At 39.0% G+C, this 112894-nt stretch overlaps 4 protein-coding genes across 6 annotated transcripts; 2 read left to right on the forward strand and 2 right to left on the reverse strand.

Moving 5' to 3' along the window:
- Positions 1-1434: 1434 nt before the first annotated feature.
- On the forward strand, positions 1435-8196 carry spi1a (Spi-1 proto-oncogene a). Of its 2 annotated transcripts, none has more exons than XM_081356518.1 (5): positions 1435-1729; positions 1946-2036; positions 2254-2426; positions 5219-5372; positions 6599-8196. In XM_081356518.1, the coding sequence occupies exons 1-5, from the start codon at positions 1691-1693 to the stop codon at positions 6913-6915; spliced, it is 774 nt and encodes a 257-aa protein (XP_081212644.1). In that variant the 5' UTR covers positions 1435-1690; the 3' UTR covers positions 6916-8196. The 2 variants fall into 2 exon arrangements, with proteins under 2 accessions (XP_081212644.1, XP_081212643.1); XM_081356517.1 differs by having other exon boundaries at positions 1441-1729; positions 2254-2441; positions 6599-8180.
- On the reverse strand, positions 8032-31875 carry clpxb (caseinolytic mitochondrial matrix peptidase chaperone subunit Xb). Of its 2 annotated transcripts, none has more exons than XM_081356513.1 (16): positions 31210-31875; positions 31004-31071; positions 30673-30742; positions 29072-29226; positions 28867-28987; positions 26374-26525; positions 26022-26181; positions 20444-20485; positions 19517-19693; positions 17434-17598; positions 14606-14694; positions 11737-11901; positions 11358-11660; positions 11185-11277; positions 11001-11107; positions 8032-9037 (listed from the first exon to the last, which is right to left on the reverse strand). In XM_081356513.1, the coding sequence occupies exons 3-16, from the start codon at positions 30725-30727 to the stop codon at positions 8965-8967; spliced, it is 1857 nt and encodes a 618-aa protein (XP_081212639.1). In that variant the 5' UTR covers positions 30728-30742; positions 31004-31071; positions 31210-31875; the 3' UTR covers positions 8032-8964. The 2 variants fall into 2 exon arrangements, with proteins under 2 accessions (XP_081212639.1, XP_081212640.1); XM_081356514.1 differs by lacking the exon at positions 31210-31875 and adding an exon at positions 31176-31209.
- A 1224-nt stretch (positions 31876-33099) lies between these two features.
- On the reverse strand, positions 33100-84183 carry lrrk2 (leucine-rich repeat kinase 2). Its single transcript, XM_081356703.1, has 51 exons — positions 84035-84183; positions 83768-83847; positions 81016-81113; positions 79944-80032; positions 78515-78652; positions 77208-77342; positions 76984-77115; positions 76749-76868; positions 76327-76493; positions 76153-76226; positions 75093-75199; positions 73790-73919; positions 73566-73690; positions 73363-73490; positions 69364-69508; positions 68322-68461; positions 68108-68236; positions 67848-68018; positions 66799-67063; positions 62936-63106; positions 62581-62687; positions 62434-62500; positions 62135-62343; positions 60243-60493; positions 59946-60094; positions 59051-59144; positions 57797-57983; positions 57493-57674; positions 56675-56898; positions 56458-56585; positions 53133-53351; positions 49350-49551; positions 48168-48256; positions 47894-48081; positions 47657-47811; positions 47304-47450; positions 45121-45312; positions 44861-45007; positions 44631-44743; positions 44305-44495; positions 44027-44187; positions 43743-43913; positions 40943-41043; positions 40652-40864; positions 39915-40105; positions 39753-39825; positions 38789-38979; positions 38398-38550; positions 37786-38003; positions 35623-35703; positions 33100-34796 (listed from the first exon to the last, which is right to left on the reverse strand). Exons 1-51 carry the CDS (start codon positions 84168-84170, stop codon positions 34675-34677), a joined length of 7596 nt encoding a protein of 2531 aa, XP_081212829.1. The 5' UTR covers positions 84171-84183; the 3' UTR covers positions 33100-34674.
- A 232-nt stretch (positions 84184-84415) lies between these two features.
- On the forward strand, positions 84416-110506 carry slc2a13b (solute carrier family 2 member 13b). The gene is made up of 11 exons (XM_081356704.1): positions 84416-84545; positions 85481-85960; positions 86059-86218; positions 90558-90763; positions 91988-92096; positions 92501-92664; positions 92897-93017; positions 97650-97775; positions 104560-104678; positions 104803-104955; positions 106866-110506. The coding sequence occupies exons 2-11, from the start codon at positions 85507-85509 to the stop codon at positions 107078-107080; spliced, it is 1827 nt and encodes a 608-aa protein (XP_081212830.1). The 5' UTR covers positions 84416-84545; positions 85481-85506; the 3' UTR covers positions 107081-110506.
- Positions 110507-112894: the final 2388 nt, after the last annotated feature.

The following is a 112894-nucleotide window of genomic DNA, read 5'->3' on the forward strand; positions in this document are numbered from 1 at the left end:
GTGTGTGTGTGTGTGTGTGTGTGTGTGTGTGTGTGTGTGTGTGTGTGTGTGTGTGTGTGTGTGTGTGTGTGTGTGTGTGTGTGTGTGTGTGTGTGTGTGTGCGCGTGCGCGCGCATGTGTGTGTGTGTTGTTCAGGGATACCTTATACATTATAGAGACAAAATATCCCCACAGAGATGGCAATATCCGAAATCCTTGTCCTTGTGGGGATATTTTTTTGGTCCCCATGACGAAAACAGCTTATAAATCATAATAAGTGATTGAAAATGCAGACAGTTTTGTGTGACGGCTGGGTTTAGAGGTAGAGTTAGTGTAAGTGAACATAATATACAGTGTAAAAACCATTCTGTCTATGAAAAGTCCCCATAAAACATGAAAACACAACGTGTGTGTGTGTGTGTGTGGTTCAGGTATACACTATACATTATGGAAACAAAAAGTCCCCGGATGTGGGTATAAGGTCCGAAATCCTTGCACTTGAGGGGACATGTTTTGTTCCTCATGAGAAAAACAGCTTATAAATCATAATAACTGATGTTTTCTGAAAATGTAAAAAAAGCTGTCTGTGATACGTAGGGTTAGGGGAATAGATAGATAGATAGATAGATAGATAGATAGATAGATAGATAGATAGATAGATAGATAGATAGATAGATAGATAGATAGATAGATAGATAGATAGATAGATAGATAGATAGATAGATAGATAGATAGATAGATAGATAGATAGATAGATAGATAGATAGATAGTCCCCTTTCAAAACAATCACCTAATGTCAACCGAGTTTAGCATATGAAAATCAAGTCAAACACAGAATAATGCATTTGTCTCTGCTGCAATAGTAGTTGCTTCCTCAAAACCTCCGATAACAGTACAATGCTTTGATTAAAAAGGGAACAAAGTTCTCTCGGAACTTCACTTTGGCCAAACGCTGAAGTTTATGACTCTCAGACAATAGCACATGTAAAAATGTCCCTCAGATTGACTGACTCAAGGCCACAACATCACGGTCTGTTCACCTAACTCTGGGTTTTCCATTAGCAAGAGTATTGCTCATGCTAGTCATTACAAATACAACCCAATGTATTTCATTAGCAGACTGGTGCAAAACTGTTGAATATAATCCATGAGTGAGATCTTAAAAAAATCGGAAGCAATGAAAATAGTTAAAAAATCTATTTTATAGTAGAACGTTTGATGCCGTTTAATGAAGGCCTGCCTCATTCAGTTCATTCAATAATCTTTCTAAAATGAACATTTTTGGTCAAATGCATCATCTGCCAACTCTTTCTAATAACAAATAATAATTATAAGAAATTAATAATCTAAGAGAAGGTGGAGATGCATATAAGGCCATCCCATCAACTGGATCATGATTGGTTAATATCCCTTGAGAGTGTCACAAAGTAAAAATCACGAGTCATCGCCACATTTGACCTATCAGAGGCCAGATCTGTCAGTAAAGTCAGGCTAATCGCTCATGGGCGATACAGGAAATTTAGTCTTTTTTTACATCAGGACAGTGAAGCTGAAGGCAGAAGAGTTTAAAAACAAGATTTGCCCATTTGAAAAGAGATACCACAGTACAGCGCTCTTGTGAAGTAATTTCCACGTTATGCAATATTCTGTAAATAAGTGTGAAACTGTGAGATAGACACCACAAAAGAAGTTATATGATTGAAGGGCTTCATGTTGCATTACAGAATGGAAAGCTGTGTTATTTCTCCTGTAAGTATATGAGATTGTCTTCTCTTTCTCTTTCCAATTGAAACATTTCCAGGCAGAACTAAAAAAACTTTTGTTAAAGTGAAATGTTATCTTTTTTTATGTAATTAAGTTGTGCATAGTATAATTATAGAAGTTATGGAGTCATATGGAAAGCATTTTGTAAATGTGTAACTCATTTTAAACAGGCAAAAATAAAAACAATTGAATTTTTTTCAGTTGTCTGAAGAAATAATTCCGTATGACCATGACGCCCGGCCGATATATGACTTCTACCCATATCTCAGTACTGACCCTGAGACTCATCCCGGTGAGTTTTTTTAATATTCATTTTTGATTCTTGTTATCTCATAGTGTGATGATCCTCGTCATTTCCCTCTGGTTCTCTGTCTGAGGTGCTAAATATCCAGAACTGGTTTGTTGGTCACTGATACTGTGATAAAACGAGTCATTTCACAGCAGAAAGAAACAGTTTTGAAGTGAACTCTGAGCTCAGTTTTGTTCTCCCTTGCTGTTTCTCATGGAAGAAAGTGGCTGGGACTACACAAGTGTTCACGCTCATCACAGTGAATTTGAGCCGCCTCAAGGAAACCATTTCACTGAGCTTCATCCCACCACATACCGCTATGGAGACGTGGAGTCCTTCCACCCGTCTGTGGACGCAGGGATGGGAACACTTCTACCTGTGATCCCTCCACAGGTTAGTGTCATAATGGTATAACATCTCTTATATTTACTCATTTATTTTAATCGTATGTACTGAAATTGTTCTGTTTTCCAGATGGTTTGTTGTTGCTAGGTAAATAGATAGATTTTAGTGTGTTGACTCTATTAACTGTGGCCTCTCAACACAATAAAAATTAAGACAAATGTTAAATTCAGTAAAATAAGAAAAACATTAGAAGTGGGTCTATTTTACTGTTTACAAAAAATTTGAAAATGAATATTCCTTTTTATTATTAATCATTAATAATAATTTAGTAAAAAATAGAGTACTGCAATCAGTGAAAAGGTCTGAGAGAAAGAAATGATAGAGGAAAAGAAAGAGAGATGGGCAGGATGTGAGTGGAGGAGACAGACTGATTGCTCAACACGGTCTTTCCTGACTAAAGACTGTTGCTGCTACACAATGACACACACACACACACACACACACACACACACACACACACACTCACACAGTTCGCTAAACACAATCACAGTCAAACCTCAACTAATGACAGCCTCTGAGTTTAATGCAAACTAGGAGTTTTGAATTTGATTTAGTAAAATAAGCCATTTGAATGTAAAATTTAATGTCTGACCAAGAGCAGGTCACAAACATACAGTACAATTACTGTAAAGAAAAATTATAAAGCAAAAAAAAAAAATTCTAATCTCATCAGATTGTCCTTGTTCGACAAAGTATAAATGGAGATGTTTAGCAGAATATCCCAGCTGCTCTTCTCCATAAAACAAAAGTGAATTAGGTGTTGTGAAGCTCCAAAAAAATGACAAAAACACACAATAAAAGCCTCATAAAATTGGGCTAATCCATACAAATTAGCTTCTGGTGTTGTTTAAGATCATGCGCATGTTTTTTTCCCAAACCAGTTAGTGCCAGTTATTAGTCCTGTCAATCACAGTGTTGACTGCCTATAACACTGAAACAAATACTAACTCCTAACTCTAACATCATGTCTACACCGCCTGCATCCATTGCAAAAATTAGCGCTGTAACAGGGTTATTTTTGCGGCTGATCTTATTGCATATGCATTTGTAGGAGTTTCCCTTTCAGAAGCAAAATATATGGGAGGAGAATAATTAAATGAATCATGCAAGGTGATTTACTAAGGCTTGCGCTCGTGAGTTTACTGGTATTTGTGCCATTATTTAACGCCCAAAAAAAGCATGTCTTAAACCAGACGCTGATTTGCGCTGGTCTTGGTAGATTGTGTTGGTCATTAATGGAAACGATGTGTTCTTTAATTTGCTCGTCGTCAGTAGATCACACGCATAGTGAATCGAGATAATTTTCATTTTTGGTCCCACTTTATATTAAGTGGCTTTAAGTGCTATGTACTTACATCGAAAAATATGTGTGTTCAGGTTGTAGGGACAGGTGTGGTGGTATGGATGGGTAAAAGGATGGGTTAAGGCGTAAGGGAAGGGTCAACAGTGTAATTACAAATGTAATTACATAAATGAATTACAGCTGTGATTACATGTAGGTATTTTCAAAATATAAGTACAATGTAAAAACATGTATGTACACAATAAGTCCATTGTATCAAATTATTTCAATGTAAGTACATTGTACTTAAAGCCACTTAATATAAAGCCACTTTTTTTTTTTTTTGCGAGGTTCCAGTTCCAGTTCCAGAAATATATATTTTGAGCCAATCAGCAGAGCCGTAACACCATGAGGCTTATGGTCCACAGTAAAATGGCGTCCTGATTAGTTGATGGCTGAAGTTCGTCATTGGCGACTGAACTTGCCTGGCACAGCATCTATAATACAATCAAATATTTGTGATCCATTTCATCAATAAACAAGGTCACATCTGAACATCCAACACTGGAAACCAATGTTTTGTTTGTTAGTTTTTTTTTTTTTTTGCTAGTTGCGACATCTAACAGTAGGCACTAACTTAACTTGATCATGCTAACCAGTCAAAACTTTCCCCCTTGCCTCAATGCATTTAGGCATGGCATTTTTGAATGAGATTTGAGAGCTATAGGAGGGCGACTTTCAATTAGATTAATGGATAACAGGTATTACATCTCTTTAAACGAATTTAAGAGTAAACTTTCATTTTGGATACACCCCTATGATTACGAACATAGCTAAATAATAAACGGGCCATATAAAAAGTTTACCGATATGTGTTTGTTTGGTAGGATTCTGCTGATAGAATTGAAACTTTGTGGCTCTCCGGGATGATTTGGAAGCAAAACGTGATGTGCACTTGATTTGTAAATGTAGGACCACATCATTGTGTGTCCCTTTCTGTTGACACTGAGTTTTTCCACTTCCTCTTTCAATGTAAAGCAATTCTGTGGTTTCCGAGTATTTGGTACCACTAATATAAGATTATGCTAAACCAGCATTTTCTGCTCAAAAATAAGTGTGGGAATGTACATTTGATAAACTTGTCAGAAAAAAAAAAACATTGCTTGATCATTTGCATTTGTCAGACATTTTGCTTTATATTTTCCTTTATCCAATTAAATGAATCTCATGACATTTATTTAGACTATTTTATGCTTTGGCAAATTGTTGACAAATATGTATGAATTCGTACAATCTCATTCACATGTTTTCGTTTAACCTACTCACTCACGCCCCACTGAGGGTTAGTTTTAGGGTTGCAGGTTCATGCTTTTTTATTAAAAATCATGTTTTCTCTTGAGTTGGTCATTGATTGCTTTGGTTTTGTGAGTTGTGCCATGGTCAGCATGAAAACCTTCATTTGGAGGTAGGACTAATGATTGTTGGTGTGTGTCTACAGTATACGTACGTCCCCCACGCGCTGTACCCGCGGTCCCCGCTCCCCCACTGCAGTACTGATGAGGAGGACCCCGGGGGACGCAGTCCACCCTTTGAGGTGTCAGAAGGAGAGGAGGACCACGACGGACATCCGTGCACCTCCAGCACTCTATCAGGTGAGCTCTCGAGCCCGAGTCCAACGTGAGGTTTTTATGGTGTTGTCTCGGACTCAACCCTCTTCTGGTCTTGACTTGATTTACCCCATGATTTATTCTACCCAATGATTTACTCACCCTCAAGCTATCCTAGGTGTTTGTGACTTTTTTTCAGATGAACACAATCGGAGATGTATTAAAACATATCCTGGTTCTTCCAAGCTTTATAATGGTAGTGAATGGCGGTCCTGATTTTGAAGTCTAAAAAAGTGCATCCATTCATCATAAAAGTGATCCATGCGACTCCAGGGGTTAATAAAGGCCTTCTGAAGCGAAGCGATGCAATGCGCAAGAAAAATATCCACATGTAAAACTTTATAAACTATAATAACTAGCTTCCGGCAGACGGCCGTACGCATCGATTTACGGTGGAAGACTAACCCTCGATCTGACGTATTGATGAACGCGGAAGCACAGAGGATAGAGCAAAACAAAACACCAGTCACGAAATTAGAAGTCTAAAACGAGAATTTTGAAAGAGAAATGTGGGAGGAGCTTGAGTTTGTTGCCCAGCCCTGTTTGTTTGAACAGCGAGAGGCGTCGAAGCTTACGCTATTCCTACATCCTACGCCATACATCGTCAAGTTTTACTCTTGTGGAGTAAGTCGACTTGCGTACGGCCGTCTGCTAGTTATTTTAGTTTATAAATATGGATATTTTTTCTTACAAAAACCCATCTCTTCGCTTCAGAAGGCCTTTATTAACCCCTGGAGTCGCATGGATTACTTTTATGATGAATGGATGTGCTTTTTTAGACTTCGAAATCAGGACCGCCATTCACTACCATTATAAAGCTTGGAAGAGCCAGGATATTTTTAAATATATCTCCAACTGTGTTCATCTGAATGAAGATAGTTATATACACCTAGGGTGGCTTGAGGGTGACTAAATCAAGAGATAATTTGGGATTTGGAAGTTTTGGGTGAACTATCCCTTTAATGTAAGAACATTACCAAAATACCAGGTTTCTACTTTTAAACACTCCAGAATTTCTTTCCCCATAAACATTATTGTACGCACATGTATATGGTAATTATCAGCAGTTCACTAATGCTATCTACAGATATCAAAGTGTACTTAACCCACAACATCCCTTTACAAACTGTGTTTGAAAAGAAATACGTATCAAAAGGGAAGCCAAAGGGATTGTGTGCCATCCAGACTTTAAAATGAGTCATTTTCTACAGGAAACAAACGGAAAGTGCGTCTCTATCAGTTCCTCCTGGACCTCTTGCAGGACGGAGACATGCGGGACTGCATCTGGTGGGTGGACAGAGAGCGAGGCATCTTTCAGTTCTCCTCCAAACACAAGGAGACACTCGCCGGCCGCTGGGGTCAGCAGAAGGGTAACCGCAAGAGAATGACCTACCAGAAGATGGCCAGGGCCCTGCGCAACTACGGCAAGACCGGCGAGGTCAAAAAGGTCAAGAAGAAACTTACGTACCAGTTCAGCGGCGACGTGATGAGGAGGATGACCGTGGATAGGAGGCAGTATCATCACTGACACTCTGGACACTAAACATTTCCTATACATCCAGTCTCTCTTACCTACGTCACTATTCTCAAATTCTCTCCTGTCACTGTTCTGCAGTCAAAATTGTAATCTCAGGGATATGTAAAATGTAGGGATGTGTAATATTTGGGTAGCTGACCAATGGACAAATGACGTTATTTTTCACAATTTTTTAGCTTTTTAAAGTTTATATATTTGTATAAGGGAACGAGTACATGCTTGCAGGTTTTGATGCTGTAACTGGTCACTGTTTTTTCCTTTAAACCTCTTTAAATCAGCTTTTTGATTTCATAATTCTTCATAATTACTTCACTTTACATTTCAATAGTCCAGTGATGTGAGAAATGGATTAAAAAAAAAAATTCTCTCAATTAATATAGTCATAAAAACTGCACAAATAATAGTAATAATACTTTTTTTTTTTTACGCTGTTTAAAGTAATTTAGATGGATTTAACATGTTATCATGCAGGACATTTCAATGTATTTCACTATTTTGACAGTTTATTGTAGGTTGACTCCCATTTGCTTCATCCACATAAATAACTAAAGCCTTAACTTATTTTATGCTTATTAAAAAATGTTTTTCTTTATATTTTGTGACGTATCACACTGCTAAATAAATTAACCTGGAAGTCTGCTTATTTACTTCCTACTGGGTTTCTTCTTCTATTTGTTATAGCAAAACAGTTAATGTTGTGAAAGATAAGAACGATTCTAGGGGCTTACAACAATTTAAGGAGCATTATTTGTGTAATTACATACTAATTACATACTTAATAGCATTATTACTGTGTAATTACATAAAAACATTAATTTGACAAGTACAGCATGACAAGTAACCATGCAACCTTTTTTTGTTTTGTTAATACATGTATGTCCAGTTTTCCTATTCAGCCTGTCTCGTGATAATAACGTGATGTATTTTTAAGCCTATGTTCATTCATGGTAATACAATTTCTACTATTAACTAAACTTTGAATTACTTAATTATTCGAATTGGCAATCCCCTAAAACATACTAGTGATGTTGCTCTATGCTGCCACCCTGGGGACAATGAATGATGAATATGATATGAATGCCTCATAAACAAAAACAAATGAATTTACAGAACTTGTTTTTTCATTGCTCTTTAGGGTATTTCCAATGTTATTTTCATCACTCAAAAATGCATGCTGCAGTTGTTATCTCGGAGGATTTGGTTTCTGTTATTAAAGTGGAAATAAATGGTGGGCAGAAAAATGAGAACAAAAGAGAAACCAGAGAATGATAGAACTATCTTTTGATTTGTTTTCCAAAGAGTTAAACAGAAACCAAAATGGGATTTGAGTACACAATATATAGCACAAAGAAACCACAGCCACAGAAAATGAAAAATGACTACCACAGACCGACTGCATAGAAAACGTGTGCAACTTCTGTCAAGTTTATTATCACATTGTTTTTGTTCAGTTATTAAGTTAACAGTTGTCTCAAAATGGAAAAACCTAAAAACTAGACGTACGTAACACTATACACAGAGGCTTGTGCTGTAGAACTGAACGTCATGGATAAAACAGAGGCACACGAAAATCACGTGTGCGATATCACTGAGCTAGAGTGTGTCCTGCTGAAACAAGACCAATGTCATGGCTGTATTGTGCATCAAAAATACTAAAATTCAACATTTTGAAATTTCACATAATCAGCACACTTCCCTTAGAATGTTCACACACCAACAAAAAGCAAGAAAAAAAAAAAAGAAATCAACCTAACATAATAATTCTTAAGACAGATCACCAGAGATTGAAAATAAGCTAGAGCTCTACTATGTTAGTGTATTTTTATTTTAAATGACACTTTCATATCTTTCCTCTTTAGGGTATTAAATGCACCATTTTAAATGGTAATACATGTTCTTTAAACTGGTTATCATTGTGCTGTCATTTAAAAATCTACAAACACTGCTCTCTGTTTACTGTAGGTCCGGCTGGAAGGATTCCACAATGATGGCATTTTGCGGTCTTGAGCAATAATGACATGATGTTGAAGCAATTCATATTCAGTTGTTGGCGGCGTCCGCATGCCTGATCCAGTTGTCTTCCTCAAACTCTTCCTCTGTTTCTTTGGGAGCTCTGGATCACAAATACACAAAAATCAACGTTTATTTTGCACATACTGACTATCGAAAACTGACTATGGGGCCATCAAATATTTAAGAGTCAAAAGACTTTTTGAGTTACCAAATAACAGAATCACTCATAGTTTGTTCATGCTTCTGTTTTGTGGATGAATGAATGAATTATGGAAGTTGCAGATCAAAGGGATTTGAAGAAGTAAAAGGAATATAACTGATTATTTTTTCAAGTAGGGCTGCCCCCGATTAAAGATGTTCTAGATCAGGGGTGCCCAATCCTGCTCCTGGCGATCGACTGTCCTGCACAGTTCATCTCCAACCCTAATCAAACACACCTGAAGCAACCAATTAAGGTCTTCAGAGCACGTCAGGATCAAGCGGGAAGGAAGTCGACCGGAAGTTGAAGTCGGCCGGGTGCCGCCATCTTGAGCGGAACTTCACTTGCGTTAGCAATCCCATTGACTTCCATTCATTTTGGCGTCACTTTGACAGCGAATAACTTTACATCTGAGGCGTTTGAAGACTCCATTTGTCCATTTTTTATTTCTAAAGACACACGACAATGTATAAAATGCTCCATTACCTTGTAGCTTATGTTATGGCCCCGTAGAAGCAGTTTTTGTAAAAGTAGGCTAACGATTGTGTCATAACCACGCGACTCTCTGTCGCACAGTAGAGAGATTACCGTATGGGCGGGAGGAGACGCTCGCGGAAAATCGGGGGGACGTGGAGGCAAAATGACAATATAATTAATCAGAATACCTAGCAAAAGTTGATCCTGCTCCATGCTCATGGACAATTCCTACTCACACTCTCCGTCTCTGCAAGATTCGGAAGGGAATGATTCAGATTTCTCTTGGCACAGCTACTAGAAGACAGACGGGTTGCTCACGTGGTCCGTGTAACGCTTTGCTCGGTTTGAGTCTGCGCGTCAGGAAAGGAAGTGCTAAGAAATCGCTAAAAATGGGCTTCACTTGTCTCAATTGAGTTCCAATGGGGTCGCTGTGTCCATTTCTTTTACTGTCTATGGTCAGGATCACTTGAAAATTAAAGGCAGGTGTGTTTGATTAGGGTTGGAGATAAACTGTGCAGGACAGTCGATCGCCAGGAGCAGGATTGGGCTCCCCTGTTCTAGACGTCCTTAATTTAAGCCATTAGTCGACTAATCTCACGTTTATATTTATTTAATTACTTAAATGTATACTGGGGGGAATAGTAAACCATATATAGCCTATTACGCACTCAAGCGCACGCCTAAACCTTGCCGGAAAGCACCAGCAAAAGTAATCATGAATGTGGCGGAAAAAATAGCAAGGAGACATTTAAACTATTTATGAATAAACTAGTGTATTCTGAGTCAGTGTCGGCTGGAAAGATGAAGTTGACGATGCTGACTCACCATCTCCGCTGTAGAGTGGATCTTTAGAGAGAAATGCACCTTTCATACGGATTTCAATATTCGTGTTCGATTTGAATTGGTTAGTTTTAAAGCACTCCATGTCATGCAGTAAGTGCGCCATACTTTAGCTTCCTCACTCCGCACAAACACCTGGATATGCACCTAATAATAGCGCACACTTATCTAGGTTAACGTTAGAGCGAGCGGCCAAGTTACTTACATGTTTCAGATCATAATCCATATTTGAGGTCGATGTATAATAGGCGAACGTTTGGATTCTTTGCCCGAAATACTGTAATTACCACAAGGCCCCGCCGTTAACGATCTGTCCCTCACGGACTGCGTGACTTCACTATTTCCTGTGGATTTTTTTTTCCTGTGACTAACTGACTAATACAATTTTGGTCAACGAAGCCTCTTCTTGTGTAATATGGACTATTAAGGGGCAGCCCTACTCTACTAGTCATTCATTGCTGTATTTTTTCATGGAACATTGATAGGAATGTCTGGGTGAAATATTCCTTTTATAGTAAATGTTTGTTTTAAAAACATTTTGCTGTACCTTATGTAGCGTGGTTCACACTTTCCCTGGACCACCTCCTTAGTCAGTTCCACAGCAATGATGTCAGACTGAGGCACCTCAAACATGGGCTCCAGCAAGAGCTTCTCCTGAAGGACCAGAGAATACACACATCAGAGACACTAGAAGAACATTCATTACTAGATTAATGTTTTCTGCTGTTTACCATGATGGAGCGGAGACCCCTGGCTCCTGTCTTCCGTTCCAGTGCATAACGGGCAATTGCCCTTAATGCATCAGGGGTTACATTCAGCTCACACTGGCAAAAACATCATAAAACCAGAAGATAAATAACTAGATTTGAAAGTGCCCATAATGTCACGTGTGTGATATACATACTTTATCCATACTGAAGAGGGCCTGATATTGAGGGACCACTGCGTTACGAGGCTCGGTAAGAATCTGCACCAGCATCTCCTCGTCCAGACTGTGCAGTGGGACCACCACAGGCAGACGGCCCACAAACTCTGGGATCATGCCGAACTCGATGAGGTCCCGTGCTTCAACGTGCCGCAGGAGCCGGTCCTTTTCCTCAATCTCTGCCATTGCGTCCACTTCATTCCCTGAACTGTTGGCCAGATCTGCAGCTGCTGCAGCTCTACGCCCTTTGCCCATGTTAGAGGGCGTCCCAAAACCAAGATACTGTAGGGCACAAGAAGAAACTATAACACACTGAGAGTCAAACAACCTGCAAATAATTGTACTGTAGAAAAGTCACCTTTTCATTCTTCCTCCGGCTGATGATTCGGTCCAGCCCGTTGAAAGCTCCCGATGCCACAAACAGGATGTTGGTTGTGTCCACTTGCACTGTCTCTCCTCTCAACTTCCTGCTGTTCTTCTCTGGGACACTAACGACTGTTCCCTCAAGCAGTTTCAGCAAACCCTGCAGACACACACAAACTTCAACATCGACAATAATCACAGGAATTACACGGTACAGGAAATACGATCCCGCTAGGCCTTTCTGTTGCTTGTGGCACAGTGAATTACTAGATTCTTCTGTCTATCCTATTCTGCATTGGACATCACAGGAATTACTCTTTGCTGGTTTGTGTCCTACTTCACAGGTCAGTCCTTCGAGGTCACATCAGCTACAGCAGGCCACCGAGGTACCTCAAGGTTCAGATCTTAGTCCGCTTCTCTTTTGTCAATATACACAATACTATTGGGACCATTCATTAAGACACAATGTTTTCCAAGCTTTTTAGCTTAACCTATTGTTGCCTCTCAACCAGTGTATGTGTATCAACAAATCTTGACTTGATGGAATCTTGCCCTGGATGCAACTCAACCTAGACAAGACAATTCAACACAATACCATTATTTAGCAAGTAGGTCAGCAATTAACCGAGGAGATAGTGTTTCATTACCTTGACTACTTACAGTATCAGACCACCTGGTATGTGCAATTAACTTTAACAAATATGCTACGGTACATCTGATCCTGAATGAACTTAAGCTCATTTCACTGTTTGATATAAGTTGCCCACATTGTCTGGATCTGTCAGATTCCAGTGAGAGAGCAGCCCCCTTTATTATTGATCATTTTATTTTTTTTATGTTAATTTTCATATTAAACCAGTAATGTACAATGTTCGCTAACCAGGCACAATATAACACGTTTCCAGAGACATGTCATTTTTCTGTCCACACTAAGTGTTTAGGACCAGCCCATCTAAAATGGTCCAAAAATGATAAAGTTGGTATTGGTATTGGAAAACCCCTTTTTTTACTTTCTTTGTTTAACCACAGTGGGCGTTTTTGTGTCATTGCCCACGACAAATTTGTTATATGCACGTTTACAGAAACCTCAATATCGCGGCTCAGGATGGTCTGAGCTTCTTGGAACAAAAAACGATCTCTAGAACACATTTCAAGGTAGGGCTGTCAACTTTAGTCGTTCAGTCGACTAATCGTCTTGGTCGACTGACATTCTTATTGGTCGACCAGTCGCATATATTTTTTTTTTCTTTTTTCACCAATAAAGAAATTTTCATTGATTTACTCCTTGATATTTATTCCTTTATAAGCAGTTATATATTACTGTATTCTAAATATAATTAGCCTATGTTTTATCCCCAACTTTAAATGCTTTAATTTAGGCTATTTTGTAACAGCGCCACAGTTTAGCGCACCACGTAGAACACTCGGGAACCGCACCTGTGGCTGGCTGCACTGCTGCTTCGCGCTCAGTAAGGAATATAGGTAGCAATCTCTATGTGTCTGTCTGTCCGTTTGCATTTTGATTATTTCGAGAACCGTTCATCCAATCGACTTCACAAGGGAGTGCAGTGTCGCATTTGGTGCAATACAGACACGCGACACGTTCAGAATTAATAGTAAACTACAGAACAGCGCGAGCGGGAAGCGGCGCACCTCACGCGAGCGGGGCTTAGGAAATATTCTCCAAGAACGGACACTGCACTAGTGATATAAAACGCACATAGTCTGTTAACTTAAGCAATACTTTTAAGGTAGTCTAATATTTTTCTGACTAACAAATTACTGACACAGTAAAGGGTAGATTTAAATAAAGAAAAACGAAATTTAAATAAAGAAAAAACGAAATTTAAATAAAGAAAAACGAAATTAAGTTAGCCTAAATTAAAAATGAGATTAATTTAGATTGATGATAATAACGGGTAAAAAGTCTAATACATTTTGTTTCTATTATTCTATTTTCCACAATGTTAAAGCAACAGCAGCAATACAAGCTCAGGCATGCACTTCGGTCCATACAAACTCCGCTGTTCTGCGCTCTAGCCAGAGAACACTCCCGCTGGAACACTCAGGCGTCGGTTCTATTTCTAGCATGCACGCGTTTTCCGCGTGGCTCGAGCCGCGCCTGAGACGCGTGTCTCACGCAGGCAGTGTGCAAACTCCAACCTATTAACATGGGAGCCGAAATAAAAACAGACACCCAACGCAGCTGAGACGCTCACGCCAGCAGCCAGTGTGTCGCCGGCCTTATTCAAGCGCGAATGAGAACCGTTTCGCGGAGGATCCCAGGTGTCAATAATAATAAATAAAAAAACGTTTTTTTCGTTGTTGTTTTATAAATGCTCTATGACAATTGTTTAATAAATGTTCAATCAAAATGCAAAATGCAACATCGCGTCTTTTTTTTTTTTTTTTTGTCGACTAATCGTTGTGCAGGACAGGACTTTGGTCGACTAAGCATTTCTTTGGTTGACTACAGCCCTATTTCAAGGTAATAAAAAAAAAAATCAGTCGAGCAACTAAGACCAACTGAGATGCTACAGTTATATGGAAGAGAAATCCAACAGACCAACAAAAATGTCTGTTGTTTATTTTGCTCGTAGCTCTTTAGATTACATTTACATAATGTGATGATGAGTTAACCAATAACTAAAATTGCACCATTTTAGTACACTACTTATTTATCAGTAGTTGTAAAACAAAATACATTTATGTCAAATAATTTATGTAACATTATTAACGTTCGTTCAGACAGTGACTCTGATAAGAGATTTACAGCAGTGTGTAGTTCAGTAGGCCAGTAACTGGCAGTGACGGCATCATACAGCTTTGGGAGAGATGAATGTGGTTGAAATATAATCACGTACCTGCTGAACTCCTTCCCCCCCGACATCTCTCAGCTGATGAATTCCAGGCACACTGCCGATCTTATCCACCTCATCCAGGAACACTATGCCTGCAAGAGAACGCGAACGACAAATCACAGACAAGGGTTCATTTTTAACTCTAAAAGAGAAAGAGGAATCAAAATGTTTCAGTGAAATGTTTAAAGGTCAAGCATGTTGGTGTTTTATATTAGTCAACTTCTGTTCCTCATAATGAAAAAATATGTCATTGCATTGGGCGGCATTATTTTAGTGTGCTTGCACTGGAATGCAGAACATAAATGTACAGTGTTATAAAAGTACGTAATCAGTCTGGCCATCTTCAGCTCCATGAAACCATTCGTTACTACAGTAAAACATTTTATGGCACACATTTTTTAAATACCTTCTCTAATGCACACCAAATAAATCAGTTACGGTTTACTGACACGGATACACGAAAATGACTAAAAACGCTGTACTATTCAAGCCAGGCCAGTAGTTGATGTTACTTTGTAAAGAAACAATACACGCCGATAAACTGAACACGTAACATGCATGTGCATGAAGTCACCGTTTCCACAAATTCGCGTTCTTGTAATTTACAAAGAGACGATAACAATTCTGTTTTCAAAAACATGCACTTTGAAGCCCGTTTTAAAAAGTGTGCATTTTCAGGCTTACAAAACGCTGTGGTTGTGTAAACAAGTGGTTCCCAAACTGGGATATGTGAGGTCCATCTTTAAATAACATTAAAACCAAGCATGTATTTCTAACAGACAAAATGCCACATCTAGTATAAAATTGGGAACATTATAGTGCCGTAAAAAGTCAAATACATGACAATCAAATGACCTCATCAAAACCGACTGCATCCACACAGCAGATCAGATCAACGTGTGATCGTCAACCAGTGGATCTCTGAGCTGGAGTGAGTGAGTGAGTGAGTGAGTGAGTGGAGGCGGGGCTCATTTGCATATTCATTGAACCGCGCATACTAAATGAGGCAAGGGTGTCGAGTTACATTCAAGATCTTTTAAAGGTGCCGTAGAATGGATTATTTTATTATTTTATAATGTTTCCTGGGGTGCCCTTATAATGTTAGTATGTTTATTAGATCAAAATTTGTTATAATTTAGAAATAAAAGGCATATTTCCTAGCCTGATTTCATACCCTGATCTGGACACTCTGTTTGAAGGGGCGTGTCTGCTGTGAGACTTCAGTGTAAACGCCCACTGCTGTGATTGGCTGACATGCTTGCATATGAAATATCTGGCATTACATGTAGAGCTATCTGGAAAACATTTACTATTACAACGATTATACGTTTTTACTATTACAGCTATCGGGATTAACGAATCATGATAAGTTTTTTAAGTATTTAGATCTATTCCAGCATTGAGCAGATGACAGCCTGTTGATCGCGTGAATGAAGATCTTATCACTGCAACGCGATTTACTGATGCATAAACAGTGTTGAACGACTTTGAGAGAAAGATTATCTGTCTGGACTTGAACAATTACACATCAGAAATTCACATAACCCACTGGTTCTCCAGAGGCTCGGATGAAGGAGCTAAACAAATATTTTTGTGTTCATTTGTAGTTACATCCAAACACTGAACAACTGCCATGCTTCGTTCGCTCGTCTGCAAGCCACGATGTCTCTCGAGGAAAAAACAATATCGCGCTGGATCTAGATAACACAGTGTAAATTATCGTTAATAAAATCACTACTTACCGCTTGCGGGAATATAACGTTAGTTGAAATTGCACCCTTCGTCCGTTTGAGACGCCGAGAGAAGCCTGGCTGCTTGATATTGTTCCAGGTTAGAAAAACAGTCCGTGGTGAAACGGGCAGAGCAACTAACAACTTCGAATTAAACTGTAGCGGTATCCGATTATAGATAGATTATAGATAGATTATAGATAGATCTGCCATTTTCTCTATGATCCTCGCTTGTTTCTTCACCTGCAGAACTTCCGATGATTCGGCTGTGCAGTTTCGCCTGGCACTGAGCATGGGCTGGCTTATGCAAATATTTAGAGGCGTACATATTAATGATCCCAACTGTTGCGTCACAGTTGGTGTTATGTGGAGATTCGCCTGTTTTACAGGGGTGTTTTTCAAAAACGAGATTTAAATAAGAAAGAGAAAACTATGGTGTTTGAGACTCACTGTATGTCATGTCCATGTACTGAACTCTTGTTATTTAACTATGCCAAGATAAATTCAATTTCACATTCTAGGGCACCTTTAAGGCATGAAGATTTTTTTTCACGAAAAATTTATTTACTACAGGGGGACTTTAAAACAATATCTAAAACATTATTCATGGCATTGCAACTGCATTCATGCCACCTCTGAGCAGCATCAAACAGTGTTTAAAGACATCTAGATGCAGCTTGTGCCACTGCAATGCAAAGATGGCTTTTTTTGATACTGATTTCATTTGATTGAAATTATTTATTTAATTTAATTTATTGCTTTATTTATTTATTGCTTCATTTATTGCTTATATTAATAAATTTGACAAAACATGACATACATTTAATTGGAAATTAGAAAAACTTTGCCTTATAAAGGTAAAAAAAAGCACCTGAAAATCAATTTAAGGGAGAAAATATTGTCCCTTAATGAAACAAGCGTGACTGCAGTGTAAGTGGAAGAGAGGGGGTTCGAGAAGGATGATAAATGCCACAGGGGGTTCGCCACTCTAAAAAGCTTGGGAACCACTGGTGTAAATGAACGGCCAAACGCATTACAAAGTCTTTAGTTGAAAACGGTGTCATGTTGAGGTGTTGTTAAGATGAAGTGTGAGAGTCTGACCTTGCTGGGCTTTCTCAACAGAGTAGTTGGCATCCTGCAGAAGTTTGGCAATGACAGATTCGATGTCCTCGCCTACATATCCCGCCTGGGTCAGGGTGGTGCAATCGCAGATGGCGAAGGGCACATCCAAGCATTTAGCCAGAGTCTGAGCCAGCAGGGTTTTACCTGGTTCAATGTGAACAATATCACGAAAGGATTAACACAATTTCAAGCTTCAATAAACATCAAAATGAGCAAATTTCATTCATTTGATTTTTTTATTCAGACATGGCACAGATTATTTTTGCTGATAGTGTAACACTAGTTTTGAGGTTTTCTCTCATAGAGATTAGAGCATGACACTTTTAGCAGTCCTCTTGCTCAGTCTTGTTCTTGTCCTGTCTTTAATACTACAGTAGTGATAAAATATTATGAAAGGATGAATCAAATAAATTATTTATCCCCCCCCCCCAAAGAAAAAGAAAATGAAGCCTATTTTATGGCCATTAAGATTTTTTTGCATTATTTTCATAGAAATTAAGCACATTTCTCCTAAATTCCTAATTATCATGATACATTTTTTATTAATTTTTTATCATTACTGCAATACAAATCCTGTTCAGCACAACATTTGCAGCAACATATTTAAGTTGTTGTTGTTGTTTTTATTATAATTAACTTTAGCACAACAAATATTACCATGAGTACAATTTAAATAACATTTTCTATTCCGTTACGGTAATGAAAATATGAGCGGAAGTTAGCTTAACTGTCATAAAAATACAGAACAGGGGAAAAAAAAATCTTAATGGTATAAATTTCTTTTAATTTTTCAACATGAAAATGTTCATTAATGCTTCGAAACATTTTCATATTTGTGGAAAATCCTTGGTATTTTCATAAGGTTCACATAGGCCTGTCACGATAACAAATTTTGCTGGACGATAAATTGTCCAAGAAATTATCGCGATAAACGATAATATTGTCGTTCTGAGACCATTTTCATTTCATATAATTATAATGGCATAATAATGCAGGTACACCTTTTCAACGATCTATAAACTTTTATTTCTAAAGAATATTAAACATTGAAAACGGAAAACATTTTAAATATCCCAAAAAATGAACAAAACAACCAAAAACAATGAAAGCAATGGACTCTTAGTGTCTGTTAACAAAATAAATGTCTGTTAATAAATAAAATGAAACAAAATTGCACTTCAAAAAATATTAAACATTAGGCTTTAGACATTATTAAATAGTGATACATTCCATAACAGGCAAAACTGACAGTTAGGACCTTTGTAAACAAATAAAAAAAAGCCTCAACAAGCCATATCGCACAATTTTGCACTGTTACTCCTGTTACTTTGTCCTCCTGTCACTTTGTCAAGTGATTGTGTACTGTCGGGAAGGCATGCTACGCACTGAAAATACTTGGTTAGGATTAGGGGTGAGGAGTGCGTGCGTATTACACGCCATAAAGAGCGTATCATATGCACGCAAAAACTATTTTTGGCGTATAAATGGCACGAGAAATAACATTCGTGGTATAGATACGCATTTTCATGTGATCGGGCTCGCTGTCGCAACTCACAACTAGCGTCTTCTCTCTCTCCCGGCAGTAGCCGCAAACACTCCCGCCGGCGCTTTCCCATACAAAGACCATGTGACTGAGCGCCGCGGCGCCGCCTTCTCACACAAAGACCATGCAACTGACAACAAGAGGGTTCACTCCTCCTATACGCTAAAGAACCGAGCGAGAGTGGTCATCCAGTCTCTTTGGTAGAGAGAGAGAGACGAGGAAAACAAACAAGCATGCAAATGGAATTATCGCGGCCGGAAAAATTATCGAGCTCGTTTTTTTTTATCGTGCGATTAATCGACTTATCGACTATCGCGACAGGCCTAGGTTCACAGTAAAATATAAATTGGATAAATATTTATTAATATAGCCATTTACGTTCAGGCAGCTATTAATTTAAATTGTAAATGGCAGGTCCTCGTTCCTTCGGGTTGTCTACAAGAGGCTATGCACCAATTATTGTAAAAAAATGTCCACAAGATGGTGCAATAAAGTGTTATGTGGAAAACCTGTACTAACCTGATCCAGTAGGTCCCAGCAGCACAACATTGCTTTTCTCCAGTTTGATATCAGTGTGGGTGGAGTCAAGCACGTCGCCGCCCCTTTTGTCTTGAGGAGCTTGCTGATTGGTCTGCTGCTGAACCGATGCACCCAGAGCGTTGCCATGGGGACTGATGCCAGCGATCTGAAGCAGCTCTGAAAGAACAGCGCCACCACTTCACTTCATCTCAATCCAGTAAAGCATGTGTAGTTTTGAAATAACCAAACACAGATGTGGCTGAGATTTTATTTCCTCAAAGTTCTACTTTTGGTCAAGTATGGAATGTGCAAATTTTTTTTAGAGTAATTTTTTTTGTGTGACATTTTACAAAATATCTAATTGTATTTTATGGAAGGAAAAAAAAAGATAATTACTAATAATGGGGATACTATTGCTTTAACAAAGATTTTAATTTAGAATCTATTTTTCATAAATAAGTCACTTTTATACCTGAGCTGACACATATCTTCATTTCATATCTCAGGATCTTAGGCTAGCTGTCACTATTACTCAAACCATAATGACGTCATCAGACTGGCCTAGTTTCCAGAGCGTGTCCAGTATGAGCCAGACTGGGAGCCCTCCTACTGGCCCACCTCCACTCTATAAATAATGTGTGACATCGGAATGGGCAGAGACCATGTGCTGGCCAAGCTCAGACAGTAACTAGGACACTGAAACACTTTATCTAACTTTATGGAGGCGAGCGATGAGCCCAACTGATCCTGAAGCGGCCCGTATCGTTCACAGACGGCTGATATGTGTACATAAACAAAAAAGCCATGTTGTGTCTTATAATGTTTGTATAACAAACCAATACAAAAGGGTCACTCCAGAAAATCGAAGGTGTTTCCTCTGATACGTTATTTTATGTAAAACGTGAAGTACATTAAACAATCACTTACTTGTAAACCGGTATTCATCTTCACGCCTTCTGATCTCTAATTCTACAGAGAGAAGGACAGTCAAATTACTAACACCACAAAGTATAGTTGTGTAACAGTAACAGGGGAAAGGTCAAAGTGTGACAGCATATAACAGTGGTTGTCAAACTTTTTTAAGAGCAACCCTTTTTTTTAATTGATGTGACCCATATATAGGCGTACAACCATTTACATTCAAACAAGTCAAGCCAAGCATAAAAATACTTGTATAAAACTGGGCCAAAGGCGCATTTGACTTTATTCTGCTTTAAGCCACTAGATGGCACAAAAATTCAGCTCAGCACTTTTCTTAACAACCGCTTCTGATGATGCACTGGCGGATCCTTGCTGCAAAGTTGATTCTGCACTATTTTGATCTAGCTATATACACAAGGATGCTAATTAAGCGGTTAACCGACAGCAAGAGTTTTAACAAATTAATAGCCTACTATTGTTTGCTGCATGCTTAAAAAATCCCCTACAAATATTTTGTTTGTTTTTTAGAGAGAGAAAAAACAAACAGGTAAATCACATATAAGTGGCAATTTATTGCATTAAGAAATAATACAGATAAATAAATGTTATAATGTAGGCCTACTACAAACATTATAAACAAAATTAACATAGCTATAGGCTATTTTAGTTCTCACTCTACAAGAAATCCTTTAAATGTAACAGTATTTAGAACAGAACAAGAATAAAAAAATATACAAGTAGACTAACTATAAACAAGCCAAAACAAAATAATTTAAAGCAAAACTGAAACAATCAAATAAATAAATGCTTCTTGAACTTTCAATTCATCAAAGAATCCTAATTTTTTTTTTATTATGGTTTCCACAAAATTTGAAGCAGCACAACAGTTTTCAACATTGATGATGATGATGATGATGAATGTTTCTTGATCATCAAATCATCACATTAGAATGATTTCTGAAGGATCATGAGACACTGAAGACTGGAGTAATGATGCTGAAAATTCAGCTTTGATCACAGGAATAAGTGTTTGGGGCCATGTGCTCTTATGTGTGTCTCTTGAGTGTTTGGGGCCGTGCGCTGAGCGTTTGGGACCGTGCGCTCTTATGTGTGTGTCTTGAGTGTTTGGGGCCGTGCACTCTTATGTGTGTGTCTTGAGTTTTTGGGGCCGTGCGCTCTTATGTGAGTGTCTTGAGTGTTTGGGGCAGGGTGTCTGGATCCTGACACTTCTGTCTAATCTTGGTTTCGGTGTTGGGGATCTGACATCCATGCTCCCTGCACTTCTCTCTTGTGTCTTGTTTTCTGTTTGGGCACATGAGAGATTCGCGGATTCGTCTGCCATGTGCTCTTCTGTCCCTTGTGTTTTTGTGAGCACATGGCTTCTGTCGTGTTTGTTTGTGATGTGCTCTTCTGTCATTTATTTTTGACGTGCATTATGCATAGGGAAAGAAACAAGGCAGGTAATGAGGGAGGACAGGTGGGACATTATGCAAATTGATCTGTGTCTGTTTCTGTGTACTCTTCTGTCAGTGCTCTTCTGTCAGTCTTTAGTCTTGAAAACAACCTTTGCTTGGAGAGAGCCTTTCCCTTCAGCTTCCCACCATAACAGACAAAGAGCTGGTCTGAGGTCCTGAAACGTCTAAGTAAGCACGGAGGGCGCGTGCTGGACAGAGCAGTGCCAAGGCTGGGTCTGCCTCCTCCAAGGGCACACTGCTTGAACCTGGTCTCGAAAGGGAGTGGTGGGAACCTTGGGCGCATACCCAGGCCGGGGTCCTAGGATCACGTGAGAATAGGCTGGCCCGAACTCCAGGCACGTTTCGTCAACCAAAAATGCCTGCAGGTCCCCTACCCTCTTGATGGAGGCAAATGCAACCAGGAGCGCTGTCTTCATTGACAGGAACTTAAGCTCGACTGATTGTAAAGGCTCAAGGGGAGCACTTTGCAGGGTGGACAGAACCAGAGCGAGGTCCTAAGAGGGTACAAGAGGAGAGCGAGGAGGATTTAGTCTCCTCGCTCCTCTCAGGAACCTGATGACCAGGTTGTGCTTCCCCATGGACTTACCTTCAACTGCGTCAAGATGTGCAGCGATAGCGGCAACATACACTTTGAGGGTGGAGGGAGACAGCCTTCACTCCAACCCATCTTGCAGGAAGGAAAGCACAATACTGATCGGGCATTTTCTGGGTTCTTCTCGGCGAGGAGAACACCAGGTGACGAAGAGGTTCCACTTCAACTCGTAGGCATGTCCTGTGGACGATGCTCTAGCGCAAGTGATGGTAGACATGCCTGGAAACTTGTTCTAAGGGCACTCCGGCCCGTAGAAAGCTGAGGTTCGTCCATGGGGTGAAGGTCTGACAGCAGGTCGGAGTAACTGGTACTCGGAGCGTGTCTTGTTGCCAGAGCTGAATATGAAGCAATGCGAGTGACCGCAGAAACGGTCTGTGTCGAGAAAGAATGGAGAAATGAAATTAGGCTTCCTTCAGGTCAATCGCTGCAAACCAATCCTGTGGCCGCACACATTCGAAAATGCGTTTGGCCGTGAGCATCTTGAACGGAAGCCTGTGGAGGGATCGGTTCAAGACGTGCAGGTCCAGGATTGGCCGTAACCCACCAGTTTTCTTGGGTATAATGAAGTAGGGGCTGTAGAAGCCGGACTTCATTTTGGCTGGAGGGACAGTCTTGATCGCACCCCTCGCCAGTAAGGTGGCGACCTCCGCTCTCATGACAGGGGCATTGTCACCGACCATGGTGTAGCAGACTCCCCGGAAGCGGGGAGGAGACCGCACAAACTGAATCGCGTATCCGAGCCTGATGGTTCTCGCGACCCAGCGGGACAGGTTGGGAAGCTCTAGCCAAGCTTCCAAGAACTGTACCAGCGGGGTCATGCAAACCACAGACGTACCCTAGATGGGGCAGTGAGGCGGAATGACCAGCCCGGACGTGGGAGGCATAGCGTCCCGGTGTGGGGGCATGGTCATTTGCCGCGTCCTGACAGAGGCCAGGGAAGGACCAGCGTTCCACGGGGGCCTGCTCTGCCAGGGGTCTGGCGACAGAGGGGAAAGAGAGTGGCGAGGCTAGTGAGCGGCGCGCACTGTCATCCGAGACCTCTGGTGGCTCAGAGATGAGCGTGTCAGTTCTTTCTTTAACCAGATTGGGGTGCTGCCCGCCATGGGTCAAGCAGCGGGGAAAGGAAAACAAAATATTCTCGGGGGAAGGAGTGGCCCTGCTACCATCTTCTGTGAAGAACTGATCGCCTCTCTGAGCAGCCCATCTCAGGGGCGCCATTTACCCTGGTGAAGGCTGCTGCTGGGGCCGAGCGGAAGAACTGATCGCCATCTCTGAGCAGCCCATCTCAGGGGCGCCGCTTAGCCTGGTGGAGGCTGCTGCTGTGGCCGAGCGGGAGGGGCGGGAGCCGCAAGAGGGCGCCCTTGGCGGCGAGCAGGCTGAGGGTTTTGTGCCGATGGCTGGGTGGAGGCAGCAGCGGGCCATCGGGGCAGAATATGTTTTATCGCCTCAGTCTGCTTATGGGCGGTCGAGAACTGTTGGGCGATGTCCTCGACCGCCCCGCCGAAAAGGCCAGCCTGGGATATGGGAGTGTCGAGGAAGCGGGTTCACTCGGCATCTTGCATATCGGCCAGGTTGAGCCAGAGGTGTCTCACGTTTGTGGACATCACCTTGCCCAGGAAGCGTGCGTTCACCTTCGTCGCTCAGAGAGCGAGGTTGGTGGCGGCACGCAGCTCATTAAAGAGCCCTGGGTCAGTCCTGCCCTCGTGCATGTCCCTGAGCATCCGTGCCTGATAGATCTGCAAGATGGCCATGGCATGCAAAGAGGCGGCTGCCTGCCCCGCAGCTCTATAGGATTTCGTGACGAGAGTCGATGAAAACCTACAGGCTTTGGAGGGGTGATTAGGGTCACCACGGGAGGAAGCGCTCTGAGGACACAGTTGCATTGCAACAGAACGTTCCACCGGGGGAACCCCAGTGTACCCTTTGGCAGCGGCCCCATCGAGGGGAGGAAAGGCGGAGAAGGTCGCCGAGCAATTGCGGGAAGACAATGGTGGCTTCCAGGACCTTGTGACCTCCTCAAGAACTTCCGGGAAGAATGGTATTGGGAGCAGGCTAAGACCCAAAAACCAATCGTCCAGCCACGAGCACTCAGGACAGGGTGGAGGGTTCCACTCGGCGCCCGATGCTTACGGCTGCCCGGGAAAGCATGGCAGTCAACTCAGAATCTGACTCGGAAAGTGCTGGCACGCCCGAAGGTGGCAGCACAGCCGGCATCATCTCCCGAGGACTCCTGCCCACCTTGTGATGCTGAAATGTCTAAAGATTCTTAAAGGTGCAGTAAGCGATTTCTGAAAGAAACTGTTGATATTCGAAATCAACCCAAAGAAACACACTCTCCCTTCATTGCTCCGCCCCCAAAATACACAGACACACAATGCCTGAGTACATCACACAAAGGGTGAAATGCACGCAAACATGTTTTTCGCGCAAATACTGAACAAATGTCAAGAAAGAACAAAAAATACACATCCAGTACACAAAAGTATCTATTCTACAAGAAATAGTTTGTTGTAAGTCACCAGCAGCACAGCAGCTCCAATCAAACAATGACACTAAAAACTGTCCTGTTACTAGATCTAATATTACAACAACATCATTGGTTCAGTGAAACATCAAAACCAATGTTACTCACATATGGAGCAGAAACAACACAACCTCTGCATCTGTTTTTAAGCCTTCCCGCTTAAGTCTCTCCAGCGCTGGAAAGCTTTGCTAAAAATAACGTGGGTCCTAAAGCTCATTCCTGATCATAACCCTTATTTTCAGTGATATTCCTCTGAGATTTTCTCTTTTGTACTGTCTCTCAGCCATCTCTCTCTCTACAGTCTTTCTTCTCTCTCTCCTCACCCATCATGGGAGGATACACTTCTCACTGCTGATTGACTACAAGCGTGTTGTGCTGCTCGGTCTGATCCACTTTCTACAGCGTTTCTCAGAAATCGCTTACTGCAACTTTAAATCAAGATGAGAGCAAATATAAAGTCTTGTTTTCTTTCATCAAACTAAAGCAAGTTTTTGATTAAAACAACAACAAATCTGCTAACTGGCTCATAAAAATCTACTTAATTCAAAAGGAAGTTTTCACAACTCATTGACAGATATTTGTTCTTGCTTTAATCACAAACTCACTTAATTTTGTTGCATTTTTCAAGACTTCATTTTACATTTGTATCTCAACTAATTGAATCAAAGACGTCTGCATTGGAAAACAGGACAAAAATACTGAGGAAGACATAATTTTTTTGCAGTGCATGCAACATTTAATTCCATGACTTAATTAATTTAAGACTTCCTGCTCTGGTTTAAGACCCTTTTAAGACCTTAATTTGAGTGAATTAAGACATTTTAAGACCCGTACTACTGTCAAAAGACTAAAATTAGTGATAACATTTTACAGAAAGATTCAATTTGTTACCATTAGTCAATGCATTAAATATCATGAGCAATGAATAACAATTTTGACAGCATTTATATATTGATTTTATGAATAAATGCTAAATCATGATAAAATACAAACCTCTGGGAGAGAGAGAACTCTGTTTCTCTGTTTCCGCTTGCTGTCGGCCCGCTGCTGGGAGGTTGTTGTTGATCCGTTTGTAATGATTATAGACGGCAACTGACAACACTTTCTTGGCATACGACTGGCCAACAACAAATTTGTCAAGGTAGGCATAAATCTAAAGACGTTGAGACAAAAGAAGCCCATGTCAGATCTGTTTACTGCATTTCCAAGATTCAATTCTAAGAACTGCTGTCACAGGATTGGCTTTTAGAAGTTTACTTTCAAAAAGTTGATTTAATAACACAAAAATGAACTAAGTTAATGCAATAATAATAACAGCACTGTGTATGGTGTGTTGGAATCGTACCTTTTTAGGAGGCGGAGGGGGTTTCTGAGCAAATGCAAATTTAACATGCTCAGAGCTCTCTGCTTCCTTGTTCAAACCTTTCTTGGAGTCAGTCTCAGACAGAACCACAAAGAAATGATGGCACTTTTCACATTTCACAAACCGTGTGGAGGCTGTATGGAGTAAAGACAAGACAGATATTCAGTTAATGTAAAAACACAAGTGATTAGCATAGATATGAATACTAGGGTCCATTTGGAAATATTTGCATTCTGTATTTAACATAGTTTGAGCAGTTAAAGGGTTAGTTCAACCTCGTGTCGTACCAAACTTGTAAGATTTTCGTTCATATTCAGAACACAAATGAAGATATTTTTAATGAAATCTGAGAGCTTTCTGGCCCTCCATTGACAGCTACGCAACTACCAATTTGACGCTTCAAAAAAATTAAAAAAGATCGTAGAACTAATCCATATGAATTGAGCGGTTTAGTCCAAATTTTCTGAAGAGACATGATCGCTTTATATGATGAACAGGTTTATTTTTGGCTGTTATTCACATACAAACATTCATCAGATTAGTTGTGAGAAAAAGAAGCTCAAAGCATGTTTGCTTGACGCATGAGAACCAATGAGGTTCATTCTCGTGTTACGCATCACGTTTGAGCTTCAGCAAGAACCAATGAGGTTCATTCTCGTGTTACGCATCACGTTTGAGCTTCAGCAAGAACCAATGAGGTTAATTCTCGTGTTACGCATCACGTTTGAGTTTCAGCAAGAACCAATGAGGTTCATTCTCGTGTTACGCATCACGTTTGAGCTTCAGCAAGAACCAATGAGGTTCATTCTCGTGTTACGCATCACGTTTGAGCTTAAGCAAGAACCAATGAGGTTTATTCTTGTGTTACACATCACGTTTGAGCTTCAGCAAGAGGTTTGTTCTCGCGCGTCATGCAAGTTTTGAGCTTCTGTTTGGGTTCACTAATCAGTGTTTTTATGTGGATAAAAGTCTAAATTAAATATGTTCATCATATAAAATGATCGTGTCTCTTCAGAAAATTTGGACTAAACCGGTCAATTCATATGGATTAGTTTTACGATTCTTTATGAACTTTTTGAGGCATCAAAGTTTCAGTTGCGGGACCCAGATTTTACATTTGGCATCATGTGGAGATAAAACACATTAGTTTTTACAAAATATAATCAAAACATCCAGGTCAATGATGCGTTGCTCACTCTTTTTCCTTTACATGGTTTAAATTCTACATTTTTATATTTTATTGTAGGAATAATGTTTAAAAAAAAAGTAGTTAGTTAATAGCCCCTTTCACATGTACAGCCTATACTGGTAATGTTAACTGATCATGTGTGAACAGCACCTTTTCAAAAAATACCAGTAAATCAGTTCTGGTCATTTCCCAGTTTGAGAAGTTGTAACATTACCAGTAAATTATTGGTATGATGCCGAGTGTGAACAAAGAATGAAGATTATTGGTGTGAGCAAGTACAAGGTCAAAACGCGCTGACGTAAGAACTCTGCTTTGGGACAATAATAAAGCTCTGTCGAAGCTGTTTATGGTAAGTTGTGTTTCTGTGTGAACCAGCTGAAGGGAGTGGATTTACAATCCTCTTCTAGTATTTTATACAGTAATGAATTGGAAATCTTAGTTTTCTAAAACCAGTGTGTCTATTCTGATATTTCTTACAGCAGTGTCTGTATTTGGTATCTGAGAGGTGACTGTGGATCTGACCCATGTCAGGAATGCAGTGACAGTGTTTACTCATTTACCCGGCTTACAGAGAATAAATATGTACTTGTTTTGTAATTTGATTAATTCGGTTGTATGAGCAAATTACTTTTTAGAAAGAGAATTGTCAGTTTGAACTTTATTCTGCTGTTCTCATGATATCTGCATGAGACATGTCAAGACAACTGTGTCGAAGGTGATGAAGGTCAATGTATTCACACACTACATGTATTCATAAACACATGAATACTCCGCATGAGTAATTCTTTTAAGGGTTTATATCACCATTGGTCACTGTATGTTAAACTATGAGAGTAAATCATGTGTAGAAGTTTATCTCAGTGCTCTGTGTGGATGTAGACTTCATGTTCTGTTCCAGTGAAGTCCTGACTCAGCCTTGAAGGGAAAAATATCGCCTATGTTTAATCTAATTGTGTATGCGGGGGTTGTTTACTATTATTAGACGCATGTTACCATTATAGTTATTATAGAAAATGTTATCACTTTTTACTTCATAGTTACACAACATTAACTTTTGTTAAAAATGGCATTCATATTTTTACAAAATCAATTAAAACCAACAAACAGATATTTCTAGAACATGGCACATGTGTTTTAAACTAGATTTTTCATTCCTTCCATCATTGATCTGCCCTTAAAATGGCAACACTGTAATGCACAAGAAAGTGAATGCTAATATGTAATCTAGTACTTTATTTCTATGGTTATTACTAAAACATAATGCACATCAAATACTCGATACTTACACACTAAAGTCTCCACATGTGTACAAGGATCTCCACATTTGGGACACCTCAGCTGACTGCCACCCTTCCCTGCACCCCCACCGCCTGACGCCCGCTTTCCACCCGCCTCAGTTACGCCCTTCTGCAAACAGCATCAGCAGCTATGAAGACTTTATACATCCAACAAACATTCACGTAAATGTAGAAAACTCGATCAGACGATGACCTTTCCGCCGTCGCCATCTCTGGGTGAGCTTTCTTTAGAGGCGAAACACACTGCAGTTTGTGAAAACGATCGGTTGAGCACGAACAGAGGTAGATGAACTTCATCACACACTGGTCTAGTGAGGCTGAAGAGCTGAACATGCGAACGAGAGAAACCTGCAGAAGACACCCAATTAAATCAGTTCGATTACACTTGATGGTATTCCGTTATAGAGTTTGTTATAGACCACTTGTGAAAAAGAAGTGTGCTTTAATTGCACTGAATGTGTACTTGAAGAGTACTTCAAAATTTAAAAGTGTATTTACAGATAATATAATAATAATGAAATAAAAGGTCACTTAAGTGTACAGAAGATAGTACTTTCATGACTGTGTTTCGTAACACACTTTAGTCTTTTAAAAATTGCACTTTGTAATGTCAAATTAATAGTTTTACTTTAAAATACATTTTAAATCATGGTTACAGTGCTTTAACCATATTTTAAAGAAAATAACAGTACTTATGAAATTATATATTTCAATCTTAAGTGGGTCAAAAACGAGCTAACTGCATTTAATATAGATTTTAACTATAATACATTTTTATTTAATTTTAAGTGTCCAAAACATTTAGTTCACAGATTGTATGTTATTTCCAAAACAAGTACTCTTTGTTTAAAGTACGCTAAACTGTATTTCTATTTCACACGGACTACCACAAGTTTAAACAACATTGTAATATCTTGTACTTGTATGTTATTGATGCTACAACCATCACCTCAGACACAGACAAAGGTCATAAAAACATAACAATCGTGAAAACAACAAAAAGTCAATAAAAGTAGACCCTATTAAGAAACACCACTACTGTACAGTATAAACACTATAATACTGTGATGTAAACATTAGTCGTAATGAATGTATGAAAGAATACTAATACTAATACTCTGTCTGTTGATTTATCTTGTGTTGGCTGTGTTTGAAAATGTAGAGCTGCCTATCTAGACATCTTTGTGGATATCATAGGCAACTTTTGAGGATGCCAATGACTGAATGTTCAAGCATGTAAAGCACATACTGATATTTAAATGTTCTAATTGAATAATTAAGCATGTCAGTGATATTCAAATGTTTGTATTGAATATTTGAGTGCAACTATGGTGCAAAATGTTAGAATGCTCAAAAATACTTTGAATTGAATGACGGAGCGCAGTAATGCCCAAAAATACCAGGATCCCATGCTGCATATGATTGGCAAAATGCTTTTAACTGAACATTTACATTAATTATTAAAATTATTATGCAAGCATTACTTTATTAAACTGTCGATTTTATGTTAGCAAAAATGCTGGCTAGATAAGCAGCTCACTAGGTTTTGACAATCTATGTCAAGTAAACACATGATGTCCCTAGAACATCTGTATTTGGTTATTGTTTAGGCTTTGTTTTTTACAACAATACTTTGCATGCAGGTGTTTTTTTTTTCTTTTTAACACCCTGGTTGTCAATAACTGGGAACTAAATACTGTTAGTCGGGCTTCAGAGGCAAAGATAAATGTAGCCTACTTTAACAGATTTTTTGTTTGTTTGTTTTTTTGAGTGTTAAATATATGGTTGACTCACCTTTATGAACTGACTTTATAATCACCCTCGCTGCAGGTCTGCATGAACAGGACATATTTCAAAAGCAGATCTGGTGAGAAAAATAATAAGAGTCCAGATTAAATACTCACATAGGCTACAGTATTACTTATATAATGCCACAAATAAAGTAGTGGCAAAGTGCTGTTAGATACAAGTATAATTCAATCATTACAAGGCCTATAACTACACGACGTGTCATATATTGTATTAAATGAAAAGTTGACACCAACATGTATAGCGTTAATGCCGAAAGCAGTGATAAGACAGTACAGTGCTGAACTACACACGCGCTAACGGCAGACATACTTACTGGAACTCACTGTCCGAGTTTCCTCTAAACACGACTTCTCTCTCACGACTCGAGTCTGACACTAGGATCTGAGCAGAATAAAAGGTTTAAGAAGTTTCATGCCAAATGTCAGTGTCTGCGGGTCTCATAAAAGATGTTAGATGAAGTTTGGTGTTGATCAGTGTGATATAACCTCTGCTGTCATGAAGTGTGTCAGCGTGACGTACATAGCTAGATAGAGGTCTGTTTGTGTCACGTGATCGTGAAGGGGCGGAGCCTTGAGCCTGGCTGTTTCCTGTGAGGCAGAAAGTTCATAAACGTCCTCCAGGGGGCGCTTGAGAAACACCGCATCAGAGAATGTCTAATATGGCGAGAAGTTTCACTCTCACTACACTTCTGGCTTCTGAACTGGTGGCAGTTCCACTCTGATTCCACATGAGGGCGCTCACAGGACGAGTGCAGAATGAATGGAGGTCAATGGCGGTATACCAATAAAAATCCACTTTTCTCAGGATATAATTTTTTGTCTAGTAATTTGAATGTTGTATTCGAAAGGAGATGCAAAGAAATTACACACTGCTGGGTGTTAGATTTTTTAGAGTCACTTATTTGCTTTAAAAAGTCTTTCAAAATGTCAATGACGTCAGAATGCTGACGTCATTAGCAGAATGCTAGCGTGTTATGGGCAGCAACAACAACTCAACCTGTAAGAAATCAAAACGATATAAGTACTCGTTCATTCATTTCGACCTAAAACCCATGTTGAACTTGCAAACTCTACAATCAGATCTGAGATTTCTTACCGACAATCGGGTGAAAGAGACACATTTAGCCGTCTAGCCTCATTGACTCCCATTCATTTCGCACTCATGGCGATCGCTCCCCAGTGGAACTCTGGTGGAACTACAACCAGGCTCTCCGTAGACGGGCTCTGACCGCATTCTAATGTTTTGAAAAAATAAAAAAAATAAACAAATCATGTTTTGCTATTATGAATATTCTATCGTTTTGAAATCGTTTAAATAGTTTTTAAGGAATTTTTATTTATTTGATAAACAAATGGGAATCCACTATCTGCGAAGTGTTTTTTTAAATATAATCACAAACAATCCTGATTAGTTCACTGCGATCAGCGCTGAGAAAAGTAACAGTCGCGACGTGACAGCGCCGTTTATTTCACACCTGAATAATAGTTCAGTCATTTTAAGACAAAATGGGGGTCAACCTTGAATAAATTGCAACCGAAGCAAACTCAACTGATTTTGTATCCTCAATATATCCTGAGTAAGGAAAAAAACAAGTCCCGAAGAATCCCATTAGGGGAAAGTTTCGAAAAAGACCCAAGCCATTCATTATTTTCTAGGGTAAAAGGGTAAACATTTTAACCTTTAAATATCACCATGAAAATGACTGAGTTCATTACTTACATCAAGACAAACAAAAATTGTATGAAAAGTTTTTTGAAATTGTTTGAAATTGAAATAGCCCCAAACCCCATCTCTGCAATAATATTTAGGCTGGTTTCTAAAGTACTTCTTCCTGCCTCTATGTATTAATGCTCATGGGTAGCCTAAATGGGTTCCATTCAGACCTTAACATCAAGTATTTTACTGTTACGTGTCAACAAGATTCAACAAGACATTTTCACCTGGCTATACCCAATGTTTAGATCTGTGGTGGTATTTATGCAAATTAGCATATACGTAATTAGATTATGCACTGTTTGTCCATGCAAACAATTTAAAAAAAACTTGTAATATATTTTTTGTTTGTCTTGATGTAAGTAATCAACTCAGTAATTTTCATGGTGATATCTAAAGGTTAAAATGTTTACTCTTCACGTAAAGAACAGAATGAATAGGGTATATTTGGGTCCTTTGCCGAAACTTCCCCCCCCCCTGGATGGGATTCTTAGGGGCTTTTTTTTCCCCTTACACAGGACATATTGAGGATACAAAATCAGTTGAGTTTGCTTCTGTTGCAATTTGTTCAACCTTTTTTCATAAAAATGACTGGACTATAAATGTATACTGTACTAATGAAATATTTCTTACAATGATGGGAAATTAATGATGAAAAAGAACCAAGAGTCATCATACAAAATGACAAAACTTTATTAAAAACATATTTGGCATGCAAAATACAAACATCGATAACAACTGCATTCTCACATCAGAAAAAAACAACAAATAATAATAAAAAAAAACATGGTCTTCATCTATGGCTTATTCTCCAGTTACATTTAGTTATGCTTAACTTTATAAAGTTATTAAAATATATATATATATATATATATGTAGGCTAATCGGCTTATTGCTGTCATTAAAAATAACGTGACTAATCAAAAATAAAAAAGGTGTAGTGTAACTATAGCTTATAGTGGATTGATCAGGATTTAGCAATGAATTGTCTTCTAAAGTTACATCATAGGCCTTTTTTAATTTTGAAACGGTTCATACATGCACGATTAAACATGATCTGAAATTCAGAAATTTTAATTATTTGAATTTATACATTTTTAACATTAATATGGGATTTCCTTCAGAAAGTTTAAGATTTAAGTTCCTTCAATCTTAACCCACTGGTGCTGCTCATGTTTTTATGTACTATTTTGAATTTTTAGTGACTATTATGGTTCTAAATCATATTTTTGCAGTAGTTATAATCCATTTATTACCTGTTAACCATTTTTGAGCATCAACCTGAAAATGACATTTTCAACTTAAACTGTAGTAAATCTTCAATGCTTTGGAGCACAGACAAGTTTAGTCTTTTTTTAAGCAAACATTTTAAATAATTTTTTTTTTTGGGAATACATATATTCCAAAACATGTTTTACTTCAAAACCGGGAGAAATTCAAAGCCATAAATCTAAACAGTGTTCCAAACCTGTGGTTGATATCTCAGAAAATGAGCTTTCAGTAAGATTTTGTTGGGCGCAGTACCAAATGCTTCCACTAAATGAAATTAGTTTCCCATTCATTTCAAATGCACTCTTTTCAAATCATGTCGATGTTTTGTGTGCGTGCGTGTGTGTATGTGTGTGTTCACATAGCAAGTGCCAAAACCATTTCCAAGTGTTAATCCATTCTGAAGAAGTAAAAATTCTAAAAAAACAAAACGTAAAATTGTCAGAAACGACTGAAGAGCACCAGAGGGTTAAGTCTCTTTTATGACAGTGGCGCTAGTTCCCACTAGTATTTAGTCCATTGTTTTTTGCTAATAGCAATCACTGTAGTTGCTCTGGTCTTCTAGCGAAAACACGCAATGAGTTTGCGTAAGGGGTACTAGAGATTTCTTTGATAAAGTATGGCTGTATCCTCTGTTCGTCTGGCTCATGAATAAATAAATACTTTAACATGATAAAGCTGAAATAATAAAGCTAACTGAAGTGTTTGCCATTTTCCTTTAGGCTGCACATCAGTTTCCATACAATCCAAATAACTTCATGCACAGCTACATATGAGATGTAACAAAAATAAGTGTTTCCCTTGACTGCAAAAAATAACCTTTCATGCTAAATGCATTTTACACGTGGGTCCCTTTTCATAAAAGCAAAGGAGCAAACACACTTCATTTTACGCAGATGAAATCCAGTCATTTCAGTTGAATTTTTCGTAAGGACAAAACGTTTTTTCCCCACACAGATTTCGCATGGGAAGTTTTCCTGGAAATTCGCAGAGAGTGTGTGTTCAGTTGTGGAGTGTTTCTCTCATTTTGCTGGTGATTTTGTCCCGCAGCTCACAGTGTCTGATCAGATCTCTGACCTCAAGAGGAAGTGCACTACTCCACACCGTCAGCACTGAATCCTCAGCTGAGACCATCACAAACACACGGGACAGGTTACAAACATTCATCATGTGATCAGAGGAAATAATATGGAAGGAAAATCGTCACCTTGGATTTATAAGGTTCTATCTGACACTTAATTGAGTTATTCACATATTCTTATTCTGTGACAACTTATTTACATTATGTGATGTTTTTTATTTGTTTTGTGTACATTTTGGGACTTTCTATCTAGAAAACAAAAAGGTCAAAACATGGATTGCAAAAAACTTTGAAGCTCAGTATCACAAAACTGCTCAGAATACAGACACAACCTTATGGGCCCTGTTTAAGCGATCTAAGCTCATGGTCTAAAGTGCACTGAGGGCGTCCGAATCCGCATTTGCGGATATCACTATGCGGCACAGGCAGCGCATGGTGTTTTTAGACCAGCACACCCATGGGCGAACACATGGGCGCAAATGCATTTGCTATTTAAACAACGTGGCGCAGGGCGTGAAAATGATAACTGCGTCGGGCTGAAACTATAAAAAAAAGCTTGAGTTGCACCGGGCGCTGCATTGCACCGGATGCACGATAGGGCCTATAATTTCCAAGGTGGCGAAATGTCCTTGTTCTTTTAAGATAAAAAGATCTTGATATAAAGAATTCTAAGATTCTAAGGGTCAGCGCTAGCGTTTTTGCCACACAATTTGGCATTAAAATTATAAGTGGACTTCAGAAAAAAAAAAAAAAAAAAAAAAATAAACTAATTGTATTAATCATGGAATTAAAATAATGAAAATTAAATAATAATTAATAAAATAACTATTCAATAACTCCTTCAATTTCCATATTTAAAATGTTCTTACCTAATTGCATTTTGATTTGGTCTTGTGGCATGCGTTGCCGTCTACCCAATACTAGAACAACACTCTTTCGGTTTAGGATGTCTGCACAAGAACATAAACATGTATGACATTAATTCGGAGTTAAAACAATTGTAGCTCAATTTAAAACCCACTAAAGCCCTTTAAACTGTATATCAAACTGTATTCCTTGTGAAAAAGAAGTACACTTTCGCATATTTTAAAGCAGCACTCAGTAGCTTCGGGATTTCTTCGCTGTATTCTCGCTTTTTGCTCGCAGGTTTCTCTCAAGAGCTCCCCCCACAGCTTCGGAATAGATATTTGACAACACTGTTGTAAAAACTCTTTGGTGATTCTCAGACACCAGAGGCTAGTAGATCAACGACATCAAAGCAGATGGGACATTCTTTAAAACGTCTTCTTCCTTCGGGTTCGAACAGCGTGAGGGAGCGCAATAATGACAGTATTTGAGCAGATTTCTTTTGGCCGTAAAGCAATTGTTTACATCGCGAGAACTGATATCACGCGATACTTCCTGCCGCGGCTGCCGGCGGCCCGCCGTCTCAAAGTTGCAAGTGCGAATTTTCTGCTCACGGGCACCAGGGGGGTGCGAAACGACCACCATTCAACCCGAAATAAGTAATATAACCATTCCAATGACTCCGAAGCTGTTCAGTTAAGGTAAAAAAGTTACTTAGTTCACCTTTAAAAAGAGTACTTATTACAGACAGAAATCCTTTAAAAGAATGTATTTAAGTGTGAAATGAACTGACACTTAAAGGATTAGTTCACCCCAAAATGAAAATTTCCTAATAATTTACTCACCCCAATGCCATCCAAGATATCCATGTCTTTCTTTCCTCAGTGGGAGAGAAATTATGTTTTTTGAGGAAAACATTTCTGGATTTTTCTTCTAACAATGGACTTCATTGGTTACCATCGTTTTTAAGTCCAAATCAATGCAGTTTCAAAAGTCTTTTAAGTGTTTAAACGGGCTGTACGCGATCACAGCTGAAGAAGAGGTTGTTATCTAGCAAAACGATAGGGCATTTTAAAAAAAAAAAGATAATTTATAGACTTTTTACCTTCAATAGTTCGGATTGAGCTGATCAACAAACGGACAGGGAACTACGCCATCACGTTGAAAGGTCGCGCCGGTGCCGGTAGAAGTACCGCCCCACTGTTTACAATGCGACCGTACGTAGGAGGATAGTTTAAATAGTATTGTTTGCTATTATATATATATATATAATATATATATATATATGAATAGCAGTTCAAATAGTATTGCCGGCGCCGGCGTGACCTTTCAACGTGATGGCGTAGTTCCCTGTCCCTTTGTTGATCAGCTCAATCCGAACTATTGAAGGTAAAAAGTCTATAAATTATAATTTCTTTTTGAAAATGACCTATCGTTTCGCTAGATAACAACCTCTTCTTCAGCTGTGATCGCGTACAGCCCGTTTAAACACTTCAGAGACTTTTGAAACTGCATTGATTTGGACTTAAAAACGATGGTAACCAATGAAGTCCATTGTTAGACGAAAAATCCAGAAATGTTTTCCTCAAAAAACATAATTTCTCTCCCACTGAGGAAAGATCTTGGATGGCATTGGGGTAAGTTATTAGGAAATTTTCATTTTGGGGTGAACTAATCCTTTAATTGCTTGTCAATTGCAACTAAATTCAAATGTATTATAGTTTAAATTTATATTAAGTGCTTAAAGGGATAGTTCACTTTGAAATTAAATTTTGGTATGTTTTAGCTTACCTCAAGGGCATCCAAGCTAAAACATACCAACATTTTATTTCAAAGTGAACTATCCCTTTAAGATCTGAACTTTAGTGTCCTTTATTGACCAACATCAGCAGGACTTATGTGCATGTTTATGTAATTATTTCATAATTACTTCTATTGCCTTTGAAAGTGGACTCTCTTTTAAGTACACTTCAGTGGCCTTTTATTTCAGTAATATTATCCCTGCAAGTACAGCTTTTTTTATATATATATATATTTTTTTTTTAAAGTAATATTTGGAAAAAAAATTGAATACAAAATATTTGAAGCACATCACAAGTGCACTTCTTTTTTACAAGGGATGCCAAATTCTTTACCAACTAGTGACACTTTCTATGTAACTGGAGAGACAGGAACAGAAGGTGTACCTAGCATCACCGAGCCCATGCAGCGTATAGAGTCGCAGTGAGGGCTGAAGGTATGCAGTAGCTGACAGCTGGAGACTTCCACCAACAGCATGTGTCCTGTTTTAGTCCCAATCCACAGAGTACCACTGTGCTGGACCAACAGAGCTTTGACAATCGCCAAAGATGGCACCTTTTGTCTAGACTGGTCCTCATCCTGGGCTTTGGGCTTTTTGGTGGAACTTAATCAGTTGTGGACATAAATTGTAAGTTAGGAAGTCAAGTTAAACCTACTTTTAACATCTGTCTCAGGTTATCTGTTCACAAGGGGTCAACCGAGGCATGTTGCTGTTACAAAAGTACAAAAGGTTGGGAAAAGTGTAGCTTCAAAACCTACATTTACATTTTCATACATTGGCGTTTCATACAAAATGTGTATTGTCCTTTTAGTCACAAAACAACTTAACTTCAGATGTGCTTCACATGACCAGTGTCAGTGCATGCTGATATAAAGGCGAATTATATGTATTGTAGTGCTATTCACTTGTGATCAGATCAGCTTAAATGGATAAACATCAGATGTAAAAGGAGTCAAAAGTGTGCTAATGAGTTATATGTTCATGTGTGCCACTTCACCCAAGTAGTTGCATGCAGTCGATGAGGTTCACCATCCTCCCATTCTTCTTATCCCAGACCTCCACAGTGTGGCTTTCTCTTTTACTCACGTACACATGTTTGTCCACCGCTAACCGTGATATACAAGCATCACTGCTGACTCGACCCAGCTGCCTAAACAAACAGACCAACATCTTTAAGAACTGAACAACATCACCAGAAATAAAAATCCATGGAAGTAGTCGCTAAACTGACATGTAAAGCGACTGTTTTTTTAATGTCACATTTACGCAAATCCAATTTATCCATCCTAATTCTTACTAGACTAGACCTAAAAACTGAACCTAATGCTCATTGAGTTACACTGACAGGTGTAGTTGTGCTTGTTTTCAGAAGGGTTAGGGGTACTTACGGGAGGAGCTGTTTGGGTTTGGTGTCTATGCTGCTATAGACGTTGTAATCCACCGAGAGGCAGATCACCCTGGTGCCACAGGCCGCCCACAGCGTTTTGCGCTCCTGAGGGTGATTGGAGGGGCCGATACACATCAGAGGAGTGTTTACATCACCAACCTGGAGGGTCTTCACTGGACCTCCATTCTTTACCTAAAGTCATAAAACGTCACATATATATCAGGCGTCTGACAAAGCGCTGTTTAGGGGTTTCTTACACTCATCAATGCTGGATTTATTGGATCAAAAAAACAACAAAAACAGTAATATTATAAAATATTATTACAATTAATAAAAATATGAATTTTCAGCATCTCAAAATTTAATATCATCCATATATATTTTGTTAAAAACAACGTGGGAGATTTTTTTTTTTGTATTTTTTTTTTTTTACATTAAACAGTTTGAATCTACCAGATTAACTTTTGGGTAGAAATTATTGTTCTTCCGAAAAATAAAAACAATCATCCTTTCAATTAATTTCATAACATACATTTTTACATACACTACTGTTTTAAAGAAGTCTCTTTTGGTAACCAAGGCTGCATTTATTTTGATAAAAAAAATGCAGGAAAAACAGTAACATTTTGAAAAAGTATTACAACTAAAATAACTATTTATTTTTAATATATTTTAAAATATAATTTATTCCTGTGATGGCAAACTGAATGTTCAGCAGACATTACTCTAGTCTTCGGTGTCACATGATCCTTCAAAAATCTGCAGAAATGTGCTGCTCAAGAAACGTATCTTATTATTATAAATGTTGAAAACAGTTCAACAGCTTAACATTTTTTAATTACATAATTTATCATTGATTAAAGAAGGCATTCTCAGATGGTTCTCCAGTAAACCTGTACAACTGTATTATTCTATACAAATTGAAATGCTTAATTTTCATTATTTATAATTTGAATAATTAATACCTTCAAGACTGAATCTTCATAAATGACTAGTGTCCCATTTGCTGTCCCGACCAAAAGGTAATTCTTTAAGCATCTGAAAAAATGAAACATTATTCTCTCATCTTAAGGTACATCATCCCAGAAGTTATGCCACTTTTCACTCAGAAACATAGATGTAATCACCTGTGCTGGTCAGTGTGAAAGTACAGTGACGTCACAGAGTCATTCACACTCTTCAGACAGTGCAGAACCTCTGCGTTCATAGTGTCCATGATGAAGAGCGAACCCGACTGTGTACCAGCGACTAACCAGTCATTGCATGACCCTGGAGCTCTGATGATCACCATGCAGAGGACAGGACTGCTGTCAATCTCCTAAAAGAGGGTGGGAACACTGTTAACTTGACTGTTAAATGGATTGACCACCCAAAAATAAAAAATATATTATTATGTTCTCCCCCTTATGTCATTCAAAACCAGTTTGACTTTCTTTAAAATGTTTTAAAGTATTTTTTTATTTTATAAATTATTTTAACAGTTACAGTTCCCATTGGTTTCCATTGTATGGACAAAACATACCATACAAAAGATACTGTACAAAACCAAAACTGTTTGGTTACCAACATTCTTCAAAATATCTTCTCTTGTGTTCTGCACAAGAAAGTCATACTGGTTTGGAACGACATGAGGGTGAGTAAATGATGATGGAATTTATTTTTGGGTGGACTATTGATAAGGATTGTTGGTGACATCTAACTTAAAACGATGATAATTATTACATGTACTGTAGAACACAAAACTGAGGATGATAGAATCATGTTTGTTTAGATAAAATAGTATTTAGCAAGAAAACTCAGTGTGTATTTACAGTATAATTCATGCCATTTGTTGGGTTAACAGTGTTATAAAGCTCTTTAGTACCTGGTTTAAGCTCCCCCCTGTCTCCAGATCCAGTGATGTCACACAGCCCATTTTCTGGCTACTACTGCCGCCCCCGATCCACACACGTGCATTTTTCCCTCCGTTTGCCCCTCCTCCTGCACTGGAGACAGTGAAACACTCGCCTGGCAAACTCATCAGAGTCAGCTCTCGCATCAGACAAAGCATCTCTGCAGAACTCAGACGATCTAACACCTAAAACATCCACAGTCGCTGAATGACTCACATGTTTGCACTGAATTCACATTATAATGAGCAGAGAAGTTGTCTGACCTGAGTAGATGTAGGTCTGTCCTGAGGGTTTTCTCTCAAACATTCCCTCATCAAAGTCTCAAACCCTGGCCACGGAGAACAGCCGTAATCTTGAACTGGATCTATATCAGTGATTATAGAGAGTTATTAATATTATTATATATTAACAATCAAATTAAAATGTTAGATTAATAATATTACATTAAATTAGCATTCCCCGCACCCCTCAATCCCAGGAAGTGCTTTGCTCTCCCTCATTCTGTGAATTGATCATTGATTCCTCAGGACTCTTAGGACTTTTAAGTGAAATGACAAAAACCCTGTTTACACCTGGTATTAAGATGCATTTTGGTCGATCTGATCACAAGTAGACGAGGGAGAAACGTTCCCGCTTTAATCCGTCTCTTTTTTAACATTTAATTTAATTTTCAACAATAATATTGATCTGCCTGCATTGACACTATTATACAAGAACTGAACTGAGCTGGACGATGACATCACGGTTTTCTCCAGAGCGGCTATATATATATATATATATATATATATATATATATATATATATATATATATATATATATATATATATATATATATATATATATATATGAACTAAATTAATAACTTTCTTACAACAAAAAATGAAACATCACATAACTTACTTAAGCTGGACTGTGACACTATATTCTTCTGGAAACAAACTTTGTTGCATTATTTTCCTGCTTTCTCTGTAAAGCTGCTTTGATTCAATCTGTATTGTAAAAAGCGCTATATAAATAAAAGTGACGACATGACTTTCAACCACTTCTGTCCTGATTTCTTCAAGAGGATGGTCTATGGGCGGGTAAATGTATGTTTTTTTCAGATCTTTTGATCTAATGGACAAAATAAGCTTATACAAATTACAAAAAAAGATAAGGAGAGCATCAGCTTTAGTTTCTGCTCTGACAGCAGCAAGACAAGCCGAACGCTGTGAGTGTGTGTTAGAAATCAGGAATGGTGAGAGAACATTGTGCTTGGTACATTTTTCATCTTCAAACCAAACTTGGGTCTCCAGCCGATAAAGTTTAAATCCTGTCTGGCTAGAGCCCTTCCCATAATGTTAATGCGTTAGGTCAGAAGGCGGAGAGAAGACGGTCTTATGTGGCTGTTTGAACACATTCGACCACATGAGCTTTTAACAACCTCTGGAAGTGGTCGAAAGTAGACAAGCTCAAAACGGTTTGGACCCCGTTTACACCTGTATTTAGCGTCGTCCATTGTAATCCGATCAACCAAAACGCATCTTAATACCAGGTGTAAACAGGGCCAAAGAAATGACATATTTTCACAGACAAAATGGACAGAAAATGGAGTAAATCCTCTCCATTTCTGTTCACAGAACTCTATACACATAATACATGCTGTTTGTGACACAACAAGGTATGCACACTTGCCTATTAAGGTATACATGTTTTTTTTATATATATATACAAAACTTTGACAAATTTTACATTACACAATCATGTTTAGACTCGTTGTGTTCAGCACAATGCCTAGGTTAATCGGGAATTGGCTTGAAAGTGAATTGTGTATAGGAAAAACCTTAAAGACACTGTTCTTATGGTGAACTTTAAACTAAACAAATAACCCTCACGCCAGAGGGAGTTTTTCAGTACTCCATGTTCAAGGCAGTTTAAATGGAATCCAGCTCCTTTCTTCCCACGCAACGCAGCCCAGCACAATCAATGGAAGACTTGTTTCATCACGTGTCCAAGCGGAAAGTAAATATCGTAACGTTAATATATATTTGATGATTTGGCTGCCACTTCGCTTGAACTGAAGTGCTACAGAGATCTGTCACGCCACATTAAAGAGCATCAAAACCATGTTTGTTGTTTAAATATAGTTATAAAATAGTCAGAATTTAAAAGCTGAGACTTTGTTTCATATCAAAAGTAACAGCACAAAGCTTATAGCAATTTATTGGATGTGAGGTGCGCTACAAATGTTTAGTGAAGTTTTGTTCACACATCAAATGAAAACAGTATAGACTAAAAGATTCTTGGGATTCGAGAATCAATATCTATTCATCAAAATGAGAATTGATTAAAACCGAGAGATAAAGGCTGCGTCTCATTTCTCTATCTTACCCCTTACTCTTACCCCTTCCCCTCGGTTTTGCGCGTTCATGTGAGGGGAAGTGGCGTCCCAATTCTCATTTTGATTAAGGGCTAGGGCCAAGGCGTAGGGCTACATAGCCCTTGAAACGAAGTCTGCGGAGGACCACACTTGAAAGAGAGGGGTAGGAATTTCTCAGAAGTGAGTCGCACAAATGTAACTATTTTCAGCAGTTTAATGACACTCGTGTTTTATGATACTTTTAATAAAATGTTCAAGCGGTTTTAATTGTAATGTTTTTGTTTTGAATCGCTAGTTAACCGCTAGCTAGCAGCTATGCGCTATTTGCCGTTTACTAATGTTTTGCTTAGCTATGGTGTCGCCGGCGCCGCCGTTAAATACAATGAAACAATGTCTTTGACTGATGGCACACAAGCGTGCAAAGATAAAGAGAGACCAGGCAATCGATATCACAACCCAAGACGACGGCATCTTCGTTTGTTTATGTCAACGCGTATCGCCTCTGTTGACGTAGCAGCAGCCAGCTAGCGGAAAGGGAAGATGACGCAAACGGTAATCGAGTGGGGTCTCATTTCTTAGAGAAACGTTCTTCCCCCTACCCCCCTTCACTCGGTATCGAGGGGCAAGGGAAAGACGCAGACAAAGGGGTAGGGGAAGGGGTAAGACAGAGAAATGAGATTGGCCCTAATATCCAGCATGTTACCTGGTAGTTTTCCTTGCACAGCAACCTCATCAAACTCACTGGGAAACTTCATCCCATCAGATATCCGCTCGCCGTAGGTCAAAAGGTCATACAGGAGCAGACCGAACGAAAATACATCTGCCTGGACATTATAGATGACGTTACCTCGGGCGACCTCGGGAGCTCTAAAACCTGGAAGTGTTTAAGATCCACATTAGAATATATAAAAGTAAAAATCCTGTTTTTTTTTGTTTGAATTGCTGTTTCATATTAGTATTATAGTATTATGGGAAAGTAAGAGGGACCTGGTGTCCCTTCTGAGCTGCGGACGCCCATACTGCAGCAGTACTGTGCTATCCCGTAGTCTGTGATTTTAGCGATGAACTCAGCATCCGTCTTCAGGTTGAACAACAGAACGTTGTGTGGCTTCAGATCTCGGTAGATAATCATTGAAGAGTGCAAATATCTGTTTGGATACAAAACATATCACAGATGCTGCCCTAAAGCTTACACTTGTTTTGCACCCTGAACATTTCTTTAAAGGTGACTAAGTTTTTGCGTGTGGTGTAGATGGGGTACCCACCTGAGACCATCTGCCACATGCAGTGCTATCCTGTGCTGTAGTTTGCGGCTGAGACTGCCATTTTCACGCTCAAACAGCGAGTCCAGAGAGCCACATGGGGCGAGTTCCATCACGAGAATGTGCGGGTTACAACCGGCGGCCAAAAGCCCCACCAGACTGGGGTGACACAGTCGGCCAAGTACTGCCAGTTCCTGGGGACAAACCATTTTCAAGAAAATACACCAACAATGTACTGGTATTAATACACAACTTGTACAGCTTGCTTATGTCCCAACCAGGTGCAAACTAATACTTGGCTTGGTTTCTTTTTCTATCACATATCTTACCTGTCGTACCAGCCGATGAACATAAAGTGCAGAAGCATGTTTATTAAAAATCTTCACAGCAACTTCTTCGTTCTTGTACACAGCTTTATATACAGACCCGAAACCGCCATCCCCTTCAGAAAAGAAAACAAACACTGTTAGTTTCTAATTGCATTACTTTCTTTCTTGACAATCACAATGAATCCTACAGACATTACTTTTCGTGTCTCTGGGTTTATTCATGTACTCACCCAAAAGATACTCTTTAGAGAGCTCCATCTCCAGCTGCTCTGGATCCAGTATGGTGCTGGGAAGCTGGTCGCTCAGTACCAGGTCTGGTGAGATTTGAGAGATGGGCAGAGTACAGCTGGGGTCTTCTGGGTTCACCAGCAAACCATCTTACAGACAAGCAACCAGTCAGGACAGCACAGGTGGCATTTGCACCATTTTTATACAGCAGGTTATCAATAAAATAGCTGTGTTTCAGAATTTGAACAGAATGGACAGAGACCTGCGCTGATGTTAGAGAGTAGATCTTCCAGCAGCATCTTCTGGCAGTTTTGTCCATCGCTAAAGCTGTACAGAGCCCATTTCTTAAGCAGTGTCTCCCCAGTGCCATGGACGTCAGTGGCGAGAAGGCCTGGAAACCATTCCTCCAGCAGAGAGTCAATGTGATCCACCACCTGCCCAAACAACACACGACCTGCATAGGACAGAGACTTCAACATTGTTGCCATCATCATCGTCATCAACACCATCATCATCACCATCACATCATTACAACCATCACTACTATAAAATCACCACATGTCATAATCACCACAATCATCCTATCAAATGCATCATTATCACCATAAACTGAGATTCTAATTATTAAACCAAAACCCCATGCACGTAATAACCTTGAATACGTTCTAACACTTGATGGCTGCTCTGTCAAGTCTTTGTTGTCGGTTAGGAACCTGGGTGTGCTCTTTGATACCAATCTTTCATTTGAAAGCCATGTTTATAGCATCTGTAAAACCGCATTCTTCCATCTTAAAAATATACTGTATCTGAACTATGACATATGCTCTCAGTGACAAATGCGGAACAGTTAGTCCATGCGTTCATGACATCAAGGTTAGATTATTGTAATGCTATTATGGGTGGTTGCACTGCATGCTTAATAAACAAACTACAGCTGGTCCAAAACACAGCAGCTCGAGTTCTTACCAGAACCAGGAAGTATGACCATATTAGCCCTGTTCTGTCAACACTGCACTGGCTGCCTATTAAACATCATATACATTTTAAAATCTTGCTAACTACTTGCAAAGCACTAAATGGTCTAAACAAGCTCTTAACGCATTATAATCCTTTACGTCTATTGCAAACTCAAAATTCTGGCCAGTTGATTATACCTAGAATATCAAAATCAACTGCTGGCGGTAGATCCTTTTCCTATTTAGCACCAAAACTCTGGAACAATATTCATAATATTGTCTGGGAAGCAGACACACTCTGTCAGTTTAAATCTAGAATAAAAACACATCTCTTTAACCGGCATATACATATAACATTATACATTTTTATTATTCAAATCATGTAAAATGATTATTAGGCTGCATAAATTGGGTCAGCCGGAACTGGGAACACTTCCTATAACACCTGATGTACTTGTTACATTATCCTGAGGTGTACCATAGTCAGCCGAATCCGGGCCGTGTCCAGATCAGATGGAGGACCTGCGCCTGGACACGGCGACAACACAGCCCTGAAGTGTTAGCAGAGACCGTGTCAACTATCCCATAATTGCTTCTTTTGGATATAAATACTTGACCATATTTATAAAAGTGATTTGCTGTATGCACAATTTGCAAAGCAAGGATTTTGGACATTAGGGTTAGGGTTAGACCATCACTACCTCTTAGATTCACTTAAAAAAGGTTAGAAAAGAATACCCCTAATGGGAAAGTAATTTCTGTCACTGCGCTGTAGGAATAAATCATAGAATATATATTCTAAATACACCATTATCAGCATCACCTCCATCAGTACCCCACCATCAGTTAGTATATAACTACCATCAATTCACCATCACATCGTTATCATCATTGCCATCACATCACCATTATGCCATCATCACCACCCCCTGACATCATCATCACTATAATCATTCCCATCACACCATCATATTATCACTGTCATCAAAATCATAAACATCATCATCATCACAAACATGACTGCCTCATATCACCATCACTATCATCATCACCACATTCATCACATCATATCAACACCATCATCATCACCATGACATCATCATTACCATCATCATGTCCAATATTCAATTACCACCATAACCACATCATTACCATCACTTTACCATCAGAACATCAACATCATTCACTATCACACCTTTACCACACTATCATCACCCCCACATCACCATCATCACTGCCATCAACATCATAACTATCATCACATTATTATCATGACTGTCATTATTCATCATCATCACTCCCACAACTACATCATCACCAACATTTTTACTATTACAGTTCATTATTTTCAACATGACATCATCACCTCTATCATAGTCCCCACCATCATCACCATTACGTTACTTTTGTTAAATCACATTAGCCATTACCATTACTGTAGTGTTTAAAATGGCCCAAACACTGTGATACAACCATGTCCATCCCTTACCTTTGCGAGAGCAGGGCACAGTGATCTTGATGAAGCTAGCAGAGTTCTCTTCTAGAGACAAGGCCTCCACTAGACAGTAAGCTTCAGTAGACCAGCTCAGATAGATGCCCTTCCTCCAGTAGATCCGGTTTGGTCTTAATGCTTTCTCTGCAGAATACACACAGTTTACCGCCTTACATCCTGTTCATTTTGGCAGACTTCTGAATCCCAATCACCTTACAATGCATTCATTTTATTATACATTATATTATTATGTGTGTACCTTGGGAATCAAACCTATGACCTTGCCAAGGCTAGCACAATGTTTGATTGTGAATACTTTATACTGACTTCTAAAGTTTGTGTTGCTTTACCTCTGCCATAGAGCAGGAAAGCAGACACTTCCAAAAGACGGCTGATCTGTCTGGACCAGTATCCCATGGGGAAGTACGGCATCTCATAGAGCCGAATAATCACCTCTGAATTCTCACAGTGAGGGAGCTCAATCACCGGCCTGTGATCTGACAGTCTAGGCATATACCAATCACAAAAAATGACCACTATACAACAATTTTTATAAATGTAATTAAAAAAAGTCCTATTGTCGCTACCTGCTAGGTATAAGTAACTGGTCATCTCCAAAGGGCAAGGCTATTTGAAACTTCTCCAAAAGTTTGAAGTACTGAGTCAGATGATTCTTGGGGAAACAGCGACTTTTGTCCAGAAACTTCTCTACAGTGGAGCGCTGCACCACTCCTCTAGTGCTGTCCCACAGATCAGTGATCTTCAGTGTCAGCGTCTGTTCATCAACACAACAGATGAGACGTTACTGCTGTGAAAGTGTGAATTTGTCAAATAAAAGGGAGTAAGATATGAGTGTATAACCTGTGAGATGACGTCACAAAGCCATTGTGGGTCAATGAAGTATAAATCTTTTAGCTGAAGCACTGGATCATCAAAGTGCAGCAGGACACCTGGAGACAAATGCAGACAAGAGGGCATATTTAGTCCTGCAAGTGATCACAATTTAATACAGGTGTAAAACAATTTGAACAATCACTCAAGCTACATTTGGAAGTTGAAAAATCAAATTTGTAGTGTAAACACTAATCCGTCTTGATGCTTCTAGTGACCAATGACTGAAAAAGTGTAACTAGTTAACTTCCTGCTTTTAAAAAGAAAAATCATATAATTCATTTTCAAATGATGTAAAAATGCATATTATACATAATATAATATATACACAAATATTATGTAAAATACATATAAATTCAATTTCAGCAATTGTAGTAAAACCACAGCTATACGTGAAGTGGCCCATTCACATATTTTTCAGCCATAAACAAACCTGTAATTTCTACAACTATGAAACTAAAAGCAACTGATCAACTTACAGATGGCAGAGCATTGAATAATATTACTACATAAAACAAAAAAGTAGACCAAATAATTTGACTCGCTATCCCCGATATAAGCACGTTTTAGACCACCCGATATAAATACATCTAAGATACACAATTTCCATGAATACAGACAAGTTACCATGATATCACCACCACAAAATATAATTAATTGTGTCTGCTTTACTATAAAACACGTTAATTGCAACCGCTTCACTAACGCAGCACACTCATTTAGAGACCCATTTACAATAACATTATACAGTGAAATTATCTAATTAAACTAACTATATAGAATAAATTTTCTAGCATTTTAAACATGATATATATATACACACATATTTCATCATATGCAGAAAGTTCAAGGTCAAATGTGCCAATCAAACTCTGACTTTGTGAAACAGAATGTCCTGAACTAAAATGTTGCTACAGTAATCTAATAATAGAAAGTCAATGCACTTGGCAATTGTAGATATAGATTAATAGATATTCATTATTAAAAAAAATCCCTTTTCACATTCATCTTGACTCAGGGGGAAGGATAGTCATCACCCCCTCATGCCACCCCCAACCCCTTGTGGTGCCTGCCCTGGAAACACCCAAATATTGGACATAGACAGCAGCAGGAAGATATCAGAAAGAGATTCAGGAGTGAAGCAACTCTCACCGGCCTCGCTGAGGAAGTGGATAGCGTGGGGTAACTCTCCCTCCTCTAGCTGCAACTGTGTTTCCTGTATGATCTCCAGTAATCTGCTGTGCCTGAGCACCGGGAAATCAGCGGGCACATGTGACCTCTCCTGCAGAACTCTCCTCTCCAGCTCCACATAACAGTCTGGAATCAGCTGCCCCATAACCGGCTGACCCTGGATCTGCCAATAGCACAATAGACATGACTCATTAAATAAATACAATGCGGTTCCGGTGACGTCATGTGATGGCAGCTTGAAAGATCGGTTCTACAACAAAGTGATATAAATAAGCTTCAAAACATGAGAAACAACAACTACTATTAGATGCTTTTACTATATCCTATTGTCGTCAACATGGAGGACAGGGCTCAAGTACATAATAGGCGTAAACAAAAGAAGCAATTACAATTTGAAAATTAAGAGAGAAAAAAATGCAGGGTCAAAACACAAAGTCGCCATTAAATGTCTGCCCGGATGATACCATACTGGACTGGGGAGGTGTCGGCGAATCTGAGGAGACAGTTAGCTTGGCTATGATCATCCACAAACTGCCTGACTTTAGGAGAGACAATTAAGATCAGCTGAAATAAATTATGGAGGATATCCAAAACACCAATGACCGACTGGAAGAAGCTAAATGAATCGTGGGTTGGAGAAATCGCATAAACGTGAAGCATATCAAATTTCTTTAACTTCAGACACAGTTAAAAACCAGGATAACAGACAAAGAAGGCCATTCGTGATAAAACAATATCAGGGTCTACTGGGTCGTATAAGGGGCCAAGAGCAATTTGCCATCTATAATCACTTTTGTTGAAGATATGCTGATGGATGAACTTGAATTTGAAACATATGAAACATATGCTTCCCTTCATATTGAGAGAGTACACTGCTCTCCGGCTACCAGAAAAAGCTCAGCCGAGATCAATCGTGGTGAGCTTAGTTATAGAATGATGGAGGAACTGTGTGGAGGAAGAAGGGATTTTTATGTTCCTGACATTAAATACAAAATGGCAAATAAAGCAAATAATCAACTGAAGGATCATCAAGTTCCAAACCCCCTTTCTGGGCAAGGTTTTTTTTTTTTTTTTTAGATGAGATCCAGTTAAACAACACAGTGGAAGAAGCAACGAAACATTTAGCTGAGAGGGAATTTCTGCACCCTGAACACTGATTCTACTGACCTAAAGAAAATGTAGGTTTTGCATATTTTTGCTTTGATTAGAGATGGGACTGACAATTAGATGTATATATTTTTTTTATTCATTATTCAGGACTTAAAAATGCTTAAAAATGGACTCATTTTCAATAATAAAGTTATGCTAGTTTTTTCACCTTGTATGAGGCGTTTAATAACAAATGTCAGAATATAACTATCGACCTGACACGAGCGCAAGATAATGGGGGCCATTCCCTTTGGGGAGTGGGGAGTCGAATTGAGTCGAATTGTGTGTTCATGGGAAAATATGTTATATAATTTTAAGGTGATAACTTTTAACTTGAATGAAGTGCTCAATCCAGTTAAAAGAAGGTTTTAACAGTGTAATGTTAGAAAATGGCGAGCCCAAAAAAGACAGTCTTAAAAATGTTAACAGTAAAAGAAAAGTTTACAGTGGTCCTAAAAGTGGCAGATTCGAAGAAATTAACATGCAAGTGTGTCAGTACTAGGGTGACCAGATGCGATTGGCTGAAATTCGGGACGGTGGGGGGGTGGGGGGGGGTGATGTTGTTTTGGGGTAGTCCTACTATGATATTAGACTACATAGCCTATAATAAAATGAATTTTCAAACCTGAACCAAACATATTTTTAATCAAATATCAACAGTCTGTCATTAATAATTAGTCTGCCACAAAAAAAAAAAAACATTAAAATCATGAACTCAAATGTCATTGTGACAAAAAAAAAAAAAAGACTGTTATAACAGTGCGTAAATCAGACATTTCAGGAAAAAACGCTAATAAGCCTTATGCCAAAATTATTATTATGACGAAATTGTCGGCCATTAAATAAAAAAAATAATAATAATTGTGTTGATGATTTGCTTTGTGTAACCCAACATCAGACATTAGGCCGAAGTTTTTTTTTTGCACACAGTGCCGTGACCAATCAATCACTTCTTTATGACTGGCTGCCTGCTGCACATTCACTGTACTCGCAGCTGCGGCAGACAACTCGCGCTCGCTTATCAATGCATTTTAATTCGCGCCTACGGTATCTTTGTAGAACTTAAAAAAAAAAAGAAGAAGAAAAAGATGCCGCAGCCAATGAGCAGCCGGCGGGGGCTGGCTGCAGGACAACTCAACCTCCTAGGACAGTTTTTAATGTTTTATCAGACAATAACTACTCAAGAATTTGATTTAGTATAATTTTCGGGACAATTAGGGCCGGATTCGGGATTTGGGACAACAGCTTAGATTTCGGGACTGTCCCGAATTTTTCGGGACGTCTGGTCACCCTAGTCAGTACGTAGCCGACAAAAGGCATGAGGGGCTGCCCATAACCAGAGCAGTCATCCAGAAGAAGGCACCGGATATCGCCAAAGAGCTGAACATCCCCACCAGCGAAAACCCTCATTTCTTATTTTGGCTACGTACTGACACACTTGCCTGTCAATATCTTCGAAGCGGCTGCTTTGATGCGGCGTAATGGATTAGCATTACACCGCAGAACAAGTCTTGCCCGGCGATTGACCTCCAACTTCAGGGAGAAACTGCTGTCTTTTTTTTAGCACTCTGTGATCAGCCTGAGGAAAAAACATTCATATCCCTTGGATCATATAGGTAATGCGGATCAGACACAGGTGTTTTTTTGCATGCCAGCATCTGTCACTGTACATAAAAAAGGTCATTGTGAAATCTAATGGAAATAAGAACTACATGTTATTTTTATGTTATGAATTTTAAATGTGATTACATTTACATTTTACCAGTATTTACCATAGTTTCAATACAAAAATGATAATATGAAAAAAATTAAATATGAAAATTATTTTATTTTGGAAAAAGGCTTAAAAAAGTATTTTTAAAAAATATATATATATATTTTCCTCTTATATTCGGAAGAATACGGTGATATGGCTCAGATGAAATTCTTAATAATTTTGAGATGTTTTACAAGAAATTATACAACTAGTCCAGAACAAAATAGATGAAAAGGAACAATAATTCTTGAATCTTTGAATCTACCTACATTTTTTTGCAAGAAACAAAAAGAGAATGTTATCTAAACTAACTGATGAAGAACTAAAAAATGCCATTACATGGAGTAAATAAGTCAACAGGGCCTTTTTATCTCAGAATGTTACAAATCCCTTAGATAACCACTGATCCACTGATGGTATGGTTATAGAGATCTCCAATTGCATCATTATCTAAAGCATGTTATTGGTGATGCATCAAAGAAAGTAGAAGATAGTTTAAGATTAAGGGTTTTTTTCCCCCTTTTTTTCTAGACTATAAATCAAATCTTGTAAAAGTGATCAAGTAACAGCCACATACTGTAGATCGAGTTGCTGGTAAAGGTATGGGGTTAACAAGTTTCCGTATTGTACTTATTACTATAGTATACTTTATAAGAATGTATGTTAAGGAACAGTCATAAAAGTGTACAAAAAAAAAACTTGTATGACTTCAGAAAAATGTATGTATAACAGACTATTTATATTGACTACTTTAATGATAAATTGATGGTGTTTTATTGGTTAATATCATTGATAATATTTGCTAATAAGTGACATTATAAACTGAATTTGTAAATCACCTTAAACTCAATGAGCTCTCTGTAGATGGCTTTGCGTAACTTGTTGATGGACTCGGACTCCTCACAGGCACACAGTATGTGGTTCTCTTTGATCACTGGAAACCCGGGCTGAGACAGCAGCTCCTCTCGCAGCTTCAGAACACACTCCTGTAGGTGGCGCTCTTCACACACATCTGCATGAGTTCCAACCACAATCACAGGAGACTGTCCAGCTACAGCCTGAGAGAGACAGGTTTTTTTTATTTAAATATGCAAATCGTGTCATTTTAAAACCTAAACCAAAATGTTCCACAAAAACAGTAAGGAACTAAGGAAAATCTACAGTTTGAACAACATTCCTAAATGGCACGCTAATGAAGTCAGCGGCTGTCGCCAGTCAATGTCATTGCCGTGATTTGATAGTGATTTCAGACACCGGTCACGCCTGAGGCGTTCCCCAAAGCATCAATCGATGCAGTGTCTCGTTCCCTGTTCTCAGGGAAAAAAGGTTACAGTTGTAACCTGAGATTTTTTTTTCTCGAATACATTTTAAATACAAAGTTATACACCATTTAATCATGATACTTGTCCGAAAACTATGGTATAATACAAACAGTAATCAATAACAAAACCATGATAGATTTTCCTAAAGGGACAGTGAACACTCTTACAAAAGCGAGAGCTTACAAAAGCAACAGTAAATACAACATCAACACAGATGTTAGCTAGCTGGAAAGCGGAGGCTAACAGCTTTGTCCTTGTTTTACATCGCAACAATAACATAACACTTATCATTGGAACTGTTAATACAAGTGCAACTACAAATAATAAGACATACTTGCAAGTTGTGATCCACAAAAAACAGATTGTCCCGACAAAGTGGGAACTGCTCCATTTCAGGAGAAGCTTTTGTGCGTAGCCTGCATTGTATTCTCTTAGGTTCTGGAAGCTCTTCTCCATAAAATGTGCAGCACACAGATAAGCGTTGGGGTTATAATGTTCATGAATAGTGTTTAAAATAATTTTTAACCACTTTAAGTTCATCAGCCTTAGGAAGGTCAAACAAATGAGTTTTGGAAATATTGTGGAAAAAACAGTGTCTCTTTGTCATAGCAACAACACAGTCTTCTCTAATGCAGCTCAACCAGGCCTCGTCTCCTTTTTTGCATATTCCGTGGGCGGGGATTATTTAAATGAGTAACATTGCGACTTCATAAGATCAATAAAAAAACGCGTTGTAGTCCAAACGAGTCGATCGTTGTAGTTCTTGGAAAGGGGATTCTGTTAAATAAAATATCTCCCTTTGGAGTGGACTTTGAGCTTTGTAACCTTGCAGATCTTTTTTATGCTCAAACAGCAACATTACACATTAACTAAAGTTGATAAAATGAAAAAGCATAATAGGACCCCTTTAAAGTTCATTCCTCTAGTGAACTATCGAGCTGTGGACACTGAGTGACTTGCCTGAAGTAAATGTAATGCTACATGACATATTGTTTACAAGCTGTTTGACGTCTTTCAGTGGGTGAGACACAATTCTATAACTAGTAGTAAAGAGGAAGTGATGATTGCGTTCACTCGCGCTCTATGATGCCGGTTGAACTGCAACGCTTATATAGCGATCTTTCACGCCACATCAAAGAGCATCAGAACGGCATTTATTGTTTGAATTTCCTGAAAATAAATGAACAGAACTTGAAAGATGAGACATTGTTTCTTATCGAAAGTGACAAAACACAACGCTTACTGCAACTCTGTCATGACAACTCTCGGGAGATTGGCATGGTAATGGATATAGCAATGTTAATGTATTTGGTCTTGGTGGAATAGATCTGCTACAGAGACTTACTAGTGCCAATACATTTACAGACGTTGCTGTGAGCATGTAAGATATGTTGCTGCTGCTGCACATGTAACATACATTATTTAACCCCCATAGCAGATCTATACAGGAGGAACTGGGGAAGGTGGAGGGTTCCTGAAAGCGTGCTGCAGACTGTTACCCGCAACACTACCGGTATTTGTTTGAATCATTGGCCGCTGATGCAACAACAACCAATCAGCTGTGCTATGCAGATAATGACATGATCGCTACCAAATGAGTTAGAACTATCAGCCTGCACCATCTAGAGTTTCATGCCAGAACTCGGTAATTATTGGATGGTAGGCATGCTATATAATGTCTTGTGAAGTTTTAAAGACGCATCAACTGAAATAGTATAGACTAAGGCCCAATCCCAATTCTATTTTATACCCCTTCGCCTACCCCTTACCCTTGTCCCTTTAAACAGAGTGGCAAGGTGTAGGGGTGAAAATATTCCCCTAAGAAATGGGACACCACTACTACACCGTTACACGTCATTATACGTCGTTGCTAGCGCCTACGTCACAGGATGCGCCAGTGTTTATCACAAACTTCCAAGATGCCCTCGTCAGCTGTAATCTTGAGTAATTTACAGCTATTTTTTTGCATTTTTTTTCTGAAGTTCGCAGAAAACAACGGAGATGACGATATCTTCGACGCCTAATGCTGCGTTCACACCAAACGCGAATAGAGCGTCTGGCGCGAGTGATTTCAATGTTAAGACGCGTTTACGCGCGTCTGGAGGTCTTGCGGCGCGAATGAGGTGTTTAGCGCGGCGCGGTGGACGCGAATTCGCCTCATTCGCGCGTCCACTTCGCTTCAAACTTTTGCTTTTTACACGCATCATATTGTTAACGAACTTTAGCGATTTTTTTGCAACCGTTTCTTTGAAGAACATGACCGTATATATGAACACAAGATTGAATGTGACATAAAGAAAATGATTATTGGCAGTCATGTTGCCTCTGTAGCCAGTGTATGCAGGTACATTTCTCATACCCCTTTGTTTGAAGTGTGGTCCCGAAAAATCTTCGTTTCAAGGGCTATCTGGCCCTTCCCCCTACCCCTACCCCTCCAACCAAAAGAGAATCGAGGCAATTCTCGGGTGAATTGGGATTGAGCCTAAAAGATCGATTTTGGAATTTAAGAATTGATATTGATTCGTTAAAATTAAGATATTTAAAATTATGAGTTTCAAATTAATTTCTGCACGTGAAGTGGTTAAAACAACGCTGTATTTGTTCAGTACACATGCGTACCCAACCAACAGACCCGTACCAAATACATGTACCGTTACACCCCTACTTTATACTGTACAGCATTCCCCAACTGCTTAATTGCTTGTATCGTCATAAAAATGTAAACTATATTAATCACACAGCTCTAATCTGCTAAATGTAGATATTAATGTACATATACATAATGTAAAACTCTTGTAAAAGCATTCTGTGCTTGCTGGAAGGACTAAAAGGTTAAACTTACTTTAATGTTAAAGAGCCAGGGTTTTATGGTGTCTATCTCACTGGGTCCTTTCTTCAGGTCATACAGCACTAGATAGAGAGCCCTGGAGCTCATAAAGTGAGGGTGAAACCCGCTGCATTCTTCAGCACCTGCACAATAATAGAAAGATGAAAATCTGCAATTTCCTTATGATATTTTCCTACAATTGATTTGTTGCAAGCATTGTGTAGATGCTCACCAGATAACTCCCAAACATTCAGCTGCACATTCCTCTTTTCTTTGTTCCTGACGGCCCAGTTTCGGACGCTGACGCCGATGGTGTGCTGATCAGATCGCCACTGAGAACGCTTGAGTCTCATCAGCTGCTGAATCAAAGAGCTCTTCCCGCTACACGGGCTGCCCACCACAATGAGCTTCATGCGGTAATATGGGACGGCTTTCTTCAGACGCTGCTGCAAGAACCTGTAAGAACCACAGCGATCACGATACTGCTATTTAGAGGCAGATGGAATTTGTAATTAGAGGGAGGGACATAAATACTCTAGAGAGCATTCTATTAGGCAAAACAGTTGAAGACGCCCCTTAGTGCAAGATGAGTCCTCAAAATGTTTTGCCCTTTTTGCCGGAAGAGAAATACTAAAAGATTTTAAAAAGTGTATTACCAATTACTAATATTATATATATATATATATATATATATATATATATATTTAAACTGATTTAATAGGTAATATTATAAAACTGCACTATAAAAAATAATTGAATACTAAACGTACTGTTATGCAAATCCAGGGGTTTACATGCAGAGGTTTAAGTAAATTCATGAGAAGATGACTATACTGTTTGAAAAATAAGATCTTATATTATGATCTGCCAATACCGACAAAAAAAAACAAAAAAAAACTAACAAATAAAAAACAAAATAAAATGTCAATCATCAATTCTAAACAATACAGATATGGTCACTGATGTATTTAAAAGCTAAATTACAAACAACATAAAGTCTTTTACTTTAAAGGGACATTGTCTAAATGAGACATGCAGGTAGACTCAGACCTGATGATGTCTTTGGTTTTGCTCCCGATGTGTTTGAGGTCCAGCTGGAGCTGCAGTCCATCTAGAGGTAGATCCCATAAATGAACCAGCTTTCCCATCTCATCAGGGAAAGAGCGCAAACCTTCATTCTGACTGACATCTAGAGACGTCAGGTCCTCCAGCATACCAATCTGAGGAGGGATCTAAAGAACAAAAGCACAAAACACTAACTTCTCATTATTTTCTAACAAATATGCCCTTTCAGGCACACAGACAGACCACAACCACAGTGTTTCATTGAATCAGAGTGTGATATGAATCGTACCTCAGTGAGTTTATTGGAGCTTAAATGAAGTTTCTCCAGGCGGGCCCACTTGTACACCGGGCCACTCAGGTCGAGTGTGGAGATGTGATTATGACTGAACATCAACTCTCTCAGGTTTACACTGACCCACAAAGCTGGACCCAGAAGAACACTAATGCTGTTCTTTCTCATGTCCAGCGAACGCAAACTAACAGACAAAGAGACGTGTTAAAAGAGAGTTACAAAACGATATAAAAAGGAAAAAAACAAATCAAGTTAGGCTTTATTAATAGCATCTTTAGCTAGAGTGCAAATTATACAATTATTAAGACTTTAGGAGAGGTGATGATTGATTATGAATTTCTGCCAGTAATGTCGAGCAACCAAAATGTTAGATTGTAAAAAGCTTAATGTTTAAGTCTTAGTTTACAAAAAAATTGTAAGGCTAACTGTAACCATGGTATTGTGGCAGAAATAGTTGAATGTTTTTTATGATTATTATTATTATTCATCTCAGGGTTTGTACAACATTTGAGAGTGAAATTCAAGCATCTTTCAAGGGCTTTCAAGTGCTTCACACTTTTCCTGCTCTTCAAAGTTCTAAATGTGTGTTGTTGTTTTTTTTTTTTTATGTAATGATTTGTAAAACTAAAAGTTTAAAGATGTAAGAACACTTTGTAGCAAAAAAAAAAGAGATTTCCACTTTAACCACAACACTTGGCAACACTTGATCCATTAATACTAACACTATCTTCTATTCTATATCTATTATCTTTAAAAAATAAATAAAAAAAATACGGTACTGTGTTAGATTAAAATGGGAAGGCCCACTTGCATATTGTTGTCCAATTGTTAGTTTAACTGCTTCTATTGTTCTCATTTGTAAGTTGCTTTGGATAAAAGCATCTGCTAAATGAATAAATGTAAGTGTAAATGTAATAACCAGTAGATGGTGGCAGAGGAAAACTTAGTGACTTTGCCATTTCCACTCCCTAATATTTGGGAAACAAGTCATCACAAAGTCTCATGAAAAACAAACAGTTTTCTTCAAATTGTGACTACACACAAAGCAAGTAAATAACGCTTCTTTTATAATCACTGAAAGAGTCGGTCAGTTCAGCATGATACTATAGAAGAAAAATGGTACATTTAATAAGAGTAGAATATTTAACTTAAAACGTATCAATGTATAAAGCATATCACAGGTGCCGTTTGTAGATCAGAAGTATGTATTGTTATTATTATGTAAATTTGAGAGAGAGAAAACACACTTACTATGGCAAGGTCATGATTATTTCAGGAACACTTGTAAAATTGTTCATTGATAGTTTAATTGTGGTTACTTTTGAGGGAAGGTGTGACAACGAACCTGTATGAAAACAAGACTGGTAATAACAACAGAAACAATAAACAGAACATGATTTTCTATCTTGGTTTTCATGAAACCACATTTTAAAAATATTTAAAATGAGTCATGTGACATATTTGATTTTATCCAAAGTGAATTGATTGGATGGTGAAAAGTAAGCACCCAATACCATTTGTCGCAGCTGTTATCAATGCTGTAACTATATGTGTTAATGTGTATTATAGCAATGTTAACTGGCATTAAATTACAGCGTAAACTATTGTTAAGATTGCAGAAAGGCTGCATTATTTACAACAGTATCCTAAAACAAGTGTTTTTATTGTTAGCCAAAACTAAAAGTATTAAACATTGTTTTCCATTATAAATGCAAGTATTTAATGAATAACTTTAAAACTTAGACTGAAAATTAGCACTGTTGTCTTGGCAACTAACTGAAAAAAGTTCATGAAGTTGATGTAGCAAAATTACTAAAACTAAAACAAAATTAATGAAATTTAATAGAGATAATCAAAAGCAATAAAAACAGAAAAAGAAAACTGAAAATGCAACAAAAAAATGTGATTCCAAATATCAATAAATACTATAGTAGCATATACATAACTGTAAAATAACACTGGTCTAAAACAACGACTAAATAGAAGTTTGCCTATTGACTAACATTAACCAACACCCGTGAAGCATAGCCAATAAGATATTCTTCCTCAAGTTAATATATTTTGATGAAATATTACAAAAACATTTTTAAGACAGTAAAATCAGGAATTTTGGTTCAGGTTCGCTTTAAAGAGTTGGCAGACTTACTGATTTGGTTAACACAAGCGATGAAAGTTTCCATCTTGAGACATTCAGTGAGGAAGTCTTCTGAAACCATTTTAACCTGATTCTTACTGACATCTAAAACTTTCAACTCAGCCAGACAGAGAGGGAGAGACAGTTCTGATATCTGATTGCTGAAAACAAAACAAAAAATACTATTTATATGTGCATACAACCTTTTTTACACTTATGTATATCCCCCCCAAAAAAAATTATAAGAAGAACAAATGAAAGAAATGACAGCAGCGCAGCCTAGAGGGCTGCGATCATCCTACAACATACCCCTCCAACGAGAGCTCTTCCAGTTTGTCCGTGGCCTGACCCAGCTGGAAGGGGAAGACGGTGATCTGGTTGAAGGAGAGGTTGAGCTGGCGTAAGGATGGACTGCACACCGTCGGGTCCAGAAGCAGAAGTGGACCGATGCAGTTGTGTGACACATTGAGCGCGCTCAGAGCGGGCAAACGCAGGACATCTCCAGGAAGTGACTGCAGCTGGTTCCCTTGGAGATCTAGACGGGTTAGACTTCTTAAACTCTAAGGAACAGAAAATTACTATTTATAAAATCATAATAATATTACAACTGGGCCACTGTTATGCTAGTAGAAAATGTAATTACAAGTTATTGTTAATAACTCTTGTAAAAAGAAATAAGTTTATTTGTACTGAATGTGCACTTGTAGTGTACTTCAAATCTTAAAAGTATATATGTCACATGTTGAGTGCGTTTTAATTCATGTTTTTCCTGGTGTTATTTTACATGTTCCCTTTGTGGATTTATTATTTAAGACTGTTTGCACTTCCATTGCCGTGCGCTTACTACAGCAACTCTTGATAGCTTTACTGTAAATTCCATTTTAAATCATCATGTTTTAATTTTTTTGTGTGCTTTAAAGAAATACATTTTTTTTATGTAATTGACTAACAAACTACAGCACATATACTTGATTAACATTTTAATTGTAGTGTGTTATTTGATTACATTTCAAGTTAATATACTTTGAATGTACTAAACTGCAGCTTCCTTAAAAAATATGTAATTAAAAATATATTTAGATACATGACATACAAATTTCAGTGAAAATAAAGTACACTTTAACCTTATTACTATGACTACTTAAGTGGGTCAAAAAGCACTCAAAAATATTGCATTTAATATAAATTTAAACTATAATCAGTGTTATTGTATTATCATTGATAGTACATCAAGTCAAACTAAATGAAAATGAGAAATGTTGCTTTGGTAACTAGCTGAAATCAAGTAAGTTTAAGTTTTTAATATTTTACTTTATTTCAGTTAAGGTTTATTTCGCTTCAAGTAACCCTGACTATAATACATTGTATATAATTGCAATTAAGCGTCCTTTTAAAGTTCTTTTAAAGTATATAATTTCCAAAACATGAACTCTTTTTGAAAGTATGCTTAAGTGTATTCTTTTTCACAAGGGAACTTAACATCATTTAAAGGGACACGCCCACTTATTGGGACTTTAGCTTATTCACCGTATCCCCCAGAGTTAGATAAGTCCATACATACTCTTCTCATCTCTGTGCGTGCCGTAACTCTGTCTGACGCACCCACCGCTAGCCTAGCTTAGCACAAAGACTGGAGGTAAACGGCTCCAGCTAGCATACTGCTCCCAAAAAGTGTCAAAATAACGCCAACATTTTCCTATTAACATGTTGTGATTTGTATAGTCACAGCGTGTACAAATAACAAGGTCACATGAGACACAGACATCATCTAACCGTATACTGGGAACTATATTCTCAGAAGGCGAAGCAGCAGTGCTATGTCTCATGGCGTTATTTTGTCACTTATTGGGAGCAGTATGCTAGCTGGAGCCGTTTACATCCAGTCTTTGTGCTAAGTTAGGCTAGCGATGGGTGCGTCAGACAGAGTTATGGCACGCATGGAGATGAGAAGGGTGTGTGTGGACTTATCTAACTCTGGGGGATACGGTGAATAAGCTAAAGTCCCAAAAAGTCGGCGTTTTCCTTTAATTTACGTTCTGCTACAGATCATAGTACTAAAATCAATTGTAACTAACATGTTCACAGAAACATTGTGAATAGAATACATTGTAGAAACATTCCAGAATGGGTTTCGAACGCTGTTTCATGTTAACTTTGACAACACACTAATTTAATAATACTGTCAAAATGTTTCCACACACCTGACAGAGAACACTGGGAAACTCTGATAGACTGTTTTTGCTCAGATCAAGCCGAAGAAGGTTTTCAATCTGTCGCTTAAGAGAGCTCACATCCGTCAAGCAGGACAGATTGCTCAGCTCATTCCCTGATAGGTCGAGCAGACGGATGGGGTCTTTGTCTATGGCCAGAGGAACTGCACCAGGAGTCGAGCTTTCCACAAAACCCTGCCCTGTAGAGTCAACACAATAGAAGACACATTGATCAGGTCAAATTCGACGAACTAGTTCACATGTCGGACAGCTTGTTATACAGTATGTACCTCTGGTGTTGTGAGAGTTAAACCGCTTATACAGAGGAATGCTTGGATCTGTCTCACGATGACTTCCCTGTACAAAAGATATTAAGTCAGAGACCCTCATTGTTGAAACCCAAGCAAACAGCCCACCAAAAGTGTTCGATCCGGTACCTCTGAATTGGCACGTCTACGTCGACTGTGATTTCTCCAAGCAGGTTTTCTGCCCACTTCTGGCGAATCGTTGAAAGGCAGTAATCCATGTGGAGGTCCGTCACTCCCTACCAATGGAACAACACATTCATTCTTTCAGATAAATAATATTATAATATTGTAAGTGTAATTTTCTTGCTGTGAGTCAATTAACAGTATTAAATTAATAACAGGATATGCATATTGTTTAATCAACTGCAATAATAATTTATGTCAACATTGATTCTGCATAATTCAATAATTATGAGTACATCCAAACTTTTTCAGCATATCATGAGGTTGCAAAGGCTTGGTGTTTCCATGAGAATCATCTTACCGTCACTCTCCAAGTCATCAAACATGAAGGCTAAGCTTTCATCTAAGGAAATGTGCGAGTCGTCACTTTCCTCATCCGTAAAATATCTGAATGTGCTGACATCACTCTGTAATCTACTGACTCTCCTCCTCTGGAGTGACAAGATCTGTCTGGCCAAACACTGACCTTTACCTTAAGAGACGCAAAGAAAAGATGTACCATCAACAGTCAGGCTAGTTATTGTTATGTAGAATTAAATTCCCCACATACTTATAATAGTACAGTAACAGGACAAACTGATTCTCTAGAAGCCACAAATCAAGTGACAAGTGATTTTCTTTCCCTCTGTCAATGGTGTAAAAGCAGTAAAGACAAGCGCCATGTTTTTTAGACATAGAATTTTAAAAAAGTGTGCTTAATTTTATTGAATGTGCACTTGAATGTGCCCTCAAATCTTGAAAGTATATATATTTATTTATTTTTAAATGTACTTGTAGATCATATAAAATGAGTGAAATAAAAGGTCCCTAAAGTGTACTTAAAGAGAGTACACTTGTAACAGGTATTTTCTCGGTTACTTTCTTGTAATTCTCTTCCTAGTCAGTAAGGGCAAACCTCCTCAGGTAACGAGAGTAGGACTCCAGGTATAAAAAGCACAAGGAAGAGAGGCTTGTGGGAGCAAGAGCAGGGGGGCAATGTTTCATAAAAATTGAAGCTTCCCTGGGCGCCGCCATTGATTAGCGGACCATCACCTGCTGTTAGCATTCCATTGACTCCCATTCATTTTGGCGTCACTTTGACAGCGAATAACTTTACATCTGAGGCATTTAAAGACTCCATTTGTCCATTATTTATTTCTAAAGAAACACGATAATGTTTAAAAGGCTCCATTACCTTGCATCTTACGTTATGGCCCCGTAGAAGCAGTTTTTGTAAAAATAGGCTAACGATTGCGTCATAACCACGCGACTCTCTGTCGCACAGTAGAGATTACCTTATGGACAGGAGGAGACGCTCGCGGGCAATCGGGGGGACGTGGAGGCAAAATGACAAAATAATTAATCAGAATACTTAGCAAAAGTTCCCCTGCTACTGATTCAGATTTCTCTAGGCACAGCTACTAGAAGACAGACGGGTTGCTCACGTCACATCTACGTCGTCAAGCTCAGTTTGAGTCTGCGCAGTACGCTCGGCCATCAGGAAGTGAGTGCTTCTAATTGACTTCACTTTTCTCCGTTGAATCCAATGGGGTCGCTGTGTCCATTTCTTTTACTGTCTATGAGCAAGAGCCACATGGTGGTTTAGCTATTCAGCATGCTGTGGTTTTCCTTGAGGAACTATTAGTTCAGCACTCGTTTAAGACTGTTAAGCATACTCATATTGTTTGTATGAAGCAAACCTGCTTACTCCAATTGGATGTGCTCCTACACATCTCTTCATGCCCTCACTATTTTTCATTTTATTGACATCCTCATTTGTGGATGTAATTTTCTTTTTGTGGATTATATATTTGCTTTGGGACCTGAGACATTAGCATAATTGCACTTTTGCCAGTACTCCTTTATTTGCATTTGGGGACATTGCGTTGCAATTCATGGAATTTCTTTCATCGATGGAGTTTCAGGTTATCAAGTTCATAACCCTTGTATACCAATTCCCTTATTATTCAGTGTCTGATATCTCATCTTGTGCTTGATAAACTGTGCATGGACTCTTATGTGAATGTTGAAAGTTGCCATAATTTATTGAGGGTTCAAATGTCTAGGCATTGTGTGTATGTGGTACATATTTCATGTTGTTTTGTGGTGCCTTATGTGCTCCTTTCCTAATAATAACTCATTTGAAAGCATTAGGATGTTTACCCTCCCCTTTTGTATTCTTATAAAGTATTTGACGATTTTATTTAGGCCAAGTGCAGCACACTTTTTTTTTTTTTTTTTTTTTTTTTAACAAACTTAAGTACACTTTTGAATAGTTTGTACATGTTAAATCAAAAGTTTTACTTTAAAGTACATTTTTAATTATAATTAAAATAAACTTTTGTCATGCCTTAATTAAGTTCACTTACTTTGATATATTGACTAACAAACTAAAGCACATCTAAAAGTAAAGTAAAATATTTTAAATTTATTAAACTGCAACTTCATCCTTAAGTTTCAACAGAAATTGAAATATATTTTAGTTTACCATAACTGCTTGTCAGTACATTCAGCAGCAGTGTTGGGAGTAACTCATTACAACTTTTTAAGTTATGTAGTCAGATTACTTTTTCAAGTAACTAGTAAAGCAACGCATTGCTTTTAAAATTTACAACAAAATACCTGAGTTACTTTTTCAAATAAGTAAAGCAAGTTACTTTGTTTTCACATTTATTGACTGACAGCTCTCTTATCCCAATGTTGAGACAAATCGAAGTGCAGAGGCGTTGTGTGTAAACATGATGGTTATTGTAGTTCTAGACTAAATGTGATCGTGCATTTACTAATCTCACTTGCATTATTTCACTTTTGGTGTGAAAGGGTCTTTACATTTGCTCAAAAATATAACTTTTTTGTTATAAAAAAAAACAAGCCCAGCCGCCCAAGTGGGAAAAAAAAGTACCGCAAAAGTAACGTAACACATTACTTTTCTAAAAAAGTAACTAAGTAACGCAATTAGTTACTTTTTAAGGGAGTAATGCAATTTTGTAATGCATTACTTTTCAAAGTAACTTTCCCCAACACTGTTTTCATATAAAAATGTACTTAAGACCTCCTTAAGTGGTTCTAAATTCCTCTAAAGTTCAACTATTTCCATTTAATATAATTTAAAATATTTATATTTGACTGCAAATAATTTGAGTTTGATTCTACTCGACTGTAGCTGACGCTTTGACACAGCTCACTGCCATGATTGCTCAAGCCACGGAGAAGCTGAATATTGACTAGCCAAAGGAAGCTCAGGATGTACAGCGCCTCCCGAGTGGCTCTCACTCCTGCTCAGCGTGTAGACTTCACCAGCCTCATTGGTTCAGTGGAGCGGGGCTACGCTTGCATCCCGGCAAATGAGTACACCTCTCACCCTGGATCTCTCGGAGTTAGAGCTCTCCCACTGAAGGAGCTAAGGTTGGTGAGACGTTGAGTCCATCACCTCTGGCCCCTCTGTGCTTCAGCACTCTCGTAGGGTAATTGAGCAGATATCCGCAGCTAAGCTCCACCGGCCTTCAGCAACACAGAGCCATCTCTGATTAGTTTGCCAGGAAGAAGGTCAAAATGCCAAAGCATATTCGCCTTTCTCTGCGCTCCCCTCCAGAGCCAGGCCTGTCAGTACTGCTCACGAGACGTGCTTCAGTCGACTGCAGGCTGGTTGTACGGTCAGCAAAATACTTAAATGCGCAATATTGTTCTTGGTTGCTGGAAGCCGTGCATCATGTCGGATTTCATAAATGTGTCAGATGAGGGTTGTGCCCCCAAGAATGATGCTTTCTTCCCTCAGTGGGGATTCAAACATGGGGTGCACTGTTTCCTGGGGATGTGAGATGTTTTCCCCCGCAGTGGAACCCCAAATTCAGACGTGTGTATCAGATAACCTCTCATCTCAGGCGTTGTCGGTAGGAGATGCAGAAGGCTTTCTCCCCACAACGGAGTCCCGAGATTAATAATTAATTAATTAAGTTATATGCGCAATCCCAAAATGTTTGGTTGTGCTCGTGAATAAAATTATTTTGCTCTTTTTTTAAATTATTTTTTTCTGAAATTAAAAACTTTTTTTGCTGTCTCAAAATGGCTTAGAAATCTCTTTAAATTTCATTTTTATAGCGAATAATGACCCCAGAATATGTATGTCAAATACATGCCAAACTTCAAACAACACTGGGCACTGCCAGATCATGTGAATAGACTCACTGTTCTTGTTGCTTGTTGGAGACTGAGTCCTGCACTCAGAGAGCAGAGCGCTGAGCCACGTTGCCTTCATCTGTCCGAGGCGGAAGCTCCCGAGGCACAGGGCGCTGTTGGAGCGGTCCAGGCCCAAACGCCTGAGCAGGAGCGTGACCACGGGGTCCTCACCCCTCCTGACACACACGCTCAGAGCTCCACGCAACTGCTGCTCATGAACACCTGCAGAAACCAGCAGCTCCAGCAAGGCCAGAGGAGCCCCCCGATCACACACCTGAACAAACACAGCAACATCTTCTTCAGTGCTAGGAATGACAATGAAGATCCTGTTATAATGTCAGTCAAGCTTTCTCGAATATGGGGAAGTGGAATGAGTCCAAATGGACGCTGCACTCTAGTGGTGTTTGAGGAGAGACGCCGACATGATTGTAAAGCGATTTGGGTGTACTGTAGCTGATTGAGATCCATCCATCCATCCATCCATCATCAAATTTCATCCATCCATCAATCGGTCGTTCATTGACCATCCATCCATCCATCCATCCATCATTCATTGATCATCATTCATCCATCGTCCATCAATCGATCGATCATCCATCCATCCGATCATCCATCCGATCATCCATCCTCTCTAACCATCCGTTCATCAATCGATCGTTCATCGATCATTCATCCATCCATCCATCCATCCATCAATCCATCGATCATCCATCCATCCATCAATTGATCGTTCATCGATCATCCATCCATCCTTTCTAACAAACCATCCATCCAACGATCCATTCGTTCATGAAATGATTGTTCATCGATCATTCATTCATCCATCCTCTCTAACCATCCATCCATCAATCGATCGATCATTCATCGACCATCCATCCATCCTCTCTAACCATCCATCCAATTAGAATTAAACGGGCTGTTGCCATATTGCTATATGTAAATAACCACTTTTATGATTGGCAAATGTGAAAATAGTAAAAACACCCCTTTTAAAACCACAGAATGAGTAAACTATGATTTTTCCTTGTAAATATTCCTTAAAGATTCATAAATCAGACCTGATATATGAGCGAATCACTCTTTGTTTTCTTGTTGATGTCAGCGCCCAGCTTAATGAGACATTCTGCCATGTCCACATCTCCGTCCTCACACGCTCTCTCCAGCAGCATGTACATGATCTCAGTGTCCGCCACCATCTTAGACAGGCACAGGCAACTCATTCCCTGCAACTGAAGCCCAACACAATTGTGATTTATCAGGGGATTTTGCTTTTATTTGGTTTGTTTCAGTCTAAAACCTTTAAGTTAAATTTTCTCACTGGATCTCGACGCTGGTCTGCCGTCTTCTCCCGCAGGACCTGAAAGATCTCTTTCTCGAAAGCTTCTTTCTGCAGCCATGCTGCGGCACTCGAGCAGGTGTCCAACAACTTCCACACCGCCTGAAATCCCTATTGGACAAAAACACACTGTTAGGAACAACAATAACAACAACAATCCTATTGATTTGAACTGATAATAATTGTAGTGAACTACCTTTAGAAGCATGACTGTGTCCTCTTTGTGTTGCCGTACAGAGCTGACCAAAACAAAGGCCAGTACAGGCACCATCGTGCGGGACAGCTTCTTCTTAGAGATGAGGTGAAACAGGAGACTAAGAGCCCAGTAGTGAATATCTACAAAATGGTGATGAGTTTCGATTATTATACAGTTGTGCTTATGTTTACGTACCCATCCATAAGATGTTTAGCATTTTTTAAATTGCTTTTTGTGCGTTTTTTTTTTTTTTTAAACCTTTATGTCTCTTCCTGTCTTATGGGCCATACACACAGAATGTGTTTTTATGTTTAAAAATGTGAGACAGAAGGAAGTTGAAGGAAAACTTAAAGGGATAGTTCACCCAAGAAATTCTGTCATAATGACTCACCCTCCTAAGACTTTCGTTCATCTTCTGAACACAAATGAAGATCTTTTTGATGAAATCTGAGAGGTTTCTGTCCCTCCATTGACAGCTACACAACTACCACTTTGATGCTTCAAAAAGTTCATAAAGAGATTGTTAAACTAATCCATATAAATTGAGCGGTTTAGTCCAAATATTCTGAAGAGACTCGATTGCTTTATATGATGATCAGATTAAGATTAGGCTTTTATTCAATGGAGGGACAGCAATCACAAAATAACATTGTGTTCCAAAGATGAACGAAAGTCTTATGGGTTTGGAATGAGATGAGGGTGAGTAAATTATGACAAAATGTTCCATTTTTGGGTGAACTAACCCTTTCAGGTCTAAAGACACATTTTTAAAAAGTTTAACTTCATTATTTTTAGAACAATATGTCATGCGAGAGATTCTTCAAGAGACACAAGCACAATGTTTAAACATCCATCTAGGACAGCACCGGAAATGCAGCACAGTGGAACTCAAAATCCCATTCTGTAAGAACGGTCCTAAGTGGGCAGTTTTTGGCCAGAATAAGCAGCAATGTGGACCAGACCTTGTGTCGACGCTCAAGTCAGGCTGGGATAAGAAGTAGAGGCTTGTGATCTCCTGGCATGGAGAAGTGGTTAGACTCACCGCGTTCCTGTGGAAACATCTGCATCGTATGAAGAACCGTGTCAATCGCCCCCTGCTGGCACATGAGGTCCACAGCTCCAGAACAGTCGGCTAGCGCTGAGAGTACGCCAAGTCCACACTCTTGAATCTCCTTACTACTGATAAACTAAACACACAAACATCAAATGAAACACTTCACACATTTATTTAAAAGTTAAATAAAAGCCACAAGTCCAATGTTACAAAAGGAATTATGGAGTGCCGCAGGGATCTGTGTTAGGCCCTCTGCTATTCTCAATATATATGCTGCCACTTGGAAATATTATAAGGAAACATGGAATTAGTTTCCATTGTTATGCTGATGACACTCAAATATATATTTCATCACGGCCGGATGAAAACGCTAAATTATCCAAATTGACAGAGTGTGTTAAAGAAATCTCTTCAGCCAGGCATTCATATAATATTTTAATCTTACAGTTAAATCCGGCCTCTAGTTCATAAACCCCAGAGGAGAACTGGCCCCCGACTGAGCCTGGGTTCTCCCAAGGTTTTTCTTTTCTCCATTAGGTCACTTGATGGAGTTTTTCGGTTCCTTGCCACTGTTGCCTTTGGCTTGCTCAGTTGGGGATATTTAATTTAATTAAATCAATCAATAATACTATTGATCAGCCTTACCAAACGTGGATGTTTTTTTCCACTAGAAACAAACCTTGTTGTGCTATTTTGATTTAATACTGTGAAGCTGCTTTGATACAACCTGTATTGTGAAAAGCGCTATACAAATATACTTGACTTGAATGTTACGGGTCCATTGCAAGGTAAAGTCTGACAGCATTTCTGGCAGAATTAGATTTGTTTTTTTTGTTTTTTATTGTTTACAATTATGAACTTACAATGGAAGTCTATGGGGAGTGGAATTCAAGAGGGTTTAAAAACAGAAATGTCAAGTTCATATTTTTGTTTAAAGGTGCAGTGTGTGATTTTTAGCGGCATCTAGTGGTGAGATTTGCGAATTGCAACCGGTCAATAATTCGCAGCCTTTCCTTGAAATTTCAAACTCGAATGAGAGGCTACGGTGGCCGACGTAGGAAGCCGCGTCTTTTTCTGCTGCTTCTCATTCAAGTTAGTGATGAAACGCGCTCTGTAGCGCTGTCTGTTCGCTGTCGGCTACGGTAGAAACATGACATCACGATATGGCGACCTTCATAGAAGGGGTGGCCGCCGTTATGTACATATAAATGACTCATTCTAAGGTAATAAAAACATAACGGTTCATTAAGTAAGGTCTTTATACACCACTGAAAACATAGTTATGGATCTTATATTGCATTTCTGTCAATAGATCCTCAGAAATATCACACATTGCACCTTTAAGAGCATAAATTAAAGGGATAGTTTATTTGAAAATGCTAATTCTGTCATGCAGTTACAGTACTCACCCACTGACACGTTTTTCCAAACCTATAAGACTTTCGTTCATTTTCAAAACATATTAACATACAGAATAAAAAAACTGGTCAGGTTTCATTAAATATTTCTTTATTTGTGTTTTAAAGATGCACAAGAGCCTTTGAAAGTGTAAACGCCAGTGGGTGGGGCCTATGGTGCAATGATGTATAACCATTTGTTGATGTCTTGGTCTGGAGGTGTGTCGTCACAGATATTGCAATATCAAAACGAGACGTTTTTGGAGCTTGATTAAATAAATGCTTTGTTTATAATGAGGAGGACGTTTTAAGCTATGAAACTTGCAGGATGTTTTAATGGTACAAAGACCTCTTATATGTCAAACAAATTTATCAAGGCAAATTTGATTTCTCATGTCATGACCCTTTTAAAGGTAGGGTAGGTCAACTAGTTCTTCCAGTGTTTCATCATCAGACTCGGATTGATATGGTAAAATGGACGCCATCGTTGCTGTCTTTACAGTGTGTGCAATCGCTGAGCTTTAGGAAGCCTCCGGAGCTGAAGTTCAGTTATGGCAATGGCCGTTTCGTTTACGACGGGCGCTGTACGCGGTAGACCAATCACAGACTGGGTCATCTGACCAATCAGAGCAGAGTAGCTTGCGGAAAGGACGGATTTAGAGAGAGTGAATCATTGGACGAGTTGTTTGAGAATCACTGAAAAATGTGGTTATGAGAAAATGAAAGTGTTTTTTGACCAGTAAACCTGTTGTCGGAGATTTCGAAACTAAATTAGGAACTTTTAAAATAGCATAATAAAGCACTTTAAATACATGACATACAAGTTTAAAGGGGTGGTTTACTGCCTTTTTTCTTTGCTTGATTGTGTTTATGGGCTGCAATATAACATGTCTTCGTGTTTCGTTTGTTAAAAAACGCCTTATTTTTCATAAATTTCACCTTTATTGTAAGCCGCTTCCTCCTCTGTCATTTGAACGACCGGTTGACTTCCTGATTCTATGAAACCACTCCCTCAGAAAGAGGCAATGAGCTCAGATTGGTTAGTTCGGCCGGTGTGTTGTAATTGGCTAAACTGCGTCCGGAATCTTCACGCCCATTACCTTTACGGGCGACAGTTGCATGTGCTCCGGTCAAATGTAATGGTGTCAATATTGCCTCATCAGTTTGAGCCAGAATCAGACCCAGAGAGCGGTGATGAAGAGAGTCAAGCAGAACCTCCGCAAACACGGCTCTTACTAAACGTTTCTGAATGGTAATTTATTTTATTTTATTATTATTCTCTCAAAGAATTTCCATACGCTGTTACTTGAAAATGCTACTGCTGTTTGTTAGCTTTTGAGATACGCTTTCCCCCTGATTAAACATTTAATATAACTGAATACATGACTGAGTAATACCGTTTTTTAAAGATATTGTTTTATTGATAGAATGAACAACCGTTTAACTATTCACAAAGCTTAGTGTACTCAGTTTGTCGTTTTCTTTAGGTGTACATGTGATAGCAGCTGAAGTTTGCTGTTGCGATAATTTTTTGAAGTTTGTACACGTTTGTCTTATACACACAAAATAGCATCGAACTAACTAGCTACTATAAACAGCTTTGGCATTGGTTTGCGTTCTTGATCAAATAAAAAAATTACGTCATAAAGTATACATGGAAAATACGTTTACAAAATTTGTACATATTACAAATTCGGGTCCAAAATGTTTGTACGCGTTTGTCATATACTAAAGCCAGCGCTGGCATTTTTTTACATCCTTGATAAAACTAAAACATTACGTCTTAAATTATACAGGCAAATACATTTAAAATGATTAAATCTTACTTGCAGGTTGTGGCCTCTGGTTTTAAAGCTGTAACTGCTTCATGTTGGAGTAATAGTTTCTTGTTGAATCCGGCATTGAACTCGTGTAGATTCTGGAAGCTGTCTTCCGTAAAATGTGCAGCACAGAGAGCTAAACTACGATTGTAATTGTCAGGAACATAACCAAACTTAAATTTTAACCATTGTTGACGAACTACAGCGTCTGTAGGAAGCCTGAACACAGAAGACCTGACAGCTACAGCTCTCCACTATAACTCCTCCTCTTCGACAGCAGAACATGTTCCGGAGGGAGGGTGGATGTAAATGTATGGGTTAGTTACGTATAAAACCCGGGAAGTATCTCGTTGTAGTCCCATTCGAGACGTTTTTGTAGGCATTAAACTTCCTGATTTATAAAAGACAATATCTCCGCTTACGTTGAATTTTAAGCGCAGCAACTTTGCAGATACTGTTCATGCACCAACAGCAACATTACACAGTATTTAAAATGAAAAAAGTGAAATAGCAATCAACCACCCCTTTAAATAGAAATGACATTAAAGTATATCATGACCCCTTTAAATCATAATTTAGTGAAAAACCTCTAGTTGTCTTTTCATATTAATCTGAGATAGGAGAAAATATTTTAACATTGAAAATGTACACCGCTTTAACATGCATTGAACCAGGAACATCCTGTTAAGTTCTCCTGAGCAAAAGATTTAGCATTATGGTCCATGTTGAATTATTGAACTTTTTTAGCTTGTAAGAAACAAAGTATTTACCCTATTAAGTGCCTCTAGATAGACAGTGTGAGCTCCCTCCAGTACACACTGGTTCTTCAGGACCCGCAGAGACACACCCACCGTGTCAGGATCCTCTACGGAGTTGCCATGTTCTCTTAAACTCCTGTCTGTGTTCACAATAAGACACAGAGTCAGAAATCACGCAGGCATATTTCATTACAGTAAGTAGACAGACATTCTACCTGGGTTGAGAAGAACTAAACTGGCTCTGAGACCCTCCAGCTGAACTTCAGGTACGAAGTTATGTGCCTTCAGAGCAATCAGGATCTGTCCGAGAACCAGGGCCCCTTCGTCAAGACTGGCCCTCCTGGAGTAACACAAAATTATGAGTCCAGTTTCATGTTTTCGCCTGTCATACGTCATAATAAACTGTCATTGATCAGAGGTGGGAAGTGTGTGTGCTTACGCTCCCTGAAAGAGTGTGTGAAGTAGTTTGCAGGCACTTTCACACACGTCACTGGAGCTTGCGTGTTTCCGCATCAGATCCACAATGTTGAAATGGATGCCAAGTGATAGCAGCAGATCTCTCATCCTTCCTGATGTCACAACAACACAAGCTAAGCGAATTCTGAGAGACATCCCTCGTGAAGAAGTATAGTTTTAAAAAGAGTATTTACTATGGAGAAAATATACTTAAGCGCAAACTGATTTTTTTGGACACTTAATTGAATGTTAACTGCAATGAAATTAAAATGTACTATGGTTTAAATTTATATAAAACGCATTAAGTTGAGTTTTTCTGACCCACTTAAGTACTGTAGGACCTAAGTATATCTTCAAATTTAAATTCATAATTACTTCTATTGTCTTTGAAATAAGGTTAAAGTGTACTGAAAATGCAATAGGCATTTAATTTATATGCAATATAATTTCATGTAATTTCTACTGAAACTTGTATGTCATGTATTTAAATATATTTGTAATTACACATTTCTAAAGATAAAGAAAAAATATATTATCTTTATATATCAAATATATATATCTTTATATATCAAATAACACACTACAGTTACAATTAAAATGATAGTCAACACATCAAAATAAGTGTAATTCTTCAAAGCACGAGAAAAGATAATTAAACAATGATTTAAAATGTACTTTAAAGTAAAATGTTATTTAATTTTATTACAAATTGTACTAACAATAAGTGTTAAAAAACAAGAATCTGCAAGTACAGCTTCTTAAAAATATACTTTTAAGTTTTGAAGCACACTATAAGTACGCATCAAATACAATTCAGCACACTTCTTTTTCGCAAGGGATCATACATCTCTGTAAAAATAGTCTTTTTTTTATTGTTTTTGTGTAACATTGGCCAAAGACTTATTCAAATAACTAGTATATGTGTGAAAAGTATGTACATACAAAATGATATGGACAAGCAGGGGAGTATAAGAAAATGACACGAGTTGGATTCTAACTTGTATGAATTTTATGAATTATGGCATTAAACCATTGTTGTAACATTTACATAAAATTATATCTATCTATCTATCTATCTATCTATCTATCTATCTATCTATCTATCTATCTATCTATCTATCTATCTATCTATCTATCTATATATATACTTCATTAAAGAATGGTGGAAAATGTATTCTCATAAGATTTCGGGAAGTGCTAATCTAAAAGCATCACATCAGAAATCACACTGTGGATTATACTTGCCAAATAATACTATTATGTAATAAAAATCACTGCATACTCACTGTGGCGCTGTATTAGTGTGTGTAATGTACAGGTAGCAGCCTGAAACACCCCCACACTGGATGAGTGCAGGAGCATCGCAGCCATGATGAGAGTGTGAAGAGGAGGCCTGTGTGACAGAGAAACTAGTCAGACATTCATAATTACGACATCACAACCTGAGCTCATTAACATGTGAGTGACCGCCTACATTTAAATATCTTCACCTATTCAGTATTCAGCAACTTGATGATAACAGTATGTATGTAGAAGTATGCAGAAGGTCATAACCTCTATACATTTAGAAATATAATAATAATACTACATATTGTGTTTCTTTTGATTCTTTTATTATTGTGTCAAAATGCAGGAATAAAACTATTAAAAATCATTCCTTTGTAGGGGTGTAACAATATATATCGTGTCGCAATATATTGCAATACAAAAATGCAACAATATGTATTGTGTATAATTCACACAAAATAAAAATTACTGTGTGAGAAAAAAAAATAGTTTTAGTGTCAGTACTACATTAAATTATTATATAATGTAAAAAATAATTTATAATAATGCAATAGGGGAAAATTTGTGGGTCCTGATAAAGCCAAATATCTTCTGTTACCAGTAAAAAGTGGCCTACATTATTTTAAATATATCTAGTCAGTGACAGAGTAAAGCATATTCGTCTGAAATAATTCTGTATTTTCAGCTCCAGAATCATGAATATTGTTATTCTGGCGTCTCTATTGTCCTGTGAATTGGGTTTCCAGCAACAAGTCCAAGCCTATTCATTTACACACACAATGTAATATTAAATTTAGCATTTTAATCAACAGTACATTTTTTGTTAATCTTTTATCATATGTCTTGGAGTGTCGCAATAATATCGTATCGTGAGTTCAGTATCGTAATATGCATCGAATCGTGACATGAGGGTATTGTTACACCCCTATTCCCTTGAGCAAAAAATTATCTGTATAATAATCGTATTGTTAGTAAAACAATTATAATGGCCTCAACCTTTAATTATAAAAGGAATTCCAGGAAAAAGTTACATAGCACAGAATATGAAGGAATGCCAACCTTCCTTCCAGTTCCACATGGTTGGACGTGCTGCAGTGGAGCAGAAAGCTGTTTAAGGCCCAACATGCCACTTCCTGATTGCGAAACGAGATAGAAAGTTACATATCCACATTAGTAAAACCAAAATATTGAGATGATAAGATGTTTTCTGCACTGTAGGGTCAATCAGGTCACCTGTACTGTGGCGTCTTCAGCATGTCTCTCTAAAGCCGTATAACAGGCCTCTCTCCACACGAGCATCTCCTCCGCTTGAGTGGATTCATTCTTTACCAGAACTTTCTGTTCCACCTCGTCCTCTTCCTCACACTCTACCAACCCTTCATTCTGTACAATACACTCCACTGAGAAAAAAACAAAACAAGACATTGTCATGACTTAATATTAAATTGTGGGTTGTTTGTTTGAATTTCACAAGTAAATGAGGACTGGTCACTGAAAATGTCCAAAATCCCCAAATCTATGTACAAACAGTCTGACCAACAACAATCATAGAAAAGCAGCATATATCTCAAATGTGGGCTCTAAGGGATCCAGTGGAGGGCCGGGTTCTCCGTTTATACTGTACTATCATGTTCATATTAACCGTATGTACTCACCGAGCGCGCTCAGACAGGAAAGGGCTTGGATCTGCACTGTGGCGTTCTCAGGATACGAGACACATGCTTTCACTGCTACTTTATGGACACCATTCAGCACCAATATATTGTAGTAACTCTCTGGTAAAAGTCAAAAACAAGACAACACAACTCAAAAAAGGTATTAAAACTAAACAGCACTTTTTTATGTTGTAAGAACAGCTTTGTTTCAACATGACCTTTGACCTGGGCTCACCTGATGTCAATTTCCGTAACAAACAGCAACCAGCCTCCTGTATCGGCTCAGAGTCGAGCCACATCTCCATAGCCTGACACGCCAGGCTGTAGCATTTCACGGTTTTGGACATCAGAATCTCAACATTGCTGGCTAGATCCAAGAAAGAGAAGCTTATTTAGTATTGTTAATAATGATAATCCTAGTCATTGATCATAAAGCATTGAGTGAGCAGTGTGTTTTACCCGGAGCAGCCAGTGGTACGAGGACCCTGAGCACTTGAAGAACCACATTCTCACTGTCCATGAACCGGCTCAGCGCATTCAAAACCACCTCATGGTCCTTCTTCTCAACGAACTCCACCAGATGATCCTCAGAAACTGACAACCAAGCAGCTCACTTTAACAATTCAATCATTTATTAAAGTGTTAACAATAATAGCCAAGTCAAGTCACCTTCATTTATATAGCGCTTTTAACAATATGGATTGTTTCAAAGCAGCTTTACAGTGATAATAGGAAATTACAGTAACAGAGACTGTTTTGGCTTTACAGCAGCTCTAGAATAAAGTTATTGTCCAGCTAAAGTTAGTTTTTGATTGATTCACTTGCGTTGCAAAGATCATCAGTTATTAACTTAGGGGCCGCTAACACAACACCGTTCCAACAGAAAACAGAAAACTTTTAATGTGTTCTGGACATTCATTTGGATGACAACGCAAACTTTGAAATAGGTTCCAAGGTGCAGGTTTTGAAAATGTTTAAAAACGTTATCATCTCCGTGTAAACTTCAAAAACGTGAATCTGTGAAAACGCTGACGGCGTGCACATGGGTATCATGCGTTTAGTCTATAGGTATGCGCATTTGAATATATATGTGCGCAGGCGCATAGTCTTTCTTTACAATAAATTTGATAAAATTCAGACATTTTAATTGTTCAGGATTCTGTGTTGTATTATTTAATTAAAATTTAATATCAATAACTTTTGACAATCATAAGAATGCCTAAAACTTTAACAATATAATTATATCAAATGTAATCAAACTAATTTTGAACGATTCCTTTCATTTTTGGAAAACAATGTCTTGCACAACAAAGGCTTACAGTTTGAATTAACTTTTATTTCAGCGGGCTGTAGTGAAGACCTTTGGATTTCTGTGTGTATCTGATGATAGTTTTATCAAATAAAGTGGTGAAACGTTTGTGAACTCCAGCTCTGGAGAAGAAGTCCATGTCGAATTACCTTATATAGTAGGACGGAAGATGATGAAAACGAGTGCCACGTGTGCTTCAGTACGTGTAGAAGAAATATAAATTTCGCCGCTCATTCACACAGAGAAATGCAGCCTTTTGAGCTTTTAATATTTAAATACAAGTGAACAGCCCTACTTTTAATTTATTCAATTTAATTAAGTTTGTTAAATTTTGTCAAATTATGTGACATTCCACATTATACATTAAATTCCATGTCTGACTGTACTCGTTTTGGATTGGGAAATCATAGTGTCTTATTGCTTATCCTCAGAGGGGTTTGTGCCAGATCACAGTTACCTGTCTGCAGCAGTAGTTGTAAAGCAGCACATCCCTGGAGCTGAACCTCTTCTCTGTCACTGAAAGACCTCATGGCCTCCAGAACCAAGAAAAACACATCCACTTCCTCCTCATCCAGAACCTGCATCACAATCTCACCTGACCCACAAACAAGCAACACATCCATCAGGACCACATTTGACCCACAAACACCAAATATTTCATTCATTTCAGCAGGGGAGTGCGAAAATGCTGCAAAATGGTGGTGTACCTCAAGAGGAATGAAACATGCTAATCTAACCATCATCATAAATACGTTTGTGTAAGGGGAATGTGGCTATTTCATAATAATAAACAAGAAGACCTCCATGTATGATATATTTTCCTGATATCCATAGTTATAATGTACTGTCATCACTGATTTAATTATGTCATTCATTCGCAATGCTTCATGGGATGAGATTGCTTCATGAAAAACGCTAATAGTGCCCAATCCTGTTCCTGGAGCTCTGCCTACATGAGCCAAGTTTCCACCGCAGGAACTTTACCCAGAAACTAGGGACTTTGGGATGGTACTGGTGGCTGAATCCAAAATCGCCCCCTATACCTTCGAATAGGGCGTTATTTGAGGGGACAGCCATTTGTAGTGGTGTCCGAAACCATAGTGGACGTTATTGAGTGCACTTATTCAATCCCACAATGCACCGCAATAACGAGTGTACAACCGATGTACGCTCAACGGCTGTCCGATTTCACTCACTCGTTTTCATTCACTCCATCAAGTGAACAGTATTAGTAGTGGACTAACGTAGGGAATAGTTAATGAGGAAAAACATTTTCCCCTCAGAAAGTCCCTACTCGTAGTACTTTATCAAAGTTCAGGGACTTTTGGGGGTGGGACTTGGGCACTGAACATGCTGATTGCTTGAGTTCACGCAGCATTTTATTTCAACCACCATTTTTAAAAGTCTGTTGCAATGCAATGTAAGTGTTCTTTACTATTCGAATCAACAACCGGACATATTTCCCTAATCTTCACAGTACTTTAGACCGCGATGGAAACGCAGACAGCAACAGGTCTGGGGGGAAAAAAGTTCCTGGGACAAATTGTTCTGAGTAATTTCGGTGGAAACACGGCTATGGAGAGTTCAGATCTAACCCTGGTCTAACACACTGTAATTATCAAATGCTTCTTATCTAGCTGGTTCAGTTGTGTTTTATCAGGGTTGTATCTAAACATTGCAGGAGAGTAGATGTCCAGGAACCGGTTTGGGCACCCTTGCAGTGCAGTGTTTCCTTGTTGTTATTCATATGGGAGCTGGGTGGTTTGGTTAACATTTTTGAAAGAATATTTTGAAATCCTTATGGAGATGAAATAAAATACGTCAGGAACCAATATTCTATAATGGTTGTATAAACAGCATCATGGAAAAGCAACCTGAAGTCTTACCTGACTTAAGTAGCAGAGCCAGAGCTCTCAGGCCCACCATCATCATCTTGGCGTCATTATGATACACTGAAAGCACCTTAAGAATCTGCCTATGAACAAACATGCAAATACTCATGGATAGCAGCAATGAATTTATGAATGTATTCATTAAAAAACGGTTTGAGTATCTTAGACATCGTGACATGTTACAACCCAGGATCAGTTTCAACTGTTTACTGTTGTAAGGCTGGGCTTTCAAAATGTCTTGCAGCTTCAAAGTCTTCTACTTGTATGTTTGATCCAATAACAACCAAACTATTAAAAAAGTGATAGCTATACTTGTTCAGCCAGTGTTAAATGTTTCTCTAGAGGACATATTCCAAATTCCATTCAAACTGGCAGTTATACGTTTCAGCCAATCACGTTCAGAAGAATAGCCTGGATTAGATCCTACCTGTAAGATCACTGTCTTTTTTAAAACTGCCTTTACAAGTTGTATTTTTTTTTTCTGTTTTTGTTAAATAATCAGTTCAGTACAAAAAAAAAATTAGAACATACAATTTGCAATACCATATAGTAATATGATATGCCACAAGGTTCGGTCTTGAGCCCTTTGTTGTTTTTCTTGTACATGCTCTGTTCAGTTTCCCACATTCTTCGAAATATCTTCCTTTGTGTTGAGCAGAACAAAGAAAGTTATACAGGTTTGGAACAACCTGAGGGGGATTAAATGATGACAGAATTTACATTTTTGGGTAAACTTTCCCTTTAAGGCACTTTCTTTGTAAAGCTCTTCTGGAACAATATGTACTGTGTAAAGTACTATAGAAATAAACTGAACTAAATTGATGCACAATTATTTTATACCAATGCATAAATCCTCCAAGTCAATTACTTTTAATCTTAACCAGTAGAACAAAGGAATTCTCTTTTACTTTTGTACTTTCAGTTTTATAGAATGATACAGAGCCTTGCTTATTAAAGGCAGGCAATGATAATTATGCTTTAAACTACTGAAAGTTGCTTCAATTACATAGTCTATGTAAACAGGAATGTATGGCTATATAAGCTCATAGAAATAACTCGGGCTTACTTGTGCACCTCTATAAACTCATAGTCCACTGGGTTGGTCAGACTATCCAGAGTGGTTGGACAGATCTCCATCAGACGACACAGCAGAGACCAGCCAACCTGCAGTATGAGATCAAAGCAGTAAATCACTCTTTTTCTGGATCCTAAATCACTTTTCTTAGTCAATAAAGCTGCAATTAAATTTACACCAAAAAATTGAAACTTTTTTTACACCAAAAAATTGAAACTTTTTTTCTTTCATTTACTTATCCTTATGTCCTTCTAAACCCACATGACTTCATTCAGACTGTCAGTCCAAATACGAATTTTGTGCAAATTCGATTGGAATACGATCATATTTAGCAAAAAAAAAAAAAATTGAAATTAAATCAAAATCACATGAAATTAATTTGTGGTTTGAAATCACATGTGACTTTCAGCATGTTTCTTATAATAACGTCTGATATTTATGTTTTACATGGTGTGAGGAAGTTCTAAAACACGCAAAATATGATTACAGCAATCAGACTAAAACGGATTTCAAGAAATGCGATTTTAAAAGGGAGACATTATTTGAATTTGGACTGACAGTGTGAACGTAACCTTTGAGAGGTCACTGCAGTATTGTAGAGTTTCAGAACTCAAAACTTCCCCCGTTGGTCCAAAAACATCTTTTATTTGAACCAAGCTCCGAAAACAACTCGTTTTGGATTTTGTTACATAAGGACGTAATAGTGCGTTGAAAGATGCCTCTGCAGAATCAGATCAACGCCTACTTCTACATCATCATGTCTTTGGCCCCGCCCACTGGTGCATTAGTGAGATGAGAAGGAGAGAAGAGAGATACAGGATCACTAGACTGCAAATAACTTTACCTTCCAAATGAATGTGGTTATTTATTTTCAACTGTGTGAATGTCTCAGTTGAGCATTATTTGTTTGTTCGGTACATTTCACTGTGAATTATTTTGTCAATCAGTCGCAATTTCGGCGCAGGCTTTGCAAACAGATATGAAAATATGGATTCAATAGTAATGCAACAACATGTAAATAACCGTGTTTATTCTAATGCCATGATCTGTGATCAGTGATTTCTGATATGTAATGATTCATGTACAGTCAGATGTTCTTTGTCTCAAAATCGCTTATTGCTATGTATCAGTAAATCAAGCCAGTGACTAAATGGTCAACTTCACATTGTTTCTCTTAGTAGGATGAAAATAATATGTTATTTAAATTGTGATTAAATAATATACAGAAAGCGATTAAAGAACCATCCTTTTATAATCAGTGGCTGTCAATCTTACAGCGCAGGTTTCCCAGTGACTGAGTTCTGGTCTTTCACAAAACTCCCATTATAATCAATGATGCTGTCTACACTGCACAACGAATCTCTTGTACATCGTATTTTAACTGTTAATTATGATGAAAGCATTCATGAGAGTGCAGAAATCACAAGATTTGGATCATGTGGTGGATCATTTATGTAGATCATGTAGATCTAAATAAAATGCAAATCTGCACTTTTCACGATTAGCTGTAATAGTAAAAACGTAGTAAAAGTTTTAGAGAGTTCCACATGTAATACTTATTTCATATGCAAAGATGTTAACCAATCACAGCAGTGTGCGTTTACACTGAAGTCTCACAGCAGACACACCCCTTCAAACAGAGCGTTCAAATCAGAGTAGGAAAAATGCCTTTTATTTCTAAATTATGACAGTTTTTATGTAAAAATCACACTATAAGTGCACCTAAGGAAACATTATACAATAAAAAAGCAGTTTACAAAAAAGCAGTTGACCCCTTTACATTCATAAAATGACAGAGAATTGGGAGGGCGGGGGGGGGGTGCACAATATCTAATTTTATGGTATTTTCAAGCTTGAAAGTCTCACTCCTTATTCAATATCTCCTTTTGTGAAATAAAAGTCATAGGTTTAGAATAACATGAGTGAACGCAGTGCTCGAAGTGGGCCAGTGCGGACTTGTTTGAGGCCCTTGTTTGTACCCAGCCACCCATCAGTCTGCAGCACCAGCGTCAGAAGCAGAGGGCAAGGTGTGTGTTTATCAATATTTTCATGATATCTGCATCTGCAGTTCTTTATATGTAATGTGTATGTAATATGTAATGTGGGAGACAGTTTCTCATGAGTCCACTGTAAAGTTTGCGCTGCATTCACCCCTCATCACAAATTGTTTTCCTCAAGCGAAAATGGAACGTGAATGTTATTTTAATTTTTATTATTTACGTGGCATTAGATTAACCTCATGCAATGATTAAAGAAAATATCACACTGAAAAAATTATTTGTTGGTTGAACTTAAAGCTTGGTTGGTTGAACTGTTTGCCTTAAAAAAAATTGTTAATTTAAACGAAATAAATGTAGTAGATTATGTTAAATTATGTATCAATTATGTTATGTGAACAATGTTTGTTGTGAACCTAAGCTGATTTGACAATTTTTCTTAAAAAGTTTGAATCAAGAAAATGTTGTTTACAGTGCAGACAGCACTGATTTAACCTACTTAGGCTATCAGAGTAAATGACAGAAACATCATAGTTATTTCGTTCTACTAAATAATGACCCAGCAGTTGATTGTGACATTTATAGCCTTAGAGTTAAGGGATTTGAGGTTTTTGGTGTCACTTTGAATTATAGAAGTGGCAAATTGATAGATTCACCTTACCTAAGATATAGATTCCACTTCAAGCACTGGGTTAAATATTAAGCATTTGCCAGGAAATTGGTGCAGCCCAAAAAATGATGACTACCTTCTGAACTTTGCTGTTGAGATGTGATGACAGCACCAGCATCAGAGGCACATGGACGTTTTGATCCGCAAACAGCTCAACTGCAGGACAAAAGAAGAACACAAATCTAAAAATAGCCTAGATGTCCCATTGGAAAAAGCATAGAGAGGGGGGTCTGAAAGTTTGCATTGCTCTCAGTCTAGCTATATATTAAGACTAGTTGAAAGCATCAGAAATGTTAACAAAGCACAGGCTACAGATTTCCAGTTTCGGTGGTCAAGAACTCACCACAGTGATCTGTATGGGACAGGAACAGCAGGTCCTGTATGATCTGGACCATGGTGCCCAGCTGTTTCCCCTCTTGAAGATTCAACCTCACCAGCAGCTTCTTCAGTCTGATCCCCAACTCCTCTTTATCAGCCATGATCTTCTGCTATCTGACATTAAACTGAGCTTTAAAGCCCCTTCTGATCCTCACTGACCATGTGGACACCGCGTTGCTCCTGCAGACCATCATCTGTTTCACAGCGCACACGCTCTTCTGACATATTTATGCAAATCACAACACGGGTTATGCTACAGTAAAGACTGATATGACTAATCTTTAGTTCCCGATTTCATTCTCGGTTTGGTAAAGGAGGGATCCTGGTCATGTTAGCAGCTGTGGTCCTCCTCGCGCTGCGTTATGAATCATATGACTGCAAGAATTCACAAACTTCCTGTTCGAGCACAACAGAGTGAAAGCAAGACACCCGAGTCCCTTTTTAAAGCGAATGGCACCAAGAAAAGCGTCTTGCTGGTAGGTTACAGAGGGAGAAGGCAAATATACGGATTTGAAGTTATTTCACATGCATATAACGTGTATTGTTCATTTTTTAGCACGTTAGCTATTGCTACACTATGTGTAGGTAGGTGTGTACGTTCATGTTTTATGAACCAATATTTTAATATTCTGAATAAAGATACAACAAATCTTAAATGGAATGCTAAAACATGCGTATCAACGTAAATATGTATTTCGCGACTTTTTAATTTCGATGTATTTTTGTAGTTGCTATAAACATAGCCTAATATCGTGTTTACAAAGTGAAACATTTTTGCATGCACGCCAAATCGCGATTTCGACTCGAGTTTCTTTTCTATGATAATCGGAGTTTGTTTAAAGTCCACTTAATTTTAGCGAATCGGTTCGTTCAAAGAGTTCGCCATAGCAAACAGATTCCTAAAATGATTCAGTGATTCATTTGAGTCCGATTTAGTAGTCCGCTATGCTAGTGCCAAAGTAGCAAAATAAATTTATTTTTAACTATTTTATTTTTACTGTAGTCCATCACTAGATGTTATATTGTGCCAACGGGCAAATGCTAGCCTACTATCGAGTCATTCGCAAACGATAATACGAATCGGTTCGACTGAATTATTACATAGAACCGATTCAAAAGAACAATTTGTTCGCTAATTACTGTTAAAGTGTATGTTGAATATTCATAGTCTTTTCCACAACATCAGATTGATTTCGCTGTACAGTGCATGTGTTGAAGAATCTCTCATAAATAGTGCTATGCAAGAATTTTAGCATAGGCCTTAAGCCAAGTAACCAATATTTAATTTGCAAATTTATGTACTGTGGTTTGAGGTGTGTGCACTGCCAACGTGTGCATTCTGGGTTGGGCTAGGCAATGGCTTTTGTTGATCATGTCATGTGATGATCTCAAGGTGTTTTCTTTGTCATAGGAGTCAATGTGCGTAATCTCTAGAGAATGGAGGAGCTGATAGGAGACAGGAGAGTTGAGGACGAAAGGAGGCTGATAAAAACGCCATCTAATGTCCAAACCAACTATCAAGAAAATGACGTGTCCACATCCACAGATCAGATCCAGCACGCCACCCCATGTTTCGTGTACACCCTGGCTTTCTTCTCGGCTCTGGGTGGATTCTTGTTTGGCTATGACACAGGAGTGGTGTCTGGAGCCATGCTTCTGCTGAAGAGAGAGATGAACCTGAGCTCTCTGTGGCAGGAGCTGCTGGTCTCCATCACTGTTGGCGCCGCAGCTCTTTCCGCTCTGGCTGGAGGGTTTCTCAACGGGCTTTTCGGCCGAAGAATCTGCATTCTACTCGCTAGCTTCATCTTCACTGCTGGAGGAATCATCCTGAGTGTCGCACGCAGCAAAGAGGTTCTTCTGTGTGGAAGGCTCACAGTTGGCGTTGGCATAGGTAATTCATTCTGTGGCCTTAATACTGTAGTATATGGAAAGCTATGTGAATTCAGTTTGTGTGCCTTTTCCTTCTTTCACGTCTTCTGTTGTATTTAGGAATTGCATCCATGACTGTGCCCGTGTACATCGCTGAGGTGTCCCCTTCTCATCTCCGAGGTCAGCTGGTCACCATTAACACTCTCTTTATCACTGGTGGGCAGTTCGTAGCCAGCGTGGTGGATGGGGTCTTTAGCTACCTGCCCCATGATGGCTGGAGGTGGGTTCAAATGGAAGCTTTACCTCTTAAATATTTTTCTATATATAAAAAAAGAATCATTTTTTATATATATTTTGTATATATAACAGGTATATTTTTTCTACCCATCAGCTCAGAATTGTCTACTTTGAGTGGCAAAAATGCTGCAACACAATACAATTCGTAAAAAGAGCTCAGTAGTTTTCTATTATTTATTATTATTTATAATTTATTTTAAATAAAATATATGTAATTAATATTATATAACAAGATATTCAAAAATGAATCTAAAGTGGCTCATGCCTATACAGATTTAATTGTTTTAGTCATTTCAGTATACTTAAACTTATTTTATAAAATTTAGTTGCCAAGTCAACATATTAAATTTAATAACAGTTTTTTAAAGCTTAAAGGTACACTGTGTAGTTTTTTAAGTATTTTATTAGCTAAAATCAATGTCTTTATTCATAAATATGTCTTCATTGACAAATTACCTCTGCCAATGATCTGACTTATCCTCGTAAGCGAAAAATTTCTTATCTTTATTTACATTGGACGGGTAAGTCCAAGGAGGCTTCCATGTCATTCCGCCATTTTGAAAAACTATAATAGCAGAGAGGGACAAAAAGCACTAGCCTACCTCAACGCGTTTCCACAACGCATTTTCGTTCAGAGCCAACATCACGTGACTGAAACCAGCTGAAACGGACAAGGAGATCAGTGAGAGGCGATTGTCACTGCCCTGGTAAATTTGAAAGGCTGCACTGCACGGTACTTCATAATGCAGGATCATACTTATGCCGACCCACGGGAGAAGGAATCCTCGTCGCCAAAAGAGCAAAGAATTTAATTTAAAAGGAAATGTGACCGGCAAATTAAAAAAACGAGGGTAAATATCGAGATAGCTTTTCCCAGGTGGAAAGAGCTAATGAAGGAGAAAGACTTTGAAAGGGACGCTGAAGTTGCCTCCTTTCTTCTCGAAAGGTAAGTCAATGTCACAGTCTAAATTACAAGCTTTTTTTCATTGCTTGGTTGTGTAATTCATTATATAGGCAGCATAACAGTAGAACATCGATTAAGTGCTATTGGAAGACATGTTGTCATAGCTTCTTGGTAAATAACGGCTACCGTAGTTGCAACACGCATTTGAAAAAGCGAGGCGCTAGAGAGCATTATTCGTTTGAATGCAAAATGCAATTTCACCACTAGATGGGAGAAATTCCTACACAGTGTACCTTTAACAATTATATTCTATTTTATTCCAGCTTTATTTAATTGAACACATTTTTTTTAAATTGTTTTAGTTAACAATAAAAAACATATTCGGTTACTAAGGTAACCTTGGTTCCTTGAGAGTAAGGGAACGAGTGTTGCGTCTAGCTAGACGCTATAGGGAAACTCCTTATCTCGAGAATATTGAAGCCTTTATTTTAAAATGCAGTGCAGCTGCAACTGCACACCCTATGGCAGAGGTCTTCAATCCTGCTCCTGGAGGGCCACTGTCCTGCAAAGTTTAGTTCCAACCCTAATCAAACACACCTGTATCAGCTCATCAAGCTCTTCAGAATCGCTTGAATATTCAAAGGCAGGTTGGAGCTAAACTCTGCAGGACAGTGGCCCTCCAGGAGCAGTATTGAAGACCTCTGCCCTATGGCGAGGCGGCTGGGACGCGCAAACCAATCAGGGCGCTTCGCACCTGTAGCGAAGCGGGAACTGCGAGAAGTGCACGAGCTCTCTTCCGATGGTGGTCCAGCCACAGCAGGACTTGAACCCTCTCTTTTCCCCCAGTCTTTGGACTAGAAGGGAGCCCGAAGCACAGGGTCCAACGCAATCTTGGGTCTGGGGCCCTGGCGAGCTGGGTGCGGGTAGCACTTAGCTGGTCTCTGGCGCCCATGTGCTTCAGCCGCTGAGCGGGGCTAAGGGGCCTGTGGCACATGCTTGGCTGGCTGAGGAGGTTGGCGTTCTCTTAGGGCGCCCTGAAGCCGAACTTGAACGATTGGGCAGGAATTGATGCATGGCTTGCGACGATTTCTGCGCCTCAGTGAACCGCTCAGAAAAGCCTTTGACCGCTGGCCCGAAGAGCTCGGCGTCAACACTCACTCTGGCTCCGACACAGCTGGCTTGAGACTGAAGGGTGGGGTCTGGTGTAGAGCTCGGCCATTCCTCAGACGCAGCGAGCGAAAGGCTTTCGTTGCCTTCTTTCCCCGAGGCGCTGAATGAAATGAGAACAGCACGGGGGAGGGGGTCTCGCGAGGAAGACAGCGAGAGGCGCGGGTACTGGGCCGGCGCGGGCTCGCTTTTCTCCGTCTTTTCGGGCATCATCTGTGCACGCCGCTTCTTCCGTCGGGGCCTGAGAGAAGGAAGCGGGAGAGCGCGAGGGACGGGGTCGCCGTCCGAGAGGAAGGCTAGCCGCGAGCACAGGATGGCGATGGGAAGGCTCTCGCAGTGCAGGCTGCCGCCCTGGTTGAGTGCAGCTCTTGCGTGGGTGAGGCCCAGGCACGGAGCGCACTCGCTGTGACTGTCTCCGTCGTGCAGAGCAAAGAGCAAATTTTCTGAGAGCGTTGTTTCAAATGCCTCTCACCGACTGTGAGAGCCCACGTGGCACAGTCGGTGAGAGGCATTTGAAACAACGCTCTCAGAAAATTTGCTCTTTAGCAGTTGTCGCGGCGGCGAGCACGCTGAATAGAGTTGTAATTAAAGATACGGCTTCTCTCGCCGGATAGGTGCAGGTTAACGGTGAATTCAGGGAGGCGGTGCCGGTCCTCTCACTTTGCTTAGCTGGCAGGTCACTCGTTCCGCTGCAAGATGCACTTTGACGGCGAGATCTCTGGAGAAGTCATCGATGTGAAGGTCGCTGGAGGAGATTAAATCTGATTCCATGGCGAGCTGGCCAGGCTTATATAGTCATAAACCACGCCCCTTCGGGCGGCTCCGACGCGCTCTGGGCGCGAAGCTAGACGCTCTGCTCTGTGCTCGCTGTGCAGCTGCACTGCGTTTTAAAATAAAGGATTCAATATTCTCGAGAAAAGGAGTTTTCCCATAGTGTCTAGCTAGACGCAACACCTGTTCCCTTACTCTCAGGGAAACTGAGTGACCAGACTTATTGGCAAAACACCTTACCAACTGCATAGCAGCACCCTGAAAAATAAATGATGCGCAGCTTGTCAGTGCAGCAAGGCTCTGTGATCAGTTGTAAACGCTGCTTCATCTGAAAGCATGCTTGAGTTTGAGTCGCTTATAACATGTATTTGAAAAAGCAACGCGTCAAACATCTTTCCAAACATGAGGAGCATTTATGAACCTCTTGTCCAACAAAAGACAATAGGTTTTTACTCCAAACTCACTTCATAGCGTCAGTTGAGTGTTTGAAAACATCCTTCTGTGAGCTGGTGTGGCTTCTTACACAGAATAAGGCACACAACATATTATTTCATCATAGTATTCTATACAGCAGTGTTATTCAAATGGTGGATCAGGGCTTGATTCCATCCGGACCGTGGGACATAATTTCGCCATTTTACCGTTTCCACAGTTTACAGTTAGCAGCGTGTCAAAACAACGGAGCGGTTCACACCACAAGCACTCATGGTTGTTTATTGTAATGATCTTTTGGAGCTATATCTACAGTATTTTCACCTAGAGCCAAAAGTGAGTCATTAAAGCCCTTTCCGCTGCGTGTGCGTTGCTTCTCTCGCTAAAAACATACAGCGCCACAGCTACAGATGCATTTCATAATAAACAATATTAGAATTTGGAAAATGATTTAGAGATGGCAAAGGAAGACAAAAAAAACTTTGAAATTACTTTTTGTCTTCATGTTATATTTTTGCTTTGAGCAAAATCTAAAACCATTATCATACCATTTCCATACATTTCTTAAAAGGTAAACCCTGCACCCCCATTATGTTTTCTCAGTCCCAAGGCCTTCAATGTGCTATACACAAAGGTGTCTAAATGTAAAATTAGAAAATAGCCTGTTAAAACATCTGATCTAACCTCTTTGATTACTATTTTGAGTGTTTAGGATTTTTTTCTTTTATACAAAGTACTACGGCTGCCTCGATGGAAATGGAAACTGTTATACATTGAAGTATAAATATACTTTATTATCATGAAAATACCCAAGAAGACTTGAATAACTCAGATAAACCACATATTGTCGTAGTGATGCGTTTAATATTCATGTTTAATCAATCAAAGCGTTTCAGTCTTCTGTTTATTGAGCTACAGTGATAGTGCGATGCTTCAGACATGCTCTAGGAAAAGTAGTGTAGAGTTAAAAATGTGAATGTGAGATTAAAATGAGGTGCAAAAGGACTTGTTGTAATGATTTTTGAATGATTTTTGTGTTTATGTATAGATATATGTTGGGTTTGTCTGTTGTTCCCGCCGCCCTGCAGTTCACGGGATTCCTCTTCCTCCCCGAGAGTCCTCGCTGGCTCCTGCAGAACGGAGAGACCCAGAAGGCTCGGCTGGTGCTCAGTCAGATCCGCGGAGGAGTAAATGTGGAGGACGAGTATGAGAGCATACGGAGCAGCATTGAGGAGGAGAGGAATGATTCTTCTGGTGAGATCAGGATGACATCGCATGATAAACCTTCACAGAAAACCTGGAAAATATCTTATATTAAATTGTGTTTTTCAGGCCATGGCTCACAAGCCATAGTGATAGCAGATTTGTCATTGAATCATTCTTTTGAAGTGAATTTTGAGTAAATACTTTAAAATGTATATTCATTTAACACACACTTATACAGGACTGGTCAAAAGTTTGGAATAATTAAGATTTGTAATATTTTTGAAAGAAGTCTCTTATGCTCACCAAGGCTGCATTTATTTGATCAGAAATACAGTAAAACAAAAATATTGTTAACTATTATTTAATTTAATTTAATTTAAAATAACTGTTTTCTATATTTTAAAATTTAATTCATTCTTGTGATCAAAGCTTAATTTTCAGAATTATTACTCCAGTCTTTAGTCTCCTTGATCCTTCAGAAAGCAATATAATTTGCTCCTAAATTATTACCGGTAATAATATTTTTTATTATTATCAAATCAATGTTGAAAACTGTTTTTGCTTTTTAATATTCTTGTGGAAACCGTGATTATTTTTTTCAGGATTATTTTATGAATAGAATGTAAAAAAAAAAACAGCATTTATTTGAGATGGAAATTTTTACGGTCACTTTTGATCAGTTTAATGTGTCCATGTTGAATACTTTATTTTTTATATGTTTATCTTACTTTTGAATGGTAGCGTTTCACAGTTCCACAAAAATATTAAGCAGCACAACTGCAAGAAATGTTTCTTGAACATCAAATGATCATATTAGAGTGATTTCTGAAGGATCATGTGACACTGAAGACTGGAGTAATGATGCTGAATATTCAGCTTTGATCACAGGAATAAATTACAGTTTAACATATCTTCAAATGAAAAATATTTTTAAAAATTGTTATATTTCACAATGTTTCTGTTTTTATTGTATTTTGGATAGAATAAATGCAGCCTTAGTGAGCAGAAGAGACTTCTTTCAAAAACATTAATAAATCTGAATTTATTTTAACTTTTGCAAATGAGGAATCCAGTGAATTGATTAATCCTAAGTGACATGAATTTCACAAATTAGTCTGAAAGCCTCATTAGTGAATCAAAATTACTTTTTTAAAAACCTAACAAGTAATCACAAATTACTAGATTTTAATTTGTGTAAACTCTGTGAATTGTATAGAACGATGATATCATTTGACTGACTGATGTCCTGATTGATTCTTGATGATGATGTAGGTGGTCCAGTGTTGTGGCGAATCCTAACATACGCTCCGACACGTCGAGCGCTCATCGTGGGATGTGGCCTACAGATGTTCCAGCAGCTCTCAGGAATCAACACCGTCATGTAGGTGACGAGTCACATGACTTCATCAGAGTCCATATGACTCCCTGTAATAAGGCTATATTCCAGAATTGAATACTAGAGTGAATAATTTACTGCATACTACACAGTTTACACGGTGTACTTAATTTTTTTAAGTAGAGTTGTTGTTCTCAAGGCGTGTTCACATTAGCGAAATGTTGCCGGCAAAAAGGGTCCATTGTCTATAGTGAACTGATGCATTACTTTTAAACCAGGCAGCTTTCAGTTGGTATGATAATATGCATACTGTTCACATTATACATACTGCATACTGTGGAAAAGTACTAGTGTGATAACATGCTATTTTGAAGATAATGAACTCCGTGAAGTCTGCTTATGTAACAGTGTATTTGAAGGGAATGAGATGATGTGGTTGGATGCTGCAGGTACTACAGTGCCACCATTATTCAGATGTCTGGCGTGCAGGACGATCACATGGCCATCTGGCTGGCGGCCGCCACAGCCTTCACCAACTTCATGTTTACTCTGGTGGGCGTTTGGCTCGTGGAGAGGGTGGGCCGCAGGAAGCTGACTCTTGGAAGCATACTAGGTGAGGATTCAGAAGCACAGACACAGACATGGGTTCTTTCCATAGACTGTAACAAAGATGGGTGACTCGTCTCCACTTCCTTACACTGTAGAAAAATGAAGCCAAATTATCCCTGAAAACTCGAACATATACGTCAGTGTGATAAGAACTACCTAAAATGACAGAAACCATCTTCATTTCTTCAAAATGTTTTTAAGTATGTAGTTATGATTGTTTGCTGTGAATTCCTCAGGTACGGCTGTGAGTCTGATGGTTCTCGCTGCTGGTTTTCTGCTCTCGGCTCAGGCCTCTCCACCCGTGACCTTTCACCCTAGTGACTCCTCCCTCCACAACTCCACATGCGTTCATTATGGGTGAGTTTTACATATTAGTAGACTAGATTGACCTAAGGATTGTACCTGGATTAGGACTATGTCCACACATTAGAAAAAAATAAAGACAATGCAAATGAATATACCATACAATATATTTGAAGATTACTGCTGAATATTCAGATATATTCAAATATAATCAAATTCACAAATATTACACCATTTTAACATTATTAAAAATACATACTGAGAGACTGAAACAATCTTTGTCACTTGTTTTTTGTTCACACTGAGTTCACAGTTAAAGGGATAGTTGTCATCATTTACTCACCGTCATGTCCTTCCACATGTTCATCTTGATTTTTAATGAAATCTGAGGGCTTTCTGTCCCCCCATTGACAGCTACGCAAATGACACTTTGACGCAACAAAAAGTTCATAAGAGATCGTAAAAATAATCCATATTAATTGAGCGGTTTTGCCCAAATTTTCTGGAGAGACACTATCGCTTTATATGATGAACAGATTTAATTTAGGCTTTTATTCACATATAAACATTCATCAACTCACAGTTATGATAAACAAAAGCTCAAGCATGTTTGATTGACGTGCGACAACCAATGAGGTTCATTCTCGTGTTACGCATCACGTTTGAGCTTCAGCAAGAACCAATGAGGTTCATTCTCGTGTTACGCATCACGTTTGAGCTTCTGCAAGAACCAGTGAGGTTTGTTCTCACGCGTCAGGCAGGTTCGGTTGAGCTTCTGTTTATGTTTTCACTGATCAATGTTTGTATGTGAATAAGAGCCTAAATTCAATCTGATCATCATATATAGCAATCGAGTGTCTTCAGAAAATTCAGACTAAACCGCTCAATTCATATGGATTAGTTTTACGATCTCTTTACGCACCTTTTGAAGCATCAAAGTGGTAGTTGCGTAGACTGTCAATGGAGGGACAGAAAGCTCTCAGATTTCATTAAAATATCTCCATTTGTGTTCTATAGATGAACAAAAGTCTTACGGGTTTGGAACGACACGAGGGTGAGTAATTAATGACAGAATTTTCATTTTGAGGTGAACTATACCTTTAAGTTTATTTTCAAGATCTCAGGTGAATTATGTCGCTTTCAGTATGACTATAAAAGTCGTGCAAAATTATATTCAAACTCACATTAAATTCTTTCAACATTAAATAAAGTACGTAATCAATACCTGTATGTTGTTCTAGCCATTATGTCTCCGAAAATGGAAACCATTTCTAAAATAGAATCCCCTGTTGCTCTTTGTTAGTACAAAAACTCTGATTGACATGGAAAAGAGAACTTTTATTGTGTCGCCAGGTTGCTTCTGGTTAGGACACTGTGCAAGAGACTCACTCATGTTACCAACAATAATCTGACACTGTCTCATTCCAACTGTATAACAGCAACTTCTCTGATTGGTAAAGCTCTCTTCGGGATTATGGGTAGTGTAGTTCTTCAGCTGGAATTACACTATTATTCAGTTTTGTAAAAATGTTGAAGTCACACTTGTGTGTTTCTACTGAACTTAAAGGGATGGAAACAAATGAAAATTCCATCATCATTTACAAAGTCATATACTTTTGAAATAAAATGTGGGTAAGTAAATGATGATGGACTTTTTATTTTGGTGTGCACTATGCCTTTAGCTTATGGTAGGTGTATTTTGAACGATTTATATGTATTTATATGTAATTGTTTATTATGTGGATTTTAACCCTTGTGCATTGTTAGAATTTACATCCTTTCGTTATGTTTGTGGCTGAAAACAGCCACTACTTTAAACTGCTGTAAAAATGTATCAGATAAATATTTTTTTTAATTTTTTTTGCATTAATCTATTAATCAACCTCAGTCCTGCTCAAAAATATTAAATGTTTAAAAAAATTTCAGGATTTTAACTCTTTAATTGCCAAATTCGTAAATGATGTCACTGATTTGGGAGGAAAAAAAACACAAAATTACTCATTTTCAATATAAAATGTGATTGTGGACTGGATTTTTTTTTACCTTTTATCACAGTCTTGGACATGTCAAAGATTAGAAACAACATTGGTTTTGATGCATTGTTAGTTTTTGTGCAGCATCAGATTTTAACTTTTTCTCCCTCATTTACTGTTCGTGGCTGTTTTTGCCCCATTGACTTCCATTATAACCACATTTTTTGATTGCAAAGCCATGACACCATATAATCATGCATTTTTGATTGTTGGTGGTTTTCCCTGTTGGGAAGAGGTAAAATTTGTAATTTTTACTGTTGATAACCGGGTGGCACCATTAACCCTTTAGATAGGCCTGTGCCAAAAAAAGCTTAGTTTCTGGCTTTTACATGGAGTTATATGGAGTATAACAGCATAATAAAGTGTGTGTGTGTGTGTGTGTGTGTGTGTGTGTGTGTGTGTGTGTGTGTGTGTGTGTGTGTGTGTGTGTGTGTGTGTGTGTGTGTGTGTGTGTGTGTGTGTGTGTGTGTGTGTGTGTGTGTGTGTGAACTCACCTCTATGCGTCTGAGAAAATCAAAATATGCACCTCAGCTCTCAGAACTGCATGGAGTAAACAAAAACAAAGTAAGTGTATTTATGCACCTGCTGCCTTTTGATGGTGAGAAATGCAGACTAAACAAAAACAAAGCAAGTGGATTTAAACGCGTGCATGCAAGCCTGCTGGTCATTTGATGGTGAGAAGAGCAGCAAGCAACATGAGAAAGGGCTTGACTTGTAGTGAAGTTTTAGAGATGATTATGCAGCCTGACCCTTCCAGCGAGCTGCAGGATGTTTCGTCTTCTCCCTCTGACACCACAGACTCAGGAGAGTCAGATCCTGATTTGGATGTGGCACCCTCATCATCCACTCTAGCTTCCACTGAAGGCGAGGAGGATTCGGAGGATCCTGGATCTGGGTGGATTGGGAGAAACGGCGAAGTGTTGTTTTCCACCAACGCGGAGACAACTCTCTTTCTTCAGCCTGCCAGTGGCGTGACTCCAGGGCCGACACGCTATGCCATCACAAGGCATAGTCATACATGTTTGTATGACTGTACAAACATGTATGTGTTGACGCAAGTCATGCTGACAATGAGGTCAATCATCTCCTCCGTAAAAAACAGATTGAACACGGAATCCATGTTCTGGACCCTTGTGAAGGCATAGCGCGTCGGCCCTGGAGTCACGCCTCTGGCAGGCTGAAGAAAGGGAGTTGTCTCCGCGTTGGTGGAAAACCACACTTCGCCGTTTCTCCCAATCCACCCAGATCCAGGATCCTCCGAATCCTCCTCGCCTTCAGTGGAAGCTAGAGAGGATGATGAGGGTGCCACATCCAAATCAGGATCTGACTCTCCTGAGTCTGTGGTGTCAGAGGGAGAAGACGAAACATCCTGCAGCTCGCTGGAAGGGTCAGGCTGCATAATCATCTCTAAAACTTCACTACAAGTCAAGCCCTTTCTCATGTTGCTTGCTGCTCTTCTCACCATCAAATGACCAGCAGGCTTGCATGCACGCGTTTAAATCCACTTGCTTTGTTTTTGTTTAGTCTGCATTTCTCACCATCAAAAGGCAGCAGGTGCATAAATACACTTTGTTTTTGTTTACTCCATGCAGTTCTGAGAGCTGAGGTGCATATTTTGATTTTCTCAGACGCATCAAGGTGAGTTCACACACACACACACACACACACACACACACACACACACACACACACACACACACACACACACACACACACACACACACACACACACACACACACACACTTTATTATGCTGTTATACTCCATATAACTCCATGTAAAAGCCAGAAACTAAGCTTTTTTTGGCACAGGCCTATCTAAAGGGTTAATGGTGCCACCCGGTTATCAACAGTAAAAATTACAAATTTTACCTCTTCCCAACAGGGAAAACCACCAACAATCAAAAATGCATGATTATATGGTGTCATGGCTTTGCAATCAAAAAATGTGGTTATAATGGAAGTCAATGGGGCAAAAACAGCCACGAACAGTAAATGAGGGAGAAAAAGTTAAAATCTGATGCTGCACAAAAACTAACAATGCATCAAAACCAATGTTGTTTCTAATCTTTGACATGTCCAAGACTGTGATAAAAGGTAAAAAAAAATCCAGTCCACAATCACATTTTATATTGAAAATGAGTCATTTTGTGTGTGTTTTTTCCCCAAATCAGTGACATCATTTACAAATTTGGCAATTAAAGAGTTAAAATCCTGATTTTTTTTTTAAACATTTAGTATTTTTGAGCAGGACTGAGGTTGATTAATAGATTTATGCAAAAAAAATTGAAAAAAATATTTATCTGATAAATTTTTACAGCAGTTTAAAGTAGTGGCTGTTTTCAGCCACAAACATAACGAAAGGGTAGTAAATTTGCCCACAGTGAACTGTTGAGTTTTTGAAAAATTTCAAAGCATTTTCCCAAAATATGTGTCAAAATAAGATTTGTCACCAAAAATCATCCCATTTGCTGAAACACAGAAAAAGTTATAGCCAAATTTAGACTCAAAAATACCCCATAGTGGATGAAAACATCCCCAACAGCACATAAGGGTTAAGAGTTCAGTAAATTGAAATTTCCTTTCAGAATTCTGTAAAACTCTGAATCTTGAATGTTCTTCTTGACATTTAAATGAAGTTTGTTTCTGTGAAGGTTCTGTGAATCCTGCATGCTGGATCCTGCGTGTGGTTTCTGCTACAGTGTGAACGGCACATCAGTGGTCGAGTCCTCATGTGTTCCTGTGTCTGCGGCCAACACTGAGACCTCTGCAGCCGGCAGGTGAAACCTCTCTTCATATCCCTGCCTTTGGGAAAAATTTGTGCAATTTACTCTACATGCAAATAATATAATAGTAATGAAATAGAAGGCCAATTAAGTGTATTTACTTTCCCTACACACTTAAAAAAAAAAATAACGTGTGCTTTGTTATAATGTCAAACTAAAAGTCATTTTAAATAATTGTTTAATAATCTTTCGTCAAGAAAGATTGAAGTGCGCTTTTTTTAATGTGTTGAGTAACATAAAAGCACATGTAAAGTGCTTGATTATCATTTTAACTGTAGTGTGCTATTTAATATTACATTTTATTACATGGCTTGGCTGAATTCCAATGTAGAATGCGGTCTGTTATTTCTTGATAACAGACCGCTGCGAAGTATAACAGACCGTTGCCATGAAAAACAGCGCGTTGCTATGGACGCGTAACGGACTATTTTCTTTGGCGGAAGCAATACAATCGTTTTGAAATTAATAAACTCCTTTTTAAATCAATAATTCGTGTCAAATTATTTATTTATTTTGTAGGTGGCCATGTAATACGCAGGGATAATGTATAGAGAGCAGGCTTGTGCACAATTCAGAATTGAATTGAGAATGACTCCTTAATTCCAATTAAATTCTTGAATTTGAATTGAATTTGAATTGATGTCAAAAACAGGATCTAGAATTACAATTCGAATTTGAATTAAAGGAAGCAGAATTGCAATTCAATACAAATTCAAAGAAATTCATATACATATTTAAAGTGAAGTGTTTAACAATGAAATATGATTGCATTATAATATGCGGGGCGGCAGTGGCTCAGTGGTTCATGTAGGTTGTCTACAAACCGAAAGGTTGGTGGTTCAATCCCCGATTCCACTTGACCAAGTGTCGAGGTTTTCCATGAGCAAGACGCGTAACCCCAGCTGCTCCTGACAAGCTGGTTGGCGCCTTGCATGGCTGACACTGCTGTTGGTGTGTGAATGGGTGAATTTGAGGCTATGTAAAGCACTTTGGTGGCCATAGGTCTGTGAAAGTGCTATATAAATGCAGTCTATTTACCATTTAGTCACAGAACATTAAGTTTATTTCAGTTTGATTTATTGTAATTGTAATTTTGTGGAACATGATGGAACATGACTCCATTTCCTAGAATGCTTTACTTTCACCAAGTATTTAAAATGGTTGCTAAACAATTTGAGCTGGACATTTGTTTGAAAGCACAATTTAATGGGCAACACTGGACATTTTAAGTTTCAGAAGTCCCTTACAACTTCACTCTGCACCAGTTGAGAGAATCTTTAGTGTTGCAGGAAAGATATTCAGACCAGGGGTGCGTTTCCCGAAAGCATCGTTGGCCAACTATGGTCGCAAGTTCATTGCAATGTCCATTGAACTCTATTGGTAACGACGGAACTTGCGACCATAGTTGGCCAACGATGCTTTCGGGAAACGCAACCCAGAACGGTGCAGACTCAATGAAAAAACATTTGAGGAGCTATTGAGAATTAGATGCAACAGTGTTGCTCAGTAATTTTTTGCACTGGAATAAATGATAACTGCATTAAACAACTTTGTGTTTGTGTGATTACTTTGAAATAAAAAATACATTGGAACAAAACTAATTAAACAACACTGAGGGGGTAATTTATTTCAAGAATTTGATCAATATCTATTTTAGAACAAAATGTATGCAGGGTTGAGCAGTAAATAGTTACGTGAAATGAAATTTCTGTTATTAAATTACAAAATTAAAGTAATTGTATTTAGTTGTATTACTGAGGTAAAATGTTTAATTCAACAAGTTACTAATAAACTTAAAACGAAAATGCTTTGCATTGATAAAGTTATCCAAATTAAGTAATCCAAACCACATTTATAATGGGTAACTAATAACAGTAAGCAATAACATTTACAAAGTAATCTTCCTAACATGCATGCGAGACTAAACACATTCTTCCTGTTGTGTGACTGTGTGGAATTTCTTTGAATTGCCATGAATTTAATTCCACTTCCTGTCATTCCAATTTAAATTCAATTCAATGTCTTGTGGGGCAGAGGAAATTCAATTCAAATTCCAATTCATGAATTGAATGGAGGCCAATTCGGAAATTCTGAATTTTGCACAAGCCTGATAGAGAGGCGGTCATTATAGCGAATAGCGAGGAGCCGCCCCGTAGTCGGCTGGATGGCTGGTTTCTCTCAGGGCGCCAGCAGGCCCCACTTCACAAACCAGCGCCATTTTTCCCCGAAGTCCACGAGGAGCTGACCAAGGCGTGGCGAGCACCCTACTCAGCACGTGTGGGTTCATCTGTTTCCGCGACACTCTCATCAGTGGACGGTGCAGCGGAAAAGGGCTATGAGTCTTTGCGGCCCCTCGAGGAGGCCGTGGCAGCTCATTTGTGCCCGAACACGGCGGCTAGCTGGCGAGCTAGAGCTACCCACCCCAACAAGCCGTGTAGAGCTAGATCAGCCCTCGCCGGACACGCGTATTCCGCCTCTGGCCAGGCTGCATCGGCGCTACACACCATGGGCGTGCTTCAGGTCTACCAGGCCAAGCTTCTCCAGTCCATGGACGAGACTGGCCCGGATCCGGAAGCCTTCAGCGATCTGAGGAGCGCTACGGACCTAGCCTTGCGTGCTACGAAGGCCACAGCACAGGCCATAGGTAAGAGCATGGCGAGCTTGGTAGTGTTAGAGCGCCACCTTTGGCTGAATCTAACGGAGATCAAGGCGGACAAGAGACGTTTTCTCGACTCCCCCGTGTCCAGCTCCGGCCTCTTCGGCCCGGTGGTCAAAGGGTTTTCGGAGAGATTCACCAAGGCACAGAAGGCGTCCTAGGCAATGCAACACTTCCTGCCGAAGCGCTCTAGCTCAGCGTCCAGCAAAACCAAGCCAGCCTCTTCACCACATCCAGTTAGACCGGCAAAGCAGGTGCCTCAGCCCCGCCCTGCGGCTGATACCTTCCACCACCCGAGACCGACACAGCGTTACCCGATGCCCCGGCGCCAAGGCCCCTGGCCCAGCGGGGTGAGTGACCCGGTTCCGCCGAAGTCGTCCTAGCAAGGACGAAGAGAGAGAGCTCGTGTCTCGCGCTAGCCGGACCACCCTCAAAAAGACCCACTGTACTTCCCGCAGCTCCCTGTTTAGTTCAGGCGGCTGGGGATTTTATTACTGTAAACAGGCCCGCAGCAGTGAGCGCGCCTCTACAAACAAACGCCGTTTTCACGGCGACCCAAATAAAGCACAAAAAGAGTATGTTTCACAAACACAACCCATGGTTTCACGGTCCCCCTACACTAGGTGGCCCCCTCCATGTTGTAAGAATGACTTCCCCACAGGCAAAAGCTTGTACAGTCAGTCAAACACTCAATACGTGCACAAATCACAATGTAAGGGTAGCAAGTCCCCACAATGTAGGCGACTCATACCATTCAGTGGTTCAATCCCTAGCCACACGGGTGCAGGCCTGGCAAGCCATCCCCGGTGTGTCGAGTTGGGTCATAAACATTATAAAGCGAGGCTACTTGCTCCAATTCGCTCGCAGACCCCCAAAATTTCAGGCTGTAGTCGAGTCTTCAGTGAGAAGCAGCGTGGGTCACGTGCTTCGCGCCGAAGTACAGAATTTGTTAGCAAAAGGGACGATAGAATTAATCCCTCCCGCGCAAATATATTCAGGGTTTTACAGCCGTTATTTTCTAATTCCGAAAAAAGACGGCGGTCTCAGACCCATACTAGATTTGAGACTTTTGAACAAAGCTCTCATGAGACGGCCGTTCAAAATGTTGACTATCAAACACATCCTAGCGCAAATTCGCCCGGGGGACTGGTTTGTAACAATGGATCTGAAAGGATGGAAATGGATACTAACAAACCTAAAAAGCCACCATGTCCTGGTCCGCACGGACAACATGTCAGTGGTGGCCTATATAAATTGCCAAGGCAACATCAGGTCAGGCAGCCTGTATGCCCTAGCGAGAGAACTCCTTATATGGGCACAGAGAAATCTGCGCTCTTTGAGAGCAATGCATATCCCGGGCGTTCAGAATCTGTGCGCGGATATGCTCTCACGGGGCAACACTCCCCCAGGCGAGTGGTCCCTAAACTCTCAGACGGTTCGTCTGATATGGAGTGTGTTTGGAGAGGCCGAAATAGACCTTTTTGCCTCGAGATCCAACACTCATTGCAAAATGTTCTTCTCGAAGAGCAGGGATGCGTTGACCCATCATTGGCCCAATCGCCCCCTCAATGCTTTTCCCCCTGTCTCGATGATTCCACAAGTCATAAAAAGGGTCAGGGAGAGCGGGTGCCCAGTCCTGCTGGTGGCCCCTCTCTGGAGATCCAGACCGTGGTTTCTGGAGCTGATTCAGCTATCAGACACAGCCCCTTGGCCTGTTCCAATGAGGAAAGACCTCCTCTCCCAGGCGAAAGGAACGATATGGCATCCGCGACCTGATTTATGGGCCCTCCATGTGTGGCCCCTAAACGGGTACCCGGGGACCTTCCAAGGAAGGTCCTAAACACTATATCCGAAGCTAGGGCCCCGTCTCCTAGGCGCCTATATGCTTTGAAATGGTCTGTTTTTTCCAGCTGGTGCTCAAAACTGTTTGGACCCAGAGTCATGTGAGGTAGATGTGATATTATCCTTCCTGCAGGAGCTGTTGGATGCGGGCCACTCCCCGTCCACGCTCAAAGTGTATGTGGCAGCTATTGCAGCGCATCATGCCCTGATAGCTGGCCAGTCGATAGGAAGGGATGATTTGGTGGTGCGGTTTTTGAAGGGTGCTAGGAGGATTAACCCCTCCAGACCCCCTTCTGTGCCCCTCTGGGACCTCTTCAGGGTCCTGGGGGCCTTAAAGGGCCCACCATTCGAACCACTCCAGTCGGTTGATTTGAAACCTCTCTCGCTAAAGACTGCTCTCCTGCTGGCACTGGCATCTATCAAGCGAGTAGGAGATCTACAGGCGCTCTCAGTGAGCCCTTCATGTTTGGAGTTTGGCCCAGGTGACACTAAGGTCGTCCTCAAACCCAGGCATGGTTATGTGCCTAAAGTGCTTTCAACTCCGTTCAAAGCACAGATCATTACGTTATTAGCCCTTCCCCCCTCTGCCGAGGATGGGGAGGTTAATCTTCTATGTCCTGTCAGAGCACTGAGAATTTATCTAGAGCATTCTGCGTCTTTCGAGCAGTCAGAACAGCTATTTGTCTGCTTTGGTGGCCGATCCAAAGGCGATCCAGTCACCAAGCAAAGGCTGTCTAGATGGATTGTGGATGCTATATCTATGGCTTATACCTCGATGGGTCAGGTTTGCCCCATAGGTATTAAAGCCCATTCGACTAGAGGCATGGCCTCGTCGTGGGCTTGGTCATCTGGTTTTCCTATTCAGGATATTTGTGATGCGGCCAGCTGGTCCTCGCCTTCCACATTTATGAAATTTTATAATATGGAAGTTCCTTCTCTACATGCGAAGGTGCTTTCAGTATGGTGAAGGCCGGCAGTGCCTGGTCTTCTCTACAGTGTACTGTGCATAATCATTCACAATATATAAAACCCGCTTGCTGGTTATATTTAATTTACTAAATAGCCCCGACGGTGTCTGGGTTCATTAGTATATTAGGTTGGTAGTGTTACTGACACGTATATTTATAAGGCCCGACGGTGTCTGGTCTATATATATATATATATTTATATGGTTCGGACTTGTATTGGGCTCAGGGGTCCTGAGTTCAGTGGCAACCAGTTACTTTTAGTGCGGCGTTTTGCATGGCGTCCCCACTGTGTATAGCTACGCAATACGAAGTGACCGTTCGAAAGGGAACTACTCGGTTACTATCGTAACCTCAGTTCCCTGAGATAGGGAACGAGTATTGCGTAGCCGGCCGCACTATAGTAACCAGGTGAGTTGTCGCTTCAGTCGTGGAACCTGCTATAATGGCGAATTCGGGGCTCTGATATAGACTAAGGCCACGCCCCCTTTGGGAGCTCTGACGTGCAATGTTGTTCATTGGTGGCCTGTCAGAGGCGCCCGCGCCATTGGTTTAAGCAGTTGCTGCAGCACAGCCTATGAGCGAGCCACGCTCAATGTGCTAGCTGTGCAGCTGCAAATGCGTTTTAAATAAAAGCTTCAGTAAATCGAGGAAAAGGAGTTTCCCCACTGCATATAGCTACACAATACTCGTTCCCTATCTCAGGGAACTGAGGTTACGCTAGTAACCGAGTAGTTATTCGCTATAACGACCGCCTCTCTATACATTATCCCTTACTTAATACAGTTAATATATTTTAAATGTCATAAATTGTATCTTCGTCTTTACAAATGTGTAGTTATAAATATATTTAAATACATGATATGCAAGTTTCAATAGAAGTGACATTAAAGAATATTAAAGTTTACCGTAGGCTAAATTTTGTCAGTACATTTAGCAGTATTTTCAAAAAAATTATTATGAAATTACATAAAAGTATGTACGTAAGTGGGTCAAAAAGCACTCTTTAGTTCAACTAAATACATTTAATATAAATTTAAACTATAACACATTTCTGTTCAATTGTAAAGAACATGCAATTAAGTGTCCGATAACATTACATTCAGTTCACACTTAAGTATAACCTTTTAAAGTATATTATTTCCATAGTACTCATTTTTTAAAAGTATACTAAAGTGAGCTTCATTTTCACGATGGTGCATATGATTTATTAAAAAGAACAACCTAAATGTTGAATTTCACAACTCTACTTTCTTAAATGAACAGTATTATATTGTAGTTTGACTGAGTGTTGTCTTGTTCATGTTTTCTGGAGGTGTTCCAATGGCACACAGGAGAGCGCAGGATTGTTCTGGGCCTATAACTACTGCCCAACGTCTTATTCCTGGATAGTTCTGCTGGGTCTGGTGCTGTATCTGGCCTTCTTTGCCCCAGGTGAGAATTCTCTCAGTTCGGCTGGAGTTTAAAGTCACTGTTAATGAAGTAAAGTCACTGTTAATGAAGTTCAAAGCGTCTGTAGGCACTGCACTGATGTCAGATTGTGTGTGTGTGTGAGCAGGAATGGGTCCGATGCCCTGGACGGTGAACTCTGAGATCTACCCGCTGTGGGCTCGCAGTACAGGGAACGCCTGCTCTGCCGGGGTCAACTGGATCTGCAACGTCCTTGTGTCTCTGACCTTTCTCCATGTGGCCCAGTACCTCACATACTACGGTACAACACACCACACACACACAAGACACTGAACACAACATGAATAATACAAATCTAATGACAATGCTGATCTTAACTTGATGACGTGATCACGTTCACTAGGAGCCTCTGAATGTCCAGTCTAGACAAAAGGGGCTTTCTCACCGGAGGAACCTTTTCATAGTTCCTAGAACTATTGGTGGAAGTACTCGCATTTTGACGTGTTCGCACCGCAGGAACTAGGAACTATTTTAGTTCTAGGAACTCCTTTTGGAAGAACTAATTTAGCTCCTACTTTAGAGTCGGTCTAAACCAGCGCTATAGGAACTACAGTGACGTTAGTGTACGCTGATTGGCCGGACGCACACGAAATACCAGCACCATTTTTAAAAAAGCTGTGTAAACGCACAGATTATAGTCTGTATATTTACTCCACAAACTAACTCTACGAACATGGAAAACAGTGATAGATGAACCTCTTAACCTTTACGCTGAGGAGAAAATCCAACGCAACTTTGGGGAGAACAAGCCAAACGTGATTATGTATTTCTGCTCAGCAACACCGGACATCAAAATATTGCCATATGGTTGCTAGGGGGTTGCTATGCAGTTGCTAGGTTGTTCTAGGGCATTGTGATGTAGTTGCTCAGGCATTCTGGGTGGTTGCCAGGGCATTGCTAGGGTTGCCAAAGGTAAAGCATGTTGTCATGCTGTTGCTGAGTTGATCTATGTGGTTGCTTTGGTGCTCTTGGTGGTTGTTAGGACATTGTGTTGCGGTTGCTATTCTATGTGTATGCCAGGGTATTGCCAAATTTGCTTAGATCTTCTGAGTGTCTTTGTGCATCATGCAGTTGCTAGGTTGTTCTGGGTAGTTGCTATGCAGTCAATTGGGTGCACAGGTGGTTGCTAAAGCAGTGTTTGGTGGGTTGCTAGGATGGTTCTGGCTAAGGTGTTCTGAGTGCTTATAAGCATGTTGTTATGCACTTTGCTAGGTTGTTCTATGTGATTGATGGGGTGTTCAGGTGGTTGCTTGTGTGTTACTATGCGGTTGCTAAGGTGTTCTAAAAGAGTTTAAGGTATGTTGCTATGCTGTTTTTAAATTGTTCTTGGTAGTTACAGTATAATAGTGCATTGTTGTCAGGTTTGGTTTTGGGTTTTGAATCACATTTAGGTTCTCATGTCTTTTTATTGTGTTATTGTCATAGCTATGTTCCTGGTTATGCCATGTGCTTCCTTTGCTCTGTGTTATGTTGTTATTGATTTATTCTCTGTTCGGTTTGGTCATTGGCTCAGTGTTTAATTACTCTCAGAAGATATTACTAAATTACATAAACACCTCCCCATTTGCCTTTTAGGCGAGGTTCATGTTTATATCAGTAATCTAGCGGGGTGGACTCATTTAAAGTCATGTAATCGTTTGGTTTTAGCCAGGTTTCTGTCAACACAGCACATCTAGGTTATAGTCTGTAATATCATTAACAATAAGTGCTTCTGAAGTAAGGGATCGAATATTCAGCAACCCAATCTTTATCATTTGCTCATTTGTATTACCTGTATATCTGTTTTTTATTTGTTGAAAATCTACAAAATTTTTACCCTTAAATGGGTTAGGGAGTATTTTTGATTTCCTATTTCGGGGAACATCTATATGATGATATCTAAGAGTCTCTATTTGATGGGATTTATCTGACCTTGGTGACGTGAGACTGCAGACGGTCGGTTTAGCCAGTCTGTGTGCTTCCTGACCTGAGGCCCAGAATCAGAAAGTCAAGGATCAACTCTGAAACTACTTGGCAAACACCACAATTTAACAATGTAACGTTACACAAACAACTAATAAATGATAGGAATGTGGTTAATACTTGTATGTAGACTATTGTTGAAATGTGAAAATGATCTTAGTTTTTCTCTTGAATGTTTCTTTTGTCCAGGCGCGTTCTTCCTGTACTCCAGTCTGGCTGTGCTGGGCTTCGTGTTCGTGCTGGGCTGTTTGCCGGAGACCAAGGGTCTGCGTTTGGAGGAGATCGAGTCTCGGTTCGGTCGGCGACTCTGCAGCTGTGGAGCCAGCGGGAGTCAGGGCGTTCACTACACCAGGGTAACGGGAGGAAACTACCACTCTGACGGAGACGTCACGGATGATGAATAGATTCTGCTCTGTCTTTCCTGATGAGATGATTCGTGGTGTGTGGGATGCTGTGGTTCTCATTCCAGAGATTCAACAGTCTAGTTGACTCACACAGAACTGACTGAGTTCAAATACATTGATTCTCCCTAAACATTGGAGATTTGATCAAGATGTTATCTGAAATTTCTCTGGTGGTTGTATTTGCACATGTACAGATTAGCAGTGTTAGGGTTTAGTTTACTTAAGTTATGCGTCATGCGCAGCAGGACTGACTGGATTGATGATAACAGGAAGTGATTGTTATACAAATCAGCGCTCTGGAGTGCGAGCCATGTGCATATACTAATACATGATTAAACTATTGGGAGTTTGTTCTTTTCACTGCTGAACATTCCTCTTCTTAAAATTCTAATTCTAAACTTTGAATTCATACTTTATACAAAAATGAATTGTACCCCCAAATCTCATTCTCATATTCAAACTCCATTTAGACACATACGGTCTGAACCCCATATTTAAAGGAATAATTCACCCAAAAATGAAAATTCTGTCCCTCTCATGTCATTCCAATTTTTCTTTTTTTTAAAGAATTAAATATATTTGTTTCCATACAGTGACAGTTTATAGTGACAATGAGCTCCAACAAAACGCACTATAAAAGCAAAATAAAACAAACATGAATTATATGTATAATAGGTATACAATGTATATATAAACATTTGTATAAAAAAATATGATTTAAAATAAAATAAAAATAACAACAAGCTGGTAATAAATGATGGCAGATTTTTCATGTTGGCTGAATTGTGGATGTGGTTCAGGATGCGGGCAGGTTGTGGTGGTGGTGAACAATGATTTTGTACACTTGAGGCCAGATTTACTAACAGCTTGCACACGAACCCCTTTTTTTGGCGTTAAAAAACTACTGTCAGGATTTACTAAAGACACACAGTGAAGAATTAGCGCTGTAAAGACTCGGATGTGATTTTTGCAGCTGATCTTATTGCATATGCATTTGTAGGAGTTTACCTTTCAGACGCAAAATTTATTGGAGGAGAATATTTAAATGAGTCATGCAAGGTGATTTACTAAGGTTTGAGCTAGTCAATTTACCGGCGTTTGCGCCATTATTTACCGCCCCAAAAAAGCATGTCTTAAACCTTTGATGCTGCTTGGTCATTTTTGACCCAAAAAATTGTACGTTATTTTTTTATTTTTTTTTTATTTTTTACTTCATCGTCAAAATGGTACGAAATTGGTAAAGGTTTTGCACTTGCTGTGTGAACACACTCACACACACAAACATCATAGACATGATTCGAAAAGGTTAAATGGTCCTGAAAAAAATATTCACACTTGGATTGTTCGTGGTCAAAAATGAACGCATTGGAAATTAATAGGAGATGAATTTCATCTAGTGGAAGCGTTTGGTACTGCAGCCAAACAAACTCTTACTAAAAGCTCATTCTTTGAGATATCAGCCTCAAATTTGAAACACAACTTGTTTAGATTTATGGCTTTGATTTTCTTACAGTTTTAAAGTGAAACGTGTTTTGGAATATATCTATTTCATATAATAACTTTTTTCATAACAATAAATGTAAAATTGTATAACTTTTAAGTTCTTTAAAAAGAGACCAAACTTAAGTATGTGCTTTAATGCAGTCAATATCTATGACCGTTTAAGTTGGAAATTAAATGTTCAGGTCCATGCTCAAAAAGTGAATAAATGGATTATAACTACTGCATCACTTTAATTTAGTACCATAAAATCCCCTAAAAGTACACAATATTTAATAAAAAAATATCATCGAACTAAAATAGTACAATCATTTCATTAAAATAATTTGAACTAATAAATTGCACGCTCATAATTTGCCCTGTTCAGTAAATCTGGCGCTTGGTGTCAGTATGGCATTATAGACTGCAGTTGAATGAAGCTGGCAGTGTTTGCTGTTCCAGCCCCGACTGGAGTTTGGAGCGTTGCATTATTCTACTCTGGAACCAGAGGGCAGAATTTCCTACATATCTGTGAGTATCAGTACAAACGTTTTTCCACACTCCAAATAATATTACATACAATATTTGTATGCATTAAATACCACATTTTTACATATTATTATTATTATTAACTGGGGAACAAGTAAAAAGAAAAAGGTTCAGTGGTGATTAGAAGATGTTAGTAGAGCTTCAATCTGTGAATCAACTGTTGTTTTTGATCACTGTTTCTCTGCTGCAGTTGCAGTAATGATGCCGTTGCATGTGGACTTGAAGATTCATTGGAAATAATCAAACTGTTGTGTCATATTTCATTTCTGATGCAGATTTTGTACTTATTTAGGAGTTTTGATATGTGTCTTTCTGAAACGTGCTGTGCTGTGCACACGTCATTTTTTGTTACATGCATCAAATTATATGAGCTTGTTGTTACTTCTGATTCTGGTGTTCTCGATCACAGAACATCTCAATAGTTTAGACGCGATCTAATGTGTAGATTAAGTTCCTGATGTGACTCTATGAAGATGAAATTGCTGCTGGTAACTGCAATCCTGTATTTGTTCATTTTCATGAATAAATCCATTTTTAAGGTGGTCATGTTAGTCTGTAACTCAGCAGGTCTCGGCTCCGTCGGGCTGAAACCTGTTCAGTCATGTCCCGCTCTGTCCCGCTTTGACCCGCTCTGACCCTCTTTGACCCTGTTTGACCCGCTCTGACCCTGTTTGACCCGCTCTGACCCCTGTTTGACCCTCTTTGACCCGCTCTGACCCATGTTCCCCTCATTTAGCACTGATCCACAGCCCTCTGTTTCACTGACTTACAAACAAAATACTGTGTGAACATCAAATCTGGTGGTATATTCATACCTCTGGACCACAGGAAAATTTACTTAATATAACATAGTATAATATACACTAATATATCTGTGAAAATGATTCTTCATGCTCCCTCTCAACCATTGTTCCACAGTTTGAGTCTGATGAATCTTGATATTGTCATCCTGGAATATGGCCATGATGTGTCTTCCTACATGGTTGTTTAAGAAATGAAAAGCTATACACACTCCATCAGTCAGGGTTAGAAGATATACATAATGACATACTAGAAATATAATAATCACTGCAATAATGATCCAGTCATTGACTCTTAAGAATTTGCCTATTTGAATCTGTTTTCTTGTTCTTTTTTGGTCATTCAGTGTATATTCTGTAATCTGAATCCCACTGTAAGATTTGAGTAAAGTGTTGATTGTCAACTCCTGAGATCAAAGTGAATTGAGCTGTTTTATTTTCTGTTTCATTTTACATGAGGTTTGCAATTTTTGCAAATATGGGATTCAGGATTGAATTTGGGATTATAAAATGTGAATTTGTATTTTCTAGCTATAAACATAAAAAATTGAAGAATGTATGTTTAAGATTCATTTGAATTAAATAATACAACAACATTTGGCATAAAAAAAATGATTTCATGTTCATTCTTTTTTTGTTGTTGTTGTTGTTGTTGTTGTTGTTGTTGTTTAAAATGACCATACTGGACTAATTTTATGTTTATATTTACATTTATGCATTTAGCAGAAGCTTTTATCCAAAGCTATTTACAAACGAGGAACAAAAGTAATTTGCCAAAGAGAAACAATAATCATAATATACAATGGCAGGTTTATTAAACAATAGAAGAGTATGTTTACACAACAATGGTGAAAAACAGAAACGTTTTTTCTTTGCGTTCTTCGTGTACGACAACAATCCCCGAACACACGGATCCGTGAAAACGATTAAAAACGCTGTATTGTTCATGCCAGGCCAGTAGTTGGCGATGTCACTCACCTATAGAAACGCTCACCTATAGACTTTCACAAATTTAGTTGGGTTTTCTTTACACGTAGGGGGAGACCGGGGACAGTTGCAACACTTTTTGCATTTCTCTCAGTTACTCAGAGACTATTTGGAGTAGACCAACCAAATTTGTATATATTAAACTTGCATCTGTCTGCTAATTACCCATACCATTTAAAGATGATTATATATGACATATCGTTCACAGTATTTATTTGAATGGAAGAAGTCAGATGTTGCAACTGACCCCGACCCAGGGGACGGTTGCAACACAACCCGGGGACGGTTGCAACACGTTAAAAATACCTTAAATTTCTCTAATTAATTTTAGCTTTTTGTCTCAATGAGCATATAATTCTGAAAATATTAACTGTTTTAGGCTATAGTATTATGTATTTCAATAATATTATTGTAGCCTATAATTTATTTATTTAGTCATATTTATCGAATAACAGTTGAGTTTTGTTTGTGTAAAACATAGGCCTACATAGATTCAGTGTGCAGGAATTACAGATGATATTCAATCTCTCCATATTTCAGTGTCAGACATGAAGAATTGAACAATTTGCAATGCAACAAACCTTTATTAAACATGCAATTTATAACTTGTTGCAACCGTCCCCCAACCCTATCAGCCATGACAGAACATCATATTCCTGCTAGACACACTGACTTTGACACATGCTAACCATGTCACTTAGAAGTCAACAAAACAATAATTCAAACTAAGTAAGTTTTGATTAATTCATACAAAATGTCTGGACAGTATGACAAAAATACATCTCATGAAAAAAATTACTTTCATACCTCCAAAACAAGTTTTGTTCAATAAATGCAGCAGCATTTGTTGAATATGTCTACTGTCTTTTTGGTGGGGGGAGGGTCTAACTGTGCATGTTCAGTGTGAGTGTCATCACTCTAGCTTGTTTCTGATTGGAGAAAAATGACATGTTGCAACCATCCCCTGTTACAACTGTCCCCGGTCTCCCCTAAACTATAATGATATCTTTTCAAAACCTCGCACTTTGAAACCCATTTTCAAAAGTTTGCGTTTTCAGACCCCAAACCTCTGTTGTCGTGTAAATGAACGACCAAAACGCATAAAAAGTTTTACATTTTTAGTTTTTAGTTTTAGTATAGTTCTCACAACAAACAGCATGGGGTTTGTGGCTTCAGTGTGTCTCAGTAGCAGCAGGAAGCTGATGTGTACAGTATTGGTAAAGTGTGTGTAGCACTTGTACTGTACTTCAGTGTGTGTCTCCTGCAGTGAGGGCCGGCTCTGGTAATCTGAGAGCCAGTAACTGGACACTGAAGTTTGGCAGGAGGTCGAGAGCTCCTGCTGCCGAACTTTCCTCCATTATGCACTCAGTGATTTACAGTTGAAAGTGCATCGAGTTTAAGGAAACTGTTGAATGACACTGTGACAACCAGTGAACTTTACAAACATTGCACCAAAACCCTTTTATAAGATGTGTGACGTGTGTCTAATAGGCTACATGCACTTGAGTTAATATTTAAATGTGCTATTAATAAACCAACGCTATTTTATTGTAATATTTCAATGCATTGATTTGGGCTTAAAAGAAAGGTGGAAAACACAGGTGTACCACAAGAGAGCGCCCAACACCATCATCATCATCACCATCATCATCATCATCAACAACATCATCTTCATTATCACCAACATGCACACTACACGTTTTACTGCTAATATATACAGTATGTGATTTTTTGCTTATTATTATATAAGACAATATAAATATTTATATTTACACTAAAATTCAAAAAATTATTCATTTTATTGTAATATACATTAAGTTGTATTTACTAAGATAATGATTAAAATAGTTATACTCTATAATAGTTCGTTTGAGTTTAATGTGAGACCAAACCTTCAAATCTGGACTAAACATGAGCCTGATGGACTCGTTCTCAAGACTTTTCACTTCTTGTTGTGTTTGCAGTTTGAGCAAAAATACCAGCTTTTCATTTCTGCAGT

Source organism: Scardinius erythrophthalmus, assembly GCF_964197995.2.
Source record: "Scardinius erythrophthalmus genome assembly, chromosome: 24".
Lineage (NCBI taxonomy): Eukaryota > Metazoa > Chordata > Actinopteri > Cypriniformes > Leuciscidae > Scardinius > Scardinius erythrophthalmus.

Coding starts and splice junctions, on each gene's coding strand:
- spi1a (XM_081356517.1), top strand. CDS start 1,691: ATGTTGCATTACAGAATGGAAAGCTGTGTTATTTCTCCT. Junction 1,730..1,945: donor AAAGCTGTGTTATTTCTCCT/GTAAGTATATGA, acceptor AATTTTTTTCAG/TTGTCTGAAGAAATAATTCC. Junction 2,442..5,218: donor CACAGGTTAGTGTCATAATG/GTATAACATCTC, acceptor GTGTGTCTACAG/TATACGTACGTCCCCCACGC.
- clpxb (XM_081356513.1), bottom strand. CDS start 30,727: ATGTCCTGTTCATGCAGACCTGCAGCGAGGGTGATTATAAAGTCAGTT. Junction 29,227..30,672: donor TATAAAGTCAGTTCATAAAG/GTGAGTCAACCA, acceptor TGTCTTCTGCAG/GTTTCTCTCGTTCGCATGTT. Junction 26,526..28,866: donor ACATGTGGAGACTTTAGTGT/GTAAGTATCGAG, acceptor TACTCCATACAG/CCTCCACACGGTTTGTGAAA.
- lrrk2 (XM_081356703.1), bottom strand. CDS start 84,170: ATGGCTGATAAAGAGGAGTTGGGGATCAGACTGAAGAAGCTGCTGGTG. Junction 62,688..62,935: donor TGATGACTTGGAGAGTGACG/GTAAGATGATTC, acceptor TTCCATTGGTAG/GGAGTGACGGACCTCCACAT. Junction 53,352..56,457: donor CCTGGCTCTTTAACATTAAA/GTAAGTTTAACC, acceptor TGTCTCTCTCAG/GCTGTAGCTGGACAGTCTCC.
- slc2a13b (XM_081356704.1), top strand. CDS start 85,507: ATGGAGGAGCTGATAGGAGACAGGAGAGTTGAGGACGAAAGGAGGCTG. Junction 90,764..91,987: donor GGAGAGGAATGATTCTTCTG/GTGAGATCAGGA, acceptor ATGATGATGTAG/GTGGTCCAGTGTTGTGGCGA. Junction 93,018..97,649: donor TCCACATGCGTTCATTATGG/GTGAGTTTTACA, acceptor GTTTCTGTGAAG/GTTCTGTGAATCCTGCATGC.